General features: G+C 39.2%; 1 protein-coding gene across 1 annotated transcript; it reads left to right on the forward strand.

Moving 5' to 3' along the window:
- The first annotated feature begins 1,250 nt into the window (after positions 1 to 1,250).
- LOC134653679 (disheveled-associated activator of morphogenesis 1) lies at positions 1,251 to 92,802 on the forward strand. The gene is made up of 16 exons (XM_063509072.1): positions 1,251 to 1,422; positions 39,463 to 39,615; positions 52,528 to 52,656; positions 75,018 to 75,185; positions 75,485 to 75,703; positions 76,234 to 76,374; positions 76,458 to 76,686; positions 77,024 to 77,251; positions 81,061 to 81,137; positions 81,177 to 81,200; positions 86,130 to 86,279; positions 88,438 to 88,593; positions 89,008 to 89,082; positions 90,599 to 90,931; positions 92,488 to 92,627; positions 92,688 to 92,802. The coding sequence occupies exons 1-16, from the start codon at positions 1,375 to 1,377 to the stop codon at positions 92,800 to 92,802; spliced, it is 2,385 nt and encodes a 794-aa protein (XP_063365142.1). The 5' UTR covers positions 1,251 to 1,374.
- The last annotated feature ends 51,377 nt before the right edge of the window (positions 92,803 to 144,179 follow it).

Raw genomic sequence — 144,179 nt, forward strand, 5'->3', positions numbered from 1 at the left:
CTAATAAAGTAATTAAATTTGCATAAACTTATACGACATATCGTCCATGGCATCTTTGGACTGTGACAGTAAATACTAGATGAGGTGATAAACGACTGGTGGAACTACTAGCAAATTCTAATCGTTTGCATCTTTAGTTTTGATGAGGAAAAACACGCTTAGTTAACCTTCTTTCTGTTTTCAACTGTATTTTCTTTTTTTTTGCCGTAATGATTTGTAATTATGATCATACTTTTCCTAGCATTCTAGCTATTGGGATATCATTGACTCAATTATTGATCAATATAAAAAATAGAATGGACCTTGCAAAATATGCAAGTATAGAGTGTTGCAGACTCATAATTGAAAATTATAACTAGTTAATGGAAATTGTGTGTAATATTAATCTGACTGGCGTGGGCACCTAACACAGGTTGCGACACCCTTATTATGCACTAATTATAACTGTACGGTTGACTAATTTGATCGCTATCTATTTGCTATTGCAATAAAGTTATTGCTTTGCTAGAAAAATTATTATATAGAACAGGCTGCGCAGGTCATTGACATATCACAAACAATTATTTATTTCTAATTGAAATTCTTTAAAAAAAAACAATTTTAGAGAGAATCGACGAAAATATGTTCCTTTAGGTACGTGACTTAGAAGTTAGGAATGAAGGGGGTGAAAGCTCGTATGCAAAACAAGATTACTATGATATAGTCGCAAGGCACGGGCTAATCGTAAGCAAGGTAAACGTATAATTAATAAGTGTATCGACAGCTCCTTGACGTTATTCCGCCAAAGCCTATTAAAATTAAATTACCCACCGACAGCTTGATAAATTCACGCAAATTAGCAGAACCCGACTAAAGCTATCATTTATCCAATCACCAAGTTGCTCGACTTTGCAAAGGCTAATGAATAGTCGAATTACTTAATCTATCTGTTCCGCTTTCGATTTTAATTGTTGATAATAGGATAGCGGGATCATCGTTTTATCGATCAGTTTACTGTTATTCGTATTACGTTGTTCTGTAATTTACTATTGTCCAGCGAATCGAATTGTGTTGCTATTTCCTTATTAAGCTTAACGTTAATACCTTGTTTTCATTTTGGTACTTATTGGGATGGTAATTGAACATGCTGAAATTTCCTAGCATAAAATGTTTTTCGAATACATATTTACTGACTGTCTCATTAATATACATAAAGTAAGCATCTTTTCCTTTTAATATCAACTCCAGATATATGCGGATTTAAATTTCTAAACTGTATTTTGCGACATCAAGATAATTGTTTTATTTTCAGTGAACTTTAGTTAATAGATTTGACAAACCCAGTGATGAAGATGTGATAGTAACCAGCACCGGACAAAATAAGAGATCGACAAAATGTGCAGCAAAGACCAGATTAATCATATACTCGGGAAGATCAATGTGGTAAGTTTATTTTACTTTATGATAAGTATTGATTCATTCTAGGCTTAAGGAAGGATGGGTGTCTGTCTATTCTAATTACTTTGTTTACGAAATGTGGTTGGTATATTTTTAATCACTTTGTTAAGAAATAATATTATGGTTTATGTTAATCGTAGCCAACGGCCCTTGTTGTAAGATAAATCTGACTGATAAAGCCACTTTATTACACACATATTGTTGTTAGTTAATGGTAATGGTTAAATGCAATAACTGATTTATGACGTATCATGTCACAGAATATTGATTAACAAACAGAAACAAATGAAGTGCTCCATCAAATACGAGTAGCATTGAACTGAACAAAATGTAATTTGACTTGTAAACAAATGCTGCTAATTGTTTAGCTGCGCGAAGGCTAACAACAAAAGGCGAGGTTACAGGAGGAGTTAAAACAAATGCTAATAGGAAAGAAACTGACCCTAAGGGATTTTAGAAGGAAATAATGCGGCATTGACCTTTTCGTGAAAATACAAAATTCTACGCTCCGAGGCACCTTGAAAGATTGAAAGGGCTTTTGCGCCCTAGGGTAGAACGAAATCTGAAATGGGTGCTCGCACTTGTGCCCTAAGCACAGGGCAAAGAACCTTTTATTATATATTCCTCCCAATAAAGACACGTTGCAGATGTTCAGATTAGCAAAAAAATTGCAGATGGCTAGGTTTCACAATGTTCGTGATTGTATTTTAAAAACCGTGGCAAAATTGACCTTTACGATTTCTATTAAGCAACGGTAGCTGAAATAAAATGCTCATTGCTGTTTAATCAATTAACAATAGATAAACAAATACGCAATCTCATTGTTGTGACACAATATACAGAAACAACATAAGCGAATAAATCCGAAAGATGTTATTAGTACTACAGGTTGTTGTGGTAATCGTAGTTTTATATTGACAAATTAACAAACGTGATTATCTCAAGGCTTCATTGATGGTACATTAAATCATTAACTGTCGATTAAATCTTTCGCATCAAGGTGAAATTGTGAAGAGGTATCGGTCGAAGCATTGAACTCTTTAAAGATGCCAATATTGTCAATAGCAATATTAATTAAGAACATGAAATGAATAAATTTTATTTTCAAGGTTTTTTCAAAATCGTGACAAACAGAAATTAAGTTGTACATATAATAGTGAAAGAAGAAACTGGTCTAACCTATTTACAAAATTTGCTTCGTAACTTCTCAGTATCTTTACATGTTCATAATGTAAAATGTTTCTTTCAACTGTCATTCTCGATGACAGTTCACTTTCCACTTGAACGTAAACTTGTACTTATTAATCCCACGACCGACGATATCTTCGTGTTAACGTTAGGCCAATAACACGGTCATGATCGGCCGTGGTTCAGAGTAAATCGGAGTTTCTACTAATGTTAAAGTGTCTTGCAAAGTAACGTTCCAATTTTGAATGTATGAAAATATGTATGTTTTTTTTTTTACGTGTGAAAAAATAAATTAATTGACCTTTGATTAAATCTCTCGTCTTCCTTTCACTGGTTACTATTTAGTTTGCAATTTTGACTCTTGGCGGTTCTTGCTTAACACAATTAATTGTAATTGTTACTGTAGGCGTTCCGTCAAATCTAAAACAAACAATATTAAGTCTTATTGCCTTGACATAAGTTTTAAATTGCATACATGTTTATAATAGTACATTGATGTGGGTGGCCAGATCAGGTGCTTGATCAAGTCCAATAGCTTTAGGCTTTGTCCGAAATGGTTTAGCAGTTCTAATTAAATTACGTAAATCGCTAACGTCTTTTCTGAATATATCGTTTATTGGTGATTACATCTTAATGAGTAAAAAAAAATGTTTTCATACCTTTTTTGTTTGTATTACATCATATAAGGTTGTTTTGATGGTGCCAATTTGATTGTATCTCTAAGGGTTCAATCATATTTACTGCATCGTTGATGCGGTCGTCTGATCAAAGTATGAAGGTACCAGACAACCGATATGGTTTTCATGCGGCGAAAGGAACGACCCAGTGTGATTGTGATTGCACCATTTGATTGTTTTGTAAGAAATATGTTGATAAGGCAGGTATTTAAAATTGACTACTCTTTCTTTATACGTGTATTCACAATTTAAAAAAGAAATAATTTTATAAAGAAACTGGTTAACATATCCTATACATAGCATTATATCACCGCACTGGTGATAATACTATTACATATTCTGTGGCACATATTTAGGAAGTAACTTGATACTAATCTTTGCATAGCCTTGTATATTAATTCCAATTGCTTTGTTATTTCTGCTGTAAGATTTTTAATAAACAAATTTTGTTGTGGTTCTAGTTACAATGATTGATCGCGGTCGTTATGTCACGCTCGACCTTTGCGGTTTTAACATGTTCTGCATTCCGTCTTGTCTGATCAGTGTCAGTTCTAACCCTAACGCCATTCAAAATACAATCTTATAGCAGTTGTAATACAGTTCATGGCTTCTTTGGAAATCTGCGTGCATTGGCTCGGAACAGCGACCGCAAATGCTCTGACGCATAAGCGTAATTATACGGCGTTTTTATAATTACAGGGTGCATTATCTCGTTTGGGGTCTTGCGTTTTAGTGTTTTAAGGTTCTCTAGATCGATTTAGTTTAAAAAAGAAATTTAATTCTATGTTCGATTTTATTTGAAAGTGTAATTTATTGTTGGCTTCTCCAACAGAAATATTAAGGTTTTCATCCTTTATTAATTATTTACACCCATTAAGGCTTACTATTCGTTCGTTTTCGTATTCTCAGTCATAGCTCTGACGTTGAACGTGTAATTTAAATAAAATTTAATTTAAATAAATTACAATTTGACCATCAAACTGGTCTTATTATTCAACCTACAAAACTGCATAATTCCCTGCGGTGTCCCCTTTAACATTTATCATCTATATATATATATATATATATATATATATTCTTACTGTTAGTCATTATGCTGATTGATGTTTACCGTAAAAGCTTATATAACCTGTAGTAATTTCCAGTGCCATCTTCAATAGACAAGAATTACGCTAATGACAAGCAGAGTCGTGCGGCGAATACTCTCGTTTGTTGCGTGTTGTTACTACATTGTTCTTGTACAAATTCCATAGTCCATGTTCTTCTAACATCACTCTTATTACCGAAGATTTTAGGTCTTCTTTAGTAGTCGATTTTATAGTACACCGCAATAGATCTGTTACGCAGCTTCCGAATGGGCGCTTGTGATTGCATTTACACAGCTGCCGAAATTAGATTTATGGGGATGAGGTGCAGAGAGATATGCTGGTGTTGTTCTGGAAAGGTTATTGGCCTTTCTTGTTTAGGATTATTTGGGATTAGCATAGAATACAACATAAGTTCCAAGAAAAAAATGTAAACTAAAATAATTGTTTCGCGCTATAATGATATCAATGTTATGCTGGTACCTAGAAGCTGGTAGAATATCTTCCGTAAATATATGCATATGAATACCTGTAAGACAATATACACGATATACTAGCTAGAGACTCTAAAGAAATTTAATTCTTTCGGGTTATGTGAATTTGCTGCTAGCGCTTTGCCCTATTACGAATTAAGTAAAAAAAATATACTTAGCCATGTTTTTATATTCCACATATAATTTTAGTAGACCCAGTTTGCTTGGCCAATTTACTACCGAAAAACATTTTGCTCTTATACCAATTTTGAACTTACTAAAATAACAGGACGGCTGGCCAATTTAGGGGACTTCGAATTGTTATTTTAGTATCTGTAATAAAAATATGGTTTATAGAAGGAATTTTGTACTAGGTACTATCTTTGCAAGATTTACTGGGCGTAACTGAAAACCATAAAGCACATAATATCTAGGTTTCCGAGTCAATTGCGAGACGCCATTTTACCGTGGCTCGTTTTGAAGTCAGTGATCAGATGATAGTGCAGTTGTGGGATGGGTCGTTAATTCCAGTTCACGACTGTTTTGATGTTTTGCGATAATTCACCGTGAAATCTGTTGTTCGCGAAAATATAAAGAAGATTTCTTTATATTTCCGCGATAAACGATGACTGTCCATTTTTAAACTTTTTTTTCTCTTAGAGGCAGGGACCGGAACCGGTTACCTTAACCGGGGTTTTTCATAGGGTTATTTTAGAAGTGGTTATAAAAACCCCTACCATAACGGTAACCGTCTGATAAGGTAACACTTTGATTCGGTAACCGTATCAGATCGAGTTAACCCCTGTTACCGGTAACCGAAATAAAAACCCCGTCTATGCTGTTACCTCATAATAAGGTTTTGAACCAGTTCAAACGATTGTAAACTTTACGCAGACTTAAATTCAACTTATTATTGAATAACCGTGGTTGGCATGGGCGGTCTATGAAGCCTCCAGCACAAACAAGTTTTTTTGCCGGTAACTTCGCTTATTGTCAATTCAAACAATATTGCACTTTGAGTCCTTAAGCTAAAATTGAAAACAAGTGAGCGATTACAGTATTATTTTTAGAGCGACAGCCGCGGCGCAGCGCGGCCATTCCTTTGTTTATCTTTATACCTGTGTGTTCCTATTGTTTTTGTCAATTCTAGTTTAGAATTTTTTAGAAAAGGGGTTGCAAGTAAACAACATCCTATCCTAGTAATATCTGCTATTATTTAGATATATTTTATGCTACTTAGATTATTATTTTTATTTTCGGGTTCACACTTGATATGTACCTACAGATTAAAGACTGATTTAAAGAAAAATTTTCACCTAACTAGTAATTTTACTGGTACCTAGTTAGGTATAATTTATCTTAAGTGATTTAAAAAAAAAACACTTTGTGATAAAGATACATGCGCTAGCGGATTGTGGTAGATATTTTACCATTGTTAACAAATGACATATGTACTAGTTATTATGAGCTTATTTTATAATAAGCAATTAAAGTCTATTTTTTTATTCGGTAGACTAAAATGACATTTCATAGTATGAAATGAAATGACACATGATGTTCATACTACGAAATGTCATTTTAGTCTACCGAATAAAAAATAGACTTTAGTTTAAAATGTTTTCAGATGCGGTGAGTTGTATGAGCTAAGTCGTAATTTACCTTGTACCGCTTAATGCAGCGATCAGAAAATATATATCTATAGCAGTTATAAACTTATTTTAATACTACAAATCTTTCATTAATACCAGGGGGCTCAGCACGGTTCCATTTTTATCGACTATCACTATGCCCGTCACTTTCGCACTTACATACTTGTTAGAACGTGACAGGCATGGTGATAAACGATAAAAATGCGACCGTGCTACTAGGGCAGAATTCATTATACATATTCATTGGGTATCTATAACATTGGTAGGTGAAATAGTTTTGATTAAATTAAATAGATACATACATTACATACATACTTAGTAAGCAGTGTTGGGCATTCAAGAATAAAATCATTATTTAAATAAGAATTCCTAAGAATAAAATCATGTTGATTTTATTCCCGTCAAAATTATTCAAATAATTTTGATCGGAAATAATTCGTATGTGAAAAAATTGAATAAGAATCATCTCATTCTTAATCAAATAAATATAATCATGATTTTATATTCTAAATAATATTCCTGGATTAAACATGTAGTATGGGTGCCGTATAGGCGTTACGTATAGATAGAAGTAAATTAGACAAGAAACTATTATGTTTCTTGACTAATTTATACCTGATTTTATGCAATAAAATCTTACAAATTTAATTTACTGCCGCATAGTCTTGGTATTGGACGATACCCGTATTTATTTTAATGTGATAACTAAATCATCAGGTACAATTCAGCTGCTCTGAACGGATGGTGGATAGCGAAACTCTTCAATGGCTCACTGTGCCTAAATTAATGTAAAAAATAAAAAACCGGCCAAGTGCGAGTCTGACTCGCGCAGGAAGGGTTCCGCACCATTACGCAAAAACCAGCAAATAAATCACGTTTGTTGTATGGGAGCCCCACTTAGATATTTATTATATGCTGTTAATTTCAACTGCCTAGCTATCACGGTTCATGAGATACAGCCTGGTGACAGACAGACGGATAGAGGAGTCTTAGTAATAGGGTCCCGTTTATACCCTTTGGGTACGGAACCCTAAAAAAGATGTTTTTAAAGGTAGGATAAGGAATGGCTTGATATGGTGTATTCCTATTTCTCCCCGCCGGGCACAGATGGGAATAGGCGCTTCAGTTAAATCATTCCCATATGTCCCCGCCTCATGTATCGCGGCGATCACGTTGGGCAGGAACAAATGGGGAAAATACTCATGATTTTTTTCTGTTTTCGAATTATGTTTATAATTCGTTTTTTTTAGCATTAGAAAGAACTTGAAAGAAGGTAAGCGATTTTGACATGTCTTTTAAATGAAAAACACTTTTTAAAAACCATAACTATTACTTATGAAAGCAGAAGACTATAAAAGATCGTATTAGATTCATAATTGTTACATATTTACCGTAACTTATTTTTAAAATGTGCTTTTCAATTAAAAGAGACATCAAGATTGTTTTCTCCAATATGCTCGGAAATGTTCACCTTATTGTAGCAAAAATAGTACGGGAAGTTCTACGTTATTGTCAAACTCTAATTTAAAAAAATCAAACTATCGCTGTCCTGTTCTAGCGGACGGGAATGAAAAAAACACTACAGTAATGACTTATTACTGTAGTGTTTTTTACTTTTTAAAAATAAAAAACGCAAACAGCCAATTATTGTAGCCGCGAGCCGCGTCTACACGACCCGATCAGCTATCATTTCAAACTATAGGATAGAGTGAGATAGTAAGATAAACGACCTTACTTGTCTCGTTCTTACAAGACCGTTGTGCTCGTGTATGATCGTGCAAATACTGCTTAATAAAATCAAAGATTATTTTTATATTTTTTTAAGGATCTCATCCGTGTACATAAACAGAGACAGAGAGAATCATACTATCTTTGTCTTACACTAGTACTAGCACCCAAAAGAAAAGGATGGGTATAGTTTTCCTGGTTCTTACTGACTGACAAATTGGTTTGACCAACTATATTGCACAATTATATTGAATGGTACTGAATGGCAGAATAAGTTTGTGCCCTTAACTTAAAAAAAAAATATTTTAGAGGGAAATTGTTTTTGACATTTTTGATGTGAAGGTTCGATTTGAGTGATGCTTGCTGCTTAAATAATTATTATTTTACCTTATTTCCTCGCATGTTTGGAGAAAAGCACTATATATGCCTCGGCAGGAATAGCAATTCGTGGATTCGTCTTCTTCGAACGAATCGAAACTCATCCACGAATTGCCCTTTCCCGGCCTCTGCAATAATGTACTATTACCTTATTTCTAATGCTAAAAAAAAACGAACTATAGTATGTGGTTTCAGTATCCGAGTTACTACCAAGACTTATGGTGTTTTTAAAAGCTCTTCTGATATTTAAAATTTGCATTTATTATTTAGACGGAAATTAACAGGTATATTTGACACAACGCTTGCCGCACGTGTTTAGCAAATGCTGACAAAGAATTCACCACGCCACGACTTAATCCTATTGTTATTGCCAATGAGTAATGAATGACGGTCTCAAGTGCAAACACGCCTGCAACTTTCTGCAAATCTATTTAATTATAGTGATAAGCGTAGGACTCTTTTCTTACCTGCAGTAATTTACTATCTCATTCACTTTCCGTAGGTGTGAAAGAGATAGCATACGTAAGACCTCAAGGCTGGTAGGAATAATAAACAAAATACATACTTAATACGCAAAGAAATATACATTGAACCATCATAATTATAATTTCGCAGTTTACTTTCTATGTACCTTCATTATAAAATTATCATCACCGTTTCGAAGGCTTCAAAAAATTCAAATCAATCCGACCATTGAAAAGAGGGGTGAAATTCATTTTACTATCTATATACATTGTACTACATATAATATGACGTATAATATGACCAAATAAATGCCATTTAACCTTGTTACCACTAACTCATGTATCTACAATTACATCAATTAGTCATGACACGGCAGAGTACTGATAACAATACTGTAGTGTAGTACAATAATAAGGCTTTATTGTTGTCACTATGACTCTCACCGCATTCTGCTTAATCCTAAATATCCTAATACAATAGAAAATACCACGACCTTTAAACATTCGGTGCACTTGCGTTGTAGCGCGTGCCAGCGGAGCGCAGCGTTTCGATTTAAATACGCATGTTGCTTCGCCCGTGTAGGTATATTTATTATCTTCATGTTATTAGGTACTAGGAAGTGCAAATAATTGACTTCATACATGAAAGATATTTTGCAGATTTTGTTCAATAGTCACCTTCAACAACACGAGAGTAATCTAGAGCAGAGTTGGGCAAAAAATAACTTGAATAAGAATAAGAATAAAAACAGAAATTTCATTCTTATTCCAATCGATTTGAATAAGAATAATTCTTGCACTCGTTATTTTAGAATAAATAGAAAGTGAATAAATCATGACACTTTTATTTTAAATGAAAAAGACAAAACGGAATATTTATTCCAGATGTAGGATTATACTAAATAACGTTTTATTCAATTAGAATGTTATTCTGAATTAATTTAACTTTTGTAGTTACATACTACTACTTTTAATTTTGTAAGTTTCTAAAATAAATAAAACAAATAAAATAGATAAAATAAATGAAATAAATAAAAAAAAAACAAATAAATTATATTATTGACATCTATTTTATTAGTATTGCATTTTAGTTTTTATATAATATTATAAGTATTAGTTTAATTTTTAAGTAGGTTTATTTTAATTTTAGTTTAGGTTTTAAATTTTTAATTTATAGATTTCATAGTTAGTTGTAATGTTTTTTTATTATTACCTTTTAAGTTAAATAAATGAACTTTATCCTAATAAAATAAATAAGATAAATAAAATAAACAAAATAAATAAAATAAACAAAATAAATAAAATAAATAAAATAAATAAAATAAATAAAATAAACAAAATAAATAAAATAAACAAAATAAATAAAATAAACAAAATAAATAAAATAAATAAAATAAATAAAATAAATAAAATGAATAAAATGAATAAAATGAATAAAATGAATAAAATGAATAAAATGAATAAAATGAATAAAATGAATAAAATGAATAAAATGAATAAAATGAATAAAATGAATAAAATGAATAAAATGAATAAAATGAATAAAATGAATAAAATGAATAAAATGAATAAAATGAATAAAATGAATAAAATGAATAAAATGAATAAAATGAATAAAATGAATAAAATGAATAAAATGAATAAAATGAATAAAATGAATAAAATGAATAAAATGAATAAAATGAATAAAATGAATAAAATGAATAAAATGAATAAAATGAATAAAATGAATAAAATGAATAAAATGAATAAAATGAATAAAATGAATAAAATGAATAAGGTAAATAAGGTAAATAAGGTAAATAAGGTAAATAAGGTAAATAAGGTAAATAAGGTAAATAAGGTAAATAAGGTAAATAAGGTAAATAAGGTAAATAAGGTAAATAAGGTAAATAAGGTAAATAAGGTAAATAAGGTAAATAAGGTAAATAAGGTAAATAAGGTAAATAAGGTAAATAAGGTAAATAAGGTAAATAAGGTAAATAAGGTAAATAAGGTAAATAAGGTAAATAAGGTAAATAAGGTAAATAAGGTAAATAAGGTAAATAAGGTAAATAAGGTAAATAAGGTAAATAAGGTAAATAAGGTAAATAAGGTAAATAAGGTAAATAAGGTAAATAAGGTAAATAAGGTAAATAAGGTAAATAAGGTAAATAAGGTAAATAAGGTAAATAAGGTAAATAAGGTAAATAAGGTAAATAAGGTAAATAAGGTAAATAAGGTAAATAAGGTAAATAAGGTAAATAAGGTAAATAAGGTAAATAAGGTAAATAAGGTAAATAAGGTAAATAAGGTAAATAAGGTAAATAAGGTAAATAAGGTAAATAAGGTAAATAAGGTAAATAAGGTAAATAAGGTAAATAAGGTAAATAAGGTAAATAAGGTAAATAAGGTAAATAAGGTAAATAAGGTAAATAAGGTAAATAAGGTAAATAAGGTAAATAAGGTAAATAAGGTAAACAAGGTAAACAAGGTAAACAAGGTAAACAAGGTAAACAAGGTAAACAAAGTAAACAAAGTAAATAAAGTAAATAAAGTAAATAAAGTAAATCAAATACATAAAATAAAAAATTGACATCTATTTTATTAGTATTGCATTTTAGTTTTTATATAATATTATAAGTATTAGTTTAATTTTTAAGTAGGTTTATTTTAATTTTAGTTTAGGTTTTAAATTTTTAATTTATAGATTTCATAGTTAGTTGTAATGTTTTTTTATTATTACCTTTTAAGTTAAATAAATGAACTTTATCCTAATAAAATAAATAAGATAAATAAAATAAACAAAATAAACAAAATAAATAAAATAAATAAAATAAATAAAATAAACAAAATAAATAAAATAAACAAAATAAATAAAATAAACAAAATAAATAAAATAAACAAAATAAATAAAATAAACAAAATAAATAAAATAAATAAAATAAATAAAATAAATAAAATAAATAAAATAAATAAAATAAATAAGGTAAATAAGGTAAATAAGGTAAATAAGGTAAATAAGGTAAATAAGGTAAATAAGGTAAATAAGGTAAATAAGGTAAATAAGGTTAATAAGGTAAATAAAGTAAATAAAGTAAATAAAGTAAATAAAGTAAACAAAGTAAATAAAGTAAATAAAGTAAATAAAGTAAATCAAATACATAAAATAAAAAATAAAAAAAAATAAACAAAATAAATAAAATAATCAAAATAATCAAAATAAATTATATAAATAAAATTAACAAAATTAATGACAAATAAAATAAATGAAATAAGTAAAATAAACAAAATTAAAAAATAGACAAAATAAGTAAAATAAACAAAAACATTAAAATAAACAAAAACATTAAAATATGCAAAATTAAAAAAAAAATACAAAAATAACAAAATAAACTATTAGTTCTATTAATAAATTAACTTTTTCTTTTAGTAGGTATTTGACTGACGGCACATCACTAAATACGAATGTAGCAAACCAATAAGCAACCGATAATAAAGGTTACCATAACTGAATAAAAACCGGTTAAAAACCCCTAACAAAAACCCTAACGCGATGGGGTTTTGAGATTAACTCGGTTAAAGGTTAAGGTTACCGTTTCAATAAGCTTACCGTTACAATCAGGTAACAGTATGATAGGGTTACCGAATGATACGGTAACCGAATTGATTGGGTTACCGAATGGATAGGATTAAGCGTAAAGAGGGGTTTTCCGGTCCTTGCTTAGAGGTAACTGACTTTGACTTACCTACGTTAAAAATGTCTTGCCAGTACATTTTTTACCTACCAGAATTAAAGATTAAAAAAAAAATCTGACTTAATATTTTTGATGAATTAACTTTTTCAAAAAATTCAACGAATTCTTTTTCAATTCTTTTTGCTTAATAGTATATACGCTACCTACGTCACCATTGCGATAGCTAATATGCTAGCGATCAGCAAAGACGTTTAACTCGAATGTTGTTTACAATTTTTTTGACAAATATAAAGACAAAATAAACATAGACATAGACATAGACATAGACATAGAAAAGTTTTATTCAACATCACATGAAGTTGCAGAGTTAACAGATAGTGTAACACATTTTTACAGATAAACCTTAAATGTAGACTTAAAAACTAAGAAATTGAGTTGTACATCTAAGGGAGAAATATTCATGAGTGTTAAATAGGAGCTTGCCTCAGCATAATGTTGCAGTATATTTAATTATTTACTACAACGCTGGTTTTCAGGCAGACCCTTGATACATTATCCCTTACTCGCTGTAGTCGAAAACTAAACGCCTTACAGTTATAAATGTTAACAAAGTGTGAGTGTGAACTGTATATGCTAGAATTTGGAAAGAACAATAGTAGCTATGGTGTAAACTAAACTGAATGGAAATAAAAGGAAGTATATGATCTTATAAGATGTATAAGATAGATAATGATATGGATGTAAATATACTTAATAGAGGTAAAAAATAAATAAATAAATAAAGACATACGGTGCACAAATATCATTATTTTAAATAATATATGACGGCGTGGCTCTAGTCCCAGGAGGTAGCGTGTTTTGTATTGCTATGAGACGTTGTTTAATCCGCAATTTAAAACTGCTTACTGTTTTAAATTGCGGATTAAACAACGTCTCATAAACAAAGATGTTTCCACAAAAAATGAGTCACCTCGACGAAGTTATTGTTTAACTGCCATATAAACAATCGAAGACAATGCTTTAATGAAATCAGTTGATACGGCTCATGGAGCAAATCGCGAGTAATGTGAAGTCATCGACAGCCTGTGATATATAAACATCAACAACGATAAAGATCTGAAAGTACTACAATTAGTAACGTTGGTTTGCTATTCCGCCAATAACGTACTTTAACTACAAGACAATTAGTGTCAACCCGTTATACCACTTGCGTATTTTTGCATGCTCAGTTGACCTGCTCACATAAATAATTAAATGCGATCTTTGCAATTAAAGTATTCTCATTCGTAAAATGCATTTGCGTGAAATACTTTACATTCTCAAGGCACCTTCCCATTGACGATATTTTTGACCGACTTTAAACCTAATTGTAAAGAGATAAGGTTTTTACTGGTCACTGAATCGTATGATCGACGATTTAATGAATGCCCCAATTAGCCAGTTACGTTAACCTTCGTTATGGATAGTTTTATTGTATTATTTCCACTTAGGTGCTCTGAGATTTGGTTATACCGGGTGTCTAAAACTAACGACGATAACCCAGGGAGTGTAAGAAGATAAAATATCGATTGAACGTCAACGATTATAGTTTCAGAGGATTTTGATGGTTTTAGTCTAAAATATTTACTTGTTTCTTTGTGTAGTTGATTTCCTAATTCATATAACACTTATTTGAATCTTTTAGAGAAATCTTTCATATCATTATGAGCTAGAAGTTTTTAAAACATTCCTTTAAAAGAATTTCTCTGGTCGATGCCTGTAGCTATTGCAGTAACTTGAGATAGCGTTGGAGCTAGTCTACCAGTCCCCGACGTATAATAGTTGGTGTTATGAACACCCGCTATATCCATTAGCTTTGTGAATAAAATAAAACTTAACTTGATAAAGATTAAATGATAGAGGTATGAAGTAACACAGCATAATATATCGTTCTGACCTCTACTATTGTACAGGTGTATTTTTACATGCTTCGTTAGTTTGTGTATGTATTGTGGTTTCTCTTACTGCAATAAATCATTGATAGTGTCATTGATCAATCCAATAGCAAGACCTCGTGTGCATAATAAAATGTTTTTTCTTTTTATTTCGTTTATATGCCGTTAAATAAATAATCATTTGTATTTTAGATATCAATATCGTCATTCATTAATGACTACTGCATTCCAATAAATAACGATTGCGACTCTGGTGTGTTAGTTAAGTATTTGTTGTTACCTATACCTCAGTCAGTCATACTGTCCTTTTCGGCCATGGCGATTGTTGTACTGATTAGGTACTTACTAAGAGCGACGACGTTCGTGAGCTCTCAGGTGGCTGACATAACCAATTTTAGCAGCAAATGTACGGCCACATTTACTGCAATGCAAGTCGGCATACCAACATGAAAAACATTCATCTTTCGAGAGTTTCAGAGCATGTTTGAGTAAAATCTACCTGCTAGTGGCTAGTAAAATCTGCGTGCTATTTTATTAAATAATTGGTAACTTTAAATGATTATATTATATAACCTGATAGAATCGTATAAAACTGTAAATATAAGTACCTACTATTGTGTGCCCTTACAGGGTGTCATGAACTGGCCTCTTAAATTGTAACACCTTATTATGTACATGACAATGCAATATTGAATTCATGACTAAATGACTACGTCATTTATGGGTACAGTCTCTCTAATTCTTTCTTCTCAACAATCTTTTTAATTTCTTACCCATTTTATACCCTCTAGGTCTCTGGCGACTTTCATATTGATTGTCACTGTGACAAGGTACGAAATGGGTAATAAATTAAAATCTTCGAGCGTACCTACATACGTACCACATAGTGTTCCACATAGTGCATAACAACAACGCTGATTCCACCCACAATGAGGCAACTGCTGCAGTTTTGAAACGGTGCACAAGCTAATGGTGCAAAATTCGCAATTATCCAGCTACGCGTTGCGAAGGCCTGTCTCAACTTTTGTGCAAACGCATAGCAAAACAATTGGACTATTCCGTCCAGTTGCTGGATTCGTTTTGAAATGTAACTTTTCAAATATGCATTATGGTTTGGGTATTTATGTCCAGGCACTAAATATTTTCTTATATAGAACCTAGGGCACTAAAGTTCTATCTATACTGCCTGAGGTTTGTATTCTATTTTTCTGCTTGACGGAGCCGGAAAGCGGCAACTTCGCTTAGAACAGCAGGCAGAAAGTTGACGCTTTTCGGCCGGAGGGCAGAAAAATATATTATGATGAGAGCTTACCGTAAACATATTATTCGTTATTGCCAACCCTAACACTTCGCCTGTCTTGAAGAAATGGTGATTCTTTTTATAATCTTTACTAAATAACTGTCTACAGAGTGGATTTTCTTTTTGGGTCAGTGAGGGCAGCTACCAGATCCCGTGCTGCTACGAGAAAACGGTCTAAGAAGACCTTCCCTCGATTTCAAATTAATGAAGATTGGCTTGATTTTGGAAAAAACATACAGGGTGCGAGAAAAAGGTCATTTTTGACAAACTTTTTTTTTGATGCCAATCGATCCCATTCCTATTAAGGATCAAAAGCTTGTATGGAACCAAAAAAAATTTCCGGCTAGAAAACCCACAAATCGAGGAAAACTTTTCCCATACAATTTGTATGAAAATGAAAACTTTTATTTTTCACATACTGTTTTTGTATGCCAATCGATTCCATTCCTATCCATCAATAGTTTCCTAGGGGTCAACTTACGGTAATGTACTGAAAAGCCATAAATTAATAAAAACTTTTTCCATACATTTACTATGGGGAAAATGTGAAATGTTATTCTCAATTTTCTATCTCGCCCATCAGTCCTACAGCAATGTCTTCATACAGTATTATGGTCCTTAAATGTAACAGGACTGATTGGCCAGATAGAAAAATGTGAATTAAATTTCACGTTTTCTCCATAGTAAATGTATGGAAAAAGTTTTCTTTAATTTGTGGCTTTTTAGTACATTACCGTAAGTTGACCCCATAGAAACTATTGATACTGGATAGGAATGGAATCGATTGGCATACAAAAATAGCATGTGAAAAATAAAAGTTTTAATTTTCATACAAATTGTATGGTAAAAGTTTTCCTCGATGTGTGGCTTTTCTAGCCGGAAATTTTTTTTTTGGTTCCATACAAGCTTTTGATCCTTAATAGGAATGGGATCGATTGGCATCAAAAAAAAAGTTTGTCAAAAATGACCTTTTTCTCGCACCCTGTATGTTTTTTCCAAAATCTGTAAAAGCCAATCTACATTAATTTGAAATCGAGGGAAGGTCTTCTTAGACCGTTTTCTCGTAGCAGCACGGGATCTGGTAGCTGCCCTCACTGAACCAAAAAGAAAATCCACCCTGTATATCTAGGTATTCTGTCTATGAAAATTATCTTCTTTCTCCCATTGGTAATTTTGGTATCCCTCTTATTGGCATGGTAGACAATGTCGAGTTTATGGTACAACTAAAAATAGAGAAATAAAAATTGTTACAAAATCTTGACCATACCATAGTTGATATACCTATCAAACATTTCATTTTTGCATTGCAAGGTTGTATACAAATAATTAAACCTTTTTGTCCAACACACGTTCACAATTGAAATGATTAGCTAAGAACTTTCGATTTCATCTGCATTGTTCTGGTTTGCGTTGTGGTGTCGTTTTTCTGCCTGATAACGCTTCGCTGAATGCAGACCGACTGGTATTCCGTACGTTTACCTAGTACCTAGGTTTTTTCAATGTGGGCACGACATGTATTATAATAAATTAACGTACCTATCACACCGTATACTGTTTGTTTTATATTAAACATTTCGAGAAATGGATTGCAATATTAGTTAATGTCTTTTTGCATTGTAAGTTCACAAATGGAACTACATATATTGACACAAGGTAACAATGCCTCCGGATTTTTACGTGAATTACCTTAGAATAACTTGGCAGCAATCCGATCATTATTTAACATGCGGAATGCGTTCAATGTTTCCATAATGGAATTTTAAAAAGATATTTGTATGTAGATTTGTTTGCGATATGGCGATCTCCCTTAAAGTGACTTTTTGTTATTATCGAAATTGTTTCTAATTTAAATTCCTTACCATTCTTTTCAGCAAGTTTATTTATATCCTTTTACATAGATACACAAACAGATTCATAAAATCTAATAACATGACTGAACTAAACATCAACAGTGACTTAAAGGCAAAAAAAAATTGAAATAGACATCCTTACTCTTATGATTGTGTTGCGTATTATTTAAACACACTTGCTAGTTCACTGTTCAGTGAAGCGATTACACCTTATAAAACACATCAGTTATTATTATTAGTTTCTTCATATCTTTTTGCACAATTTCGAGGCAAACAAATATTTTCTCAGCCATCACTCACGCTGTTTGCGATTACGTGCGCAAAACATCTCATTACACGTGATAATGCATTCCTCAGACCGAACGGTATGTCGCTGAATTCGAATTGTATCGCTTTGTCACAAGAAATGGGGATTTATCGTTTGTCACTTGTATACGCTGTCAACTGTTTACGTGAGGAGAAAATTTACAAGTTACGCAGATACCATATTTTGTTTATAAGTTTTCCTGTATCAAAGCCGGCAATAAGATGCATAGCTTAGTTATCTTTGTATGCGTGTGTCAACAACAGCAGTAAACATTAGATATGCCAGATAAATTCATACTTTTTAGCAAATACAAATTGACAGTAACTATAGTATAGCTGTTGTGCCTTTTTCATCCACATGCTGGGTTGGTTTAGGTATTCAAATGTCTTCGATACAGATGTAGCCAAACATAAAAAACGAAATAGATATACTTTCAATCGTTGAGGTAAATTACTTGTCTTCCGCTTTGGTGCAAAGATTTTTAAATTCACTATACTATATGGGTGCAGCTATAGCCAAGGCGAATAAAGTAAATTATTACCAAGCCATTTAATGTACCGGAAAACTCAATCTTAGATCAACAGAGCGTGTGTGATCCGATAATTGATAAAATTCCAATCGATATTAATAAAAGCTTAGCCACAGTTTTTATACAACTAGTCAGTTGCGTGAATGACGTTATTGTTAATGTAAATAAATTAACTAACCATGTCTAATTGCATGTGTTCGTGCAACATTCTTATGTCCTGTCAAGTGGGAAGGCCAATAATGCAGTGGTAAAACTTATTAACGAAAGTGAGATTTATTGCATTAAATTAATTTTGTATTAAGCAGAAACGTCTGCGAACGATGCTATTAAGCTTAGAAATAAATTAAAAGTGGAAAAATTCACTGTCTTAAGAATTAGGAATTATACAATGTGTGTCAGTCATTCGTTTGTAGACAGTATTTTTGGATTCTTGAAGTTTTTATTCACTTCCTAATACATCCGAATTCCATACCACATATACATGAGGACCTTAATAATAACTTGGTATTGGTAGTTCATAAGTCACTTGAAATTTGAAATCCACTTTTTGTATTTGCTATCCTGTCCGCGCGTGATACGATTTCTTAGAGAATGTTCGTAATTGGTGGTGGGTGGGGGGGCAGTTATCTCCGCAGTTTACTGTACATATATTATGCTTGAAAGTATTTTTCATAGAATAACGATAGAAATCTAATGGGTAATTTCTTAATAATCTTAATGCAGAAGACGAAAACTATAGTGGTTTTAATTATCACAATAAAGTTCAAAAACTACTACTTATAGAAAATTTCACTAAAATCAGATTAACATTAACTTTACCAAGTGTCAGATCCGGTGTGAAGTGGGCAAACGGAGCGAGAATTAACCACTTCACAAAAGCCAACTGACATTTCATTTGTCAGTCTGTCTGTATATGCTTTATTGCCTTTCTCGAAATTCTGCTTCAACCTGCTCAATGCTAAATTGGGTTGTTTTGTGAATACATAATCAGTTTGATTGTTTGTTTATGATACTTGGCAGGTGTTTTCTTTCAGACAATGGGAATGACGTAATGGATGTAGGCTTAGAAAACATTTCTAATGATTGATGTATGACTAAATATTTATTGTTGTGATATAGATATAGAAGAAGCGGTGGTGGCAGAGTGAATCTGACGTCCGACTTTCAATCGGGAGACCGCGGGTTCAAATTCTGGGTATAGAACGAATGAGTTTTTCTAAACTTATGTACCTACGGAATATCATTTGATATTTACCACCAGCTTTTCGGCAAAGGAAAACATCGTGAGGAAACCTGCATACGTCTGCTAAGAAACTCATAAATGTTATAGTCCTCAACCCGTATTGGGCTAACGTGAAGACTATAGCCCAAGCATAGGGGCGCAAGTGAGGAGTCCTGTGCCGAGCAGTGGGACGTATATAGGTTTACTCGATGAAAATATACATTTATATATGAAACATTTGCAGTTATACATACAGTGACCTGAATGACTTAGTAAAAATAGACTGTGACAGACAGAGAGACAGACGCACGAGTGATCCTATAAGGGTTCCGTTTTTTCCTGTTGAGGTACGGAACCCTAAAGATTGTTTACTTCCAGTTCAGCACTAGACATTCCCTCATCATTCCACCTCACGACATAACAGAACATTAATCTACAATAGGAAGTTCAAGTAGCTTAACTCATAAATACATTACACAACATGTCAGTCGATACGCAACGATCACTGCTAGATCCGGTTCCGATCCACCGCAGACGTAACCGAGTGGTTTTGTTTTATTATTGGCCACTGTGGGAAGTAATCCCCGTTCATACAATACATGCTCATGTCGACGTTTTTTAATTTGAATGACAGTTGTCGGTTGTTGACGGGTTTGTGACGTTAGTGGTGGACTAAATGTCACCTTGCGACATTGTAGCGCGATCGTAAGTCCAAAAAGCGGCCAAGTGCGAGTCGGACTCGCCCATGAAGGGTTCCGTATTTAGGCGATTTATGACGTATTAAAAAAAACTACTTACTAGATCTCGTTCAAACCAATTTTCGGTGGAAGTTTACATGGTAATGTACATCATATATTTTTTTAGTTTTATCATTCTGTTATTTTAGAAGTTACAGGGGGGGGGGGGGACACACATTTTACCACTTTGGAAGTGTCTCTCGCGCAAACTATTCAGTTTAGAAAAAAATGATATTAGAAACCTCAATATCATTTTTGAAAACCTATCCATAGATACTCCACACGTATGGGTTTGATGAAAAAAAAAATTTTGAGTTTCAGTTCTAAGTATGGGGAACCCCAAAAATGTATTGTTTTTTTTTTCTATTTTTGTGTGAAAATCTTAATGCGGTTCACAGAATACATCTACTTACCAAGTTTCAACAGTATAGTTCTTATAGTTTCGGAGAAAAGTGACTGTGACATACGGACGGACAGACGAGACGCACAGACAGACAGACAGACATGACGAATCTATAAGGGTTCCGTTTTTTGCCATTTGGCTACGGAACCCTAAAAATGTTGTTACCATGGCCGTACGCACGGTGGGGCAAGGTGGGGCTGTTGCCCCACCCTGCTGTCTGACCCGAAGTTAAGATTTTTTTTAAATTGGACCTTGTTTTATAAGTTTATTTACTTCTGCCCCACCTCTTAACAAATTCTGGGTAATTCTGGGTACGCCCATGGTTGTTACCAATGTGGTGAGATTTTAGATAATTATCAGAAACTAGCGACCCGCCCCGGCTTCGCACGGGTTAACAAATTATACATAAACCTTCCTCTTAAATCACTATCTATTAAAAAGACCGAATCAAAATCCGTTGCGTAGTTTTAAAGATCTAAGCATACATAGGGACAGACAGCAGGAAGCGACTTTGTTTTGGACTGTGTGAGAGATGATATGAAACGAACGCAAGTGAATGATGAGATGACGAGTGACAGAGAGGTATGGAAGAGAAAGACATGCTGCGCCGACCCCAAGTGAATGGGACAAGGGCAAGAGAATGATGAGTGATTGCTATCCCGAGCTCAAGGATTGTTCTTCAGATTTTCTCTAAGCAAGCACATTTAGTCCTTTCGCTGAGATGAGGTGTAAGTATACACCTCTAAGGTCCGGTACAGACCATACAAATTGCAGTCGGGTTGCATTCCGTCTGTATCGACACTATCGACCCTAAAGGTAACTGATGACTATCGTGATTCTTGACGTACAAACTACAAACAATACCGTAATTCGCCAACGTATTCCCAACTGCAGACAAGCAGGCGCGGGCACATGCTGCCTCATTATCATTTAACCCGTGGAGCGCCCCAAAATTACCGTAGTATGGAACTCCTATACTAGTTACTGGCACACGTGTCTTGTTAGGGCGCTCCACGGGTTAAATATGATCGCCACTACCCCACCACGCCTTTTGTAACTCACGGACAGAACAGTCACCCATGGGCTTTGTACAGTCGCCATCAGATATATCGGAGCGGCTAAGGCGCTCACAAATATCTGAGCACGCCTGTATTTTCAGGGCGTTAGAGATATTGTGAACATCTGGGCCGCTCCGATATATCTGATGGCGACTGTACAGTCAGACACAATACCGTTCTAGTCACCTCTAAAAAGGTAGCTGCTAGAGGTGAAACACTTCTTAAACTTTTCTTTTTCAAAGACGTACGCCTATCTCACATGCTGAGATGAGTGAGACAATTTCGTGGCACTGTTTCTCTGTTTTGTACAATTTTCTATTTTGTGTTTGTGCTTACGAATAAATTATTTCTATTCTATGTATTCTATAAGAACTAGTTTTCGTTTCTCTTGCATGTAAAGATTGAATTACCAATATCCGTAGGTCAAGCGCCATACATCTTCCAAAAATAAATAAAAAACAGAAGTAGCTAGGTTCGAAAAATACTAATAAAATATAAGATCATTTTTGGTCCATGCATCACCCAAGTCGTAATTTTTAATTAGTTACTTAGTAAATCCCCTCATCACCAGCAATTACGATATTTTTTTTGCGTATTTGCTTACATTGCGCTGACTGTACATAGGTACTTAAGTAGGTACACATATTTATTTTGCATTCGCGACAGGGCAGAGTCGATTTTTTATGCATGCGCAATCGTCGACCCACATTACTTTTACGCACGACTTGCGAAAATAACGCATTGTCTCAAGATGTATGGCAGTTGTAAAAAAACGTTTTATTGTAAAGTAACTGCATTTTGTTTTAGTGCTTTTGGAAACGTTACAAACTTGGACATCGTCCCAAACCTTCGCGATTTTCACAGGATTTGTGAACCTACTGTAAGGAAGGCTTGTAATTTGAGTTTTGGCAGACAAGCAGTTTCCATTTAATTTGATTCTTGGTCAATCACGCTGCATATTATTACAATGAATATGTCTCCGATGCATAATACGCCAATAATAGTTAAAAAGTAATTTATTTTTTGAATTCCTTTGAATTTCTGTCGTGGTGAAATGAATTTAATTTCAAATTATCGCCGCAGAGTAAATTAACCTTATTATTCTACTATACGACAAAGTTCCATGTAACAATATTACGAAGAAGGCTGAATTTCACAATGATGCTTCAGCTTTAATATTAAAACTTAATCAAAATTATAATTAATCTGTCATTGCTAGCGTATAACATGTAACCTAATGCACTGAAGCAATGATAAATGTCTACGTTTAATTAAGTTCATGTTTATAACGTATCATTTCGAGCCCATCTTCTATTCGTTTGTCAACTTTAGTTTATGGATGCATAAGTCTTAATTACATGACTGAAGTCAGTACCTACTACAATCAACGTTGTACTGTATGCAACGACAACGAACAATCATTCTGATTTGCGATTATTTACACTAACAGCTCAATATAATATTAACTAATTTTATATATAATAACCTTTAATAAATAAAACTAAATTTGAAATTATAACAACAAATGATGTAAGATGTGACATTTAGGTAATATATAAAATGCTGAATTTTTGTAGTCAGAGATAAAAAAGGATTTTATTATTGACTTTTTGATTTGCACTATCTGATAATAAACATTACTAGATTTCAGTTTTGCTCACGTAATAAATACACATATTAAATAAATACACATATGTAATTACAAAAATACCTTCGTACACAAATGTGTTAATATGTATTTGTGCAATTAGTATTAGCGGAGGCGCTCGTGAGCATTTTGCTAATCGCCAAAATCAGCATGTCAAGGCAAACAATAGGGTATTTGACAATTTTTTATGGATGGTATCAGTCGATCAGGTTTGTTTTGAGGATCAAATGTCTGTATGGGACCCATTGTCTTAAAGCAATACAAAAGTCACAAATGATGGGCAAAGTCGCACTTTACTGACGAAACGCTTCATAGAAAATGGCAATATATCACATCGTGACGTCACCATGTAACGTTAGAAGCCGTTTCAATGTATGGAAAACAAGGAAATTGCGATTTTGTCGGGGAAATATTGCGTTTATGTATATGGTTGCAATACAATATTTGTTTTACATAAAATGTAAGGAATCGAATGGTATCGTTATTTTTTCCTATTTGGAAGTAAAAAAAAAACTTTTTTTGAAACCTTAAGGCTTTGTATTTTTTTATTATTCCTTTATATTTTTAAAATTTTCTATGTATTGTGATAAATTGCTCATTTTCTATCTATTTAACTAGATTTAGTTATAAAATTCAACATGTGTCAAATACCCTATTCTGTAGACTGTACGTTCGATGTCTACTGTAATGTACTTACCTAATTAAGCTGTAAAATGTGCTGTATTTACTTATTTGCATTTATTGCAATAAGTGTTGTGAATATGAAATAGTCGGTTTTATTACTTATTCTTTAATTTTAAATAAGAAAAACTTTTTTACAGTACATATGGGGCTACTTTTCCGCACTAGTGCGTAAAATATCACTTTTCGTGCGTATGTCGAAACTTTAAAGTAAAACGTTGTTCGATACACGTGCGAATAGGTAATTCGCCACTCGTGTCGATTTAACATGACCGAGTTTCGAATTTCCTCTTTTTCGCACTTGTATCGAAAATAACTATTTCTTGACTGCTTAGCAACACAACATTTACCTTATAAAGAACACATGAAAACAAGTCTTGAATTCGTCTTAAAGCGAGTCTTTGCGTCTCGAGTCTTTAAAGACTAACAAATTAAACAGAATGAAGTAATATAATTCTTATAATTGTGATTTATGAGTTAATTTATGTTAATTCCCTAAAATATCAGGTATTTGATGAATAAACTGGTTAATGAAAATAAATGGAAACCTTGACACTTGTCCACTCGAGTGATTCCAAAAAGCAAATTACTTGCGCATATGTTGTGTGCTTAATGATGTTATTAAATTACCATCAATCAGAGCTTTGGCATTTTCGTTTTTCTGAACAAATATGCTAACTTGGATTAGGTATAGTTATGTAGGTAATGTGTTAATAATTTGATACATTAAGTAATTATCAGATGGGATAAGAGGAACAACGCAGAAACACAAACTTTTGTATATCTACGCTGCTGGAAAAAAGCAAAATCACACAGATACCTACTTCTCTGTTTCTTCAAGGCGTGTATGAAAATATTTTTACAGTACATATGAGGCTACTTTTCCGCACTAGTGCGTAAAATAGCACTTTCCGTGCGTATGTCGAAACTTTAAAGTGCCATATGTACTGTAAAACGTTGTTCGATACACGTGCGAATAGGTAATTCGCAACTCGTGTCGATTTAAAACACTCCCTTCGGTCGTGTTTTAATTTATCGCCACTCGTTTCGAATTTTCTCTTTTTCGCACTTGTATCGAAAATAACTATTACAGTACATATTACGTACGTACGTACTACTTTTCCGCACTAGTGCGTAAAATAGCACTTTTCGTGCGTATATGTCGAAACTTGTCGAAGTGCCATATGTACTGTAAAACGTTGTTCGATACACGTGCGAATAGGTAATTCGCAACTCGTGTCGATTTAAAACACTCCCTTCGGTCGTGTCGATTTAAAACACTCCCTTCGGTTGTGTTTTGATTTATCGCCACTCGTTTCGAATTTCCTCTTTTTCGCACTTGTATCGAAAATAACTATATTAGGTACCTAGTTGAAGTTGAACTATGACCAGTCAAATAATTTAATTTCAGTACCATTTCGTATCTTGTCACGGTGACAATATATAGATACGAAATGGTACTGAAATTAAATTACTTGGCCGTACCTCATTTCAAGAATTCCTAGGCTTTTAAAATCCAAATGGCATATTGATAGATGTAGATTGATATAGATATAACTTTATAATATGGCATCACTGCCACATTATAATTGGCGTACTCGTAAATTAAGGCGGATCCGAAGACTATAAAACGCTAAATTGGTACAGACGTCCCTTCGAATTACTCGCAGAGATAAGACTGCAGTTAATTGGTGTTGTCAACCATTCGTTTGTTCTTAACTACCCCGATAGACTGCTGCTTTATTTATTTACCCTTTTGTTCATTAAAAAAGGTTCACTTTGTGGGCTTAATGGAGGGAGACATATTTATTAACGTTAAAGTTGACTACATTTAATTGGTACATATTAGTACATTTAAAGATCGGAGTGCGCTGTAAGTAAATACATAAGCATAATATACACGCCAAAGACACGACATGCTTAGTTAGAGTAGCCGGTCAATATGACTAACTGAATTTAGTTCTTGCCAAGTCGCATTATGAAAACGGTCGATAAAAAGTAAAATTTAGTGTTAGAAAATGTCCCCGAACTAATGACGCATTATTTTCCTTGTCTACATTAGCTTTCACCGCATTTTAGCCGGGCGCCCATGGACGTGACATCCTTTTAGACCTTAGTGATGTAATTTTTTTTCAAGTTAAGGCGGCCGCGTCATAAAAAAGTTTCAATAAATTAAGAATTACTATTAGAAAACGTAATTTCCCCAAACTAATGACGCAGTTTTCCTTGTTTTCACATTCGCTTTCACCGCATCTTAACCACCATTGCCCAGATATATATCCTTAGTTATCTTACAGCATTCTTAACTACGTAAGCGCTTTCAACAACTTTTCCGATCCAAGGGCAGGAAATCTGTGAAAAAAGACCGTTCTAAAGTACTTCTTCTACTAAGTCGGTCCCTCACTGCTGAGGATCGTGACTCCGCATACAAATTTTCCAAATGGTAGTTCTCCACTTCTCCCTGTCGATTGCTTTGTGAAAAACGTTGATTAAAGTGATGTCCATCTAAGCGGATATTTGGTCACACCATCTCGTTTGACTTGGTCCTCTAGGCAGTCTGCCGTCCACCTTTCCCATCATCAAGTCTCTCCAAATTGTCAGGGTCTCTGCGAGCTATGTGACCGGAGTATCTCAGTACTCGTTGAAGAACTTAGTTTCTACTTAAATAGTTTCTTCGTATTCGAAAATTCTCCAAAATCGAATGACGCATTGTTTTCCTTGTTGACATTCGCTTTCACTGCATCCTAGCCGGGCACCCATGGACGTGACGGCCATGGCAATGACGGCCCACTGACATGGACGTTTCACGGCCGCAGGAAAGCGCATTCGATACACTTCTGCCTTTTGGTGATACGATAGACTAAACAGTAGAAACAGTGGTCTTTGGGTGGAAAGTTTATGTGAAGGGACTTTATGTTGCTGTTGAATGTAATTAGCAGACTCTAAAGAACCTTTAGATGAAATATTTGTGTTAAGAAGTGATGTTTGGTTTATCAATTTAACATCACCGCGTTTATCATTACGCTGGCAGGGCCGTTTGCAAACCTTAATATTTAAATATGGTGGATTAGGGTTACTTTGAAAACGGGGTAGTTTTGATACTAACTAATATCTACTTAACTAGAAGCACTTCATAATTTGGCATCAATTATGCTACTGCAAAGCTTACCAAGGCCCCTTGTTTGTTGCTGCCTCAGTTTAAGTCCCAGTTTGAGTCGCAAGTTCATGTCTCGCACAAGACTGTGATTTCTTCCATATTTCCTTCATTTCAAAAATATCTGTATAAAATGAACTTGTTTCTAATAAGTACCGTTTAGTATAGCACCTTCAAACATCATAGCACAGATCGGTACATATCATCCGCTCGATCGGACTTGCAACATTTCGGCAAAATGTCGGCAAAAGTTCAAGCGAACAATGCCTCGGTCTGTGTTGAAAGGATTCAATTGATCCGTTGGGTGTGCATGAATTAATTTTAGGAATGTAGACTTAAATGTTTTAAATACTCTGTAATTTAAAAGGGAATAGTTTCCTTAATTCCTTGAAAAAAAAAATTATTCTTCTAACATTAAAAAGGGGATGAAAATTAGTCATAAACTTTTTTAGTATGAAACAAGTTTATGGGTATTTCCTGAGGACATCTTATAAATTGACTTTAAAGCCTGATTTTCTTACTTTATTCTTACTAGGCATGTTAAAATCTTCTACTTTTTCTAAGTTATGTGATAAAATTCTTAGAAAATGTACCCAAATCGTTAACATAATTTCCACAGAAAAAGCTGCGGTTTTTTTCTGGACGTTATTTATCCAAATGGTGTTTTTAACATTTTTGTGGAACGGACGAAGTCCCTGGTGAAGGCTAAGCTAAGTAGAGCTTAGGCTGTTACCGGAAACTACTAAAATTGTATTTCGTATATTTTCATGTTTGTCACTCAAATAAAGTAAAAGCGATGGAGAAGGAAACAGCCACTTCCCAATAACTAAACACAACATTTTGTAACATATTATCAATTTATCATTTACAAGAGCATATAACAAATGGAATTCCACAATAGGTACCTTAATATTGCTTTTCGTAATCGGAACAGTTAACTGAATAGCTTTGTCGTAACACAAGTAATTCAATCTTAATGATAACACATTGCAGCTTGCTCTCCTAACTTTTACTAAACTTGTGACATCATAAATAACCTTATTTCAGCAGCGAACGATATTTGCTAGAAGTGACGTCAAAGCGAAATCAGTAAATTAGGTATACACAAAAGAATCCTCTATCCTCAAAAATTAGGCATTCAGAAAGTTAAAAATGTTGTTGACAGATTTTTGAGCGTTGGATCCATATTACGTGTCGTCTATTTACCATTTTTTTGTGCATGTTCACTTTTTAAAATAAAAATAATTTTGATACTGTTCTGTTCTGTTGATAATGTTCCTTAATTTTAAGAGCCCATCAACGTGCATTAGCACCACTGCTAAATAATCGTGATTATTTAAATTTGGGCTCTTAAGGGACCCACAGATTACCAGTTCGCCGGACGATATCAGCCTGTCAGTTGTTCGGAGCTGTCAAATTTTGCTTTTAACTGACAGGCCGATATCGTCCGGCGGACTGATAATCAGTGGGCCCCTTTAGTCACTGGTCTAACTGTCCGCACATCGACAGCCACAAACCCCAGTTTTTTGCCTCGGTTGAGCGTGCGCGGAATTCCTGTGAGCCTGTCACACCGCTTCCTAATGAGTCGCACCCGCTTGCGCAAGCGCACGCGCTGTCACTTTTAACTTACAAACTCTTCGATCAACACGGAAGGGATGCGGCATTCGCATTATTTCCCCTCTGCCTAGGTACAAGATCAACTGATCTAGCGCGGGTAATAAAACTAGTTGCGCTCAGATTTTTAACTAGACCGAGTCCAGACGCGCGAGTGAACACAGCAGCAGAAAAAATGCCTAATTGCTTGGTTTTTTGTTGTACAAAGAGGTCGGGGACATCACATTTACAAAAAGAAGGTGTTACATTTCACATGTAATATTTTTTTTACATATCATACGTTTAATTACATTTAAATACAATTATTATATTTTAGTCTCATGTAATTGCTGGATTTATCGATTTTGCTCGCCCAGTACAAATTGCAGATCGGTCGAGCGACAAATCCGACTTCTCATCTCTCAGAAAACAATAAAATTCTTTGACGAAAATGTGTTAGTGTGCGTGTTGTGACACTTGTGACTCGTCCGTACACAAAAACAGATCGAGGTGTGCAAGATTTGTCTGTGTAGGGTGTCATTTTCTATGTATTTGTGTCGTCATTACAGATTGGATTTTGTATGTAAGTGTGTGAGAAGTGCGACTGTGTGCGAAAAATGGCAGAATGATTTGTATGTCAAGATATCGCTTGGGCCTATCCCTTCTGACGTGTCGGAAGCCCGTGTTGATCGAAGTACAAACTAGTTGTTGGCTGTTTATTATTATTTACAAACCTAGTTTTTAGTGTTCCGTAACAAAAAGATGAAAAGAATCCCTTGCGGTGCGACTCTGTCCGTCTGTCTGTTAAATCGCTTAATATTTCGAGAACTACTTACGCTATCGATTTGACATTTGAAATATGTAGTTATAAACAAGGCTAACTCAGATGCATTGAAAGTGTTATTAATTATTTCTAGGGTAAGTAATTTTACTTACTTACTTAAATTTTAAAGTTATGAATAAAAATCTCCTGTTCTGCATTTGCAGAACAGGAGATTTTTATTCATAACTTTAAAATTTAAAATTTAAAAATTTTTAAAACAAGCATGATAAGCAAACTTCTACCTACGTATAATAGACAATTTGTATATCGTTGCTGGGTTTCATTAACTTTCCAAATCAATATAAACGTAGCTTTATACCTAGCACTTAAGTTGTTAATATTCTTCTATCACATAAAAGATCATTTAATTAGCGTTTAAACCTTACGTCTAATTATTGCTCGAGCTACTGATGCTAGTGTGAAAATTTCACTTTTAACGTTTTAATTAAGCCACTTGGCAATAAAATATCCATGAATATATAATGTACCTAATATACGAGAATAGATAATATTGTAAGTTATGACTGTGCCAACTTTTACGTGTTCGAGAGTGAATGCAAAAACAGTAGTCTTCTCTCATTTCAACATTAAACAACAGGTTTTGTGTGACCTTAACCCCGAAGGTGATAATACTGACGGTTTCCGCTATCTTACATGTAAGTAGCTAACGTAACGTTTTCACGATATATTCAAATCAGAATTCATCCTCATTATAATAAAGTTTTTCTCATGTTATCGGTACATAATGTAGAGATTGGTGACAAGATCTGCGGGTTCAGATATTAATAATGCGGCTATCATAAAAAAAAACAGGCAACGAACAGACGAATCGCCTGATGGTAAGCGATTACCGTCGCTCATGGACACCCGCAACACCAGAGGGGTTGTGAGGGCGTTGCCGGTATTTGGGAGTAGGCTCTTTTCTTGAAAGTTTGATTTGAAGGTAGTATCGGTCCGAAAATACCGCAGGTGACGGTTCACTCCACATTTAGCTGTGCGTGTGCGAGGCAGGATCTGTGGTGTAACCATAGAAGGTAGGATCGTATAGAAGTGGTATTATACGCGTGCCTCCGTGAGGGACATAACATACGCAAATGCGACACACTGTGATTGGTCGAATTCATTTGTTGCCCACCATAATCCATACTAAAAAAACGGTGGGGAACAAATAAAATGTGAGACTGTGACAAGGACAAACAATAATAGCTCTTTCGCTGCTATTCCTACTGAAAGATACATAAGACTATCCCGTTCTGTCAGTTAACCCCACCACTCATGCCCCAGTTTAATACTAGATTCATGGGTGTAACTGACCTATCCCTCTGTGCTAAACGTTACGCGGCCTATTAGTGTCATGGTTGTGGTGTGCCGGCATCCGCTAGCCTGATTTACGGGTGACACGGCGGAATTGGGGACATCTCGTTGCGAGGGGGCAGTCTACCAAATTCGAGTTTTAATTATTAAATCTGTTTCCGATTTGATACTGATCTGATTGTTCAACCAAAAACGTCATTCTGACACTGACAGATCAGTATCATATCGGAAACAGATCGAATAACTAAAACTGGAATAGGCCTATACGTAATCATTTTAGCGGCACGTTTATGAGACTATAGATACTATAAGGCAAAATATGTAAACATCTGTATATTTGACGTCGACTGTACATTTGCGTGCACCACAACGCAACACAGTTGTAATCTTATTTACTGATCATTATCTTACGACATTGACACTAGCACCTGTATCTTTGTCACTTTCACTTTACCAATAAGATAATATTTACAACGTTAATGTGATAAAAAATAAAAAGTGAGTTTGAAGGCTCACTGACTCGTTAAGACGCGATCAGATTTACGAGTAGATATTGCCTAATATGAATAATACGATATATTTTTTCTTAGCCCGCTATAGTCTCCCACTGCTGGGCAAAGACCTCTCCCCTTGATCTCCAAACTCCCGTTGTTGTGCTTTTTCCGGCCAGTTACTGATGAAGGTGTCTAAGTCATCCCGACATCTCCGTCTGGCTGGGCCTGCCACGTCCGCGCTGCTTTGCGGCATCCACTTGGTGGCTATACTAGCCCACCTATCGACGACGAATGAAATAGATCGATCAAATGCCGCATGAAACTCGCATTGCATTTTCTCATTGTTTACGGGAGCCTTATGCGGTTATCACACTTCCGTACAGATTCGCGCGCCGCTCCGGTGTGAGTGAGACAGCATCTCTATACGTCCATAGCGCGGTCTCGCTCTCAAACCGAAGCGGCGTACGAACCGCATCCAATGCGAAGACCGGCTCTAAGCCGTTATGTTTAGGGCTTGCAAATATTCGAAACTTTCAGATATTCGAATATTCGACTTTTTCTGACGACGTATTCGAATATTCGAATAATTATTCGAATATTATAAAAAATAAGAAAAGGAACGAGAAATCGGTTTATTATCGTTTTATTCAAAAGCTTTTTTTACATATTGCTAAAACTAAGGATATTTGGCAGAAATCCACTTAATTGACTAGATTTTATCGTCCTACTATTTATAAGATGCCCACATTTATAAAAACAAGTAAAACGCCAAAATTAGACGTATTTAATATTTCTAGATATAACTTATTATAAATGCGTCGTTGCGTGAAATAATATAACTTTAACCATCCAAACACCTAGGTATGTAAGATATTTTTTTTAGTAGGTAATTATTTTCCGATTTAAATTAACTTGTAATCACTCAGAGGCCTTTAATTTCATTGTATTTTGAATCTTTATTGACTTTATTTGTTTTGGCAAGTTATTATTCCTAATGGTCGGCTAATTATACAATATTGGAATATTTAAGGGAAAAAGTTAGTTGAGTACTGGGTGGATTATTCGTCAGCTAAAGGTGCATGGTTAGATTACCAAGTTGGGCAGGTTTGGTATGATTAAATTTGAGAATTGCGATAAGTGGCAAGGTTTAGACTTCAAAAATTCGCTTAACGTACGCTTGTACTGAATAAACAGAATGACCCTTTAACTTAAAACTTACGCACCGTAAAAATAACATACTTTTTGATTTCGTTTTCTTTTAAATTGAGTTAGGTTTCACTGAATATTCACGAAGTCTATCGAGAGGAATACAGTAAAAATATTATTTCCTTCGTATTTGGGTACCTACCGTTCCTCATTCACTGTAAATACCCGTAAAACACACAGAAACTGTAACTACAGCGGATGACATAGATTTTTTATAGTAATAAAAAATATTCGAATATTCGAAACCTGAGCGGCCGAATATTCGAATATCAAAACAGCTCGAATATTCGACAAATTCGAATATTCGAATATTCGAATTGCAAGCCCTAGTTATGTTGAATGAGAAAAGATTGCGTGCGCAGCTCCGTCCTTGACTGCGATCCGAGGCGTGTAATTCAATTGATACGCTCTTGTTTTAGGCGTAGGAAAGAAGCGCTAGGTCAATGGCACACGAGTTGATACTGGTAGTATAGTTTATTTGGCACATAAACTGAGAATTCGGAGCCTGAGGGAAGAACCGGGGTGTATGTTGACGTATGACGTATGTCATGTATGTTGCGAGCGTAACAGTGTAAAAGATGTTTTTGTTTACTAGAATATTGAAGCGAGTCCTGTGTTCTAAGACAACATTAGCCTATAAACGAATTTAACCCAAATAAACAAAAAATACAAAAAATAAATACCAGAATCCTGCTGAACTGCAAATATGGCACAGTGAGTCCTGTGCGACACCTGGAAGATGCCTGGCAAACGGAAACATGGTCGCCCTAAATTTACTTGGCGCCGTTCTGTGGAACAAGAGCTGGGTGTATTGGGGATGGGGTGGGAGGTGGTTACTCAAGCTGCCCGGACCGGAAGCCCTACACCCCAGCAGAGGGTAACAGGATGAAAAGCCTTGGTCCTGTCCTGTCCTGTCCCTGTGCTTTTGCATTTCTCATCCACAATCGCTTTTAAGAAAACTGCTAATAGTTCCTCCATCTTCTTAGGTGTTTAACTGATGGTAGTGATGGTTACATAAACTGTAGGTTACCTACCACTATTCAAATATTTCAGTTGGGTTTCTTAATGTTACTTTGAATAAGATCAGCAACTGACAATTGGCTATTTATTATACAAACATTAATTTAGCAAAGAGTTCTATCAAAGGTCAAGCACCTCTAGAGGCCAAGCTCTTTACGAATGAAACTTTTGTTTTCTAGGCTAAGCGCTACTTAAGGGCCTACTGCAGCCGCGTCTGGCGCTTCGTAAACCACGCCCGCTAGTTCTTCCCTCCCCGCTAACACGCACACATGGAAACGCTTCGCGCCGCACGTGAAGTTTGTGTGACCTTTTAGCACCATCTAACGTTACAGAAGTTAACTACCATTATACGTGGTCGCTGCGGTCGGCCAGAAACTTAAATTCGGAAAAAATTGAAACAGATGGCGTTGTTACTTGTTCATAATAGCAAACAATAAAATAATTAATTCATAAACCTGCATATTTATTGTTGTTTTGGAAGATGTTAACATCATAGAAGCAGCAGCGTATATAGCATATAAGTTAAGAGTATTGATAATAAGAAAATAGCACAAGAACAGAAAAGAGATTATTTTTGATAAAATATGATGAAAACAGATTTACTTGATTACGCTCACCTGACTTTGCGGTCACTAAATGCAAATTTCAACCTTATTGTTATGGGGTTACAATAACCCTGGGGTTGCAGGCGTCCATGGTCGTTATTATTATAAATGCTTTGGTTGAAATGCTTTTTAACCCTCGAATTTTTCATAGGTACAGTCACCTGCAATAATATGTTACTCTTCGACGGCCGCAAAAATATGTGACACGCTCTTATGGCTCTACAAATAAGATCTAACATGATCTACCGCAAAACGGCCTTCGGTGTGTAACATATTATTGCAGCTGACTGTACTCGTATTCATTGTTGTATAGGTAGGTATTAATATCTTTTATCCGATCGATTTGCATTTATTTGAAATAAATCACAGTGTTTAGTAATTATATGTTTTATTGAATAAGAGATTATTTAGGTATGTAAGGAATACAGGGTGCCTTTTTGAAACAGTCATTTTTAGGGTTCCGTAGCCAAATGGCAAAAAACGGAACCCTTATAGATTCGTCATGTCTGTCTGTCCGTCCGTATGTCACAGTCACTTTTTTCCGAAACTATAAGAACTATACTGTTGAAACTTGGTAAGTAGATGTATTCTGTGAACCGCATTATATTTTCACACAAAAATAGAAAAAAAAATTTTTTTTTTGGGTGTTTCCCATACTTAGAACAACTGAAACTCAAGAGACACTTCCAAAGTGGTAAAATGTGTGTGTCCCCCCCCTGTAACTTCTAAAATAAGAGAATGATAAAACTAAAAAAAATATATGATGTACATTACCATGCAAACTTCCACCGAAAATTGGTTTGAACAAGATCTAGTAAGTAGTTTTTTTTTAATACGTCATAAATCCCCTAAATACGGAACCCTTCATGGGCGAGTCCGACTCGCACTTGGCCGCTTTTTCTGGATAATTTTGAATTTCAATTGTCAGGGGTGCCTACATTATTTTTTAATACATTTTACAACGACAACAAACAAAAGTTCAAATTCGCCGTATTTTTATTACCCGGGTCGATCGCAACAAAATAGAAAATCATGTTTTTCAAATCTAAGCGTTATTGTAATTTATCTCAAATAACCAAAAAGTCAATCTGACTAGAACTTAAAAACGAACTGAATTATTTTAATATGTCGATTTTTCTTGGTGACCCAGGAGAATTTTTTTTTATCCCATACAAAAAGAGCGTATCCCAATCGCGTATCGGTTTTGGTTTTTACTTATAAGTGTGAAAAATATATTCTACCATATACGAAGGATGTGTTTTTTTTCATGTTTTATGTGTCTTTTTGTACAATAAAGTGTTTTACTGCTACTAATATATCATATTAACGATTAACTAAAAAGGTATTGACATCTAATTTAACTGGTAAATTATTAAAGTCCGCTAAAATTAATATACATATATTCAAAAAAATATTTGTTAATATGTCCCAAAATCATGGCTCATTTTTTAAGTCTCCTGACTTACCAAACATATCGCAACGAAGGCAAGGGTACAACGCGGCATCGTGAACCTAATAACGTAACGTTTCAGTTACTTTTTTAGTCGCCGACCATTTTATCCGGGGTACGAAAAGAGGTATTAGATCTATCCTGGGTCTAATATGTTATAAAAACATAGTTTTTTGAAAAATGTTCGTAGGTAGTACACAAAATTTACATTTTCTTTTAAATGTGATTTGGGTCATCGTTCTCCCTGGTGACTTTTCTGGTGACCCAAGAGACATCAATTTTATTATGACTCAGGAGACTTTTTTTCTATGCACTTTGATTTTTTTGATGCGCTAATTTTGTGATATAAAAAATAACTTTAAACTGCTGATATACTTATATCACTTTGCTGATGAGTGGAAGTGGAATTTAAACTTAATTTATTGTTCTCTCCCTTGACATTTTGGCATACATTTAACATGCTGCAGTGCACTCCTAACGTTAATAAAGACATAATTTTTAGAAAAAGCTTTAGAAAAACTCACTCTTGAGCTTAAAACGATTAAGTCCTTATCATATTATGTTAGATTTTTAGTACAGACCCCAAATCAGTGAAAATGTGTCTTAGCCAACTAAATTTGTCTCTGGGAAAAGTACGATATCCCTAAAAATTGTACGTACATTTCGCATTTTTCTGAAGGAACGGAATTCATAAATTGGGTTATTATTATTTTTTCAGATTATTTGATTGCATTGACATATCACCAAGATAGATAGAACATTTAAGTTACCAGAAGAAAAGCATTTGTGTTCTTTTATACAGTGTGGAAAAAGTAGGTTCGATTCCCAGGCGCGACTAAGCGAATTTAAAAAAAAACAACGTGTTGCATTCCGGGAGTGCCGACAGAAGTGAAAACTCAATGACTAGTCCAAAATGTCTGCAGCACTATGTATAATTGACCCATCCTCCTTTCTATTGAAAACTTTTGGTTCCGAAATTGCTGGTCAGTGAGCTTGTTTAAAATTCGAAATTCAAATTTATAGCGTTAATTGTTTAAAATTCGAATAGAAATTGTAAAGTTATCTTGCAGACCTCGCGTCTAAATATATTTGGTCATGATATTTTGAGTTTTATTCACCAGTACTAGAGTTCACTTTTATTAGCGATTTCATCAAGATGTAGCTTTATTGAATTATATTTGAGTGATATAAAGTTATAATACTGTGAGATCCTCGTATTTCAGCCCGTACAAGATTATAACCTTTTTCATGTAATGTCATTGAGTTTTTCTTTATTGATTTAAATGCCATCTAAACCTTACGGTCACATGATCGCCTTACGCTGTCTCGAGTTTATCATTTTTTCCCCACCTCATAAAGTGCCTAGCGCCGCTAAAGAAGTTTTCACTTCAAAAATCTTTGAATGCAGTTGTTTCTTTAAAAAACAATAATGTTTCATTTAAGTAAAATGAGCAAACTTAAGGTTTTAAGGCACTTTCCCTCCAGGGCCCATAATTTTTTTCCACCCGGTAGTAGACAACAATTTTTTTCGACTAAATGAAGTTTTATTAGATAAATCGTTGATCACATGGTTCGTTTCACACATCACATCAAATCGTTTGTCATCACAATCAAAATTTGTCAAAAGTAATGAAATTTATGCCAAAAAAACATAAATAAAACATATAAATTCAACACATTTTTTTAATAAAAATCTTTCTCGATGATATAAAAAAGAACATCGACAAATTATGTTCAAAGAATTAATATCAAAACAGATGTCATAATTAGGATTGGCTACTTTAAGAAAGGGACACTGAGATTTAATCCTCTCGCTCTGCACGTTTTTCTCATTCCTCCTTGTCAAGCCAAAATAAACTATAAAATGATAGTAACACAGTACATTGTAATATTCACTTTTCCCACGGTATCACATGTCATTGTAAATTACTTATGTGAAATTGTAGTGGCGTGCGACTTTCAAACCGGAGGTCACGGGTTCGAACCCCGGCCCGTGCAAGTGAGTTTTTGTAAGTAGAGACCTTTTTTAGTGGTACTTAAATATAATAACTTTTCGTATTATTGAAATAAAATATTTTATTCAAACAAACTTAATAATATAATAATTAAAACGAATAATATCAATTAGTTTTTAATATTTATTCAATTATTTTAAATTATTTGAGCATGAAACATACTAGATTTATTTTTATCATTACAATAGAAAAAAAGCAAAAAATATATTCTTATAGATATTTTATTTTCAAACAAAAATAAAGCAAAAAGTTACGGTTAGATTCTGATGGCTAAATACCAAACAGCTACCGATACATTTCAATATCTGTCGAAATTTCCTAACCCGTTGTAACTGACAAAGAGTATAGATTTCGACGTAGCATGACGTAGCTAAGCAAACACGCACACATGCGTAACGTATAGGCCTGTAAGAAGGCACCATCATAGGTTTACCTCCGATTCCGTTACTACTCAATGGAGTTACGACTCAACGTTTATTGGATATTAAAATTTTACGTAATTCGGAGCGCTGCGCGAAGTGACATAGGTCTTACCTCTTTGAGGCACGACGGCCATCTAACATTACTGGCATAAAGGATGCATTTATGACTTTGACGCATGACAGAAAGAGAAACCGAACTGCGTAAAATGGGCGTTTGCTGTTGAATTCATAAAATCAAAAATCGATAATAAATCCATCGGTAAAGGATAATAAGTTAATATTTAGTTCTTTGAAAGTTAAGACGAGATGAAAACCTTTGCTGTAAGGTGGATTGTGCTGGATATGGATGTGTTTTCTAGTTGCACGAAGCTAAAACCGAAAAATGAACACGTAAGTTTGGATTTATTTTCTATCGAGAAAATTTTAAGCATTCGTGTTTCGACTACTACGAAATGTCTTATCATATAGTCAAGAAACATATATCCGAAAATCACTACTGTTTGTTTCCGGGGCTAGCCACTGCCACCTTTCTAAGATCCTGTTATTTTTCGATGCACGGCCTTAATGGATTTGTTGACGGATATCAAACGGCATTGAACGAACCATTTTGCGATTGATATCTTTATTATTTACCAATTCTTGCTATTGAATGTCGTAAGCAAGGTCATTTGGAAATTGGAATTAAAATGATAGATTTTGGTCAATGTTTTAGAAATGAGAAAACGGATTGTTATGCTTCGCGGAATAGGATACTAAATATCTGGTGGAGTTTTGCGGCTTGCGTCACGATTTTCCCAATCATGGATTTTTTCGAATTTTTGCGTACAAATTTTCTAATAATAAAATTTAGTCCTACCACTACATAGTTCGCAAAGCCAATAAATATTTCCAAGTAATTTAAGATGTCAAAAATCTAACATGAATTTTTTTCTTCTTTTCAGGGCTTGCCGTCGTGGTCGCGCGGGCTGGAGGCCGCAGAAGCTGCCCGCGCGCGCCTCGTGCGCTGGGCGTGCGGCGAGGCGCCCGAGGAGCCCCCGCGCAAGAAGATGCCTCACGCGCTGCGCAAGCGGTGGCCGCTGTGCCCGTGCCTGCAGGTCAGTGTTGCTGTCTCTAGTGTTGGTGTCCTTGTCTACCGGGCCTGGTTGCGTGCGGCGAGGCGCCTGAGGAGCCCCCGCGCAAGAAGATGCCTCACGCGCTGCCCAAGCGGCGGCCGTTGTGCCCGTGCCTGCAGGTCAGTGTTGCTGTCTCTAGTGTTGGTGTCCTTGTCTACCGGGCCTGGTTGCGTGCGGCGAGGCGCCCGAGGAGCCCCCGCGCAAGAAGATGCCTCACGCGCTGCGCAAGCGGTGGCCGCTGTGCCCGTGCCTGCAGGTCAGTGTTGCTGTCTCTAGTGTTGGTGTCCTTGTCTACCGGGCCTGGTTGCGTGCGGCGAGGCGCCTGAGGAGCCCCCGCGCAAGAAGATGCCTCACGCGCTGCCCAAGCGGCGGCCGTTGTGCCCGTGCCTGCAGGTCAGTGTTGCTGTCTCTAGTGTTGGTGTCCTTGTCTACCGGGCCTGGTTGCGTGCGGCGAGGCGCCTGAGGAGCCCCCGCGCAAGAAGATGCCTCACGCGCTGCCCAAGCGGCGGCCGTTGTGCCCGTGCCTGCAGGTCAGTGTTGCTGTCTCTAGTGTTGGTGTCCTTGTCTACCGGGCCTGGTTGCGTGCGGCGAGGCGCCTGAGGAGCCCCCGCGCAAGAAGATGCCTCACGCGCTGCGCAAGCGGTGGCCGCTGTGCCCGTGCCTGCAGGTCAGTGTTGCTGTCTCTAGTGTTGGTGTCCTTGTCTACCGGGCCTGGTTGCGTGCGGCGAGGCGCCTGAGGAGCCCCCGCGCAAGAAGATGCCTCACGCGCTGCCCAAGCGGCGGCCGTTGTGCCCGTGCCTGCAGGTCAGTGTTGCTGTCTCTAGTGTTGGTGTCCTTGTCTACCGGGCCTGGTTGCGTGCGGCGAGGCGCCTGAGGAGCCCCCGCGCAAGAAGATGCCTCACGCGCTGCCCAAGCGGCGGCCGTTGTGCCCGTGCCTGCAGGTCAGTGTTGCTGTCTCTAGTGTTGGTGTCCTTGTCTACCGGGCCTGGTTGCGTGCGGCGAGGCGCCTGAGGAGCCCCCGCGCAAGAAGATGCCTCACGCGCTGCCCAAGCGGCGGCCGTTGTGCCCGTGCCTGCAGGTCAGTGTTGCTGTCTCTAGTGTTGGTGTCCTTGTCTACCGGGCCTGGTTGCGTGCGGCGAGGCGCCTGAGGAGCCCCCGCGCAAGAAGATGCCTCACGCGCTGCCCAAGCGGCGGCCGTTGTGCCCGTGCCTGCAGGTCAGTGTTGCTGTCTCTAGTGTTGGTGTCCTTGTCTACCGGGCCTGGTTGCGTGCGGCGAGGCGCCTGAGGTGCCCCCGCGCAAGAAGATGCCTCACGCGCTGCCCAAGCGGCGGCCGTTGTGCCCGTGCCTGCAGGTCAGTGTTGCTGTCTCTAGTGTTGGTGTCCTTGTTTACCGGGCCTGGTTGAGTGCGGTAAGCCCCAAAGGAGCCCACGCACAAGAAGATGCCCCACGCACTGCGCAAGCGGTGGCCGCTATGCCCGTGCCTGCAGGTACAGTACCTACAGTTTAGTGTTGTCTCTAGGAAGATGGTGTGTCGAGGAGCTCAAGAGTAGAGCTTTGAATTCCTGTGGTTCCAGATAACCTGCTCCAAAATCTTTCATTCTTTGTCTGGCGTGACATTCACACGTGTCTTACTGTCTCTTCCTCTTCGCCACACATTCTACAATGGGTGTTGTCAGTGTCCCATCTTGGCAAAGACGCCTTTGACTCCGTAAAGGCCCGTAAACATCACTTACCAATTTACCTTGCTTATTATATGGACATGTGCATTCTTCCCATCCTGACCTACGGAGCACAGACTTGGTCTTTGACAAAAGTTCAGAAATCCACCCTTAAGGTTTGTCAGCGCGCCATGGAGCGTAGTATTCTCGGCGTGAAGTTGACCGATCGCATCAAAAACACTGTACTACGCTCCAAAACGCAAATAGCGGACGTAGCTGAAACAGCCGCCAAGCTGAAGTGGGACTGGGCGGGACACGTTTGCCGTATGCCGGATGATTTGTGGGCTAAAATAACAACCAATTGGGTCCCACATCAAACCCGGGGTCGCGGCAAACCTCGACGGCGATGGCGAGATGACCTTGACGCCTTCGATAGGAACTGGTGGGAGACGGGTCAAGACCGGGATACGTGGAAAAGGAGGAGGGAGGCCTTTGCCCAGCAGTGGGACACTCTAGGCTCATATAAATAAATAAATATTATAGTTATAGGCAATTGATCCGGAAATTCAGGCCATCTATCTTTTGAGAGCAGTTATTAAGGCATTTTCCAAACGGACTACGAATTACGGATATAATCCTTTCCTGTAGTTTGTAAACTGACTGCTTCCACAGGTTCCCTTGTGAGCAATTTCGCGGAAAATCAACCAAACCGTGCCACGTTTTTGTCTTCCGTATTGCTTAAAATACTCAAATATGTATAATTCATTGTACCTTATTAATTAATACTTTGTAAATGTCAAGTAGTTTAAAATTATCATGTTTAATATTCGTAAAAACTTGCGTAGGTAAATGCTCTAGGAATAGCAGAACGGGTTTTCAATCTTTAATTATCATCAGTCGCCTATTTTAATTTCAAATACCGCAGTTCATTAGTTGTTATCTTAATATTTATAGTTTTGGCCTTTATACCGACATTTTCCGCTCAGACTGTTTGCCAACGACTCTAATTGGTCCTATTCTTTAGACCTTGCTTAACCTACTTATGCAGAACTGTCTAATCTATCATATTATTCGTGTTATCGTTAGGAAACTTGTATAAATATTCAAACGGCAAAGTCGTATAAATCTAGGCGAAGCTTATTTAGTATGCTTAGTGCAATCAAACATAGTGTTTACATTATCACGCGTATGCCTCCTATCCATATAAAACTCTTCAAGTGGAATCTTAGAGCGATTAATTATTATTCATACCTCGCATTTATAGAGGTGCCTAATCTTTTTACTTCCTGACTGCATTTGCTTATCGAACTAAAGATGACTAATCATTTTGATGTCACTTCTCTAGATAAGCTGCCTATTTAAATAATACTTTTTTATCCAAAGAAACGGTGCCTTTTGTGGTACACACTGTTAACTGACATTCGTAAACCTTATTGCCAAGATATAAGGTCTATCGAATTGCGTAGGCGTTGCTATATGATTTGTCGCAACTACATTTATGTCAAAGTAAAATAATCGTCGATTCGACTCAATCAATCTTAAAAATCGGTCACGCTTACGCCTCCAGCTCCTAGTATAAATGATTATAATGGTTTTTTATAACGGGTAATCATGTTTTGTCACACGTTTAATGGATACATATTATTTGTGTCAATTGGCTGTTTAGTGTTAGAGCTGTCTTTGAGTAAGATTTTGGTGATTCATGTCCACGGTAGACATTTCGACGGTGGAAAAAATACCTCAAACAACTAGATTTTTATTTAATATCCACATATTTATTCTATTCTAATCAGTTCTCCTGGAGCCTGACACTGACACTTTTCTGTAGATTTCCGTGAAAAGTAATAGTAATAGTATGTAGCAATGTTCGGCTACCTATCATCAGTCTATTTGCAAACTCACGTGACACTTGTCTTGCCACAGTTGTGAAACGAGCGCCCTACGCGATGGGCCAGTGTAGAGAGGGAATTATTGCTGTCGGATGGCTTATGGCGCGGCGGGATGGCAATGGGATGGCCACGGTGTCGTGTTTTCGTCTGCACATCAAAGGTAGTGGGCCAGCGATGCGTACGCAACTCTACACGTGGCCCATAGTGCGTGCTCTCTACCGTCGCTTGGTCATCTAGCTGGTCTAGTGCTAGGCCATCGTGTAGAGGAGCCATAACCATCGCATGGCCGTCTCGCTGGTCCAGCGCTGGGCCATGGTGTTAGTGGAGCCATAAAAAGTAAGTGATATATCTAAACAGTGATACGCGAACAGAACGTGACAACAGGGTTACAAGCAAGACTAACGCGAGCCCGTCGATCCAGAACGTATCGATATCACATAGCGAATAGCTACGTATCCGTTGCCGATATCGAATTGCGGCGCGGGGCTCTGCATCGTGCTTTCACTGAGCCAACGAACAGGATCTGAAGGTCTGCTGTTTGTGACTCTTAGGTATATCCATCCCCTGCTATAAAGAACGAATCGATATCGCATAGCGAAGCTATCCATTAACGATATCGTGTTATTCCGGCGCGGGGTTTTGCGTGCTTTCACGGAGCTAACGAGGTGCAGGGTCTGAAGATCTATAGTGTTTGGGACTTATTTATCCCCCGTTGTAATGAACGTATCAATATCGCATAGCGAATAGGTATCCATTACCGCTATCGAGTTGCGCCGGCGCGGGATTCTGCATCGGGCTTTCACCAGCGAGGTGCAGGGTCCGAAGGTCTATGGTGTTTGTTACCTTTATATTTATAGCAGGGGGCTGTTAATGAAAGCTTGAACCACGTATTGAACCACGAAAATTGTTTGAAATAACTAAATTTAGTTTTTGTAAGAATTTGAGCATTTTTAGGAGCATTTACGGTTCCATTCCGAAACTTCTACTCTCCATAAATAAGTAAATTAGCGTTGGTTCACACGGCAAATAATTTCATGAAATGCTCCGTTGACGATTTTTTTTTACAACAGAAACACAAAATCTGTCCAGTTAAAAAAATATATTTCATCTCTAAATAGTCATTCACTATGTGGAATCAATACATTCCACTTCTCAAGTTCCAGATCACCTCACATTGAAACAGGTATTCTGTACCTGCACTCGAAACCACTTCGTACTTTACGACTGCGTTATGACAGTCGCTGCTGCGTTGAATTATGTGATAATTAAACGATTTATAGGACTCTGTTTGAATAACTTGAGTGCAGGGTTGTCTCGTTCGTGGTTTTTGAAAGCGGTCGCCAGATCAACTCGACTACAAGATGGGGCCATATAAGACAACTTCCGTTTACCACAGAATTAGATTCTCCCGTAATAATTTAGTATGGCCCAATTCCACTAACATTACGATTTTCACAAGAAAATAATTGGTCGCTGTTTTATTTGAAATCTACAACCCTCAACCTCAAAATTTAAGACCATGCGGATCCAGTTCGCGTTTTTTATAAATTGGTAACGAAAGTGTCATGTTGAATTGTCGATAACTCGGGAGACTTTTAAATTTAAAGAATATCATATTATTCCCTTATCGATTACGATACAATACAATCGGAACCTTGGATTCGGTGCCGCAGTGAGCGTGTTAGTAACTGCCAACTGGGATTTTTAAACTAGGTAGCTAAACGAACGTAAAAGAAAACCAAATCACAACCGAAACGTAGCTCCCATTTCGCTGACACTGACCGATTGTCAAGCTAAACCTCACTTTCCACCCATGCATCATTATAGCATTAATTAAGGCATTCAGCCCACAATGCTAGGGCCGGCCCTGCAAACCGGCTGCGATTGGAAAGCCGTGATGTCGGTCAATACATATTTTAACGCGCGGAGATGCGTTCGTGCGAGCACTGCTGGCCACGTGTTTTGCGAAATTGTATGTGAGTGCGTAGAAATTGAAAAGTCTTATAATGCTTTAGAAAATCTCAAAGGTAAAAACATGATTATATGGGGACGAACATGATATTGAAGCAGAAAGGAATGGCAAACTTTTTATTTAATTTCTATATCCGGAGCATGCAGAGAGGTCGCATGTGGTGTCAATTTGCGTTTTTCTCTACGAACCTACTGGTTATGTTAGATCTAAGTCGAGTGAACCTTATTTAACTACTTTAGTATTACATATGTATTACTTATTATTGGCTAGGTATGTGGGAAGGGGGTGAGGAAATTACTAGTCACGACGACAACGCAACGGCGCTGGAACAATATAAAATGTCATAATGGGACGAAATCTTCATTATACATATTTTGTAGCCTGACGGCTACAAAATATGTATAATGAAGGTTGACACCTTATTTTCTATGGCTATAACTGCTATAAGTAGTATTTATTCTGTTTGGTAAAATGTAAATAATTTTCAATTGAAATAGTGTTGCATTGGCTTTATGGTGTTGGAGATCAAGATCGATGGAGAAAAAATATGGGAACTGAAAAATCAAGTGGTCACGATCCTCAGCAATGAGGGACCGACAAAGAAGAATCTATAGGATACTGACTACAATTCCAGTGTACAGAAAAGGTCGTCTATATTTTAAGCTGACTTGCGAATAGACCCGACCCATGGCGTTTACAAATACCCGCTAACTACCGCCTCTATTCGTACGTCAATCAATCTGAATACTATCGCTATCTTACAGCTTCGCGCCAACTATTTACCTTGTAACCTTTATAAGTGTTGACGGGATTAAACAATTTAAGTGATTTAAGCTTTCATTAAAGAATATGAAAGTGATTTAAGAAAGCTGAACAATGATACTGTCTAGTATGACTAGTATCATTGCTTACTTGGTGTCAGTAATGATACTCGATCTGTCAATTAAGCGTACCTTAGTCGCACAATTAATATAGAAACTGTTGGTGTCATAGAAATTGGCATCACCTAATTTTATAAACTCAAAATAAATAATTACGGTTTTTTGAGAACTCATACTCAAACACTTTGACAGATAAGTTGGAGCCAGATCTCGATACAACTAAATCGACCTTATTTCTATATTGTTATCGATATTTGAACTTCTTGATGTTTCGATCTAACGTGTAAGAACTCTCAGAAAACTTGTATAACCTACAAAAGGCGAGATGAGCCGAAACCCGCGAGACTAATAAAAAGAAGACTGTAATGTTGTGTTTCAGCGTAGGAGTTAAACCGTCAGTAAAATAAATAGGATAGAGGCTTAGAGGCATTTTATCATCGTTCTTAGAATTGGTGTTTGAAATTTTAATTCATATCGCAATACTCCTGCGGCTAAAGCCTACGTACCAGCAGTTGACCTCTTTGATATAAAATATAATGATGATGATGATGATGATAAAATATAATAGAATAGGTTCTGATCTGACCCGACCAAATATCAATGAAGCCTATTATAAGTAGTTTAAGTAGATACGAAAACGTTGCGTTTAAGTTTACGCAATTCTGCCCCAATACGGATTAAATAACGAAAAGGTCAGAACTCAGAACGGACCATTTTTAATATTTTCAAGTCAAAATATTTGATTGACGAAACGGATAACGCTGATTGGTTCCTTTTGTTGGTAACCATTTATGAAATACATAAACAAGGTCAAAGTCACGTTGCACTTATCGAAGTCATTAACCTCTTTAAACGTGAAACGTCGAAAGAGACGTGGTTTTTCTTAATGGCATACGTCGTTATATTTCTATGTTGATAGATTAAAGGAGCAGATGTGTTGCTTCAAACGCTCACCTAGAATAGCTGAGTAGATTGCTACAGAACCAGTATAGATAGACCCGGTAAGAACTAGAGTCGTGTGAATCTAAATTATACCAACTCAGTTTTACGAGACGCCGTCAAATAAGAAGGACTCCCATCGTTGATCGTCATCAAATCATGAAAAGAATAACAATGAAAGTGGTCCCTACGAATTTACGAAAATACTTTGTTTTTCAAGGCTATGAATTTTTCATCATGCTTAAAAAGTGCTGAGTATCGAAAGGAACACATTAAGGAAAGCTGTTAAAATTCAAGGACATAAAGGCAAGTCAAAGAAAGACTCGAGTCTTTACTAGACAGACACATAGAGCTCAAGTCTTCTCAAGACCACATAACACTGGTTAACCCGCACTCGCTCCACCTACAAGAACACACGTGAACTATCCAGCAGACAAAGAATTCCTAAAGGGCTATTCAAGTCGCGACGGGCAGTGTAATTAGACGTCAATTAATGCTTCATCGAGACAATATATCGAACGGAAATCGTGCGCGGACGCAGGACCGGTATTCGACTTGGGCTTTGAGTGAATGTGAAATGGCTGTGATAATGTTGAATTCGGAAGTGGGTGTGGCTTGAGATGTCTAATTTGAAGGTCAAGTACACACAGTAACTCTCTTAACTCTCCATCGGTGGACCTTATGCCTTTTGTAATAAGGTTTACGAACTGTCAGTTAACAGTGTGGGCGATGGTACAAGTGTTCAAGCGCCTAATTTCTTTGGACATATTTTTGCAGTAGTCCGGAACCAGTACTGAACAATCGGAAGTATCAATATGCCAAGAGTGACGATAAATTTCTTCAAAAGTGTGTTCTATAAAATAAGGTGGATGAAAGCTCTCTGGTATCAATAGTTTCAAGAAACTAGTCCGACTACCATAATCATAACTGATAAGTGTGATTACGGACCATTCGTAAATTAAATAGCATATTAAATGAAACTAAAACAGAAATTATTGCAACGTCATAAAGTCTACAATTGTCCGTAGACTCAGCTGTTCCAAAGGTTACTTAGCTACTGTAATGTCAGTTCCTATAATATGATATACAAGTTTCTGGAAGGCTCATATAGATGTCTGAAGAAACCATCCACGTCCTGATTCATGACATGTCTCACAGTATCACCATTTCAAGTAAAACTTTTGTTAAACCAAGTTGGCAGGTCACCACCCGACATTGAATAAAATCGAATACCGCTTCAGTTGTCAAATTGATTGAGAGTATTGAGACATAATACCGGCGCCAGGGCATTGTGCAGTGATCGTTCCGCGCATATCGCATGTCGCATACATCAGTGCGTGTATATTGTAGGGAAGTGTGGACACATGACTGGTAATCATGAGTTGCGTTGACACGAAGAAGCATACCAAAGGATTTTTTACGCTGAAAAGAAAGCTTAGCCTCGCTTTGCATGTAAGTTTTAACACTAGTAATTAAGTGAACGTAGATAGTTGACGTAGTATAAACACTGTGACGCCTTTATGGCCTTGGTATTCGGTTAATACCGTATGTTGCATCAAATAGATGGTGACGGCCAAAGTAGCGAAATTTCTCGTTACCGTATAAATTAGTATGTACCGATAAATTTGGCCACTTTTGCTGTCACTATCTATTTGATGGTGACAGTACAGCGTCACATTGTATGGGAAGACAGCAACATGCCTGGACAACGTGACGCTCCACGCAGCATAATATTTCAGACATAGACCATGACCTTACACATTTTATGCTGACCTGAACCGACAATGACAATGGACCAAACTGCAAAGAATTTTCCAAATAGTTCAACCGCCGCCGATTCGGATGACATACATGAACAAAGAAACAAAGATCCGACGAACTGAAAACCCCCCCTGTCTTTTGAAAGTCAGTGTAAAAAGATACGATAATGAACAAAAAAAAACAAAGATTCCGAGGAACTGAACCCCTCCCCCCCCCCCTTTTAAAGTCGGTGTAAAAAGATACGATAATAGGATTCCTTTAACAGCTAGACTTTACAAAAGTTTCCAAGAACTGTAAGCAGTTAAGCACGTTTGAAGCGGCCCCGTTTGATGTCTAACACTATGTTTGATCAGAGAACTGGTTCCGAGGATGCGGTTGTTATGAATACTTATAGCTTTAAAGTTGTGTTTGGTTAGCGTCGCAAATTTACTGCAAACTGCCCTTATGAGCGTAAATAATTTAGCGGCAGACGTCGGTGAAATCATCGACGCATATAAGCTTCACTTTTGTGAAGAGGGTTATCGCTTTCTGTAGCAAGCTTGTTAAGTTTTGTTGCAAATTTATCGCTATTTAAGGTGAAATATAACATCGATATATTTTATAATAAATTCCCTTTAAGGTCAAGGAATATGTGTCTAAGACCTAAGTGTGAGTGTCTAAGATGGCACAATGTCCCTTTATGTCTCTCTTTATCTCTCATTGGAAATTATTATTCTGTTGGTGGAGTCTGCCTGGATTCAGCAATATTACGTAATCTAGACCTTTATTATTATTAATTGATTCTCTTCAGCCGTTTTGAAATTCATGGTGGTGGATCACAACATCCTATAAAAACTATAAGGGTTCCTAGTTGACTACGGAACCCAAAAAAGACGTTATGATAGATACATTAGATACAGACTTAAAGTTAAAATAGTAGATAAATAGGTACTCATATTGCGTTTAATGATGAAATACATGCGTATCTAGGTGGAATGGAAGACAGGTGGATGTTGTGCAACGTTCAAATAGATAATTGTTCAAACAAAATTTCCGTTGTTTCTTTACTTTGTATTATTTTATTATAGCATCTAGTTCACGGTGCCGTTTTATTTATTTACGAGATAAAGTATATTTGCAGTTTGCTCTTTCTTAAAGATTCTTCTCTTTGTTTTTCCATGTGACTAATATTTGATATCGTATAATTTAAATCGACTCGTGTATTTTCAAATATAATGTTATTCTGTCTTAAATAAATAGGTATAATTTATAACAATTAGGTTAGGTAGCATAAACTAGTAGTAGTACTTACACCTATACTGTGTGATCATCATCATCATCATCTTGCTTTATAAATATATCATGTTAGGGTTTGAGATACCAACATTCTAAACCACTAAAAGTCAAACTAATGATAGTTATACTTAACCATAGAGCGTCAACCCTGACTACACTTCAGTTTCGCGCGACGCACGCGACAATTCAAGGAATTGTGTTCCGGCGCCGCAAAAGGATCGGAATTGGCCGCTGACTCATAACCCGTTAAGATAGCTTATATTTCATGATAATGTTTCTTGCAGATCATCTCAACTGAGCATATAGTCACGTTCCTATTTTAGGTTCCGTACCTCATAAGGAAAAAAACGGAACCCTTATAGGATAACTCGTGCGTTTGTTTGTATGTCCAACCATTCCCCCCCCCCCCTCCCTCCTCTTTATCTCCGAAACTACTGGGTCTAAAATTTTGAAAACAATACATAAAATAGTTCTTTACCTTTAGATGACAGGAAAACCTATTAGAAATGTGCAGAGAATATTAGAATGTGTGAGACGGACTTAGTGACTTAAACCCTCTTGGAACACGAGTCCGACTCGTTTTGTTCGGTTTTTCGACTTCGATGACTCAAAGCTTACATAGTAGTTTAGGGAACATATAAAGTGCATACATTTTAAGTTACACATTATTTGAAGTGGTAAAAGTCAACTTAAGACTTACGAATCGTTTTCGGGAACTGGGATCGTACTTAAATATTGCTTTTTAACAAGCTTTTATTAGGTCGACCTGTATGTAACTAACTATGTAATGGAATCTTGCAAGTTAAATTTGATCCACTTCGCGGTTTCAGATTGAGCTGAAATTTTGCATACACATGTAAGTCTGTATGCATTATTATGGTACCATCGAGCTGATCTGATGATAGAAACAGGAGGTGGCCATAGGAACTCTGTGATGAAACAACGCAACCTAATTGTGTTAGGGGTTTTAGAATTGTCTCGATGAGTATAAGTTGTCTGTCGTAAGAAAAGTACAGTCAGCGATAAAAGCTTGTACGAAAAATTAAATTTTTGCCAAAAACTTATTATAAATATTAATTCTAGGTATCATGGATATTGAAAATGTCGACAATTAGAAGTTTCCTGACCATTTTGGCCATTTATAAAGTGCATTCGTCGTTCATTTCTGGATGGACAATAAAATTTACATTGGCAATTCTACTTAGCCACTAAATATGTCGAAATGTCAATCAAGTAATCTTTGGCGAACTGTCCTTTCAATGCTAAGATCTGACATTTGTATTACCTAATTTCGAAAAAGGTCATCTGTCACATCGCAATTGATATTATTTGCTGTGTTTTACTTAATGCCAATGTACAATGTATATTTTTCGCCAAATGAAATGTTTTTCCTGATGACCAATCCATCAGTATTTAATTCATGCCACCAAGAACTGTAATAATGACCTATCTTCAATTGCCAATACTTACCTATATGGTTGTCACTTTTTCTGTCTCCCTGTACTGACATCAAGTATCACAATGCAATTAATTATCGATTACGGTAAACGGTAATTCGTGTAGTTCGACTCCGATTGCAACAGCCATTATTTCTTTTTCTTTCCGTCCAGTAGCTGTACGCCGTTTAAGGAACTGTCTTGCTCTTCCTTATGTTCCTTTGCAATTTAAATTCGGATTCTTGAATATTGTAACAACAACAGACCATCTGTGATTCTTATGTCTTTGTGATAAGGTTTAAGATATGTCAGTTAACAGTGGACGGTATATCATTTCGTGGACAAATCGGTCTGTCTGAAGATTTATCTCTTCATCTTAGTATTGCGTGAATTTACAATGGTCGTAAATTTAAATAATAATGAATGGTAGGACGTTGCATAATTTCGTAAATTGGGTATTTTCGATAGCGCACAAGTAAAGAAAGTTTGTGCACTTGTAATGTATTTGGCTTTTTATTTTGACTTTTGACTTGACATTTTGCTGGTCATTTTATGGTTTAAAGGCAGTTTGATACGTATGTTGTGATAAGTAGGTACTCCGTTATCCATAAGAATGCTCAGTAACATGTTTTTTTTTTCGTAGAAAGTAAAATTACTGCTATTGTTAGTGTTTGTCTTTGCTCTTAATAATCGAAAATAAGTTATTAAATTAAATTAAAATAAACAGGGCTAAATTATCCTTGAATAGTAAGGGTGAGTCCAAAAGTACGAAAGTAAATGATCTAATATTTAAAACCTTCGCGTTTTGAACACATATTAACTCACATTTATAGACGGGTCTAACGCGAAATTTATTCAATTACCTGTATACCGACGTTTCGTTGAATAAATTTCGCGTTAGACCCGTCTATAAATGTGAGTAAATGATCTGTCCCCAGTGGAAGGGTGTTCATAAGTCTACATTCTTCCGCTAATGGCAATGCCCATTCTTTGACCGAGAAACCAGCCTAGGGTCACCTGGGATCTTAAGTCTCTTTGAATAGCTCAGCTAATTAAAACTAAGTATTTATGTTTGTTTGCAGAATGACGAGCCTCCCGAGATCACATACTGCGTGGTGGGCGGCACGGGCGGGCTGGCGCTCCAGGCCGTCACACCCACCCATCCCATGCCGCCGCAAGATGAGCTCGACGCCAAGTTCGCCGAGCTGGTGGTAAGTTATTCATTCATTCATTTTGATAGGAAGAGGAGGATTGACAAAATGGTGGCAAGCAATTTGTCCAAGATAACAAACATGCGTACCAAGGGTTTTAAGATAATTAAAGTGAAAACGAAAATGAAAAGCTCAAGATGATAATTAATCAAGATGTCGACCATTTAGATGTAGGTACTTGACCATTTCTCAACAGAATTTAGACACCATATTTAAAAGCAGCGTATCGTCATGAACTTGATTTAGTTTCTACGACAATATAAAAACCTTTCGTAATACAAAAACCATCACCCATCAACATCAAATCAAAATAATAACCTAATCAATTCGCAATTAAAAACCCTGAAGATCGCACGCGCAGCCTTCCTTTCTAATCGAATCACACGTCGCGTCGGCTTGAAACATGAAGGGCTTTAATTAAGGGGGGTTTAATTAAGACTCCATCTAATCGGTTTGTAATAATGTTATTACTAATAATATCAGCTGGTCATCCGTCATTCTTGGCATTATTGTTCACACCTTGTGTTATGTTAATAATGTTTAGTTCTCATAATAGTTCTGTTACGTGTTGGCGCATTCCAGCAACGACTTTTGCGTAATTCATAAATATGAATTACGTTATTAAGTTATAAATATAACTTTTACTTATTCTCTTAGGTATTTTGTTTTCTTCTTATATCTCCTCACTTCTGAGGTGAAAAGTTGTAAATGCAACACGACTATTTTTTTTACGAGTACATCTCGTGCTTTTGAGACTCGCTGCGCTCAAATTTATATCGGATAATCTTTTGCTTCTTCGATTAAAAATTAGTACTCGAAGCAAAAACAAACGGTTGATTGTTGGTCCAAAGGATCTATAACTTTATAAGAACTGGTCAAAGTAAAAATATAGTTTGTCAAAGGACTGTCTCATTTCAAACATAGACAGAGATACTCGTAAATCTCGTAATCATACTATCTTTTTCTATAGTAGGTACTAGCACCCAAAAGAAAAGGATGAGTATAATTTTTTTGTTCTTATTTACTGACAAATTGGTTTGACCAACTATATGTTCTATTTTCGTATAACCCAGGCCAATTCAGACCTTTCTAATTTGGAAGTCGGGGCTTGCTTCAGCACTCTAAAATTCGGCGTAATTATGTCACGTATTTAATTTGTAATTACATCTAGAACCATAACATAGACATGCATCGGCAACAGAAGTAGACAAAAGCATTATCTCGAAGAATAATATTGTCTAAGGTAGAATCGGAGCGGGCGTTGGTGCCGTTTTGACAGATGTGCGGAAGACACGCCTTTCGGGCGCCAGGAGTCGCCACTTTCACGCGGTATCACATCGCTGGATAGGGTTAACAGTGACACTTTCCGGAATATATCATATCATCTATCTGCTATCATCATTTGTCATCGAGATCTATCATGTAGCTTAGCGGTGCGAAGTTGCGTTTTATTGGTGTGTGCGTTAAAAACGTTCTCTTGAACAGAAGTGTTCCTATCGTCTATGGACCTGGAGAATGATTAAAACTCTGTTCAGATGGCACGTTTACATTTGTGTGCATCAAATTTTTGTGAAAAGTATTACTCACACTCACATCACATAAATAATACAACACATTCCATGCAGCGTACATGATAGTGATACATGCAAGATTACCACGAATATTTGTCTCTATTACCCAGTGTTCCTAATTTGGAATTTTAGAAAATTGGTCTGTACCTACGCCATGCCCATGTTCTAAATTGGCCATCCATAGCGTGCGTATTGAATAACCAATTTAGCTAGGTCCCTAAATGGCTCAACAATCGCGGAGCGTGATGGTGCCTGATGAGACAAAGAGTTGCTAAAATGTAAGCGATGGTTGCTTTTGGTTGTTGAAATGTTTGATAAAAAAAATACTCGGCAAAACGGGACCCTATGGATATTTTCATAAGAATCGTCCCGATTTTAATACTGTTGAGGGTAGGTAGTTGACAAATGGCAAATCTTGGCCAATCAATGGCAACTTGCAAATCTTCAATAACTGCTAAGTTTAGCACCTTTATTTCCAACCCAGTAACAGCCCTGTGCGCGCATCTGATAGCAACAGGAGCGATACGCGTCGTAGGTGGCGTTTAATTTGATTTACCGCCGCGCAAATTATAGCCGCCCTTATCTTATTAATGGCGTACTTACGGCAAGTTGCGTGAGCTGTGCCCAGTTTATAACATTCAGAGTATGTTTATAGCAGCCAGACTATAACTAAGTCATCTACAATGTCACTAGCTGCAAATAAATATTTACAGATAGGTAGTTTCCTCTCTTGAGAATCTTAGAATATATGCGTGCCTCTTAGATACACTTAGGTGTCGGAGCTGAATTCGATCTATGTGATACAACACATTTTTGTATAAAATTTCTTAGTATAATGTAATCACACATGCTTCAAAGCTCGTTCAATGATAGTTTAGTTTAGATCAATTTAAACAACTTTTACTTTCATTCCCATTCAAAAAACAATTAACGGAAAATAAATTAAGCCGTGCGGAAGTGCGGATAGAATGTTGTCATAATAAACTGTTAACAACTTGTTTATATCATCGAAAGTGGTCATTATACCACCATGTTGGATTTAGAAACTGGATCAAAATGGGAGTGCTACAGTCAACATCAAATATATTTCCTTACTAATATCATAAATGCGAAAGTTACTGTCAGTCTGTCTGTTACCTCCTCACGCTCAAACCGCTGAACCGATTTAAATTATTTTAGTATTGAGATAGCTTGAGGCCTGGGGCTTTCCCCGGATAAATAAAAACCGGCCAAGTGCGAGTCGGACTCGCGCACGGAGGGTTCCGCACCATCAACAAAAAATAGAGCAAAACAAGCAAAAAAAAACGGTCACCCATCCAAGTACTGACCTCGCCCGACGTTGCTTAACTTCGGTCAAAAATCACGTTTGTTGTATGGGAGCCCCACTTAAATCTTTATTTTATTCTGTTTTTAGTATTTGTTGTTATAGCGGCAACAGAAATACATCATCTGTGAAAATTTCAACTGTCTAGCTATCGCGGTTCATGAGATACAGCCTGGTGACAGACGGACGGACGGACGGACGGACGGACGGACAGCGGAGTCTTAGTAATAGGGTCCCGTTTTTACCCTTTGGGTACGGAACCCTAAAAACTATAAGACTATAAAACTATAAGTAGTTTTTAGGGTTCCGTACCCAAAGGGTAAAAACGGGACCCTATTACTAAGACTCCGCTGTCCGTCCGTCCGTCCGTCCGTCTGTCCGTCTGTCCGTCCGTCCGTCCGTCCGTCCGTCCGTCCGTCCGTCCGTCCGTCCGTCTGTCACCAGGCTATGATAAGTCTTATGTTTTTATACAGAACAGTTTTTAGCAATCATCATCATCGCTCTATAGTCTATATTATATTTTGTCAAATGTTTAGAAATAAGGATGTATTCCGATGTATTTGGCCACTTTGGCTGTCACTACTAATATCAATTCGATGCTGACTATACTAACACCATTCTAACTGACCATCTATGGATCTTATCTCTATACAATAAGGTTCACGATTTGTCAATTAACACCGTGGACGATAGTATGTCGTAAATCAGAAGCTACTCGTAATATAAATTTCACCACATTAAGATATAAACAACGTTCCGTAAAATTTAATGGGCTCGCAAAAATCTTTGGTTAGTAATTAATGTTTAACTTCTGATAATCAATAACAGAACATGCGAACATCAGTTTCATTTAAAACCGTAGTCGTATGAAACCTTTATAAGGCAGAGGGAATATATTTCTCACATGACTTTGAACTTTGTTTCAAAGTGATAGGGTTCAATTTTTCATAATTTCTGTCACCTTAATATAGGGTTAAACTTGCTAATTTGTGTCCTTTTTAGTGGCGTTGTGTTTGTGGCAATATGTTTAATGCAGTCACATATTTTATTCGTTGAAATGCGCAAGAATATATGATATGCTTTAATAATCGAACATGTTTAAGGATTTTGGTACATAATTAAGCTTTTGGCTCTAATTTAACAATGTTTCTGTTCTCTTGTATCTCTCTCTATTCTTGGAAGCAAAGTTATCAAATCTTGCTTATTAGCCTACTTACATACTTTAAGGGAGTCCCACATAACCATCCCAAGCCCTTCCCCCTGGGTGGTATGCGTAATGCGTAATGCATTACCCCTTTATAAAAAAATATATATTTGAGATTCTTACAATGAGCTCTTTCATTTGATATGCAACACGATATAGTTTGAAAAACTTTATTTTTTAATTTGCTTATTACCCTCCAAAAGTGGACATACTTTAAGGGAGTCCCACATAACCATCCCAAGCCCTTCCCCCTGGGTGGTATGCGTAATGCGTAATGCATTACCCCTTTATAAAAAAATATATATTTGAGATTCTTACAATGAGCTCTTTCATTTGATATGCAACACGATATAGTTCGAAAAACTTTATTTTTTAATTTGCTCATTACCCTCCAAAAGTGGCTTCCATATTCATTTGTTTATGTTACATGTCCGTCTTTGGGTCACAAACTTACAATATGTGTGCCAAATTTCAACTTAATTGATCCAGTAGTTTCGGAGAAATTAGGCTGTGACAGACGGACAGACAGACGCACGAGTGATAAGATAAGATAAGATAAAAGATAGTTTATTCAAGTAGGCATAATTACAATGCGCTTATGAACGTCAAATAAAGCTAGGTAGACCGGCTCCAACCCTACACCTCTGCCCCGAGAAGATTTAAATCCCCCCTCAATTGGAGGAGGGTATCCCAATATGGGACCGGCAACAAACTCGGCGGGACACATCTTTTCAAAAATAATTACATCTTATAATTAACATGCATTACGAGAAAATAAGGGAAAAAATACAATTTAAATTACTATAGAATTCATGCAATTATACACATAAGGTGTAATAGAAATTTGATTTAGAAAATATACATATGTACATGGAATCATACAAAATCGTAGCTCTTTCAGAAAACATATCAAATTCTTACAAAAGGAAAAGAAAAAGAAAAGAAAAGAAAAAAAAAAAAAAAAGAAAAGAAAATGAAAAGTGATCCTATAAGGGTTCCGTTTTTTCCTTTTGAGGTACGGAACACTAAAAAGGTAGGTACTCTAAGGTCCATAAAAACAATTTCGTTATAAGATACAATTAAAAACAAAAGACGCACATCTCGGCCGAACTACTTTTTCTGTTATGCACCGGTTGCATAATGCATAAACGTATCCAAGATACGTTGATTGTCTCTGTCAAGTGCTTGAAGGGTTAATTACAAAGATAGTGATGTAACTGTAATATATCACTTTCACTGGTCATAATAAATCAGTAAACCCTTTAAAACCAACAAAACAATAAAAATTCTTTACTTCTCGTTTGTAAGATCCATATTAGACTTCGGTAGTGTTGTATGGAGCCCTTACTTCCAGTGCCATAAATCTAGAATAGAAAAAGTCCAAAAAATTTTTATTAAAATACTCAACTATCGCAATTTTCGTATTAACTCAAGTTACCAGGAATCTCTACAACACTACCGACTTCTATCTTTAGAAAATAGACGCAATTTAACTGACGCGACAATTTTATTTAAAATTATAAATAATCTAATCGATTCTCCTACTTTGTTATCTAAAATAAGGCTCTCGTGTAGTAATCGTCCAGCTCGCTCCTCACGTAAAAAATATCTATTTTCACCTCTCCACTTTAAGAAAAAATATACAAAAAATTGTTTTCTCTCCCGTGCGCCTCAAATGTATAACAATAAATTTTTGCATATAAACCCCTTTAATGTATCCATTTCATCTTTTAAAAATAAAATATCTAATTGTTTATTACATCCCACGCAATAACTCTTGATAATTGGAACTCTGAATAATGTAAAACCTAAATGATATATCATAGATAGATCTTAAGAACCTTTGTTAATATTTACCATTTAATATTTCCTAGTCATTGTCATTTAAATTGTTAGCTGGATTTCGTCGACAACTTAACTGACAGGTTTCCAAAATATATTATATATATACATATAAGTATACAAAGTAATAAATTGTCAGTTGTAATGTTGTGAGCCTGTCTGTTGGGTAGTACGATGGATCTCTCTCTACCACTCAGTATCAACTCCTATGTTTCTACAATAACGCTTGTAAATTTCGGCACTGGTTGTCTTCTCTGTAATCCATCCTTTGTATCTTTTGATGTAATGACTGTTTGTTGCCATAATAAAATAAAATAAAATAAAAATAAAATAAAAATAATAGCTGGCCGGCAGGCGCCAGTTGTTGTTGATTTTGATAGAAAATTCACTAGAATCGCTAGAGAAATGCCTAATAAATAGATAGTTACTACATAAAATGTATACTTGTTAAAATAAATTATAAAATGGACTCAGTTGAACTGCTAAGGACAGCAAAAACAATAAAAATTAATGGTATAATAATGAAGGATGTGGCGGAAATATCGCCGTATTTAGAGCTGTGTACGGAATATTTTGGTAGCTTAGTTGGTAAAGTGACGTGCTGTTAACCCAAGTTCCTTCCTCCAAAAAATTGCGAAATCTTCACTTAGACCTTTACTTTATGATTGCCTATAGTTAATCGAGTGTATCGGGATATATAAATAAAGCCGTGACGACACGTTCTAGTTTCCGAATAATTTTGATATTTTTGTTTTTTGATGAGATACTCTTGTTGGTTGATCTGATCTGTTTTGTCAATTTATTCCGCCAACGTAGCTAATGTCAAGTTGCGTTACGTATTTCGCAAATCGCTAAAAATATAGTCATTCTAACACTTTCATTTAAACTAACATTGTTATCCGTGAGATTCATTTTTTTAAATATCATTGCGATTTCCCCTGTTTCCTTAGCCATGTCTGCTGTCATATTTGGCCGCTGACTTTGCGTTCTTGACAATGACTGGACAATAGAATCTCAAATCAGCAGATTGTAGACACTTTCTCTCGACCCCTGCGGAGTCATGATATGACTGACCAGAGAACCGATGATATTTATAATGCTTCACTGACCAATCACTACAAGGCGGCCAGTATGTTTAAGTCTGAACTAAAATTTTCTATTATAGACAACAGCAGTAAGTAAACGGGTGAGGTGTTCGAAGTGACCTATACACGCTTTTATTCTCAGTTTTTTTTTCAAAATACCTCGCCTGCTTAGAATCTTCTGATTCATGAATATTATGTACTATAAACCACGTTTATAGTAAAAAGCTTATAGCAGGTCTTATGGCTGTGGAACCCCATAACCTGTAACTTATGTGTAATTTTTGACAAAATCCAAGTTTGCAACGCAACGCAAATGAGAGGAATATGCCGTGACAGATTAACAAAAAAGATGCATTTTTTTGGGAATTTCGGAAACTTTACTCAACATCTTGGAGGATATAATCAAACGGAGACGCCATGTCTGTAATTTTCTGTACAAAACAGTCTGCCGATTTTTGCGGGGGAGGGGAACGTCAAATGTATGCGTAACGTAAAAATAGCCATGTCAGATAAACGTCAGTCCATACATTGTGTATGACCGTTGGCCGCCTATTTTCGACAGAGGGGAAAGCCTGTTAATGGCTACTCCGTTTAGTTGTATCCTCCAAGCTCAACATCATAAAAATTGCAGAAGAGTAAAAAGTGAACAAAGTAAAAAGTTCCACACGTTGTACCCGACTCTTAAGGTTCATTGGGATACCCTCCTCCGATTGAGGGGGGATTTAAATCTTCTCGAGGCAGTGGTGTAGGGATGGAGCGGATAATAGCTTTATTTGACGTTCATAAGCGCATTGTAATATGCCTACTTGAATAATAAACTATCTTTATGAGAGTTCTACACTAGGAATTAGCTCGCAGTAAAATTGTTTCGTGAATAGCTTGGAAGTTATTAATGATTTCTCCTGCCGACAGAACGTTAACACCTATGATGATGCATCAATCACGGTTGTACTCTTTGACGTCTTCACTGCGATTCATCATTGCTTGGCAGCTTGATTTCGGATGTTCGGTAATAGCTATTCGACAATAGGAGATTGATGTTGACATTTTATTGTTATCCGCCGATATGAGCTATAAATATTGCTATTTTTTTACGGAACTTTGCAGAAGTAAACTGTCATTCTATGGAACTTGTCATTCTATGGAACTTGTCATTCTATGGAACTTGCTATGTAAACAAACCGCCATATTGAAATTGTCTCTGAATTATGAATTTACTAGTGACTTTTGTTTACATAGTAAGCAAGTTCCATAGAATGACACTTTAAGCTTGAGGTTCTCAGACACTTTGTCCAATATTTTTTGAATTAAGGTCAACCGGGATAAATGCAACTTCGGGATAATTGCGTCTATTCGTTATTTCTCGAATACGTATGGTCTGAACGCCCTTTTTGTTACGTTTTTATTTGCAAGTATCTCACACTTTTATCACTAGATCACACGGGAGATCTGATAATTCACGCTGTTTATTAAATAACTCAAATATAAGCCTTAGTCGTAGGTTGTTAGTTGCCTTTACCCCGGTTGATCTTAGATGCTACTTGAGATTATTTTATTATTATACCGCATAAAATACCCAATAACTATCCTCTTCTTTATTTCTGTGGAGAGTGTGGAGTCCTTTCCAATGCAAAAAAACTTTATAAGCAACATTAGGCATTAGTGGACTCTGTAAAGATTCACTTTCTAACAAACCCGATTTTTACTAAATACAACTCGAAATCAAATTTGACCCGTTTCTCAGGATCAAAAATTCACAAATGCCTTGATGCTTTGTGCCGCTTATGCTACTTTGAATCAACTACCGCACACAATAACATCATATATCACATCAACATGCACATATCAACCAGCTTATCAACTTCAAAGGTCACTAGATCTTTCCTGTCCAATCAATATTCTAATATCAATAGCACCCGTTTTCTAGTTAATCCTCGACCGGCCTTCACTCGGCGAAGAGTCACGATCTATCAAGGTACTCTTGTTGGTCCCACGCACTTATTAAATATCGGATTGTTGGAATTCCTTTGACAAATGCGGAGCTTTCTTGTCTATTGATATTGATATGCCGCTGTAGCCTGTACATTCTGTGTTAATTCAGACTGTAGCTGCTTGTAATCTCGTTGTATCCTGTATTCTTAAGGTAACGACTGTAAATTTGGCAGCATTACTGCTGCAGTAGTAAGGCGCGACATTGCTGCCAACTGAATGTGTCAGTAATGACTGCAGAAAATATCAATGTTGAAGCTCGGAGCCCGGCTTTTTGACTTTTGCTTCAGCGTCGCGCGTCGCTGCACCACCAGTTATTGGAGCAGTAACGTAACATTTACTAAGTATGAATGGATCATGTTTTACGATATTTGTTATTTTGAGTTGCTTATCATCAAACAGCTATATTACATTTTCAAATCTTGAATCACAATATTGATGAAATCAGATTGCGTATTGAACTTCAAGGTTAAAAATGTTGCCCATCATATTTCTCGTCCAAAATCCTGAGTTCTTTTAAATATCTAGAACTTACCTATTCTATTCATCTATGCCTTCTTTAGATATTTGGCCTAGTAGTAGCCCAGATGCGTCATTGTACCAAAGGTCGGCCCATTAGTAACACTTGTGCTACTGTCATCTCGGTAGCGGTTGACTGACACCTTTAGCTCTGATTGCCTCGAAGGTCAAGTACCTTATCGTTACAGAGTTAAGTAGGACGAGTAAGTATTACTCTGAATGGTTCATAATGAGTCAGTTAGCCGCTTTTTGTTTAGTGTTTAATTGCCAATTCTATTTGGTGATCATAGTAGGTACTTTTGTTAAGCATATTAATAGGTCATGGCTTTTATAGGATATGGAAACAACCATGTGCTGATGTAGATTCGATAAATAAAATGGTGAACACTCACAAGCTTATTATAAGATTAATATACTTAAGTATTCCTGTACAGACAGCTGATACGAGTAGGTAGACACGATATGTTTGCGTGTACTTGCCGTCCATTGCCGCATTGCGACGAATAGACAAGCGTTCGGAAATGCTATTTAATTGTTAGGTGTGTAGGTGAACGATTGTTGATATGCCTTTCTCATATTTATTTATCAGTTCCGATAGTCAGGCAGTCCATGTGTTCATTTCATAGACCTGTTTTTGCAGGCTTTGTCGGTTGTTTTGCTCAAATTAAGATTTGAACCAGTGTTTTTAGATTGGGATCTTGCAAACCAGAGCTAACCATATCAGAATCCGAATCCGAATCAGAATCTTATTTAATCAAGTAGAATTTTACAATCTCTTTTGAATCGTCGTATGAACACTTTAATAATCGTAAATAAAAGCTTAATCTAACCATATAAGAAACAATGTTTCTCCTAACTCAATCGTTAATCTTACAAATATCGTTTTAATGACTGTGTAAGTAACATTCGGCGAAACTTGCCTAAAAATTAAACTCTCGACACACATATTTCATCTACGAAATAGCCCCTTGTTAAACGTAATTTTATTTTCTGATACCATCAAATTTTACTTGGAAACAGTAAAGAAACGTCGTAGGTACGCTTGTTAACTCTTAATCCGAATAATTGCTGTCACAATTACTCAAAAAGAACAAAGTTTTCCTTCATCTTGATAATTGCTCATCATTATACTGTACGTACCGTTCAGGGTCTTATCTCCTTAAGGATTTTTATCATTACCTACTGATTCTAACGGGACTACGTCCTTAAATTCCTTCATCATTTATTTAAGATTTTGTTTATAATATAACGTTGTCACAATATTCTTAATTCGAATAATTGTTATCAAATTCCCCAATTAGAAGAAAGTTTTTCTTCATTAAATTTGACTTTTTGTCAAATATTTGGCTGAGGCATTAGGAATCTTATCTTCTCTACTTAAAGCTCATTGTCATATCTGATAATGTCCAGCAAGTCAAGGATGTGATTTCAAACGTTAGCAGAGCCGAGGGCATGTTAGCCCAAACATTGAAGCTATTGTATTACAGTTAAGTATTGCAGTTTTGGATGATTGAATGTGATTGAGGCAGAGAAGGTAAAGAATCTTGTTCTTTCCCCACCTTTCGTGTGACAGATATCCTCCAAGGGCACCAGAGTGTATTGGCTGCTCGCTAACAGCTCTCAACAAACTATCCTGCGTTGTAATAAATCAACAATTTTGGATGCCGAGGTCACGTAACACTGGTATTTGTAAGAACTCGAATATCTCTCGCGTCCGACCAGTTGGATGAACAGCAGACATCGAGATAAGGCGAACTGTCGTGGGACCCTTTGTTTTGTGGTCGCGCACGGCTGGCCCGTAATGTAAGGTCATGGTTACAATGCGGTTTAATACTAAAACAATATAAAGTGAAATGCGACTTCCTTAGTGTGTCAACTGTGTCATCTTCGTTGTGACATTATTTGTAGACATTTGGTTTATTGTAGTTAGATAAGTTTTTAACTTGGAGACCGGTGTGGTACCTATTTTATGAATATGTTTATTTATAGCACGGGGTGTGTTCTCGTTAACTGATACAATCTAAAAAAGTACCTTTCCTACATACTTGTATTACCCTGTGGTAGATACATCTGATACGAGTATGTCTACTAGAGGTTGTAACGCTTTCAATTTAAATTGTACTTATTGTTTATTATACATAGATTGTTGATATGGGCATTATTATTACCATGATGTTACTATAAATATATACCTACATATAACTGACAAATACTTTAACGAGTAAATAAAATATACTTATTCTTGACAGTCGTCAAGGTATTATAACTCCACGCATAGAGAAGTTTCGGACAAACCTGTTTGAAAATATAATAGATAATAGATGATGTAAAATCAATTAACACAGTGATCATTTCGCTTAGAAAGTATCCGTGTCAAGAACAGCATAAAGTTATAAATACGCCAATAATAAAACAATTTGCACAAACCTGCAACCTCCACATTAACATAATGGCAAATAACTTGTCACCGATAACGTAACCTGTGACATTTCTGAGCAGGGATGTTGCGAACATCCGCATCCGCATCCGCAACCGCGGAACATCCGCATTATTTTCAACATCCGCATCCGCATCCGCATCCGCATAAAATCGATGCGGAGCTTATGCGGATGCGGATGTTGAACAAGTCGGTACAGGAACGTCTTAGCGGCGGCGTAAGTGCTAGGTAATTTCGTCATTACCTATAACGAAATCGTCTAGATCCAGAAAAGTCGGCGAAGTTACTGTTTATTAAATATAACGCACCTATATTCTTGCTCAAATACTAAACGTTTGGTTTTTTTAATAAAAAAATACTAAAAATGTAATATTTGACGTTTTCTAAGTACCTAATCTTGACATCCGCATCCGCATCCGCATCCGCGGATGTGAGCCTTTAAAAATCCGCATCCGCATCCGCATCCGCGGATGTCAAAAAATCTGCATCCGCAACATCCCTGTTTCTGAGTATTGAAGGCTTTCCAATACTACAGTGTCCTTGACAGCTTAAGTACATTTGAATTCAGAATACATAGGATGTTTTGGGAGTTGGAAGCATTGAAAAGCGCCAGAGTAGGTACCATTAAGTTAACTGACGATTCCTAAACCTTCTTACTTTGACATAAGGTCCACATTTGGCTAGTTCTGTGTTGCTAGTAAGTATGCAAAGTGGACGTAACTTTCCTAAGAAAGCTGCCGACATTGTAAAATAACTTTGTGCGAATGTATTGACGATTGGGTGCTGGATGGCTATCGTGAAAATCTGTGAAGAAAGTGTCTGTCGTTCTCACATTATTCGAGTGACAGGGACGTAGAATTTTACAATTTTGATGCACGTGGTAACACTCCTAAAGTGTTGTTATCAATATTAGGCGTGACTCACTCACTCCGCGATTTCGTCGGGTCGCTAATACAAGTACCTACTAGTGCATGCGGCCCACACCAATTTTGGTGTCTAGCCATAGTAGTTGCCGCGCACCGCTACGGAACGGACGCCTGCTCGCGCTTGCGCTACCTAGCGGTCATATCTGTCGTAATAGACGCGTTTTGTTACAGAGTGAATCTTCTAAACCTGGTAATATTATTTATTCCGTGTCAATATCTAGTTGTGTGTCAATAACTACTTAATATAAAGTGTGTATGAAATCTTAAGACTTCGTCACACAGTCACGTTTTCCGGGCGGGGCGCGCCGCTTTTACATATAAAAAAGCTCACGCGCTGCCCGAAAAACGCGCCTGTGTGGCGGAACATTTAAAAGGATAACATGTTAACTTACCTAATAAGGTTCACGGGTATATGGCGAACAATTCCTATGGCAGGCCCCATCAGTATTATGGAAATAAGTGGACAGTATGACAATATTTGACATGTCCATGTGAGCGGGCTTGATTAGTCACTGTCAACAAGCTGTGTATTTCCATTTCTGGGAATTGAAAGCGTGAAAAATGCCATTTTACCGTCATACTGTCACATTTACTTTTCACGGTTTTTTGTGTGATACCTACGTTAAAGATACAATCAAAATAGACTTAAACATTACGTACACTTGCACTTGTAAATAATACTATATCGTATTTTCGAATTAAATTCCTTAGAATATAAATTAAATTAATTATAGTTTGTCAAGCCATTTCCGTCAGTACCCATACCCATAGAAAATTTGAATTTCGCTCTTTTTTCTACCGACGAAAGTTGTTTGACCGGCTATAAAAAGAATATTAAATTTAAACACCAAAAATATAAACAATTAAACAAGTTGACAGGCAACCTGCGGCAGTAGCACGGTCGCATTTTTATCGCTTGTCACCATGCCTGTCACGTTCTAACAAGTATGTAAGTGCGAAAGTGGCAGGCATAGTGACAGGCGATAAAAATGAAACCATGCTGCGCCCGCTGAACATAGTAGGTTTTCTGTAGTATCTAAAATTCTAAAAGCTAATAAACGCTTATGCAGACGATATTATATACTTAGGTATACTACGCATGCGCGTCGGTAAGTAGAAAGCTCGGACGGTAATGAACCTGTCAGAGGGCCAAAGGCTGACGCTTTCCAGCAGTATGGAGGGCGCATTAGTTCCGATCTTCAATAGAAACCCTACCGTTCAAGTATAGTCCGTATATTCTCCATGAGTTGTATCGGAGCGGCCAAGGCGCTCAAAAATATCTAAACATGCACTTAAACGTTAAGTTATTTGTGCAACCCTGGGCGCTCTGATATATCTGATGGCGACTGTACAATACATATAAGTCAATACAAAAGTATTGACTTGTGTTAGCCCTTGAGGCCTAGTTGCAGAATAAATAAAAAAAAGAGATTTTTTGGCAGTCGTGTAAAAATACACGGAAATTGTTTCACCTAAAGTTTCATTCTATGGAACTTGCTAACTATGTACTTAAACAGACCGCCATATTGAAACTGTCAAAAAATATGAATTTACTATTGACTTTTGTTTACATACTTAGCAATTAAGTTCCATGGAATGACAGTTTACAAGACCGCAGTTTTTATGCTTATGATGACGATGACATGTATATTTATGTTTCTGCCTCAAAGTTTTGTCGTTTACTTGACGTATACTCGTAGAATCAATGCTTATACTTATATGTACTGTTGGCCTAGGTAATTTGCCGGACGGCGTGTGACTTATGACATGTAAACAACTTAATAACTTTCCAAGTCGCGAAGAAAGTCTACTTATTTCGCGTCAACTGATAATTTTTCACGTCTCTATCTCGTATGTATAAATAGTATGAAAATAAATGTATATCTATAAATTATTAACAAACTGTACTTATGTCAATAATTGTTAGAAATATTAAAGTGATAAATAAGTGAAATATATAGTATAGTTTGTAGCTTTCTAATAGACCCCGAAGGCTAATCCTATTGTCTATTGTTCAGTAAAACCGTGTTGTTCAGTAAAAATTATTATATTTGGCACCTGAGCGCGGGCTAGTCCAACGCTCAAAAAACCAGTGTAGGTGCGCTCTCCGATAACGCGCCTTTGTTACGCATCTCGATGACACATTTTAGACTGGTTCTGTAGCGTTCGACTCGCCGGCACCCAGTAACCGAAGTACCGATTTTTTATGCAGGTGGTTGTGGCACGTGGCACGAGCGGTTTTTCTTAGCCTAAACAATTCCCCGTTTGCGTAAAAGTCCTTTGTTCTGTTCCACCCGATATATAGAATTTCTGCGATTTTTGTGACCTTTTTATTTTGTATTGAGAGTGAATAATATCATAAATCGTTCTTTAAATAGGTATGTTAATACGTCTGAAAGTTTAAAAAATAAACAATTAAAAAAATAGAGAATGTTATTAAAACAAACTTTGAATTTCAAAAGACCGACTCTTTAGATAGTGTGCTATCTAAAAATTCTATTATACAGTTCATCAATTATGTACTACATTTTTACTACGTTATAGCGATCATAACTATCACTTTTTTCAAAGACATTTTGAAAAAGAACCGTGGCTTTGCTTTAAAGCTTAGGTAGACGACAAGAGAACTCGTATGCGTCTTACATTATATTGCCGACTACAAAAGTTCAACCAATTCAACCGCCGTAACAAACACCGTAATGTAACGCAACCCATGCGAGTTCTCGCACCGTGCGTTCAAATGAGCCTTAAGGGCGATGGCCTGCATGATCTCGGTAACCGCACCAATCATCATTATAACGTAATAGTCCGGTGATATGCTGGATTCTGGAGATTCTAGGTTACGCAACTACCGTCCGCCAGTGTATTACGCGGTTTTCACACTCCGGTGTGGTAGATAGCGCTATTCACACATACATATATGTTATCTATGTTCCACTCGCATATCGGAGCGGTGTGCGAGTGGAACATAGGATGCGGAGGAATCCAATTCCAAAACCGCCTTATAGTTGGTATGGATCTTGAGGTTAGGTGGTTCTGATACTCCTGAGCAGGAATGAACGAGCTTTGAACAGTTTTTAGGGTTCCGTACCCAAAGGGTAAAACGGGACCCTATTACTAAGACTCCACTGTCCGTCTGTCTGTCACCAGGCTGTATCTCATGAACCGTGATAGCTAGACAGTTGAAATTTTCACAGATGGTGTACCTACCTGTTTCTGTTGCTAGTGAGTAAGGCCACTCTGAACTCATGGTACGGGTAATGAGCGAGTTCCGTGGATTCCGAGCGATTATGATGATTGCTGGCCTAAAATCTTACGTATTTTTCCTGACATAATTGTTTTAAATGCTGGTGTTATGTATACGTAACTATAACGACGAGGTATTTTTAACAACTTGCCTTTTTCCTCTTCCAAATAACTTCCAAATATCGTAATCATTCAAATTTGGTGCTAGAATATTTTGTATTAGCAATATTACTTGCTCTTCCCCAGTGAAAACCTCGAAATTATATACAATACTAGCGACCCGCCCCGGCTTCGCACGGGTTAACAAAAGATACATAAACCTTCCTCTTGAATCACTATCTATTAAAACCGCACCAAAATCCGTTGCTTACTTTTAAAGAACTTAAGCATTATGTATGGGACAGACAGCGGGAAGCGACTTTGTTTTATACGATGTAGTGATGACATACATAGAAAGTTACAGTTATACTGCAATGTTGCCTGTGACGAAGGAAATAACATCGTGACAACGGTGATTTGTCACATGTCGTCCCTATGTCACGGTCCGTGACTAGTGATGGGAAATTGCAGAGAATATTTCCGATCGAGAGAATATTCTCGGAAAGATTACGGTAATATTACCAAAAATGGCAATTTACTTAATAACTTTGTTTTTATATATGGGAATCGAATTTTTCGTAATAACGAAAGATGTACATATTCCAAAGTACTTTATCCTCGCGCCAAGAGCCATTACTTTAAACATGATTAAAACGTAAATTTCCATAAGTTACCGTAAATTACCGTAAGTTCTCTTAAATGGCATAGAAATTTCCTAGGGAATTTATGTTAAGTGTCTGAAACCTTTACAGTTACTGATGAAAATAAAAGATTTACGCATTATTATTACCCACATTACATGTTATTACACTGCACCACATTATGCATTATGCATTTTCGGCCAGGCGGCGTGTATTCCCGATTGAGTTTATTCAATGCTATTACCCAAAGAGGATGTTCTAGCATTGAGAGCGGCAAACCAGACACATATATCGCACGTGAAATAGCAGTGTCTATTTCTTCTTTTTCTGCGTGTTCATTTTCAATATGTAAGGCCACTGACTCAGGCTCTGCTTCAATTCGGTTTGCTGCTTTAAACAATGTTTTTACGTTGTCTGGGGCTTTTTTGCATGTTAATATGTGATTTTTCATCCTTGTAGCATTCACTGAACGGTATTTTAAATCACAAAATTTGCACTCGTGGACATCTTTTCCTAGTTCTTCTTTTTTCGGAAATATTGATGAATAACTGACTTTGGTTTCATGGTGAACCATTCGGTTACAAACTGACTCAAATCACACTATCGCGATTACTAATTTACTATTTGCTAAGATGTTTTTGCCATGGTGGTTAAAAAAGAACTGAAGTAACATTAAGTTTAACCCTTTTGTTTTATCCTTATCTATCCCTAGCGTGGGATTTTTGACTAGGTACCTGCGCATACCTGACGCCCGAGCGCTTGACCCGTGCCATGCATGACTCAAAATATTTAGGTACATAATACTATTATTACTTTTATGAAACTAGACTAGAACAAACACCTTTTTAATTCTCTTATAATTCTATATTATGTAGTAAATACCCAGTTTTATTTTAATTTGCATGGTGAATTGGTCGGTAATTTACGAGAATTTATGGTAATTTATTCGGAATCTTTTATTTAGTTCAGTAATGATATTTTCTTGTTGCGTTATAACTTTAGAAGTCATTTATATAATAATATGTACTTTGACCATCAAAAAACATAAATTTCCATATCTTTCCCATCACGAGAATATTACGGAAATATTCTCGGTAAATTACGTTACCGAAAGTTTCCCATAACGGAAACTTTCCGGTCGCCCATCACTACCGTGACTCACGGTCATCAGTCAAATATGATGGATGCCTCCATTGACCGCGCAGTGAACCTTGGCATTTGTTTGAAGTAAGACATTTCACGCTATTATTGATCATCTATACCTACCCTACCATTCATAACAGACCTTACGGAAAAGTTAGAATTTGGAATTTGTTGCGCGAGAATACGGTAAGCAATTATTAATATAAAATAAATAAATTAAAAATTAAAAAACACGACTGCAGTTTAAAATAAAACGAACTGAAAAGCTAAAAAGAAATGACGCCACATAGCCTATGTTACTCGAGATGATGTAAGGATTCTAATGATATATCATACATTTAAATCGGTTAAGGCATTCAGAAATTATGGTGGAACAAAGAAACTCACATACCCAGCCACATACAACCATGCTGAAAACAATACACTCCTTTTTTGGGGCAGTCGTGTAAAAATAGCAAGATTATTAACAAACATTTTGTAATAGCAATAATAGCAAAAAGAGTTGTTATTAAAAGAAAAGTAGTGCCATTTAGTTTCAAACTCGGGGACACATTTTTTTCTTGAATGGACCTTCTTTTAGTCCTATACAATTGATAATAACGAGGCAATACGAGTATGTAATATAGAATATGATGATAACATTTGATAACATCAGGAATAGTTCGTTATAGTTGGTCGGTTTATGATGTTTCACCCTGTATGTACATCACATTGATCAGCCTCTCTCCGACCAAGGAAATCCGCTCCTCAGTTTTGGCATTCGGCTCTCAGGTCGTTAGTAATGTCCATATTTGAGGCGAAGGCGTTCGTCATGCCGATTTGACGTTGACGGAAAACTTCACCGTACTGCACAAGGGAATATAGACTCTAACGTGTAGAGTTCAAGGTAGGTTATTGAGCTGCTCTAAATCCAGTTAGGAGTTTGTTTCGCCCGTGGTTTCTGACAGCTGCTTCGTGTCTTGTAAACCGTGGCTGTCAGTTGTTTTGGTTGTGGGTGGTGATGAAGCGACAGATCAAGCCAACTCGGCAGCGATTTTGATAGCAAAGACTGTGCAAGTGTTATTTTAAACGTCAAACTTCTATGAGATGATGAAGTTTAAAATACGAGGGGCGTTCAATATATAATGAGAATGAGATGCAAACTCTTTAAATATTAGGAAAGTAAATACTGGCCGGTAAAGCTAATCTACCTAGCTGATTGCCATGAAAAAAAAAAAACTAACTGTTTTTTGTTTTAAAAAAAAAATACGGCGATTTCTTTGCGATGCTGTTGAGTACGTTAGCGAAAATGGAGAAAATTGAACTGCGCGCCGTTATTAAATACTTGTGTTTGAAAAATTTTTCTACGGACCAAGTCAATTTAGATTTACGGGACACTTTAAGGTCTAATGCTCCTCCGTATTCGACAGTTGCACGTTGGTGCGCCGAATTTAGACGTGAAAGAACATCGACCATGGATGACCCCCGCTCCGGACGCCCTACTACAGCAGTAACTGAAGAAATTGTGAAAAAAGTCGAAAACTTAGTTTTGGCGGATCGTCGTGTCACGGTTCGTTTTATTGCTGAAAATGTAAAGATTTCAACGGGGAGCGTGCATAATATTTTACATGAACGCTTGGGTATGAAAAAGGTATCAGCGCGTTGGGTACCCAGAATGCTTACTGACACGCAAAAACAAACTAGAGTCGAGATTTGTCAAGAAGCTTTGGACCTGATACAGCAAGACCGGGAACTTTTTTTGGCGCGATTTATAACAATGGACGAAACATGGCTCCATCATTACGACCCTGAAACGAAACTGCAGTCTATGACATGGAAAAGGCCATCATCTCCAACTCCGAAGAAATTCAAGGTGGGCCCATCTGCCGATAAGGTCATGGGCTCTGTTTTTTGGGATGGTAAAGGGGTCGTAGTGATTGAGTATCTCGAGCATGGAGCCACTATTACGGGCTCTTTATATGCCAAACAAATAGCAACATTGCGCAATGAGATCCGTGAAAAACGGCGAGGTAAACTCTCGAAAATTGTGTTGTTCCATCAGGACAATGCACCGGTACACAAGTCCGCCGTTGCAATGGCTGCAATACGTGATGCTGGGTTCGATATCCTTAAGCATCCTCCGTATTCTCCAGACCTCGCCCCTAGTGATTTCTACCTATTTCCGAGATTGAAGAAATACCTTAGAGGCAAGAAATTTGAAGACGACGACGCGGTAGTCGCTGCAGTACAAGATTTTTTAAGTACTCAAGATAAAACCTTTTTTAGAAATGGAATATGAAGTTTAGAAAAAAGATATACTAAGTGTATTATGCTAAAAGGTGACTATGTCGAAAAATAAAATAACATTTAATAAAAGTTGTATATAACATACTCATTCTCACTTTTTATTGAACGCCCCTCGTAACACTTCACAAAATCGCTGCGGAGTATAAGTTTGGTCTGACTCTATCAATATATTTATGTATGTAACGGCCTGTTTTATATATTTTTACAACATCGTTTTTTTAAATAAGTACCTATTTAAAATCCAGCCTAGAACCTTGTGATGGCCAGTTTAGATGTAGAAGGAATGGTATGGCTCAGTATGGTAGGTGGAAGCGACTAACGTGTCCCCTAATAATGTGATATAATGTTGCCAGCCAAGGATCAACTGAAATCCATATTTGTGGTAAATATTATACATAATTGTATACAAGTGTCATCATCATCATATCAGCCCTTTATCGCCCACTGCTGAGAATAGGTCTCTCTTCCAGTACGCTACTTGTTCCGGTCCTGAGCTAATCTCATCCAGAAGTGACAAGTATACTTAACGCTTTTTTACTCGATCGCTTATTATTTAAAACACATCGTTTCTCTATTTAAAATCCAGCTCAGGGGGGCGATTTTTGAGATTCGACCGCTTGATTTAGTGTATTTCGTTCAGTAATATGTCCACTACTAGCCATGTAAATTCTACTAATAGAAATGAAAACGAATGGTCAATATATACCACTAGATTGATTCCCAATTTGTATCGCTCGAATTTCAAAAATCAGCATTTCGTCGTTTTCCACCGATTTTAGAGTGACGAAATCGAGCGATCGAAATTCAAAAATCGGCCCCCAGTATGTAAACGAAATCATACATTAGAATTTCATGAACTCAATTTATTTGGATGGCCAGTTTTGTATAAGGAATGGTATGGTTAGGCTCGGCTATCTAAAGTGTTCACTAATGATGTGAATGTTAGCCAAGGATGAACTAACGGCCATGTTTGGGAACTGATCAGAAATTTGCCGAAGCGGGTGATTTAGATTTTTATCCGTTATTAAATGTTGTTCATAAATATGTTTTTTATTTTATAAATAAGTGGTAAACGACATCTATCTATAGCTACGTTTTATTTAACGTCTTCTAAATTGGTATGATGATTAACTTGTCAGATCATATATGATATAATTATTAATTAGCATATCATAATATGCTTAGATAGGTAGTATGAATACTTTATGTACTGCGTCATAAATGCAAATTCAACTGCTATTTTTAAGTTTCTTTGTCGAACTGCCCCAATACTTATGGTATTGTTATTAATTATACGCGATTTTTCTCGGTTTGTTCCTCTGTCATTTCTCCTACCTCCCCAGAGGGTCAATTTCCAAAAGTAGACCTTGTCCATACCTACTGACTTCAATCTCAGTTCTCACAAGTTTCCTGTAATTTTTGTTAGAACTTCGCAATTAATCAATTAAATGTCTTCGCCGCTATCTGCTGCTAATTTTCCTGTCACTAGCTTGTTTAAACTTTGCGATTTACAGGCTCTCCAAGAACCGCCAATTTTCTTTCATGTCGGAATTACGAAGGCTTACAAAAGTTTTAAACAACTCAAACGTTCACAAATCCTCGCGAGAGTTATTTAAAGAGATTATAAAACTTAGAACACAAAACTCGTCAGCTTTAAGTACTTCGTCTAAGTTTGAGTCCATCGAGGATTAAAAGTTATTGACATAGTTAGAAACAGCTTTCTTTGTTGTTGCTTTGGAATTTTATGCTTTTATCAAACGGTCGTATTAAGCGCCTGACAAAATTAAATAGCAAAGATGGGTTCAAGTTCAAGAGAACAATTTATGTACGAAATGACACAATGGCGATTTTAAAGAAAGATTATTCATTGATCTAACATTAATCTGTAAACTAAAAAAATACTGTACCTACAATGACTCAGAATGGCATACGAATAAATAAATTGATATCGATCTACGAGTATGTATGCAAAAGATCGGTCATAGACTAGCATGCGTTATGGGTTAAGTCTGTGTACAGTTTCTGACGACATTGTTTCTATCTTAACAGGAAGAGCTGGACCTGACAGCAGTGAACAAAGCGGCCATGATGGAGCTACCAGCCGCGAAGAAATGGCAGATCTACTGCAGCCGACGGCCGCCGCCGGGAGTGGTCATGCCCATGGGAACAGCACCACAAGTCGAAGAGTACATCAAGGCGCTCAACGAGATCGCTGACGTGAGTACAGATGAAACCTTCCTTGTAGGTCTGCCACTTAATTCAGATGATTGATGAGAAGTTATTGTAATCACTGTGTAAGTGCAAACCTACATACTTCATCAACCGTCTATATATTAAAGAAGTGCATTGGGTGCGGACATCGGACAAAGCTGGGATAAACTCTCCTGAGTAGGTATTCAGAGGCTTATGATCTTGATCAACAATGTAAATGTATATTGAAGCTGGTTAAAATGAACGTTGTTAAGTAATTCTTATTGAAACAAACTAATCAAAATGTTATCCTTATAATTTTCCAGGCGTTCGCCTCATCAGAAGGCCCAGTCGCCCCAGAATCCTGCGCATTGCTCGACGGCTTGAAGACAGCACTCCGCACCCGCGCCCACAGCTTCGTACTGCGCTTCGTGAAACAAGGCGGTCTCGGAGCCCTATTAGATGCCCTTCAGCGGGCGCCCCGGGACGATGCCATCAACAGGCATAATCTTATTGCGGGTATCAAGGCCCTTATGAACAATTCGGTAAGAAACTAACACTGCAATGATCTTCAATCGCTCACAGCTTTGTCAAGCTTCGTGTAGCAAGGCGTCTTGGAGCCCTATTGGATGCCCTTCAGCGGGCAACCCGGGACGACGCGATCAACAGGCATAACCTCATTGCCGGGATCAAGGCCCTGATGAACAATTCGGTAAGAAACTAACACTGCTATGATCTTCAATCGCTCACAGCTTTGTCAAGCTTCGTGAAGCAAGGCGTCCTGGAGCCCTATTGGATGCCCTTCAGCGGGAAACCCGAGATGACGCCATCAAAAGGCATAACCTTATTGCAGGGATCAAGGCGCTGATGAACAACTCAGTGAGAACTCAGTAACACTGGTAACATTCCTTGGTGGCATTAAGACAGCGCTTCGCAACCGCCACTGTTTCCGACTGTCGATCGCTTTTCGAGTCCATGTAGATAAATTTCCGAGTCTTTCAAGCTCTCGTAAAATTTAATTGTGTCCTAAAGAGTCATGAGACATTACTGCAATATATTTCCTTTATATTTGCAGACGGGCCGCGCACACGTACTCGCTCACCCGACGAGCATAGATCTGATCGCTCAGTCCCTGGACACTGAGAACGTCAAGACCAAAGTCGCCGCGCTGGAGATCCTCGGCGCCGTCTGCCTCGTGCCCGGCGGCCATAAAAAGGTACATTCGATTATTGATGAAATGTGTAAATATATATAACAGCTCCTTTATCTGTACCTACTTATTATCCTTCCTATATCCAGGTGCTAGAAGCAATGGTCCACTACCAGAAGTACGCAGCGGAGCGCGCTCGCTTCCAGTCCATCATCAACGAACTAGACCGCAGTACGGGCGCCTACCGAGACGACCTCGGACTCAAGACTGCTATTATGTCCTTTGTCAACGCTGTATTGAATTATGGAGCTGGTGAAGACAGCTTGGAGTTCCGACTGCACTTGAGATATGAGTTCTTGATGCTGGGAATACAGCCTGGTAAGTGCCTCCATTAGACACTTTTTTTCTTTATTTTCCTGCTGTTCTGAAGTACGGGGCTCTAAAAGACAAGTTGGATTTCACTTGAGTTAAGTACGAGTTTTTGATTGAGACACGACTTTTATACACTATACTTACGAATATCTAGCCTGAACAATCTTCACGGGATAAAATCGTACCAGGAAATCAGTATTCAAATGGCTGAACCTATAATTATAACATTTATAACTATGATGAGAATTTTGGTAGACTTTGATCTAATTTTGCTGCTAGTTCGCATCTCGTAATACCCATTTGCTTACTTGCTTTAGAATTCACAAACTACTATTTTTCACAGTTATCGAGAAACTCCGCAAATACGAAAATGAAACACTCGACCGGCACATCGACTTCTTCGAAATGATCCGCAACGAGGACGAGAAGGAACTCGCCAGGCGGTTCGACAAACAGCACGTCGATACCAAGAGCGCGGGGACAATGTTCGAGCTGCTGAGAAGGAAACTTAGTCATACTGCTGCTTATCCACATCTGCTGTCTATGCTTGAGCATATGCTGCTGTTGCCGTGTGAGTAATATTCCATTACGTTCTGAGAAGAAATCTCCAGGTCATTCGACAAGCAACACGTCGATACCAAGAGTGCGGGAACAATGTTGGGGTTGTTGAGAAGGAAACTTAGTCATACTGCTGCTTATCCACATCTGCTGTCTATGCTTGAGCATATGCTGCTGTTGCCGTGTGAGTAATATTCCATTACGTTCTGAGAAGAAATCTCCAGGTCATTCGACAAGCAACACGTCGATACGAAGAGTGCGGGGACAATGTTCGAGCTGTTGAGAAGGAAACTTAGTCATACTGCTGCTTATCCACATCTGCTGTCTATGCTGGAACATATGCTGCTGTTGCCATGTGAGTAATATTCCATTACGTTCTGAGAAGAAATCTCCAGGTCATTCGACAAGCAACACGTCGATACGAAGAGTGCGGGGACAATGTTCGAGCTGTTGAGAAGGAAACTTAGTCATACTGCTGCTTATCCACATCTGCTGTCTATGCTGGAACATATGCTGCTGTTGCCGTGTGAGTAACATTCAATTAGTTTCTAAAAAGAACTCGCCAGGCGGTTCGACAAACAGCACGTCGATACGAAGAGCGCTGGGACAATGTTCGAGCTGCTGAGAAAGAAACTAAGTCATACTGCGGCTTATCCTCATCTGCTGTCTATGCTTGAGCATATGCTGCTGTTGCCATGTGAGTTACATTCAATTAGTTTCTAAAAAGAACTCGCCAGGCGGTTCGACAAACAGCACGTCGATACGAAGAGTGCGGGAACAATGTTGGGGTTGTTGAGAAGGAAACTTAGTCATACTGCTGCTTATCCACATCTGCTGTCTATGCTGGAACATATGCTGCTGTTGCCATGTGAGTAATATTCAATTACGTTTTGAGAAGAAATCGCCAGGTCATTCGACAAGCAACACGTCGATACGAAGAGCGCTGGGACAATGTTCGAGTTGCTGAGAAGGAAACTTAGTCATACTGCTGCTTATCCACATCTGCTGTCTATGCTGGAACATATGCTGCTGTTGCCATGTGAGTAATATTCCATTACGTTCTGAGAAGAAATCTCCAGGTCATTCGACAAGCAACACGTCGATACGAAGAGTGCGGGGACAATGTTCGAGCTGTTGAGAAGGAAACTTAGTCATACTGCTGCTTATCCACATCTGCTGTCTATGCTGGAACATATGCTGCTGTTGCCATGTGAGTAATATTCCATTACGTTCTGAGAAGAAATCTCCAGGTCATTCGACAAGCAACACGTCGATACGAAGAGTGCGGGGACAATGTTCGAGCTGTTGAGAAGGAAACTTAGTCATACTGCTGCTTATCCACATCTGCTGTCTATGCTGGAACATATGCTGCTGTTGCCATGTGAGTAATATTCCATTACGTTCTGAGAAGAAATCTCCAGGTCATTCGACAAGCAACACGTCGATACGAAGAGTGCGGGGACAATGTTCGAGCTGTTGAGAAGGAAACTTAGTCATACTGCTGCTTATCCACATCTGCTGTCTATGCTGGAACATATGCTGCTGTTGCCATGTGAGTAATATTCCATTACGTTCTGAGAAGAAATCTCCAGGTCATTCGACAAGCAACACGTCGATACGAAGAGTGCGGGGACAATGTTCGAGCTGTTGAGAAGGAAACTTAGTCATACTGCTGCTTATCCACATCTGCTGTCTATGCTGGAACATATGCTGCTGTTGCCGTGTGAGTAACATTCAATTAGTTTCTAAAAAGAACTCGCCAGGCGGTTCGACAAACAGCACGTCGATACGAAGAGCGCTGGGACAATGTTCGAGCTGCTGAGAAAGAAACTAAGTCATACTGCGGCTTATCCTCATCTGCTGTCTATGCTTGAGCATATGCTGCTGTTGCCATGTGAGTTACATTCAATTAGTTTCTAAAAAGAACTCGCCAGGCGGTTCGACAAACAGCACGTCGATACGAAGAGTGCGGGAACAATGTTGGGGTTGTTGAGAAGGAAACTTAGTCATACTGCTGCTTATCCACATCTGCTGTCTATGCTGGAACATATGCTGCTGTTGCCATGTGAGTAATATTCAATTACGTTTTGAGAAGAAATCGCCAGGTCATTCGACAAGCAACACGTCGATACGAAGAGCGCTGGGACAATGTTCGAGTTGCTGAGAAGGAAACTTAGTCATACTGCTGCTTATCCACATCTGCTGTCTATGCTGGAACATATGCTGCTGTTGCCATGTGAGTAATATTCAATTACGTTTTGAGAAGAAATCGCCAGGTCATTCGACAAGCAACACGTCGATACGAAGAGCGCTGGAACAATGTTCGAGTTGCTCAGAAGAAAACTGAGTCATACTGCGGCTTATCCTCATCTGCTGTCTATGCTTGAGCATATGCTGCTATTGCCGTGTGAGTAATATTCCATTACGTTCTGAGAAGAAATCTCCAGGTCATTCGACAAGCAACACGTCGATACGAAGAGTGCGGGAACAATGTTCGAGTTGCTCAGAAGAAAACTGAGTCATAATGCTGCTTATGAACAATGTTCGAGCTGTTGAGAAGGAAACTTAGTCATACTGCTGCTTATCCACATCTGCTGTCTATGCTGGAACATATGCTGCTGTTGCCGTGTGAGTAATATTCCATTACGTTCTGAGAAGAAATCTCCAGGTCATTCGACAAGCAACACGTCGATACGAAGAGCGCTGGGACAATGTTCGAGCTGCTGAGAAGGAAACTTAGTCATACTGCTGCTTATCCACATCTGCTGTCTATGCTGGAACATATGCTGCTGTTGCCGTGTGAGTAATATTCCATTACGTTCTGAGAAGAAATCTCCAGGTCATTCGACAAACAGCACGTCGATACGAAGAGTGCGGGAACAATGTTGGGGTTGTTGAGAAGGAAACTTAGTCATACTGCTGCTTATCCACATCTGCTGTCTATGCTTGAGCATATGCTGCTGTTGCCGTGTGAGTAACATTCAATTACGTACTGAGAAGAAATCTCCAGGTCATTCGACAAGCAACACGTCGATACGAAGAGTGCGGGAACAATGTTGGGGTTGTTGAGAAGGAAACTTAGTCATACTGCTGCTTATCCACATCTGCTGTCTATGCTTGAGCATATGCTGCTATTGCCATGTGAGTTACATTCAATTAGTTTCTGAAAAGAACTCGCCAGGCGGTTCGACAAACAGCACGTTGATACGAAGAGCGCGGGAACGATGTTCGAGCTGCTGAGAAGGAAACTTAGTCATACTGCTCTTATCCACATCTGCTGTCTATGCTTGAGCATATGCTACTATTGCCGTGTGAGTAATATTCCATTACGTTCTGAGAAGAAATCTCCAGGTCATTCGACAAGCAACACGTCGATACCAAGAGTGCGGGAACAATGTTGGGGTTGTTGAGAAGGAAACTTAGTCATACTGCTGCTTATCCACATCTGCTGTCTATGCTTGAACATATATGCTACTACTTCCGTGTAAGTTACATTCAGTTTTTTAGAGAACATCATGAGAACTAGACGGAAAATCGAGGATAAGGAACTTTCAAGGTTGTTTGATAAGTAATATGTTGAATTTAAGAGCTGCCCTCTACAGTTACACACGCTCCCTATTGTTAGGATTCGTAGTTAGCTATGACCCCACAGTGACTATGTTCCCAACTGGGGCACACAACCATTTTCTCTGCTATTCGAATAAACTGATGAGAATCTGACGCCAGCTGTTGTTATCATTTATTTTGAGGCATTGACTCTTGTATTTTGTAGAAAAATGTAGTTAACAGCCAAATTTTTAACGTGATTCTACCTATTTGCAGTGGAATACAACCCTCACGCACAACACTGGCTTCTCCTCGACCGAGTGATCCAACAAATCGTCCTTCAGCAACCCAACGCTGGCAGCCGCTCAACCAGCTCCCAGGAGACAGACCAGGACGACCGCAGTGATATCAACAAGGTACTGTCTCTGAGATCACATTACTCTTATCTGTGTTTCTTGCTGAACACTCCTGAACATTGTGGAGTGGAACAAATCTTTCGACAACAGCCGAACACTGGCAGCCGCTCCACTAGCTCCCAGGAGACAGACCAGGACGACCGCAGTGATATCAACAAGGTACTGTCTCTGAGATCACATTACTCTGATCTGTGTGTCTGCTTGATACTCCTGAACATTGTGGCGTGGAACAAATCTTTCGACAACAGCCGAACACTGGCAGCCGCTCCACTAGCTCCCAGGAGACAGATCGCGACGACCGCAGTAATATCAACAAGGTACTGTCTCTGAGATCACATTACTCTTATCTGTGTTTCTTGCTGAACACTCCTGAACATTGTGGAGTGGAACAAATCTTTCGACAACAGCCGAACACTGGCAGCCGCTCCACTAGCTCCCAGGAGACAGATCGCGACGACCGCAGTGATATCAACAAGGTACTGTCTCTGAGATCACATTACTCTTATCTGTGTTTCTTGCTGAACACTCCTGAACATTGTGGAGTGGAACAAATCTTTCGACAACAGCCGAACACTGGCAGCCGCTCCACTAGCTCCCAGGAGACAGACCAGGACGACCGCAGTGATATCAACAAGGTACTGTCTCTGAGATCACATTACTCTGATCTGTGTGTCTGCTTGATACTCCTGAACATTGTGGCGTGGAACAAATCTTTCGACAACAGCCGAACACTGGCAGCCGCTCCACTAGCTCCCAGGAGACAGATCGCGACGACCGCAGTAATATCAACAAGGTACTGTCTCTGAGATCACATTACTCTTATCTGTGTTTCTTGCTGAACACTCCTGAACATTGTGGAGTGGAACAAATCTTTCGACAACAGCCGAACACTGGCAGCCGCTCCACTAGTTCCTAGGAGACAGACCGGGACACAGACAAGACATCCTCTAGACTGAGCATAGTAACGCTACCCCCTCTGCCACTTATACGGTAGTTTTACTCCATCCCGTGCCGTGTCTTTGAACGGACCAATCACGGCACGGGATTCACTCACCTCGTCCCCCCGCACCCCAGTATTTTTGGCAGCATCGGTTTCATGATATAATTGCTCTAAACTCAGTCTAGATTCCTAGTCTATGGACCGGGACGACCGCAGTGATATCAACAAGGTACTGTCTCTGTGAGATCACGGCCTGGACAGTAATGGCGTTATTCATAAACGGTAGCAGCCAGTTGATGATCGTCGTTTGTCCCTAGCTGTCGTTATGGCATAGAGAGGGACAAACGATGATCATCAGCTGATTAACTTAGAAGACATGTATGAATAACGCCGTTAGTCCCTAGCACAGTTTCACTAGCTCCTCAACACTATTGAATTGGAGTAACAAACGGTACAACAACCCAACATCGGTAGGAGATGGACCGCGACGACCGCAGTTACTATAATTATATCAACAAGTACCTACTAATATATCTTTAGTGTAATATGTGTAATATTACACCAACCTGGACAGCTCTTGAGCATTTTGAACCACGCATGCATGCACAGGTATTTGTATGTACTCCCATGTTTTGTCTTGTTTAGTGTATGAATATGTGGAGAGAGATGCACTCTGTGACAAATAATTAAATAAATAAATAATAAATAAATAAATACTAGTGGCTCTGTGAGCTGTAGACCTCGCGAGCAGAGCTTAAAACTGAATAAATGTATGGCAAAAATATTTATTAAAATATAGGTATAGTACATGTAATATAAACAAAAAATTAAAAACTACATAAAGCTACAAACAAAAATTAAACGAATACGCTTAACCCGCGCTTGATAAATAAAAAATACAAATTTTTCATTTTTTTCAAAATAAAAAAATAAAATAAAAAACAACAATACGAAATTTAAGTATAAAAAAAAATACAAAAAGTTATGTAGCAGTATACAATTACTGGGGATGGAACCAGGGACCTCCCGATGCAAACAACAAAAGCGAACGTTTGCAAAATACGCCATTATAGTTCTTACTAAAGCTGACGAAATTTAGCTACTCATTCTCAAGTAAAAACTAAATATCTAAATACCGCCAAAACCAGCGATACAAATTTTCTGAATTTTTGGCCATTTAATCTATAAACATCTCAAAAAGAAAAAACTTTTATGATACCGATACGACTATTTCTTTAGGCGGGAGCTATCACGACTCCGCCATTTTGGGTCGACAAGAAAACCGGGTCGACAAAAAAAAATTATTTAGTCATAGAATTCGGTCACAAAATTTCACGAAAATCGGTTAAGAATTGCGACCTGTAGAGGAGAACATCCGGACATACAAAAGCAAAACGCCCGAGTCAAAACGTAGACCTTCGCTACGCTTCGGTCAATTATAGGACATTATTACACAAATTGACTAAGCCCCACGGTAAGCTCAAGAAAGCTTGTGTTGTGGGTACTCAGACAACGATATATATATGTAATATACAAATACTTAAATACATAGAAAACAACCATGACTCAGGAACAAATATCTGTGCTCATCGCACAAATAAATGCCCTTACTGGGATTCGAACCCAGGACCGCGGCTTCACAGGCAGGGTCACTACCCACTAGGCTATAATAGAAATGTACCGGAAGGCGCACTGTGGGTAGACCCCCCACAAGGTGGACTGATGACCTGCGGGCTCAGCACGGTTCCATTTTTATCGACTATCACTATGCCCGTCACTTTCGCACTTACATACTTGTTAGAACGTGACAGGCATGGTGATAAACGATAAAAATGCGACCGTGCTACTAGGGCTGGTAAAGGTCGCGGAAGTCCGCTGGATGCGGGTGGCGCAAGACCGGTCTTTGTGGCACTCTTTGGGGGAGGCCTATGTACAGCAGTGGACGTCCTCTGGCTGATATGATGATGATGATGATGAGAAATGTACCTTATGTCCCATAGCTCTTAGGGATCATCCATTAATTACGTCACACGAATTTCTAGGTTTTATTACCCCTCCCCCCTCCTTGTCACACTTGGTCACATTTTGCAAACCCCTCCCCCTGGTGTGACGTCACATTTTAGGCAATTTTGTTTTCAACGAAAGCGACAATATTAACTCGGCATTATTTTTTTAATAAAAAAATATTTTTGGTATTGGCACCGTGCACGATGGCAGCGCCGCCTAGCGTTCGCAACGTGGTCGGCGCTGTCAAATAGCGAGCGCAACAAAATAAAGATTATTCCTTAAAAATATTTACTATAATGTACTTAACAATGTGCGGAATCTATTCGTATTTAATGTTAAATACACCTGGTTTTTGCTTTAGTGAAAACAGTAAGAGTTATCTGTGTATTTTATATTATTCGGTCAATTTCCTTCGTTGTTGTTTCAATGAAAAAACGCATGTTTCACTATGTTTTGTTTTGATGACTCACTTAGTGATCCTCTTCCTGGGGATACGTACGATGCTTGCAATTATAAAAACTTTGACCTTTTTCACAGGTTTTAATCAACACATTTTATGTTAAAAATGTATGTTCTCCCGCTTAATAGGCACAATGTCTGTTGTGACACTTGTGTGACTTGTGACAGACGACAGATAATACATGCCAAAAGTGTGCTTTTGATGGGCTTTCAATAACTAATATTACAATCACTTAATGTTGGTACACTGTATTAGCCATACTATTTTATCATACAAGAAAAACTCTGTGTTGACATAGACTAGATAAAATGTTTAGCCATTACGTTGTTAAGCCTGGAATAGTACTATATGGTATAAAAGGCTAATCTAGCTCGGCGTTGAAAATATATAAAATTTACTATTACTGTTTCGTCCAGTATTATTGCAGTTTACCACACAATAGCTATCGTGACCCATTTTTATCGTAAGTATGATTATAAAGCTAAAATAACTGAGAAGTATGGGAATTGACAGAAACACGGTTACCAATCTTGTCATTATTGGCCACATCAAGCGCTGCGATCGTTTCGGCTTCCCCAACCACCCGCTTTGCACGGAGCGAATATAAATAATAATAATTTTATAACACAACGAAAGTTACATCCAAAATCTCATTATTTAACTGTACAGCGAATAAAAAAATATAAATTAATTTTCGGTTACTGATGAAGTTAAATTGACATCACAATGTTTGTGACTCCCCCTCCCCCATGTCACAACATGTCACATTTTCTTGACCCTAAACGTGTGTGACGTAATTAATGGATGACCCCTTATGGGCGGCAAATTAAGAACATATTATTTTATTTTATTTGTTAGGAAAACTTACAGCTAGAGTAACAAGTTAGGTAATAAAATAGAAACAGTAAGCCAATTACAAGTTTCCACAGACATATGATGAGTATTATGGGACATGTTTTTTAAGTAAGTTGTATGCAACCCATATTTTTACACTTGGCTGTACAATTTATCTAAATGTATCTAAAGCTGCTAGACACAGTGACAATAAATACAGCCGCTAGAGATCGCATGTTTATTGCAACATATTTCATCTCTTAACAATTTTGCCGAAGAATGTTTTATATCATATCATATCGATCTCCTTTATCTTAATCATAGACTAGAAATCCTCTAGATGGAGTTTAGAGCAATTATTTCATGAAACCGATGCTGCCAAAAATACGGGGGTGCGGGGGGACGAGGTGAGCGAATCCCGTGCCGTGATTGGTCCGTTCAAAGACACGGACCAATCACGGCACGGGATTGACTCGAAGATGGAGTAAAACGACCGTATAAGTGGCAGAGGGGGTAGCGTTACTATGCTCAGTCTAGAGGATTCCTAGTCTATGATCTTTATACACAAAATTATACACAATCACAAACACACCTTGATATCATACTGATCTTTACACACCCTGGCGACATTGAATTTTCTCTATACCATAGCACACTATAGCATACTGTATAGCATTCGTTTCACCAGGTGTACGATCCGGACGTAGCACCTCTCGAGATCAACGTGACCGAGATCGTCCATCTCCTAGCCAAGGAAGAAGAACTAGTGGCCGCGAGAACCAAAGCCGAGAACTTGGAGAAGGAGAATGTAGATCTCGCCACGGAGTTGGCTAAAAAGGTAGGCTGAATACTTATAGGGTCGGGCACAGGGTTAAATCATTTTCATCTGTTTCCGAAAGTTAAAAACAATAAGAAACCTATTGATGTACAGACAACATCAAATAACGGCGTGACGGCTAAAGTGGCCAAATATATCGGAACACATCCTTATTCATATAGTAACAAAGGTGTGTTACGGTATATTTGGCCACACTGAAAAGTTTGTGTAGATATTAGCTTGGTCCCAATCTATATTGTATTTGTATGTATTGTACCTACCTCAAATAGATAGTGAAGGTGGGTTGTCTGGGAGAGATCGCTTCTTAGCGATAAGACCGCCTGTTGTTTATTATAGTGACGGCTAAAGTGGCCAAATATATCGGAACATCCTTATGCCTATAGTAACAAAGGTGTGTTACGGTATATCTGGCCACTTTAGCCGTCACTATCTATTTGAGGTACAATACATACAAATTACAAATACAATATAGATTGGGACCAAGCTATATGTGCACAAACTTTGCAGTGACAGAATGTGGGAGAGTCACCATAAAAGTGAAATTGCTACGGATATACGACGTTTATGAAGACACCACCACACTTTGTCACGTCAAGGTCGATGCAGATTTAGGTTAAAAATAAATTTGAACCAAGTTTGTTAACTGTCGGAAGCAGGAGATACTATATGTGTCTGACCCTAATGTAATTGGTAATGGTAAATTAATTACATTTACATTTAATTACATTCACATAAGAGCCGACTACGCTAAGTTTGCATACCAAGTGCTATTTAATTTGCGCTTCTATTGGGAAATGTATGTAATTACCTGCATTGTCACTTTTAAGTACGTGCAAACTTAGTGTAGTCTGCCTCTATTAATTTGAAATAAAACACATACGGTGATGTGTCATATCCATAGTTAATATGGTTTTAAGATATGTATTATTATATTAATATTTCTAAATAAATACACAATATACACATACGGTGGTGTATCATCCCATCGATACTGTGGTTTAATGATATAATAATTTTTGCCCTAACGCCCTTATATGACAAGGCGAAAATGAACACCACGCTTCTTATAGGCCATAGCTTAATTTTTATCTACACAGTATCTAACTGAGAATACGAATAACTATGTCATTATCAAGCTTGATCAGAGTATTTAATTAAATGTCTACTGGCCCACAAGTTTTCTAATAAGGCTTGGGATAAAGTCGTTCTATTGAGTTTCACTAGACTTATACCGGGGGACTGGGATATGAACCGGGATTACTCGTACAGTCGCCTGCAATAATATGTTACTCTTCGAAGTCGGCAAAAATATGTGACACGCTCTTATGGCTCTACAAATAAGACCGTGTCAGATATTTTTGCGGCCTTCGTAGTGTAACATATTATTGCAGGTGACTGTACCTTTTGTATTGTTGTATTTTCTATTGAGTTTCTTCCTCTACGAAAAAAGAAGTTAAGAATATTAAAAGTAAAAGTCACAAATTAACTGAACTGACTGACTGTTTATTCTGAGGTTGTGAAATAGAAAGGAATTGTATTGTATTCAAGATTAAGATGGAATTACAATGCGTGAAAAAAATTGAGCCGTTCGCCGCATCAAACAATGTTGGTCGTCTAGCAACCCTTTACTTTGATTTGGCCACCGCATTAGGCGAACGAATGTAACATATGTCCAACAGATCTCATCTAATACAAGAGCGTTTTTGATTTTTGACTTATATACAGGGTGCTTCCTGTAACAGGAGCAATAAATTAAACCAAAGGCTGTACTCCTCAAACTGACTAACATTTGTTCAGCAACTTTTAAAAATTATGAATTCTTTAGACTTCCTCTTTTTCATACAAAATGAATATTGCCTTCAATGTACGCTCACATCAGTGTGTTTGACGTTGCTTGTCACGCTTTAAACATAACAAAATTTGCAATACATTGCGTCTTAGAATAAACTTTAAAGTGTAATAAAAATCAAAACATGAGTTATTTTTAAAAGTTGCTGAACAAATGTTGGTCAGTTTGAGGAGTAAAGCCTACAGTTTAATTTATTGCTCCTGTTACAGGAAGCACCCTGTATTGTGAATGTAAAACTTGAAGTCCCTTTTCACAAACTCTGAGCAAGCTCCCATCGCAACCATCACACTAACCCTAACCTGCATGTAGGAGAAGCAAGTAGACCAGCAGAGCCAGGAGCGTGAGGAGCTGGAGCAGGTGGTGGCGCGGCTCAAGGAGAGGCTGGAGCGGGAGACGCACGCGCACATGGAGAGCTCCGAGAGGGCCCGGCATGCCGCCGCGAGGGCCACGCAACTCGAACAACAGGTAAAGGATTAAAAAAAAACTGGAGGCTAGATCTTGAGATTTGATTTGAGAGAGAAAAAGCGGGGAGAGAAAAATACAGACGGTCGAAGAATTCCTTCGCGAGTTATCACAACTCAAGTAGGTAAGGTAATAAATATGATAAGAAAACCTTTTACGCTGTATAAAAGAATTACCTACATCCTAGGCAAAAAATATTGAAATAAGCCTAATAATTATTATGAAAAGCATTTTTAGTGATAACAAACCCCGTTTAAATCTAGTTTGTTTCCATATTTCTGGATGAGGTATGTAACCTTAAGAACATCCCTATGAAACGTGACTCGATTTTTTTTGCTAACTAGCTATATTCTAAAACTTTTGTCTTTAAGACAGGTTGCGAAAATTAAATTATTGATGCTTACGTTTAATTTACAGTTGAACCAAGAAAGGTCGGAACGTGCGAGGTTTGAGAAACTAGTCAGCGAGGGCAGCATACCCGACGATGCGAAGGTAAAGTGTTTCATATGAAAATACCGATGTCTAATCGTTCTTTCAATAAAAAGAGTTAAAGCTCTTTAATTACTTTTTTCTACTCCCGTACTTTTATTTGTCATTTAAAAGGTCGTACACACACCTTTAAACCCCAAAGTTAAAGTTGTCAAGACAAGTCTTTAGTCTATTCCCCAAAAAAGTATTTGTGCATACACGCAGTATGTTTTTGGTACTTTTACGATACTTCGTGTAATCACCACTTAAAAATATTGTATGAAATACATTGTTGCCAACCTAATTTTAATTGTCATCTCTGACAGATGAGTACTAACTAGTAGAAACAATAAAATTGCTTCAGAAGTCAGAAACGCGCATGTGACACCCGTAATATAGCAAGATCCGTAGACTACGAACACCGCTTAGCGTTGCTTGTTAGTCTCCATAGGCTACTGTGGCCAAAATCGAGAAAAAAATTGTCCAAAATTGTAATTTAACTAAGAGCAAGTACCAGGGCCTCATGAGTTACAAGAAGGTGTCGCTGACCAACCGGCCGCGGGGCGCGGGGCGCGGTGGCCGGGTCGCGTATCTTAGCTGTCCTATATTATTCCCTGATTATTCCACTTGTTTAAAGTATTATTTTTGTTGAATGAAAAATATTTGTTAAATTTACAAATTTTTTTCAAAGTAAGTGCTTGGTCGTAGAAAAAGTATTGTATGCAACGTTGTTTAACTGAGTCAAAAAATACTCGTGGCGTTTTTATTAACAATTTTCGGCTTCGCCTCAAATTGTTACTCACGCCACTCGCCTTTTTTGGACCCCTCTTAAACAATGGTTGCATAAAATACTATAAGCGTACACCTATCCTCATCTTCATCTTCCTCGCGTTGTCCCGGCATTTTGCCACGGCTCATGGGAGCCTGGGGTCCGCTTGGCAACTAATCCCAGTAATTGGCGTGGGCACTAGTTTTTACGAAAGCGACTGCCATCTGACCTTCCAACCCAGAGGGTAAACTAGGCCCGTATTGGGATTAGTCCGGTTTCCTCACGATGTTTTCCTTCACCGAAAAGCGACTGGTAAATATCAAATGATATTTCGTACATAAGTTCCGAAAAACTCATTGGTACGAGCCGGGGTTCGAACCCGCGACCTCCGGATTGCAAGTCGCACGCTCTTACCGCTAGGCCATCAGCGCTTCCGTACACCTAACCATAGAGAAAAAATACATAGATTGCTCACTCCATACATCAGTTTTAGTACCAAAAAGACTATTAGCATCTAGCATCGAGTAGCGGAACTATCAGTACTGCTACTTGACAGTAGATGTAGCACCGACCGGAAAGTCTTATGCTGTTGAGATAAAGACTTTCCGGTCGGTGCTACATCTATTGTCAAGTAGCAGTACTGATAGTTCCGCTACTCGATGCTAGATGTAGACACTGAAATTAATAGTCTAACTGATGTATGGAGTGAGCACTCTTGTCTTATTATATTTCTCTATGACCTAACCTAACCAAACTTTATTCTCCATCTAGGTCAGCAACCTCAAGAGCGCCGTCATCGAAACCTGCAGCGTCCCGCCCCCACCGCCCCCTCCCTCCCTCTGCCCCCCTCCACCGGCCCCCACGCCCCCTTCAGCCCCCATCCCCCCCGCCCCACTAGCCCCCATCCCCCCAATGGCCCCCAAGCCTAAGAAGAACGTCCCCACCCCCGGGAACCCTCTGAAGAGCTTCAACTGGAGCAAACTGCCAGACACAAAACTCCATGGAACTATCTGGCAGGAACTGGACGATACTAAGCTATATAATGCTATGGATTTAAACACTATTGATAAGATGTTCTGCGCTTACCAGAAGAACGGAGTGCAGGTATGTTTAAAATATACCTAAAATATAAAAAAAATAAAAAGCATACAACCGAATTGATAACCTCCTTCTTTGAGATTTGGAAGTCGGTTAAAATAGTAGTTTATGCAACAGTGATATAATAAGGGTTCTTAAAATTCAAGGGTCGAAGTTACAAAACGAGACGTAGTCGAGTTTTGTAAAAAAAGACCCGAGAAATTTAAGAACCAATTATGAGCTGTTGCATACATTACTTTTTCTATGACAGCTGCAGCAAAAAAAAAAAAAAAAAAAAAAAAAAAAAAAAAAAAAAAAAAAAAAAAAAAAAAAAAAAAGAGTTATTATTAAAAAAAAAGAGTTATTATTAAAAAACAAGTTATTATTAAAAAAAAAGAGTTATTATTTAAAAAAAAAAGAGTTATTATTTAAAAAAAAAAGAGTTATTATTGTAAATGAAAACATACCTCTTTCAATCAAGATGATCGGAACTTGTGTCTTTAAAAAAAAAAACAGTTGTATTATACTCATAAGATGACTGCTAGCAGTCATCTTATGAGCCTATAGACAAAGCATTCAAATGACATTGCTTTAGATATCACTGTCAGTCATTTAATTGACACATTTAAGTGCTGGAGTAGAAAAATAAGTTAAGTTAATGTACATATATGTTTTTAGTTTAAGGATAATCATATTGTGTGCCCTTACAGGGTGTCATGTACCTACCGCTTTATACTTGTAACACCTTACTGTATTATGAACATGACTACAATGAAATAAAGAATAAAGAATAAAGTTTATGAACTCCAGCACCTTAGGGCCGCTTGCACCATTCACTGACCCGGAGTTAACCGGTAAAACCTGGAGTTACCATGGAGTACCGTTTGACACTGGGTTAACGGTTTAGCCCGTTAACCCTGGGTTAGTGGGATGGTGCAAGTGGCGTTTAGTCGGTCAATTAAGACCTCGAGTTCCAAGCATAGACAACGTTTCTCTAAGTTTGAGCATGATGACGGCACAACATAGTGATACAGTAATATTATAAGATCTGTACTTATGTACTATTCATACCTATGTTGGACAAATAAACGATTTTTGTATTTTGTATTTTGATTAATTTTTCATACATTTTGTATGAAATTATTGGTGCGTTATGGCATCCTTGGGAATCATGACTGATAAACAGTGTTCTAATATACAATTGATTTGTGCAGTCATAGCTTAACCCATCGTATGTCTAAGCATCAGTGCTTAGACATACAGGATCAGTCCTGTATTCAACAATGGATTTAAATGCGTGCGCACTGATCAGTGCTTAGACATACGAAGGGTTAATACAAAAGGTTTAAATTCGTTCGCACTGATCAGTGCTAATACATACGAAGGGTTAAGACATACAACATGACTTCCAATAATGTGACGATAAGTTACAAGTTTTCACCCGCGAAGAACCTATTAATATGGCCTTCAATATTCAGTTTTTTTTTTTTTTTTTTTTTTTTTTTTTTTTTTTTTTTTTTTTTTTTTTTTTTTTTGTGTGTCTAATTCCATTAATTCACCAGTCTTGTTAACTTGTTTTCCAGAATGAGGGTTCAGTGGAAGACCTGAGACAGCTAGGTTCCAAGCCGCGCACAAAGATCCTGACAGTGATCGACGGCCGCCGCGCACAGAACTGCACCATCCTGCTGTCCAAACTGAAGATGTCCGACGAGGAGATATGCCGGTAAGCGCCACTTGCAACTTCCCGCTAACCCGGGGTTAACCGGTTAAACCGTGAACCCAGTGTCAAATTGAAGCCGGGCACGAAGATCCTGACAGTGATCGACGGCCGCCGCGCACAGAACTGCACCATCCTGCTGTCCAAACTGAAGATGTCCGACGAGGAGATATGCCGGTAAGTGCCACTTGCAACATCCCGCTAACCCGGGGTTAACCGGTTAAACCATTAACCCACTGTCAAATTGAAGCCGGGCACGAAGATCCTGACAGTGATCGACGGCCGCCGCGCACAGAACTGCACCATCCTGCTGTCCAAACTGAAGATGTCCGACGAGGAGATATGCCGGTAAGTACCACTTGCAACATTCCACTAACCCGGGGTTAACCGGTTAAACCTTTAACTCAGTGTCGGTTAACCCCGGGTTAGTGAATGATGCAAGTGTCCCTAAGCGGAATGCCGTAAGCTTTTTATTCAGGAACCAGAGTATTCTGAACGGATTTTATGAAAATTTTTGCATACACCTTCATGATGGGGTTTGGTCGCCGTAGCCTCCCAGCCAAAAGTACTTGGAAACCGCCGCCATCTTGGATTTGTCAATTTTGCTACTTACTACTTGGCAAATTCTGTTTTTCCAATACTTTATTTTTTTTTTGGGTTCCGTGCCTCAAAAGGAAAAGAAGGAACCCTTTTGGGATCACTTTGTTCTCCGTCTGTCACGACCCTTTATCTCGGGAACGCGTGGAGGTATCGAGTTGAAATTTAAACCATATATACTCAGCTCTACGGTCCCTTGAAACTGTGAAAAAATAAAACTTCTAAGTGAACGTAAAAAAAAGATACGGCCTGTACGGGTCGTACATCTGAGTTGATATGATTCTTGATGGTTGATTGCAATCTTGATGGAAACACTGATTTCGGTATATGTATTTATTGATAACCCAGGTATATAAGTAAGTAGTAGCTAAGAGCACGTATAAACGTAAACTAATTCATAAATCGATGTATGGCGTAATTGCAAATACAGCAATTATTATAAAGTCATTGTGTATTTAATGCTGACGCGAGAAATGTTTTTTATACCACATAGGTGGCAAACAAGCATACGGGCCGCCTGATGGTAAGCAGTCACCGTAGCCTATGGCGAAAATGTAAATGTGCGATGCTTGCATTGCACACGGCCGTTTATCCCACAGACAATCCAACCTCTAGACATAGCATAGTCGCGCTACCCCCTCTGCCACAAATACGGTAGCGTTACTCCATCTTCGAGTCAATCCCGTGCCGTGATTGGTCCGTGTCTTTGAACGGACCAATCACGGCACGGGATTCGCTCACCTCGTCCCCCCGCACCCCCGTATTTTTGGCAGCATCGGTTTCATGAAAGAATTGGCCTAAGCTCAGTCTAGAGGTTGGATTGTCAGTGCTTCTAAGTTACGGCCGTTTATGCTAACATACATTTTAACTTTTAGAGCGATCCTGCGTATGGACAGCGGTGAACAGTTACCTATTGACATGGTAGAGCAGCTAGCCAAGTTCACGCCGAGCGCGGAGGAAGCGGCGCTACTGGAGGAACATCAGGACGAGCTCGACAACATGGCGCGGGCCGACCGCTTCCTCTACGAGATCTCCAAGTGAGTACTGCCAGAGCGATCCTGTATGGACAGCGGTCAGTTACCTATTGACATGGTAGAGCAGCTAGCCAAGTTCACGCCGAGCGCGGAGGAAGCGGCGCTACTGGAGGAACATCAGGACGAGCTCGACAACATGGCGCGGGCCGACCGCTTCCTCTACGAGATCTCCAAGTGAGTACTGCCAGAGCGATCCTGTATGGACAGCGGTCAGTTACCTATTGACATGGTAGAGCAGCTAGCCAAGTTCACGCCGAGCGCGGAGGAAGCGGCGCTACTGGAGGAACATCAGGACGAGCTCGACAACATGGCGCGGGCCGACCGCTTCCTCTACGAGATCTCCAAGTGAGTACTGCCAGAGCGATCCTGTATGGACAGCGGTCAGTTACCTATTGACATGGTAGAGCAGCTAGCCAAGTTCACGCCGAGCGCGGAGGAAGCGGCGCTACTGGAGGAACATCAGGACGAGCTCGACAACATGGCGCGGGCCGACCGCTTCCTCTACGAGATCTCCAAGTGAGTACTGCCAGAGCGATCCTGTATGGACAGCGGTCAGTTACCTATTGACATGGTAGAGCAGCTAGCCAAGTTCACGCCGAGCGCGGAGGAAGCGGCGCTACTGGAGGAACATCAGGACGAGCTCGACAACATGGCGCGGGCCGACCGCTTCCTCTACGAGATCTCCAAGTGAGTACTGCCAGAGCGATCCTGTATGGACAGCGGTCAGTTACCTATTGACATGGTAGAGCAGCTAGCCAAGTTCACGCCGAGCGCGGAGGAAGCGGCGCTACTGGAGGAACATCAGGACGAGCTCGACAACATGGCGCGGGCCGACCGCTTCCTCTACGAGATCTCCAAGTGAGTACTGCCAGAGCGATCCTGTATGGACAGCGGTCAGTTACCTATTGACATGGTAGAGCAGCTAGCCAAGTTCACGCCGAGCGCGGAGGAAGCGGCGCTACTGGAGGAACATCAGGACGAGCTCGACAACATGGCGCGGGCCGACCGCTTCCTCTACGAGATCTCCAAGTGAGTACTGCCAGAGCGATCCTGTATGGACAGCGGTCAGTTACCTATTGACATGGTAGAGCAGCTAGCCAAGTTCACGCCGAGCGCGGAGGAAGCGGCGCTACTGGAGGAACATCAGGACGAGCTCGACAACATGGCGCGGGCCGACCGCTTCCTCTACGAGATCTCCAAGTGAGTACTGCCAGAGCGATCCTGTATGGACAGCGGTCAGTTACCTATTGACATGGTAGAGCAGCTAGCCAAGTTCACGCCGAGCGCGGAGGAAGCGGCGCTACTGGAGGAACATCAGGACGAGCTCGACAACATGGCGCGGGCCGACCGCTTCCTCTACGAGATCTCCAAGTGAGTACTGCCAGAGCGATCCTGTATGGACAGCGGTCAGTTACCTATTGACATGGTAGAGCAGCTAGCCAAGTTCACGCCGAGCGCGGAGGAAGCGGCGCTACTGGAGGAACATCAGGACGAGCTCGACAACATGGCGCGGGCCGACCGCTTCCTCTACGAGATCTCCAAGTGAGTACTGCCAGAGCGATCCTGTATGGACAGCGGTCAGTTACCTATTGACATGGTAGAGCAGCTAGCCAAGTTCACGCCGAGCGCGGAGGAAGCGGCGCTACTGGAGGAACATCAGGACGAGCTCGACAACATGGCGCGGGCCGACCGCTTCCTCTACGAGATCTCCAAGTGAGTACTGCCAGAGCGATCCTGTATGGACAGCGGTCAGTTACCTATTGACATGGTAGAGCAGCTAGCCAAGTTCACGCCGAGCGCGGAGGAAGCGGCGCTACTGGAGGAACATCAGGACGAGCTCGACAACATGGCGCGGGCCGACCGCTTCCTCTACGAGATCTCCAAGTGAGTACTGCCAGAGCGATCCTGTATGGACAGCGGTCAGTTACCTATTGACATGGTAGAGCAGCTAGCCAAGTTCACGCCGAGCGCGGAGGAAGCGGCGCTACTGGAGGAACATCAGGACGAGCTCGACAACATGGCGCGGGCCGACCGCTTCCTCTACGAGATCTCCAAGTGAGTACTGCCAGAGCGATCCTGTATGGACAGCGGTCAGTTACCTATTGACATGGTAGAGCAGCTAGCCAAGTTCACGCCGAGCGCGGAGGAAGCGGCGCTACTGGAGGAACATCAGGACGAGCTCGACAACATGGCGCGGGCCGACCGCTTCCTCTACGAGATCTCCAAGTGAGTACTGCCAGAGCGATCCTGTATGGACAGCGGTCAGTTACCTATTGACATGGTAGAGCAGCTAGCCAAGTTCACGCCGAGCGCGGAGGAAGCGGCGCTACTGGAGGAACATCAGGACGAGCTCGACAACATGGCGCGGGCCGACCGCTTCCTCTACGAGATCTCCAAGTGAGTACTGCCAGAGCGATCCTGTATGGACAGCGGTCAGTTACCTATTGACATGGTAGAGCAGCTAGCCAAGTTCACGCCGAGCGCGGAGGAAGCGGCGCTACTGGAGGAACATCAGGACGAGCTCGACAACATGGCGCGGGCCGACCGCTTCCTCTACGAGATCTCCAAGTGAGTACTGCCAGAGCGATCCTGTATGGACAGCGGTCAGTTACCTATTGACATGGTAGAGCAGCTAGCCAAGTTCACGCCGAGCGCGGAGGAAGCGGCGCTACTGGAGGAACATCAGGACGAGCTCGACAACATGGCGCGGGCCGACCGCTTCCTCTACGAGATCTCCAAGTGAGTACTGCCAGAGCGATCCTGTATGGACAGCGGTCAGTTACCTATTGACATGGTAGAGCAGCTAGCCAAGTTCACGCCGAGCGCGGAGGAAGCGGCGCTACTGGAGGAACATCAGGACGAGCTCGACAACATGGCGCGGGCCGACCGCTTCCTCTACGAGATCTCCAAGTGAGTACTGCCAGAGCGATCCTGTATGGACAGCGGTCAGTTACCTATTGACATGGTAGAGCAGCTAGCCAAGTTCACGCCGAGCGCGGAGGAAGCGGCGCTACTGGAGGAACATCAGGACGAGCTCGACAACATGGCGCGGGCCGACCGCTTCCTCTACGAGATCTCCAAGTGAGTACTGCCAGAGCGATCCTGTATGGACAGCGGTCAGTTACCTATTGACATGGTAGAGCAGCTAGCCAAGTTCACGCCGAGCGCGGAGGAAGCGGCGCTACTGGAGGAACATCAGGACGAGCTCGACAACATGGCGCGGGCCGACCGCTTCCTCTACGAGATCTCCAAGTGAGTACTGCCAGAGCGATCCTGTATGGACAGCGGTCAGTTACCTATTGACATGGTAGAGCAGCTAGCCAAGTTCACGCCGAGCGCGGAGGAAGCGGCGCTACTGGAGGAACATCAGGACGAGCTCGACAACATGGCGCGGGCCGACCGCTTCCTCTACGAGATCTCCAAGTGAGTACTGCCAGAGCGATCCTGTATGGACAGCGGTCAGTTACCTATTGACATGGTAGAGCAGCTAGCCAAGTTCACGCCGAGCGCGGAGGAAGCGGCGCTACTGGAGGAACATCAGGACGAGCTCGACAACATGGCGCGGGCCGACCGCTTCCTCTACGAGATCTCCAAGTGAGTACTGCCAGAGCGATCCTGTATGGACAGCGGTCAGTTACCTATTGACATGGTAGAGCAGCTAGCCAAGTTCACGCCGAGCGCGGAGGAAGCGGCGCTACTGGAGGAACATCAGGACGAGCTCGACAACATGGCGCGGGCCGACCGCTTCCTCTACGAGATCTCCAAGTGAGTACTGCCAGAGCGATCCTGTATGGACAGCGGTCAGTTACCTATTGACATGGTAGAGCAGCTAGCCAAGTTCACGCCGAGCGCGGAGGAAGCGGCGCTACTGGAGGAACATCAGGACGAGCTCGACAACATGGCGCGGGCCGACCGCTTCCTCTACGAGATCTCCAAGTGAGTACTGCCAGAGCGATCCTGTATGGACAGCGGTCAGTTACCTATTGACATGGTAGAGCAGCTAGCCAAGTTCACGCCGAGCGCGGAGGAAGCGGCGCTACTGGAGGAACATCAGGACGAGCTCGACAACATGGCGCGGGCCGACCGCTTCCTCTACGAGATCTCCAAGTGAGTACTGCCAGAGCGATCCTGTATGGACAGCGGTCAGTTACCTATTGACATGGTAGAGCAGCTAGCCAAGTTCACGCCGAGCGCGGAGGAAGCGGCGCTACTGGAGGAACATCAGGACGAGCTCGACAACATGGCGCGGGCCGACCGCTTCCTCTACGAGATCTCCAAGTGAGTACTGCCAGAGCGATCCTGTATGGACAGCGGTCAGTTACCTATTGACATGGTAGAGCAGCTAGCCAAGTTCACGCCGAGCGCGGAGGAAGCGGCGCTACTGGAGGAACATCAGGACGAGCTCGACAACATGGCGCGGGCCGACCGCTTCCTCTACGAGATCTCCAAGTGAGTCCACACGGTAGCAGGTGTTGCGTAATGAATATTATAGTCGTGTAAAGTGTTAAAAAAGCGCTGGTGACCTAGCGGTAACAGCGTGCGACTTGCAATCCGGAGGTCGCAGGTTCCAACCCTGGCTCGTACCAATGAGTTTTTCGGAACTTATGTACGAAATATTTGATATTTACCAGTCGCTTTTCGGTGAAGGAAAACATCGTGAGGAAACCGGACTAATCCCGATACGGGCCTAGTTTACCCTCCTGGTTGGAAGGTCAGATGGCAGTCGCTTTCGTAAAAACTAGTGCCCACGCCAATTACTGGGATTAGTTGCCAAGCGGACCCCAGGCTCCCATGAGCCGTGGCAAAATGCCGGGACAACGCGAGGCAGATGAAGATGAGTCGTGTAAAGTGTTGTGTAATGAATATTTTGTCAGGTGACAAGCAAAACTCACTAATTACCACCACAAGTTCATTGCCATAGTGAACCATATTAGTGCTAAGAGAAGGTTGATTTTTGTTTAAATATTTTTTAGTAATTTGTGAGTTTCGCTTGTCACCTGACGATTTATTTATTCGTAGACGATAATAGTGTAGTTTTCCTTTCCAAATATTATTGTGCGTTAAGTAAGTTTGTCTGTCTATTTCAATTTTTCCACTCGGATAAGTTCGCCTGTACCTAAATTTATGCGAATTTCATGTGAACCTGTTTTTTAACCGACGAAAAAAACGGAGGAGGTTCTGAAGTTGACACGTATATATATATATAGGGGAAACTGGGGAGGGTTGATCACCCCTTTTGTTTTTAGCATACATTTTCTTAACTATTTGTAGTATTGAAAAACTTTATACACCATACGACTCAGAATTTATCTCTTCATTAATAGTTTGAATTAGAACAGATTTGTGCAATAAATTCGATCATTATTTAATGAAAACTCATACTGTTGACTTTTACCATGTGTCCCCTATGTAAGGGAGACTTGTTTACCCCTGGTCGGGAGCCTTGATCCTAGGGGGATCAAGTGACCCTGGTTCTTGGGACACATGGTAAACATATTTTTACCATGTCTCCCCATACCAGATTCTCATTGATTATATAACTCGGATCGCTATTAGCAATGCATCTATAATTTGTAAAATACACAGCAAACATATATATATTGCATCTTCCATGCTTTGAAGTTGTATTTCCGGTAATCAGATGTCTAAGCCGAAGGGATCAAGTCTTCCAGATTTGGGGACACTTGGTAAAAAGATTTTAAGTGGCAATGTCATATTTCGAGGGTAGTATCTACATTAATTTATTCACTTTATCTACAGAAAATTAATATATGAAGATATCAAACACATATTAATCCATAATCTTATACTTTTAAAAAACAATGTAATCGTATTATCCGTATACAACATAAAATTGATTCCCTAATCAATTTTTGTACCAAAAAAAAAGTAAAAAAAAAAACAAAAATCTAAGTTATTAACATAAAATTTCTTGTAACAAACTAATTTTTTTAAAGTTCTTATGAAGGTATTTTTAGCGTCAGATACCTACAGCAATTTTAATTTTTTTTTTACCCATCACTGGTCGTTATTGTTTACTATAATAAATAAGTTTAGAAATTTACTGCTCACGTTTCAAGGACGGTGTTTGAGCTGCGTAATCCTAAAATCCTTTCTATGGACCGTCGGTTCTATTACATAAGGTCGGAAAGCCATTGAAATAGCATTTCATCCATAAAAACAAATATCGCCGGTTGAAAACCATATATCGTTATAAGTGTTTTTTGTCGACCGAGTAACATCCCCTGTGTGTAAAACGTTTAACTTGATAAAAAAGACCAAGTACGGGTAGTTCGTAAAATGTTGATGTCAACTTTAGTCAGTTTTTTCAAAGGCCACGGGGATAATTCCGTTTTTTGAGTCGGTTGTATAATTAAAAACTGAATTATACGCCATTAAATTCCGTTTTAATAAACAATAATGAGTCAAAAACCTTTAAAGTTTAAATCAGTATTTCTCTGGTCGTACTTTCGCGGCATGATTTACTAAAGAAAAGAAAATATTTATGATAGCTCTATGAATCATTTTGTAAGTAAATTTATTACAATGTATACTTGATCGCTTTGGGGGTGACATGATCTCGGAATCATATCTCCCCTGAAGAAAAAGACAAAGTCTCCCCATACATAGTAAGATTATAAAACATGCCGTACTCGAAACATCTGTTCGCGTATATCAATGTAATCCAAGTTAATCATCACTTCAATAAACAACAAATAAAATAAGCACACTCACTAACATCATTTCCATCTCATATTATAAAATAAATCCAGTTAAAGCTTACCGAAAATTGAATATAGTACGCAGAAAATCTTTCACCGTCCGCCATTTTTGAACCACTGACTTTTCCGATACAGTGCCATGACAGAACGTGAAGTTAGGAACGAATGAATGAGTGTTACCAGCGCAAAAAATTGTATCTCGTTTGGTTTGATTAAAAATGAAGTTTACCAAGTGTCCCCTAGGGATCGACCCTCCCCACCCTCACCTATATATTTTTTGTATGACTACGCATAACTTTTTACAGAGTAGTTTGATTTTGATAATTATTTTTTTATTTCAAAGGGTATACCTCGAAGTTGGTCCCATATAAATTTGGAAAAAAAAAATCCAACCTTAAGGGTAAGAAAATAGGAAACTAAAAATGGAAAAATAAAAACTTTTTACAAAAAAAATAAAACCGACTTCAAAAAGGATGAAATAAAATATTATTGAAGTCTATGCGTTACCAAAGATATGTTTGAAGTCGGTGCCAAGCCAAGTAGTAACAATACCAGTCAAAAATAATCAGCTTTATGGCTATAAATCCCATTTTTGACTGCTATGTTACTACTTGGCTTGGCACCGACTTCAAACATATCGGTTGGTAACGCATAGACTTCAATAATATTTTATTTCATCCTTTTTGAAGTCGGTTTTTGTACAATAAAGTGATTTACAAGAGTGCTATTACATTTCGGGGATGAGCGAGTTTAGGTATTTTACGCGCTGCGGCAGGCCCCGCGAGCTCAGTACGCCGATCCGTTCCACCGCATTTTCCCTCGGTCGCACTACAATGATGGATTAAACATTCTTGATCCGATCGTGAAGCATATTGAAATCAACCATAACAACACTAACTGTACTTTAATATCAAAGTCCTAAAAATGTTATTTGGTACGAAAATACTAAATCCAGTGCAAATATACATACTTATGTAGGTCATTATTACTAAAAAGAAATTATACGTAAGTACTTACTTAGGTACTCGCTTATTTTCATTTTTCGTCATTGCATATGGTATAGGTTGTATAGTGAAACTATTTTAGCTATATAATAAAACCTTTAATTTGTATCAACGAGGGTTTAGAAACGAGCTGGTACTAAGCATCTGATGATGAAGCCTGATGATGATGATGAAGGTGGTCATGGATACCAATCAACCATGTAGTAACATGATTAGGCTCGTTTGATTCGTCTCAACAAGATCTTTGGCACTAGGTGATACTCAGGGTCTGATGATGGAGCTGGAAGGTAGTCACCGGTACCAGTCAACCATGCAACTAAACCACTTCGTGTTTGGGCTCGTTTGATTCATTTCAACAAGATCTTTGACACAAGATAGGACTCAGGGTCTGATGATGAAGCTGGAAGGTGGTCACCGGTACCAGTCAACCATGCAACTAAACCATTTCGTGTTTGAGCTCGTTTGATTCGTCTCAACAAGATTTTTGATACAAGATAGTACTCAGGGTCTGATAATGGAGCTGGAAGGTGGTCACCGGTACCAGTCAACCATGCAACTAAACCACTTCGTGTTTGGGCTCGTTTGATTCGTCTCAACAAGATCTTTGACACAAGATAGTACTGACGGTCTGATGCCATGGAGCTGAATGGTGGTCACCGGTACCAGTCAACCATGCAACTAAACCACTTCGTGTCTGGGATGACCACCTTCCAGCTGCATCATCAGACCCTGTGAGTACTATGTTGTGTCAAAGATCTTGTTGAGACAAATCAAACGAGCCAAAACACGTAGTGGCTTAGTTGCATGGTTGACTGGTACCAGTGACTACCTTCCAGCTCCATCATCAGACCCTCAGTACTATCTTGTGTCAAAGATCTTGTTGAGACGAATCGAACGAGCCCAAACACGAAGTGGTTTAGTTACATGGTTGACTGGTACCGGTCACCAACTTCAAGCTCCATCATCAGACCTTGAGTACTATCTTGTGTCAAAGATCTTGTTGAGACGAATCAAACGAGCTCAAACACGAAGTAGTTTAGTTATATGGTTGACTGGTACCGGTGACCACCTCTTCCAGCTCCATCGTCAGACCCTGAGTCCTATCTTGTGTCAAAGATCTTGTTGAGACGAATCAAACGCGCTCAAACACGAAGTGGTTTAGTTGCATGGTTGACTGGTACCGTTGACCACCTTCCAGCTCCATCATCAGACCCTGAGTTCTATCTTGTGTCAAAGATCTCGTTGAGAGTAATCAAACGAGCCCAAACACGAAGTGGTTTAGTTGCGTGGTTGACTGGTACCGGTGACCACCTTCCAGCTCCATCATCAGACCCTCAGTACTATCTTGTGTCAAAGATCTTGTTGAGACGAATCAAACGAGCCCAAACACAAAGTGGTTTAGTTGCATGGTTGACTGGTACCGTTGACCACCTTTCAGCTCCATCATCAGACCTTGAGTTCTATCTTGTGTCAAAGATCTCGTTGAGAGTAATCAAACGAGCCCAAACACGAAGTGGTTTAGTTGCGTGGTTGACTAGTACCGTTGACCACCTTCCAGCTCCATCATCAGACCCTAAATTCTATCTTGTGTCAAAGATCTCGTTGAGAGTAATCAAACGAGCCCAAACACGAAGTGGTTTAGTTGCGTGGTTGACTGGTACCGTTGACCACCTTCCAGCTCCATCATCAGACCCTGAGTTCTATCTTGTGTCAAAGATCTCGTTGAGAGGTATCAAACGAGCCCAAACACGAAGTGGTTTAGTTGCGTGGTTGACTGGTACCGTTGACCACCTTCCAGCTCCATCATCAGACCCTGACTTCTATCTTGTGTCAAAGATCTCGATGAGAGTAATCAAACGAGCCCAAACACGAAGTGGTTTAGTTGCGTGGTTGACTGGTACCGTTGACCACCTTCCAGCTCCATCATCAGACCCTGAGTTCTATCTTATGTCAAAGATCTCGTTGAAAGGAATCAAACGAGCCCAAACACGAAGTGGTTTAGTTGCGTGGTTGACTGGTACCGTTGACCACCTTCCAGCTCCATCATCAGACCCTGAGTTCTATCTTGTGTCAAAGATCTCGTTGAGAGGAATCAAACGAGCCCAAACACGTAGTGGTTTAGTTGCGTGGTTGACTGGTACCGTTGACCACCTTCCAGCTCCATCATCAGACCCTGAGTTCTATCTTGTGTCAAAGATCTCGTTGAGAGGAATCAAACGAGCCCAAACACGTAGTGGTTTAGTTGCGTGGTTGACTGGTACCGTTGACCACCTTCCAGCTCCATCATCAGACCCTGAGTTCTATCTTGTGTCAAAGATCTCGTTAAAGGAATCAAACGAGCCCAAACAGGAAGTGGTTTAGTTGCGTGGTTGACTGGTACCGTTGACCACCTTCCAGCTCCATCATCAGACCCTGAGTTCTATCTTGTGTCAAAGATCTCGTTGAGAGGAATCAAACGAGCCCAAACACGAAGTGGTTTAGTTGCGTGGTTGACTGGTACCGTTGACCACCTTCCAGCTCCATCATCAGACCCTGAGTTCTATCTTGTTTCAAAGATCTCGTTGAGAGGAATCAAACGAGCCCAAACACGAAGTGGTTTAGTTGCGTGGTTGACTGGTACCGGTGACCACCTTCCAGCTCCATCATCAGACCCTGAGTCCTATCTTGTGTCAAAGGTCTTGTTGAGACGAATCAAACCAGCCGAAACACGAAGTGGTTTAGTTGCGTGGTTGACTGGTACCGTTGACCACCTTCCAGCTCCATCATCAGACCCTGAGTTCTATCTTGTGTCAAAAATCTCGTTGAGAGGAATCAAACGAGCCCAAACACAAAGTGGTTTAGTTACATGTTTGATTAGTACCGGTGACCACCTTCCAGCTCCATCATCAGACCTATACTCCTATACTGTGGATGTGGACCTATATATGTATATTCTGAGATGTCATCAAAAACATTTGTATTCAGCCATTTTTTTCATTTAGTACCTATAAAATATCAGGTCATTACAAATATTTTTAATGCGGTCCATTACTATACTATATAAAACCAAATACATAGTAGTAGGATCAAAGTTTCTCAGTCGCCGTTTACACGCAGCGTCACGCACACAGTATAGCATTTTACACGGCGCCTGCCGCACACAACGATAAAAAACCTCGTCGACGCCGTTGTAAACGTGCGGAGCCGACCGACACACGTCCTACCTCTACAAGCTCTGCCGCGGCACTGAGCTCACGACCGCGCGTCATCGGTAATATTAGAGAGGTTTTCAAAAAATTGCCAAAAAATTATAGTAGAATTTCATAAACACTAATGTATACCAACAGTATAAGCAAACGCTGCAGATTGCTTGAGTATGAAAATGACTTCGATATTAAGTAGAATTTCGTAGGAATTGACACTTGTTTCGGAGAGAAAATTGAGTTTGTTTTTCTTCGATTTTCTCTTTCTCAAAGGTATTTAGGAAAAAAGTAATTCCTAAAGTACAGGGTATTAGTAATACAAAATAGCCAGCTTTACCAGAGTAAACTTCTCAACATTTACAAATAGGCGGGGGAAGAAAAAATTTTGCTTGCATTAATTCGTACAGTTTCGAAAGCTTTTTCTAATCAATATTTAGGGTTTACAGATGCCCACGATACGATTATCTCCAGTACCGTAATTGAGCTCTTCATGAAATTAATGACCCTAGGGTCAATATCTAGAACACTATACAGACTAAGTCATACAGTCGGGATAATGTATCAATTATATGTCTTAAGTTAGTTCATGATTAATAACAAAGAAATCCCGAGAGTTTCCTGTGAGCTGTGTACAGTAAGCTCAATCTATAGTTATTTTTTAAATAATCGATATAAATGTAACTTAAAAATTCCTACACAATTCGAAAATTTGATGATTAGGTCATAATATTAATCTCAATTGATATGGAAATTTGCACCACTCGGATACCGTGAGATCTATTTATTATGATTTTTTATTTTTTATTTTATGCTTAAAAAATATGTTTATTCATCCTACACTCGAAAATTTTATATTTCTACAATTATCTGTTTATTTAACACGTGTTATCAAAAAAATATTGGAATAATAACAAGTGCTTTGCGAGAAATCAAAATAAATAACAAATAATTTGAGACCAATACTTTTAAAATTGCAACGCTCAAAATAGCTACGTTCAAAAAGCCTAATGACAATACTTTGAAAGTCAATATCAATAAAAAAAACGTCACCTTTCTCACTAGTTTGACCCTGACATATCCCATCCATACAAGTGTCAAGAGTGACGTTCCTTCAAAAACGTCACTTTTGTCACTTGTTTGACACTGCCATAGCCCATCCATACATGTCAAAAGTGACGTTTCTTCAAAAACGTCACTTTTGTCACTTGTTTGACAACGACATATATCCCACCCATACAAGTGTCAAAAGTGACGTTTCTTAAAAAAAAAGTCACATTTCTCACTTGTTTGACCCTGACATATCCCATCCATACAAGTGTCAAGAGTGACGTTTCTTCAAAAACGTCACTCTTGTCACTTGTTTGACACTGACATAGCCCATCCATATATGTCAAAAGTGACGTTTCTTTAAAAAAAGTCACTTTTGTCACTGACATATCCCACCCATACAAGTGCCAAGAGTGACGTTCCTACTAAAACGTCACTTTTGTCACTTGTTTGACACTGACATAGCCCATCCATACAAGTGTCAAGAGTAACGTTTCTAAAAAAAAACGTCACTTTAGTCACTTGTTTGACACTGACATATCCCATCCATACAAGTGTCAATAGTGACGTTTCATAAAAAACGTCACTTTTGTCACTTGTTTGACACCGACAATCCCATCCATACAAGTGTATTAGTGACGTTTCTTAAAAAAATTTCAGCTTTCTCACTTGTTTGACCCTGACATATCCCATCCATACAAGTGTCAAGAGTGACGTTTCTTAAAAAAAACGTCACATTTTCACTTGTTTGACACTAACATAGCCCATCCATACATGTCAAAAGTGAAGTTTCTTTAAAAAAAATGTCACTTTTGTCACTTTTTTGACACTGACATATCCCATCCATACAAGTGTCAAGAGTGACGTTTCTTAAAAAAACGTCACATTTTCACTTGTTTGACCCTGACATATCCAATCCATACAAGTGTCAATAGTGACGTTTCATAAAAAACGTCACTCTTGTCACTTGTTTGACACTGATATAGCCCATCCATATATGTCAAAAGTGACGTTTCTTTAAAAAAAGTCACTTTTGTTACTGACATATCCCATCCATACAAGTGCCAAGAGTGACGTTCCTACAAAAACGTCACTTTTGTCACTTGTTTGACACTGACATAGCCCATCCATACAAGTGTCAAGAGTAACGTTTCTAAAAAAAACGTCACTTTAGTCACTTGTTTGACAACGACATATATCCCACCCATACAAGTGTCAAAAGTGGCGTTTCTTAAAAAAAAAGTCACATTTCTCACTTGTTTGACCCTGACATATCCCATCCATACAAGTGTCAAGAGTGACGTTTCTTCAAAAACGTCACTCTTGTCACTTGTTTGACACTGACATAGCCCATCCATATATGTCAAAAGTGACGTTTCTTTAAAAAAAGTCACTTTTTTCACTGACATATCCCACCCATACAAGTGCCAAGAGTGACGTTCCTACTAAAACGTCACTTTTGTCACTTGTTTGACACTGACATAGCCCATCCATACAAGTGTCAAGAGTAACGTTTCTAAAAAAAACGTCACTTTAGTCACTTGTTTGACAACGACATATATCCCACCCATACAAGTGTCAAAAGTGACGTTTCTTAAAAAAAAAGTCACATTTCTCACTTGTTTGACACCGACAATCCCATCCATACAAGTGTATTAGTGACGTTTCTTAAAAAACTTTCAGCTTTCTCACTTGTTTGACCCTGACATATCCCATCCATACAAGTGTCAAGAGAGACGTTTCTTAAAAAAACGTCACATTTTCACTTGTTTGACCCTGACATATCCCATCCATACAAGTGTCAAGAGTGACGTTTCTTCAAAAACGTCACTTTTGTCACTTGTTTGACACTAACATAGCCCATCCATACATGTCAAAAGTGACGTTTCTTTAAAAAAAGTCACTTTTGTCACTTTAGACCGCGAGCCACGAACAGGTTTCCATGACCAATCGCCTCCCAGGCGATAACTCCTATAGTGGTTAACGGCTACGTATGATGAATCCTCGTGGACGTCAGCTGCCGCTCCGTTGGTGGGTTGAGGAATGGCAGCCACCGAAACACGTAAAAAAAAATTTTTTTTCAGTCATCGCCTCCCGTTTGATACTTTGCCAGATGATAGTTTAGGTGCTATTATTAATAAAAAGAATCGTCAGCCGGTTGTATCGCGGTGGAATCACCGTCAGCTGGTCACATGAACATGTAAAAAAAATTTTTTTTTTCAGTCATCGCCTCCCGCTTGATACTTTGTCAGATGATAGTTTAGGTGCTATTGTTAATAAAACAAATCGTCAGCCGGTTGTATCGCGGTGGAATCACCGTCAGCTGGTCACATGAACATGTAAAAAAAAAAATTTTTTTCAGTCATCGCCTCCCGCTTGATACTTTGTCAGATGATAGTTTAGGTGCTATTGTTAATAAAAAAAATCGTCAGCCGGTTGTATCGCGGTGGAATCACCGTCAGCTGGTCACATGAACATGTAAAAAAAATTTTTTTTTTCAGTCATCGCCTCCCGCTTGATACTTTGTCAGATGATAGTTTAGGTGCTATTGTTAATAAAAATAATCGTCAGCCGGTTGTATCGCGGTGGAATCACCGTCAGCTGGTCACATGAACATGTAAAAAAAATTTTTTTTTTCAGTCATCGCCTCCCGCTTGATACTTTGTCAGATGATAGTTTAGGTGCTATTGTTAATAAAAAAACTCGTCAGCCGGTTGTATCGCGGTGGAATCACCGTCAGCTGGTCACATGAGCATATCAAGCAAATAAATAAATAGATAAAATCTAATATATGTTCATGTGATCCAGATGTGTTTTTTAATTAACAATAGCACCAAAACTATCATCTGACAAAGTATCAAACGGGACGCGATGACTGAAACCAATTATTTAGGTCTCCGTACCTTCGCTTGAACCACTTACGAGATAACAGGATAACACCCTTGTAACTCAGACTAGGGCTTGCGATATCCGCCCATTTTTCGTATCCGGATATTTGGAATATTTATTATTTTAGTATCCGGATATCCGGATAAAACGGATAATTCGAATACTTACTTTTTATTTCATAAAACCCAGATGAATTTAATAAAAAGTGTAATATAATACAATTTTATCTACACACATGTCATTAGTGCTCTATAATGCGTTCAGAAACCGTAGGAAATGACCAGCTTTATTACAACTAATTTTACTATGAGAACTTTCTTATCTGTGGTAGTAGGAAAATTTGTACTTTAATGTACATAATGTTATAGATTGTTGTAAGGTTATGAGTTTAAATTTGGAACAGCAGTCAATACTCAAGTGGGTCTCTATTCTAGTATCCATACAGGTATTAAAATAGTTATCGATACGAAACGTCAATTTAGTATGTTTTTTTATTATAAACCGCACGATATTTGATCTCGAGTGACATGAGATTAGGGACTTCATTCTTTTGTCTAGTAATTTAAAAAAACTACGGATGCGTGACATGCTTGAAAAAATTTTCATTCACCGCCATTTGATCTTTTAATTCGTTTTAAGTATGTGTTTAGATAAAGTAGTGTATGTAACTGTACATAATTAGGTATTAAAACACTCGTGTGATCCTATTAAGAGACTCACTACCGTTCGTTTCTTAAACCCACACTCGTATTTTAATGCCTCTCATTATGTAGCAGTCACATAAACTACTATTACGTACACAAGGCTGCGTACCAGCAAGTATTAATTCAAAAATTCAAAAAAAAATTCAAAAATTCTTTATTTCATAATAGTATACATTTTTGTGATACAGGGGATGGAGCCGCCCGGTAAGCTTATGCTTGTGTTGGGAGGCACCGCTGTTCCCTAGGTTTATAAGTAGTACAATATTTATTTTATTTTATTAACATTAGGTAACTAAGATATGTAGGTAATTATACAGAATTACTAGGTAATATGTTTTTAACTTAATTCTAAAACATGCATTACAACACAGCTACAAGTACACTGTTTCTGTTAATTCTTACTCGTTTCGTTTGATTTAAGGTGTGAATATCGACTGAGACAGGTGTTTGTGTTTGTGAGTGTGTGCGTGTGCGTGTGTGTGTGTGTGTGTGTGTGTATGTGTGTGTGTGTGTGTGTGTGTGCGCGTGTGAGTGATTGAGTGTATTTTAGTACTCTGTTCTTAGCAGCTTCTCTGTTTCGTCGAAGGTTTTAGCTTATTAAGCTATTTGTGGCGTTCTACCTTTTCGCCGATGATTTGAAGTTGATGTGCAAGTGCAAACATACAGCTGGTGTAACCGCGTGTGAAGTTAGGTTAGTTAAGTTAGTACCTACGAATTATTGTGTTGATTTGCCACGTAATGGCAAAATTAAATTATACTCTCCAAAAACTAAAAATGAATTTCGGCAAAGATTTCATACACAACCTTTAATTGCCTGACTAGATTAGATATGGTTTTTCGAACAGGTGATACAAACTATACCACTACATAGTATAAAACAAAGGCGCTTCCCGCTGTCTGTCTGTCTGTCTGTCTGTATGTATGCTTAGATCTTTAAAATTATGCAACGGATTTTGATACGGTTTTTTTTAAATAGATAGAGTGATTCAAGAGGAGGGTTTATGTATAATTTGTTACCCGTGCGAAGCCGGGGCGGGTCGCTAGTTAGTAATAATTTACTAGGTTATGGCGATACCCTCAATTTAATATTGGCAGTCTGCGCTGCGAAATTCATTTCTTTATAGGGGTTTTGATAATATTTAGAGAATCGAATATCTTCTAAGTGTTAGACCAGTCTCTTCTTGTTGAGATTTTACATTGCATTTAAAGTCAATCAAGATTTTCATTACAGATTTATTCAAATACAAAATGCTAAAACCTTCTTTATCGTCTACTAAACCCTACTGCATTTCGTTCGGCAGTTCAATATCAACCGAAGTCCTCCTCCGTTGGACTCGATCTAGTTCTGTTCGCCCTTTGTTAATAACGTAAGTATTCGGACGCTAACAATAATAACAGCAAATCATGTTTGACAAGAACACGGTACAAAGTACGCTCAAAGTTACTTTTACGGAGCTAGGTCGATCTGCATAAGAATATCGACGAAGAGTCGGCAATCAAGGAGTAATATTTCAATAAACAGATTTTATAACGTAAAAAATGTATCCAAATAAATAAAATCAACCGAAAACGTGAATACTATTATAAATTTCAAAGTTTTTAAGATAGTTTTCTTAAAATTTGTAGTATTACTTAATCTAAATACGGATATTAAATTGGACGGATATCCGGATATACGGATTGCAAGCCCTAACTCAGACATAATCAAGCGAATTCATCAACTAGTAGCGACATTTATCGCGCCACTCAAGTAATAATACCGCCCGGTTGCCAGCACTCGGCTGCTTTCACCTCGGTACCATATAAGCCGGCAAGGCCCTTAGCGGTGGTTCAAGCTTCGGCAGGAACCTAAATATCCGTTTTTTACCCTTCGGGGGAAAACGGTTCTATTTAGGTCTCCGTGCCTTCGCTTGAACCACTTATACGTGTTTAAACCTCTGCCGGCGCGGGCCCGGGCGTACTGTGACTGTTAATATTTATGCAAAAATCACATAATGAGAATATGGGCCTGAAATTTATTCCGTATTGACATAATAAAGGATTGTTTGCGTCAACCTTTAAGTAGATTTTCATCATATGGATTTACCGATAGATGAGACAATTCTTAGCACTGACTTGCCACATAAGTTAAACATTGCCACTATAAAACTACTTGAATTTTTATATAAAACAAAGCAAGGAAGTGCTTGGCTGGCGTCCTCTTCTCCTCTTCTCCCACTAAACGGATGACATCTGCCTTAATCCTCTAAGTTTGTTTCATCTGTGATGTTTAATAGTCTTTATATGTAAAGTTCGTTACTCGTTATATTGTAATGTTTAGATAGTTTTTTCTTCTCTGATATTTTTCACTGTAGCTATAATATGGTGTTAATTAGTTTGTAATATTTCCGCTAAATTGTAAAACATGCTGTGTACACTTGTTTTGGATCTCGTGCTAGATTTAAGCCATAATGTACAATTGTATTACCCATGATATTGTACGATGTCTGTTTAGTGTACCTAATAAAGTAAAATAAAATAAAAAAAAAACGGTTTGACTATTACTTGAATGACTTTTCCTTAAATGATTATTAAAGACATAATCTTATATGAACTTGAATGTACTATCTTACGCAAATAAATAAATTATGAATTTAGTACGTGTAGGTTGTACACATTTTTGTGTAACCACTATCTGAGTAGTAGTTCTGATGCTTGTAAATTAAACCTCATAAGTGAATTTTACATCAAACCCTTTCAGACTACCTCTGATGCTTTCTTTACAACAACCCACTTGGTGATAAAAAGGTTTTGTTGTATTATGTAATGATATTATTTTAAGAAAATAATTATAATAAAATACTACTTGTCTGTTGCTTAACCACAAATAATAGCACTGCCGGCCCATCGAAAAACCTGTTTTAAATTTGTAACTAATAGGAAAAGCTTGGGTCCTCTTTTAACATATTTTCTATAAATTTAATGTAAATTGGTAACTTGTATCATACTCATACTCATACTAATACTTTATTGATAATAGGTGATTACATGTCAAATTACATAGCTAGTACAAATAATAGGGATGTAACGATACATGATTTTGCCGATACGATACCGATACCGATATTTAAAGTAAATAATCGGCGATACCGATACCGATATCGATAGCCTGGTAGTTAGTTAATAAATCAAATAAAATTCAATGTTAATAATTCAATGTTAATAATTTATTGTTAAATGAGAAAAAGACTAAATGTATTAAGTTTGTCACTAGTAGTAACGTTAGGCATGTTGTTTGCACATGTCTAGTCTAGTGTCATTGTGAAGGATGAGGAATTGGAATTAGTTGATAGTACAGTTTTTCTTGGTATAACTTTAGATTCTAAACTCCAGTGGGGTCCCCATATTGCTACTCTTTCGAATAGACTGAGTTCTGCAGCTTTTGCAGTGAGCAAAATCCGTCAGTTAACTGATGTGAAAACAGCTCGATTAGTATATTTTAATTACTTCCATAGCATTATGGCATATGGTATTTTACTGTGGGGTGGTGCTTCAGAGATAAATACCATTTTTGTTCTGCAGAAGAGGGCTATTCGAGCAATATACAAAATGAACCATAGAGACTCACTTAGAGATAAATTTAAGGAAATTGACATAATGACAGTGCACTGTCAATACATTTATGAGAATATTCTGTATGTACATAAAAATATTGTAAATTTTAGAAAAAATTGTGAAATTCATAATATTAATACTAGAAATAAACATAAGCTCGCAGTGCCCTTCACTCGGCTCCATAAAATCAAAAATTAGAAATGGGTAATTGTGTGAGATTTTATAATAAACTTCCAAACCATATTACTGAATTATCTATTAATAAATTTAAGAATGATGTAAAGCGTAAACTTATTTTTAATGCGTATTATACTATACCACACAAGACTACATGAATGATAAAACAACGTGGGATTAATTTTTATTCGAAATGATTATTTATTTATTAGGTATATTTGATTAACGATGAGGAAATTGATATTCCGAATATTCTGATGTTTGTACTTCTTTTGTGTTTTTAATTTATTTATTTGACATTTAGATTTTATTCTAGAAAAATTCTAGACTAGTATTTTTTATACAATTTTTTTTTTCATGTTTGACGATCCTTTTGTGAAATTCTTAAATTTGTGTTAAATTAGATTTGTATAATAATCCAATATTATTATGGAATAATAACATCAATAAATATGCATAAAACATACTTATGTTCAATAGACATTTGATTTTAAGAAGTGTGAAAAACTGAAAAATAAAAACAAAGAAAAATATATTCCTATTAGCAAAATAGCACGATTATAGCAGCTTCACTGTTACGTTGAGTAAGTAATCTATCGTAGTAAAACTTACGTAAGTTTTGACACAGTTAAAATTGAGGTGAAGAATATTCTTGCCCAATAAAATACCTTACTGTGGGTTGTTTACATTTTGTTATGATATCGGGTGTATTTAAATCGGCGATGCCGATATATCGGCCTGCCGATTATATCTGCCGATATATCGTATCGGTATCGGTATCGTTACATCCCTTTGTCAAATAACATAATAAAAACAAAAATTACAAAGTATTCTAAATATTATATTACTACTAAATATATAACCAACTCACAACATTGTCTTTTTCGCCAAAAGAGTCCCTTAATATCTGTAACCAACATTTCGTGACGGTGGGACAAAAGTTGGCTGTGGAAATCCTTAACAAACTCTCGGTGACTCAATCTTCTTTAACCTCCAAAGTAAAATTGTGTAATTCAATCGCTAACTCTTTATTCTTCAGCCCAACCGATGCTTACGAAGTTGATAAAATCATAACAAATCTTAAATCGGATAGCGCTCCAGGCCCAGATTCTGTTACGCCACTTTTTGTCAAAGAAATAAAAAATACTATCGTTGAACCATTAACCTATATTTGTAACCTGAGTTTGATCTCTGGATGCTTCCCAGGCCCCAATTTCACCACGCCGACATTTGTCAGTGACATATGTCGGGTGACAATTGTCAAGTGACAGGTGACAAGTGACAACTTCGTAAACTGTTTTCGTATAGAAGTGCTTATAAACATGACAGGCATTTAGTTACAATTGTCCATCTTTCATTTAATGACAATGATTTGGTGAAACAAGAGTAGTTTTTATAAGTCGACATATTTGTCAATTTGTCGGTAATTCTTGACATGAGATCGGAGCTGTGTCAGGCTTGGGTGACAATTGTAGTGTTTTCGTTGTTAGCAAACCCCGTTATCATTGTTGCAGTTCATTGAAAATAAACGTTGGCAAAACTGTGTACCCTAAATTCGCCTTTAGGGTACAAATAAAAATCGCTTTAAATCGCTTTTAAATTCTTCTTAACTAGCATTAAATCATAATTCCATTATAAATTGTAATTGTTGCCTATGAAGGCGTTTAGTAATTCAACATTTAGGATTTGGAATCTCAGTATAGTTTTCATAATTAAAAAAAATTATAATGCGAAGTTGGGGACCGGTAGCGAAATTAGGTATGTTTAGGTAGGTATTGTTTTTTTAATAATTTACTTGGGCGAAGTTGGGCACTAACAGTAAAGTTAGGGTTTTGGTTAGTTAGAAAATGAATCTCCGCGAAAGCAATAGTGGTGATATTCTTATACAAGGGAATATATAAAGTACGAATAGATTCCTACTTTGACGTCACTGACTTTGCATGTGCAGAAAAAAATTACTTAAAACAAACAAAAAAATAATGCTTTGACGCCTTGTCAACAAATAATGTAGGTATACGCTGCATTAAATGGGGTCGGGACACAGATGGGATCTCAATTAATATCATGTTAGTGATGACAACACGGCACAATGAAAGCAATTAACGATCTCTTGTGAAGAATTGACAAATATGTCGACTAGTAAACATTACCCTTGTTTCACAAAATAATTGTCATTAAATTTAAGATGGACAATTGTACTAAACTACCTGTCATGTTTATATGAAGTTCTATACAAAACAATTTACGAAATTGTCATCTGTCACCTGTCACTTGACAATTGTCACTCGACATATGTCACTGACAAATGTCGGCGTGGTGAAACAAAGGTCTGTCATTTTTTTGACAATTGTCGTACCTGTCAGCTTGGTGAAATAGGGGCCAGATAGTTGGAAATTGGCTCAGGTATCTCCAATTTACAAAAATGGATCTAAAAGTGACCCCAACAATTATCGTCCTATATCATTACTCAGTGTCTTTTCTAAAATCTTGGAAAAAATAGCCAATTCTCGTCTCACAAATTTTCTGGACAAAAACAAATTTCTCTCAGACAATCAGTTTGGCTTTCGAAAAGGTATGTCAACCGAGTCCGCAGCCATCCATCTGTCAAATAAAATTTCCAGCTCTCTAGAAGAGGGAAACAAATGTCTTGGGGTATTCCTGGATCTCTGTAAAGCCTTCGATACGGTTTCGATCGACATCATACTTAAAAAGCTCGAGGCTTCGGGCGTAAGGGGGATATCTCTTGATTGGTTCCGTAGTTACCTGACGGATAGACGCCAAGTTGTTAAAATTGGAGAGCACAGAAGCGACCAACTTCCAAACTCCTTTGGAGTGCCGCAAGGCAGCATTCTTGGCCCTACACTCTTTCTTATCTACATTAACGACATCCTTGAACTTAAGCTAGATAAAGCAGATATAATTTGTTACGCTGACGATACTGTAGTGCTCTTTCACGGTAAAACATGGGCGAGTGCTTTTGCTCTCGCTGAGTCTGGTCTGGAAGTTATTAGGGAGTGGCTTGATAACAACCTACTTACGCTCAATGTAAAAAAATCCAATTTCCTTGCGTTTGTTAAAACATCTGCCTCTTCAACTCCCCCTGACAGAAATCTAGCTTTACACGAGAATAATTGTCGCAACCCTGTCAATGGTACTTGTACGTGTAATACTATAACAAGAGCTGTAAGTGTTAAATACTTGGGCCTGACAGTTGACGATAAGCTATCATTTAAACAGCACATTGCTACACTATGTGGTAGAGTAAGAAAATGCATCTATATAATGAAAAAACTTCGCCGATGCTCCTCTGAGCAAGTGCTTCGCATTGTATACTTTGCGCTCTGCCAATCAATTATTCAATATGGTCTGATAGTTTGGGGAAGCGCGACAAAAAGTACCATTTTGCTCCTGGAGAGAGCGCAGCGTGCAGTTATCAAGGTGATGCTCAGTAAACCCATTCTTTACCCAACGGACGCCCTTTATCGCGAGACAAATCTTCTAAGCGTAAGACGGTTATTTATATTTAAAGCAGTATCTCGAGCTCATTCCGTAGTAACAAACTTACACTATTATCCTCAACTTCTTGCCAAAAGAAAATTCAGAGTCCCTTTACCTAATTATAATTCAGCCCTTGGCAAGCGTTCACCCGACTATATACATTTACGTATTTATAATAATATATGTAAAGTTCTTGAAGTCCAAAACTGTCCATTAAGGAAAACAAAAGCAATTGTAAAAAAGTGGCTCGTGTCTTTATCTTACCAGGATGCGGAGTCTCTTCTCCTCGCCAGTTGATCCCCCGGTACTAACTCTCTCATACACGTACACGTACACACACACACACACACACGTGTGTGTATGTGTGTACGTAAGTTGCATGCGCGATTATTTTGTATCCTATTAGTTTATAAATTTTATAGTTAATGCTCTTTGTTAAGTGTAAGTAATAAGTGTAGCACTAGCATGATAATCTTAATGTCAAACTTGCTTTGCACTCAAGGGCCCCATGATACAGGCTCAGCCTAGTTTGGGTTCCGCCAGACATTTCTTTTATGTAAAACTTGTACTGTTAAACAATAAACCATTTTTGATTTTTTGATTTTTTTTGATTAAAGTTGATTCGCTACTTGCGTAGTTTTATATTTTCATTCATTTACGTTAATATTACGCAGTCAGAAATTCTTCTATATTATAGAACGACCGCTCAAAAAGCCAAGTTTTAAGTTTGTTCTTAAAGAGTAACAAACTAGGTGCGTCTGTTATTATTGCTGGCAGGTTATTATACACGGAGGGGCCTATGACGTGTATAGTTTTTGCTCTCTTTGCTAAGCTACGGGGCACCGCTGTTAGTTTTTGTCCGTATCGTGTAATCCGGTCGCTATTGTCGGCCCGTCTGGGGTATTTATCTCAATTCTCTCGCGTGTATCAATAGACCCGGCAACGTGATAATAGGTCAGATGTAATGTAATATGTTTTTTTAATGTGGACAAATACCCAAATATTGACATTATTTAGATTTAGACATTAATAGTTATTGACTAGGTATACCAGCTTTATTTGTACATAGCCCATTACATAAGGACAACATATTCCGTAAATGTGTAAGAAATTATGTACATGATGTGTTTATTTGTGAAAATAATTTAATATTATTTCGAATCGAGCACTCCTCTGCCTAAATGTAGCGTCAGAAGTGAAGAAGACAATACACTTCACGATTTAATGTATACGTTATTAACTAGTAACAATTCTCAGCTACCTAGTAATAGTTTCAACTAAGCCGATACTACATCCTATAGAGGTACCTTAAGTCAACGCACAGTATCATAGATATAAAGATACACCAAGTCAATTACTATTATTGTCTAAATATTGACAATATTTGGGTATTTGTCCACATTAAAAAACATATTACATTACATCTGACCAATGATACATCTTACCATTTACATTAAATTGATAGAATACGTTAAACCAGAGAGGACCCAAGCTTTTCCTATTAGTAACAAATTTAAAATAGTTTTTTGGATGAGCCGACAGTGCTATTATTTGTGTTTAAGCAATAGACAAGTAGTATTTTATTAATATTTTTTTTTGTGAAATAATATCATTACATAATACAACAAAACCTTTTTATCACCTAGTGGGTTGTTGTATCATCAGAGGTAGTCTGAATGGGTATGATGTAAAATTCACTTGATGAGGTTTACTTTACAAGCATCAGAACTTCTACTTCAGATAGTGGTTACACAAAAATGTGTACAACCTACACGTACCTACTTATAATTCATAATGAATTTATTTGCGTAAGATAGTACATACAGGTTCATATAAGATTATGACTTTAATAATTATTTAAGGAAAGGTCAATCAACTAAAAGCCAAACCGTTGTTTTATATAAAAATTCAAGTACTTTTATAGTCGCAATATTTATCTTCTGTGGCAAGTCAGTGCTAAGAATAACCTCATATATCGATAATTCTAAATGATGAAAATCTACTTAAAGGTTGACGCAATCAATCTTTTATTTATTATGTCAATACGGAATAAATTTCAGGCCCATATTCTCATTATGTGATTTTTGCATAAATATTAACAGTCACAGTACGCCCGGGCCAGCGCCGGCAGAGGTTTAAACACGTCTCATAAGTGGTTCAAGCGAAGGCACGAAGACCTAAATAGAACCGTTTTTCCCCCGAAGGGTAAAAAACGGATATTTAGGTTCCTGCCGACGCTTGAACCACCGCTAAGGGCCTTGCCGGCTTATATGGTACTGAAGAGAAAGCAGCCCACAGTGTGTAATTTTGGCTTCGTTGCGGTCATGTGTGGTTTATGTGTTCAATTGATAGCTGTTTCTATTTTAGAGGTTTGACAAAGACACCAAAGGTTTTTTTATAATTATTTTCGGAGTTATTGTGATTTGCGAGAAAAACCCATAGAAACCATAAAAGTGCATTATCTTTTTTCAGGTGCATTATATGCAAATAAATAAAATATGTTCCCATAAAAGAAGTTTGTAGCCATAATTCTGCAAAAAAACTGCATAAAAAAACTCGGTACATTAAGACACAATTAAGGTTTTTACCAAATAGGAAAAAAAATTTTTTTGGGACAGTGCCTCAATGGTCGCATTTTATTTTTTAATGGATTGAATTTACATGTAATAACATAGTTATATATTAAATTCCAGCTCATAAAAATGAAGGGGTGGCGAGATATGAATTTTTAAATTTTTTGTTTAGGGTTGTCACTAACTTTTCTATGGAAATTTAATTATCATGTTCAGTCATATTTATTGATTCTGCTCATAAATAACATCGTTAATTTTGGTTTATTATATTACTTATATCATTAAATCACTCAACTTTTTAAAACCAATAGGTCAAAACAAAATCTTCACAAATTTTTTGGTTTGTAGGCATTATTATGTTTGACTCTTAAAAAATTGTGCTACGCAAAAGAACCTTGGGTCATATCTTCGATGAAGGACATTGCGTGGTATTACGCTTAAACCCAATATCAATACTCAATGTCCGGAGAAGCGGGGGTGAGGCGTCATGGTGCAAAAATCATAGAATCTTACCCATTGGAATGCTCTCAGAACAAGCCGGTGAATCAAGGAACAAATTTTGGCGTTATGATCGAGAGCACCATCATATACGCAAATTAGACCGTAAAACCTCTGTCCTTGACTTGTTTCACCGAGCTTTGGAGTCTTCTGACCCTCTTTTGTCGACTATGTCCGTTGGTGATAGACAAAAAAACGAAAACATTCTGCCATTCCAGAGAAAGTTCTGCAACTTTTAAAACCCACAATGGATAACGTACTTATCCATGATGACCCGTCACCGCAAAATTATTCTGCTGATACTTGTAGTGAATTTGAACGGGATACTGAGGATAACGAAGATAACAACATCGTATTATCATCTGAAGAATTGAATTGATTGATGATGATTGATCATTAAGGGACTACCCCACGCCAATGACCTTCGATCTGAATCCCTTAGTTTTCTAATGTTTTTTGTAGCTTATTATATTAACAGCAACGGCTTTAAGCAATATAGTATCCCATATTTACTTCAAAGTTCATTGTCTTCGAGATATTTGGCATCAAAGTTGAACAATTTTAGGCTAAAAAACTGGTTTTCTGGCCATAACTTTTTAAAAGACACGTTTTTCGACGTCAAAGATACATATGTAGATTTCGTACAAGATCCTTCACAGCAAACTAGATACGAAAAAAGTGTTTTTAAACAATGTTTAAAAAAGTCATAAAAAATAAGTATTCATTTCTTTCAAAATCCGGTAGACAAAACCGGAGATAAAAGAATAAAGAACCGACAACCGTTTGTCTTAATTCTATCTGTAGTGCAAAAAAAGGAGATACGATTCAAAACCTGTCAAAAATCGACGAAAACCTCGGGTAGCACCTTAAGCTAAATTTCATCTAAATCGGGTCAGCCGTTCTTGTGTGATCGAGCAACACACATCCAAACATACAAGCTTTCACATTTATAATCTTTATAGGATTTATTTTTGTGGTTACTTTTGGACAACCCTATTTCCATAGAAATTTCTAAAATACTTAGAAACGCTATATCTCTCTACCCCTTCTATTGTCGTGTGTAATTTTTTAGGACATAATAAATAACAATATTGTTCATATTTATAATGAAGAATAAAATGCGACCGACACAAGGTTAAATTAAAAATAAATAAAAAGTGAAAATAAGAAAATCATAAATAATTCTTATAATACTAAGGCTACATTTCCTATTTTTTTTATACGAATAGATAATGCAATGTTACGTTACATAAGATACTAACAAAAATAGAAACAATTATATTTTAGCAGAAAAAAATTTAATAATTTTTCCTTAAGGTCATTGACCTTTCACAAAAAAAATAATTTCTCCAAAAGTATACAGAAATTTAATATGGGAATTTTTATCAACTGTTTGCCATATCAAGCTCTTTCGAATAAACACATAAACTACACGTGGCCGCAGCCGGGCTAAAATTACACACTGTGCAGCCGAGCGCTGGCAATCTCGTAAGTGGTTCAAGCGAAGGCACGGAAACCTAAATAATTGGTTTTAGTCATCGCGTCCCGTTTGATACTTTGTCAGATGATAGTTTAGGTGCTATTGTTAATAAAAAACATCGTCAGTCGGTTGTATCGCGGTGGAATCACCGTCAGCTGGTCATATGAACATATATTAGATTTTATTTATTTAATTGCTTGATATGTTCATGTGACCAGCTGACGGTGATTCCACCGCGATACAACCGGCTGACGATGTTTTTTATTAACAATAGCACCTAAACTATCATCTGACAAAGTATCAAGCGGGAGGCGATGACTGAAAAAATATATTTTTTTTACATGTTCATGTGACCAGCTGACGGTGATTCCACCGCGATACAACCGGCTGACGATTTGTTTTATTAATAATAGCACCTAAACTATCATCTGACAAAGTATCAATCGGGAGGCGATGACTGAAAAAAAAAATTTTTTTTACATGTTCATGTGACCAGCTGACGGTGATTCCACCGCGATACAACCGGCTGACGATTCTTTTTATTAATAATAGCACCTAAACTATCATCTGACAAAGTATCAAGCGGGAGGCGATGACTGAAAAAAATTTTTTTTTTTTACATGTTCATGTGACCAGCTGACGGTGATTCCACCGCGATACAACCGGCTGACGATTTGTTTTATTAACAATAGCACCTAAACTATCATCTGACAAAGTATCAAGCGGGAGGCGATGACTGAAAAAAAAATTTTTTTTTACATGTTCATGTGACCAGCTGACGGTGATTCCACCGCGATACAACCGGCTGACGATTCTTTTTATTAATAATAGCACCTAAACTATCATCTGGCAAAGTATCAAACGGGAGGCGATGACTGAAACCAATTATTTTAAATTTTAGATTGTATTTATTTATTTGCTTTATAAATTCATGTGACCAGCTGACGGTGATTCCACCGCGATACAACCGGCTGACGATTTTTTTTATTAACAATATCACCTAAACTATCATCTGACAAAGTATCAAGCGGGAGGCGATGATTGAAAAAATATTTTTTTTTTACATGTTCATGTGACCAGCTGACGGTGATTCCACCGCGATACAACCGGCTGACGATTTGTTTTATTAACAATAGCACCTAAACTATCATCTGACAAAATATCAAGCGGGAGGCGATGACTGAAAAAAAAATTTTTTTTTACATGTTCATGTGACCAGCTGACGGTGATTCCACCGCGATACAACCGGCTGACGAGTTTTTTTATTAACAATAGCACCTAAACTATCATCTGACAAAGTATCAAGCGGGAGGCGATGACTGAAAAAAAAATTTTTTTTTACATGTTCATGTGACCAGCTGACGGTGATTCCACCGCGATACAACCGGCTGACGATTGTTTTTATTAACAATAGCACCTAAACTTTCATCTGACTAAGTATCAAACGGGAGGCGATGACTGAAAAAAAAATTTTTTTTTACGTGTTTCGGTGGCTTCCATTCCTCAACCCACCAACGTAGCGGCAGCTGACGTCCACTAGGGTTCATCATATATGGCCGTTAACCAGTATACGAGTTTTCACCCGGGAGGCGATGACTGACGAAATTTGCGCCTGGCTCGTGGACCACTTGTTTGACACTGACATATCCCATCCATACATGTAAAAGTGACGTTTCTTTAAAAAAAAAGTCACTTTTGTCACTTGTTTGACACTGACATATCCCATCCATACAAGTGTCAAGAGTGACGTTTCTTAAAAAAACGTCACATTTTCACTTGTTTGACCCTGACATATCCCATCCATACAAGTGTCAATAGTGACGTTTCATAAAAAACGTCAATTTTGTCACTTGTTTGACACCGACATATCCCATCCATACAAGTGTCAAAAGTGACGTTTGTTAAAAAAACGTCACCTTTCTCACTTGTTTGACCCTGACATATCCCATCCATACAAGTGTCAAGTGACGTTTCTTCAAAAACGTCACTTTTGTCACTTGTTTGACACTGACATAGCCCATCCATACATGTCAAAAGTAACGTTTTTGAAGAAACGTCACTTTAGTTACTTATTTGACACTGACATATCCCATCCATACAAGTGTCAAAATTGACGTTTTTGTTTGAAGAAACGTCACTTTTGATAGTTCATGAACGACCAAAAATCGTGATATTAAATAAAATTATCAGTTTCGTACGGTAGTTCCCACGCTAGCCCAGTGCGGATTGGGGACTTCGCATACACCTTTGAATGTCTTCGCGGTACAGTAGACTTTTTAAACTTAGGTCAGCTAAACGTGGGACACATGTCGTTAGAAATTTCGCAATTTATACATTTTAAACTTAGGTCAGTTGAGATACGTCAAATATTAGTTATAGAAACGATATGGATCGGATATATCAGTGTCAACAAGTGTCAAAAGTGACGATTCTTAAAAAAAACGTCACTTTTGCCACTTGTTTGACACTAACATAGCCCATCAATACATGTCAAAAGTGACGTTTCTTTAAATAAAAAAGTCACTTTTGTCACTTGTTTGACACTGACATATCCCATCCATACATGTCAAAAGTGACGTTTCTTTAAAAAAAGTCACTTTTGTCACTTGTTTGACACCGACATCCCATCCATACAAGTGTCAAAAGTGACGTTTCTTAAAAAAACGTCACATTTTCACTTGTTTGACCCTGACATATCCCATCCATACAAGTGTCAAGAGTGACGTTTCTTCAAAAACGTCACCTTTGTCACTTGTTTGACACTGACATAGCCCATCCATACATGTCAAAAGTGACGTTTCTTTAAAAAAAGTCACTTTTGTCACTTGTTTGACACTGACATATCCCATCAATACATGTAAAAGTGACGTTTCTTTAAAAAAAAAGTCACTTTTGTCACTTGTTTGACACCGATATATCCCATCCATACAAGTGTCAATAGTGGCGTTTCATAAAAAACGTCACTTTTGTCACTTGTTTGACACTGACATATCCCATCCATACAAGTGTCAAGAGTGACGTTTCTTCAAAAACGCCACTTTTGTCACTTGTTTGACACTGACATAGCCCATCCATACTTGTCAAAAGTGACGTTTCTTAAAAAAAAAGTCACTTTTGTCACTTGTTTGACACTGACATATCCCATGCATACAAGTGTCAAGAGTGACGTTTCTTAAAAACACGTCACCTTTCTCACTTGTTTGACCCTGACATATCCCATCCACACAAGTGTCAAGTGACGTTTCTAAAAAAAAAACGTCACTTTAGTCACTTGTTTGACACTGACATATCCCATCCATACAAGTGTCAAAAGTGACGTTTTTATTTGAAGAAACGTCACTTTTGACAGTTCACGGATGACCAAAAATCGTGATGTTAAATAAAATTATCAGTTTCGTACGGTACGTAGTCCCCACACTAGCCCAATGCGGATTGGGGACTTCACATACACCTTTGAATTTCTTCGCGGTACGGTAGACTTTTTAAACTTAGGTCAGCTAAACGTGGGACACATGTCGTTACAAGTTTCGCAATTTATACATTTTAAACTTAGGTCAACTGGACGTAGGAAATAAAAGCGGCCAAGTGCGAGTCGGACTCGCCCATGAAGGGTTCCGTATTTAGGCGATTTATGACGTATTAAAAAAAAACTACTTACTAGATCTCGTTCAAACCAATTTTCGGTGGAAGTTTACATGGTAATGTACATCGTATATTTTTTTTAGTTTTATCATTCTCTTATTTTAGAAGTTACAGGGGGGGGACACACATTTTACCACTTTGGAAGTGTCTCTCGCGCAAACTATTCAGTTTAGAAAAAAATGATATTAGAAACCTCAATATCATTTTTGAAGACCTATCCATAGATACCCCACACGTATGGGTTTGATGAAAAATTTTTTTTGAGTTTCAGTTCGAAGTATGGGGAACCCCAAAAAATTATTGTTTTTTTTTTCTATTTTTGTGTGAAAATCTTAATGCGGTTCACAGAATACATCTACTTACCAAGTTTCAACAGTATAGTTCTTATAGTTTCGGAGAAAAGTGGCTGTGACATACGGACGGACAGACAGACAGACAGACAGACAGACAGACATGACGAATCTATAAGGGTTCCGTTTTTTGCCATTTGGCTACGGAACCCTAAAAAGGTCGTTAGTATTTTCGTGCACTAGCAGACATTTAATTGCTGGTGACTGTACGCGTACGCTCGTATAAAACGCTACTCTGTAACCGCCCTAAGATACCTTCATCCTATCCAATCCGTTGCTTTGCGGCCGTGCGGCCTTGAGGTATCGCCATCGCTTCCCCTCCCGCCCCGCGCCGATCATTTAAATAATTTAACGATAGCCATTTTTACAATTGTGACAAAAGCTCATTGTATTAATAGGAGATTCTTTGACGTTGTGATAACATTAATTACAGGCTGTATGGTGCATTAAAAAAATATACTGTAGAATTAATGCGCGTGGGGTAAAATACGTTATAATTGTTTAAAAAATAGTAAAAATAAAATCCCCTGGTTTTTTATTTTATTAGATTGAGTAGAATAATTGGCGTAACAATATAGTGGAAAATCACCAAGTGTTTAATTAATGTTGTATTGTAATTATTTATTTCAAACATTTTTATTGCTCGTGGCGTATGCACCACTAAAAAAGTGGTGCATATTTTACTTACAGTGTAATATATTTAGTTATGCCTTTTGAACAAAAAATCGCTACTGTAGAATTTTATGTTTACATCTTTTTAAAAACTAAATTTTTAAATTTTTTTTTCTAAAAATCTCAATATATTTTTTAGAGATTACTTTACACATACATTCACAAAATAGTGTTCTATTATATTCCAAACACAAATATACTGTAGGATATAATGTGATGCTCTCGAACAATTTAAAGTTTAGTAACCGGCCTAAAATACGAGCTCACAATTCAGTACTAGACGTGGTTTTTCGGAAACGACCATCAGAAAAAAAATCATTACTAATTTAATAAGTCCTTTTTCTAATATTTACAAAGTAATTCCTAAAGATAAGAAGACGCTTTTACTGGAACAAGTACTCATTATTTCTAATAATGAGCGTAAAGTACTGAATGTCATCGAGGAATATCATCAATTTTGCATTATTTCGACTTTCCTTGTGGGAGCGCTCTATACCTATACTAGAATGTTATACAATACTATATTTTAAATACAACAAAATGAAATATGCAACTAAAAAAAAAAAATGTAATTATACATGCAAAGAAAAAATGTAATTATGGTGGAATAAAGGCTATTTTTATTTTATTTTATTTTTATTTATTTATTTATGTATATCTGGTATATTTGTACAGGATCCCTCACTACTCACAGCGCGTGCGCACGTTGCTGTTCAAGAAGAAGTTCTCAGCGGCCGCGGCCGAGGCGTCGTCCCGCGCATGCGCCGTGCTGCGCGCCGCGCGCGAGATGACACGGTCGAGGCGGCTGCGCGCGCTGCTGGAAGTCGTGCTAGCTCTCGGCAACTACATGAACCGGTACGTTCATGTATTGGGCTTTTAGTGGCACTTCGACCGACAGGGAGCTTTTGTGGTGGCCGAGAGTGATGTTTTCAAAGTACTTAGATACTTGAATAATTTTACGGTTTATACTCACTTGTTTTAAAACAAAACAGTAAAGAGAGCTGTTGTTGTTGTTGTAAAACAGGTGAGTCTAAACCGTAGAATTATTCAATGTCAGTACTTATGTCTCACAACAGTTTAAATTCGATTACTTAAGGGTGTGCGGAAAAAGATCGGCACGGCCGGATTCCATCCTTGGTAGATATTCCACCAATTCGCACGAAGCGCTTTGCTTCCCCTTTTCTTATGCGCACTGCCAAGGAATGAAATTCCTTGCCGGCATCTATATTTCCGAGCTCAAATAACCCGGCAACCTTCAAATCAAGGGTGAACAGGCACCTTCTGGGCAGACTAGCTCCATCGTAGGCCACGTCTTCGCCTCGGCTAGTCTGTGGCCATGGGTAAGCCCATTTAAAAAAAAGTCGTGGAATGTATTGGGCCCCATACATTCCACGACTCCTCTTTCCGCACATACACTACCTGTAAGTACCTTTATCACTAAATAATTGATAAAATAACAATAACTCATGTGTTCTTCCCACAGAGGAGCTCGCGGCAACGCATCCGGCTTCCGGTTGTCGTCCCTGAACAAGCTGGCCGACACCAAGTCCAGCGTCACGCGCAACACCACGCTGCTGCATTATCTCGTGGAGCTGCTGGAGACACAGGTAACCACCTCAACACAGGTCCCTGAACAAGCTGGCCGACACCAAGTCCAGCGTCACGCGCAACACCACGCTGCTGCATTATCTCGTGGAGCTGCTGGAGACACAGGTAACCACCTCAACACAGGTCCCTGAACAAGCTGGCCGACACCAAGTCCAGCGTCACGCGCAACACCACGCTGCTGCATTATCTCGTGGAGCTGCTGGAGACACAGGTAACCACCTCAACACAGGTCCCTGAACAAGCTGGCCGACACCAAGTCCAGCGTCACGCGCAACACCACGCTGCTGCATTATCTCGTGGAGCTGCTGGAGACACAGGTAACCACCTCAACACAGGTCCCTGAACAAGCTGGCCGACACCAAGTCCAGCGTCACGCGCAACACCACGCTGCTGCATTATCTCGTGGAGCTGCTGGAGACACAGGTAACCACCTCAACACAGGTCCCTGAACAAGCTGGCCGACACCAAGTCCAGCGTCACGCGCAACACCACGCTGCTGCATTATCTCGTGGAGCTGCTGGAGACACAGGTAACCACCTCAACACAGGTCCCTGAACAAGCTGGCCGACACCAAGTCCAGCGTCACGCGCAACACCACGCTGCTGCATTATCTCGTGGAGCTGCTGGAGACACAGGTAACCACCTCAACACAGGTCCCTGAACAAGCTGGCCGACACCAAGTCCAGCGTCACGCGCAACACCACGCTGCTGCATTATCTCGTGGAGCTGCTGGAGACACAGGTAACCACCTCAACACAGGTCCCTGAACAAGCTGGCCGACACCAAGTCCAGCGTCACGCGCAACACCACGCTGCTGCATTATCTCGTGGAGCTGCTGGAGACACAGGTAACCACCTCAACACAGGTCCCTGAACAAGCTGGCCGACACCAAGTCCAGCGTCACGCGCAACACCACGCTGCTGCATTATCTCGTGGAGCTGCTGGAGACACAGGTAACCACCTCAACACGGGAACTCAGCGGATTCATCTTATATTGTTGGACTCATCTTCGCTTCGTCCGACAAAATCGCTCTCCCGCGAATTGCCATCTACGGCCATGGCGACTGTACCTACTTGTAAACCTTGTTATTATTGTAAAAAACAACGGGTTCCACTCAGGGAGTGCCGGCAGAAGTGAAAACTCAATGACTATTGCAAAATGCACTATGTATAATTGAGGTTAACGCCATCTAGCGTTAGCGTTAATTACTTGAAACCCCTAAGCACATGACTGTTAGTACTCTATTTATATTAATAGCAGTTAGAGCGAAACTCACTAGGACTAGATGCCATTTAAATCAATAAAGAAAAACTCAATGACGGTCGGTCTTACGGTCACGTGACCATCTTACGGTCACGTGATCGTCTTACGCTGTCTCGAGTTTAACATTTTTTCCCCACCTCAAAAAGTGCACAGCGCCGCTTAAGAAGTTTTCACTTCAAAAATAAACAGAGCTTACCGGTACAAAGTAAAATGCGAGATTACGCCTAGTTAAGTGCAGAATCATCATCTGCCTCGCGTTGTCCCGGCATTTTGCCACGGCTCATGGGAGCCTGGGGTCCGCTTGGCAACTAATCCCAGTAATTGGCGTGGGCACTAGTTTTTACGAAAGCGACTGCCATCTGATCTTCCAACCCAGAGGGTAAACTAGGCCCGTATTGGGATTAGTCCGGTTTCCTCACGATGTTTTCCTTCACCGAAAAGCGACTGGTACATATCAAATGATATTTCGTACATAAGTTCCGAAAAACTCATTGGTACGAGCCGGGGTTCGAACCCGCGACCGCCGGATTGAAAGTCGCACGCTCTTACCGCTAGGCCACCAGCGCTTCTCAGTTAAGTGCAGAATAACAAACGTTATACTTGTTTCAGTTCAAAGATATCTTATTGCTGGAAGAGGACCTGCCGCACGTCCGCGCGGCCGCCAAGATCTGCGTCGAGCAACTCGACAAGGACGTCGGAGCCCTGAGGACCGGCCTAAGGGAGGTAAGGAAAATAGGACTTGTAGTGAGTAGATAGGGAGTACTCTCTCCGGGCGGGTCTTGTGCCTGAGAACCTTGAAGGATACAACTAAACGGAGTAGCCATTAACAGGCTTTCCCCTCTGTCGAAAATAGGCGGCCAACGGTCATACACAATGTATGGACTGACGTTTATCTGACATGGCTATTTTTACGTTACGCATACATTTGACGTTCCCCTCCCCCGCAAAAATCGGCAGACTGTTTTGTACAGAAAATTACAGACATGGCGTCTCCGTTTGATTATATCCTCCAAGCTGAGAACCAAAGTCCACTGAGACTTGGATAGGACTTCAGTTTCAGTTTCAGTTTATTTTTATTTGCAATAAAACATACTTAAATGCATGCAAATACAATTATATGGTGCACAATACATAAAATATAATAAAACAATCACAACAATAATAATGCATTACAGATTAATAGAATGTCAGAGTCAGAATTATGCGTAGGTACAATATCGATGTCAACAAAGTTTAATCTTTGCAAAATATTCTTAGAATAAAACGGTTTATTTATAAGGTAATTTGTTAATTTAAATTCAAATGTCCTTTGATCTTCACATGCTTTTATGCTAATGTCCAATTTATTGAACACTTAATCGCGTATCTAATTTATAAGATTTACCTCCGACGTTTCGAGGACGGCCTTGTCCCCGTGGTCTCGGAGAAGACTGGCTTAAGTTAACATCAGCATCTTCTAACCGCGAGTATTTCGAACTACCCGCACTTGGTCTTGTTTATCAGCTTGAACGTTTTGCGCACTATGGATGTCACTCTGTCGACACACAACACTAACGATATTCGATTTATCGACTGTCGATATTCGTTTACGCTTACATTTACTAATGACTCGATTCCATGTGGATGAGATCGCCATCCACGGGGACAATCCGCCATCTTATAACTTAGATACGCGATTAAGTCCCGTTGTACAATTTAATAATGTGTAAAAATCGTGAAAGTTTAAATCAGTGTTACTTGGATAGGAGTTGACATTCAGAATTCCGTAAGCGCGATATAGAACGTGGTAACGCCATCTGTGAGAATATTGTGGTATGACGTTGTCACTGACAGAGGAGACGCCACAGATTCGATCAGTTTCAGGAGTAATATAATATCGCTAGTTCTTGATTTCACTTTTATAGAACCACAATATCATTATTTTAACTTACTGATCTGATGCTGGCTTACTACTGTTTATTTTTAACCGACTTCCAAATCTCAAAAGGAGGAGGTTATCAATTCGGTTGTATGTTTTTTATTTAAATGTTTGTTACTCGATATCTCCGTTACTGGACCGATTATGTATGTATATGCATACAGATTGGTCCCGTTTTTTTCAAAACCCAGTTCTGATGATGGAATCCATGAGGAATCGAGGGAACTCCTCAAATCTTAAAGGCATATATATAGTAATTTTTGTGTTTTTGTCAACAAATCAAGCATATACATTCAAAAAAGTGACATTTGAGGAAGTGGAATTGCTGATGATGATCAGAGCGGAACTCTTCAAAGACGCATAGTGCACGTTGGGCGATTTGTCCTCTTCGTTATGTTTGTTAAGCATATTAAGTTTTTAAGCCACATTTTTGTGCACAAGCTTGAGTTCTGATGATAGTAGTTAGAGAAGTCGGTTTTTTAGGGTTCCGTACCCAAAGGGTAAAAACGGGACCCTATTACTAAGACTCCGCTGTCCGTCCGTCCGTCCGTCTGTCACCAGGCTGTATCTCACGAACCGTGATAGCTAGACAGTTGAAATTTTCACAGATGATGTATTTCTGTTGCCGCTATAACAACAAATACTAAAAACAGAATAAAATAAAGATTTAAGTGGGGCTCCCATACAACAAACGTGATTTTTGACCGAAGTTAAGCAACGTCGGGCGGGGTCAGTACTTGGATGGGTGACCGTTTTTTTTGCTTGTTTTGCTCTATTTTTTGTTGATGGTGCGGAACCCTCCGTGCGCGAGTCCGACTCGCACTTGGCCGGTTTTTTTGTTTTATTTGTTTAGCTTTTATTTAGTTTCACCTGTCCTGCTGTCTGTAATCAAATCTTGCAAGTTAAATTTGACCCACTTCCCGATTTCCGATGAAGCTGAAAATTTGCATACGTGTGTAAGTCGGGTGACAATGCAATATTATGGTACCATGGACCTGATCTGATGATGGAGACAGGAGGTAGTCATAGGAAACTCTGTGATAAAACAACGGAACCTAATTGTGTTTGGGGTTTTTAGAATTGTCTCGATGAGTATTAGTTGTCTGTAAAAAAAAGAATAGTCAGCGATGAAAGCTTGTACCAAAAATGAAATCTTTGCCAAAAACTAATTTTGAATATTGGTCGCAGGTGCAGCGCGAGGTGGAGTACCACGTGTCGCTGGGCGCGGCGGCGCCGAGCGACGCGTTCCTGCCCGTCATGCGCGACTTCCACGCGCACGCCGTCTGCTCCTTCACGCAGCTCGAGGACCTCTTCCAGGTGATACATACTCACCCGTGCAGGTGCAGCGCGAGGTGGAGTACCACGTGTCGCTGGGCGCGGCGGCGCCGAGCGACGCGTTCCTGCCCGTCATGCGCGACTTCCACGCGCACGCCGTCTGCTCCTTCACGCAGCTCGAGGACCTCTTCCAGGTGATACATACTCACCCGTGCAGGTGCAGCGCGAGGTGGAGTACCACGTGTCGCTGGGCGCGGCGGCGCCGAGCGACGCGTTCCTGCCCGTCATGCGCGACTTCCACGCGCACGCCGTCTGCTCCTTCACGCAGCTCGAGGACCTCTTCCAGGTGATACATACTCACCCGTGCAGGTGCAGCGCGAGGTGGAGTACCACGTGTCGCTGGGCGCGGCGGCGCCGAGCGACGCGTTCCTGCCCGTCATGCGCGACTTCCACGCGCACGCCGTCTGCTCCTTCACGCAGCTCGAGGACCTCTTCCAGGTGATACATACTCACCCGTGCAGGTGCAGCGCGAGGTGGAGTACCACGTGTCGCTGGGCGCGGCGGCGCCGAGCGACGCGTTCCTGCCCGTCATGCGCGACTTCCACGCGCACGCCGTCTGCTCCTTCACGCAGCTCGAGGACCTCTTCCAGGTGATACATACTCACCCGTGCAGGTGCAGCGCGAGGTGGAGTACCACGTGTCGCTGGGCGCGGCGGCGCCGAGCGACGCGTTCCTGCCCGTCATGCGCGACTTCCACGCGCACGCCGTCTGCTCCTTCACGCAGCTCGAGGACCTCTTCCAGGTGATACATACTCACCCGTGCAGGTGCAGCGCGAGGTGGAGTACCACGTGTCGCTGGGCGCGGCGGCGCCGAGCGACGCGTTCCTGCCCGTCATGCGCGACTTCCACGCGCACGCCGTCTGCTCCTTCACGCAGCTCGAGGACCTCTTCCAGGTGATACATACTCACCCGTGCAGGTGCAGCGCGAGGTGGAGTACCACGTGTCGCTGGGCGCGGCGGCGCCGAGCGACGCGTTCCTGCCCGTCATGCGCGACTTCCACGCGCACGCCGTCTGCTCCTTCACGCAGCTCGAGGACCTCTTCCAGGTGATACATACTCACCCGTGCAGGTGCAGCGCGAGGTGGAGTACCACGTGTCGCTGGGCGCGGCGGCGCCGAGCGACGCGTTCCTGCCCGTCATGCGCGACTTCCACGCGCACGCCGTCTGCTCCTTCACGCAGCTCGAGGACCTCTTCCAGGTGATACATACTCACCCGTGCAGGTGCAGCGCGAGGTGGAGTACCACGTGTCGCTGGGCGCGGCGGCGCCGAGCGACGCGTTCCTGCCCGTCATGCGCGACTTCCACGCGCACGCCGTCTGCTCCTTCACGCAGCTCGAGGACCTCTTCCAGGTGATACATACTCACCCGTGCAGGTGCAGCGCGAGGTGGAGTACCACGTGTCGCTGGGCGCGGCGGCGCCGAGCGACGCGTTCCTGCCCGTCATGCGCGACTTCCACGCGCACGCCGTCTGCTCCTTCACGCAGCTCGAGGACCTCTTCCAGGTGATACATACTCACCCGTGCAGGTGCAGCGCGAGGTGGAGTACCACGTGTCGCTGGGCGCGGCGGCGCCGAGCGACGCGTTCCTGCCCGTCATGCGCGACTTCCACGCGCACGCCGTCTGCTCCTTCACGCAGCTCGAGGACCTCTTCCAGGTGATACATACTCACCCGTGCAGGTGCAGCGCGAGGTGGAGTACCACGTGTCGCTGGGCGCGGCGGCGCCGAGCGACGCGTTCCTGCCCGTCATGCGCGACTTCCACGCGCACGCCGTCTGCTCCTTCACGCAGCTCGAGGACCTCTTCCAGGTGATACATACTCACCCGTGCAGGTGCAGCGCGAGGTGGAGTACCACGTGTCGCTGGGCGCGGCGGCGCCGAGCGACGCGTTCCTGCCCGTCATGCGCGACTTCCACGCGCACGCCGTCTGCTCCTTCACGCAGCTCGAGGACCTCTTCCAGGTGATACATACTCACCCGTGCAGGTGCAGCGCGAGGTGGAGTACCACGTGTCGCTGGGCGCGGCGGCGCCGAGCGACGCGTTCCTGCCCGTCATGCGCGACTTCCACGCGCACGCCGTCTGCTCCTTCACGCAGCTCGAGGACCTCTTCCAGGTGATACATACTCACCCGTGCAGGTGCAGCGCGAGGTGGAGTACCACGTGTCGCTGGGCGCGGCGGCGCCGAGCGACGCGTTCCTGCCCGTCATGCGCGACTTCCACGCGCACGCCGTCTGCTCCTTCACGCAGCTCGAGGACCTCTTCCAGGTGATACATACTCACCCGTGCAGGTGCAGCGCGAGGTGGAGTACCACGTGTCGCTGGGCGCGGCGGCGCCGAGCGACGCGTTCCTGCCCGTCATGCGCGACTTCCACGCGCACGCCGTCTGCTCCTTCACGCAGCTCGAGGACCTCTTCCAGGTGATACATACTCACCCGTGCAGGTGCAGCGCGAGGTGGAGTACCACGTGTCGCTGGGCGCGGCGGCGCCGAGCGACGCGTTCCTGCCCGTCATGCGCGACTTCCACGCGCACGCCGTCTGCTCCTTCACGCAGCTCGAGGACCTCTTCCAGGTGATACATACTCACCCGTGCAGGTGCAGCGCGAGGTGGAGTACCACGTGTCGCTGGGCGCGGCGGCGCCGAGCGACGCGTTCCTGCCCGTCATGCGCGACTTCCACGCGCACGCCGTCTGCTCCTTCACGCAGCTCGAGGACCTCTTCCAGGTGATACATACTCACCCGTGCAGGTGCAGCGCGAGGTGGAGTACCACGTGTCGCTGGGCGCGGCGGCGCCGAGCGACGCGTTCCTGCCCGTCATGCGCGACTTCCACGCGCACGCCGTCTGCTCCTTCACGCAGCTCGAGGACCTCTTCCAGGTGATACATACTCACCCGTGCAGGTGCAGCGCGAGGTGGAGTACCACGTGTCGCTGGGCGCGGCGGCGCCGAGCGACGCGTTCCTGCCCGTCATGCGCGACTTCCACGCGCACGCCGTCTGCTCCTTCACGCAGCTCGAGGACCTCTTCCAGGTGATACATACTCACCCGTGCAGGTGCAGCGCGAGGTGGAGTACCACGTGTCGCTGGGCGCGGCGGCGCCGAGCGACGCGTTCCTGCCCGTCATGCGCGACTTCCACGCGCACGCCGTCTGCTCCTTCACGCAGCTCGAGGACCTCTTCCAGGTGATACATACTCACCCGTGCAGGTGCAGCGCGAGGTGGAGTACCACGTGTCGCTGGGCGCGGCGGCGCCGAGCGACGCGTTCCTGCCCGTCATGCGCGACTTCCACGCGCACGCCGTCTGCTCCTTCACGCAGCTCGAGGACCTCTTCCAGGTGATACATACTCACCCGTGCAGGTGCAGCGCGAGGTGGAGTACCACGTGTCGCTGGGCGCGGCGGCGCCGAGCGACGCGTTCCTGCCCGTCATGCGCGACTTCCACGCGCACGCCGTCTGCTCCTTCACGCAGCTCGAGGACCTCTTCCAGGTGATACATACTCACCCGTGCAGGTGCAGCGCGAGGTGGAGTACCACGTGTCGCTGGGCGCGGCGGCGCCGAGCGACGCGTTCCTGCCCGTCATGCGCGACTTCCACGCGCACGCCGTCTGCTCCTTCACGCAGCTCGAGGACCTCTTCCAGGTGATACATACTCACCCGTGCAGGTGCAGCGCGAGGTGGAGTACCACGTGTCGCTGGGCGCGGCGGCGCCGAGCGACGCGTTCCTGCCCGTCATGCGCGACTTCCACGCGCACGCCGTCTGCTCCTTCACGCAGCTCGAGGACCTCTTCCAGGTGATACATACTCACCCGTGCAGGTGCAGCGCGAGGTGGAGTACCACGTGTCGCTGGGCGCGGCGGCGCCGAGCGACGCGTTCCTGCCCGTCATGCGCGACTTCCACGCGCACGCCGTCTGCTCCTTCACGCAGCTCGAGGACCTCTTCCAGGTGATACATACTCACCCGTGCAGGTGCAGCGCGAGGTGGAGTACCACGTGTCGCTGGGCGCGGCGGCGCCGAGCGACGCGTTCCTGCCCGTCATGCGCGACTTCCACGCGCACGCCGTCTGCTCCTTCACGCAGCTCGAGGACCTCTTCCAGGTGATACATACTCACCCGTGCAGGTGCAGCGCGAGGTGGAGTACCACGTGTCGCTGGGCGCGGCGGCGCCGAGCGACGCGTTCCTGCCCGTCATGCGCGACTTCCACGCGCACGCCGTCTGCTCCTTCACGCAGCTCGAGGACCTCTTCCAGGTGATACATACTCACCCGTTTTCATTGCCCAAGAGTGTACAATTACGTCGAAAACGTGACACCAGTCTATTTTTAGGGTTCCGTAGCCAAATGGCAAAAAACGGAACCCTTATAGATTCGTCATGTCTGTCTGTCTGTCCGTCTGTCTGTCCGTCCGTATGTCACAGCCACTTTTCTCCGAAACTATAAGAACTATACTGTTGAAACTTGGTAAGTAGATGTATTCTGTGAACCGCATTAAGATTTTCACACAAAAATAGAAAAAAAAAACAATAAATTTTTGGGGTTCCCCATCCTTCGAACTGAAACTCAAAAAATTTTTTTTCATCAAACCCATACGTGTGGGGTATCTATGGATAGGTCTTCAAAAATGATATTGAGGTTTCTAATATTATTTTTTTCTAAACTGAATAGTTTGCGCGAGAGACACTTCCAAAGTGGTAAAATGTGTGTCCCCCCCCCCTGTAACTTCTAAAATAAGAGAATGATAAAACTAAAAAAAATACATGATGTACATTACCATGTAAACTTCCACCGAAAATCGGATTGAACGAGATCTAGTAAGTAGTTTTTTTTTAATACGTCATAAATCGCCTAAATACGGAACCCTTCATGGGCGAGTCCGACTCGCACTTGGCCGCTTTTTTACTGACAAGATTTGGTTGACCAGCTATAGCTTAAATTGTAAATAATTTCCCCAGGACATGAAGAGCCGGCTGGAAGCGTGTGCGCATGCCTTCGGCGAGGAGACGAGCGCGTCCCCGGAGCAGTTGTTCGGGGCCCTGGACCAGTTCCTCACGCAGCTGGTCGAGGCCAGGGCCGAGTGCGACGCGCAGCGACGGCGCCGAGACGAAGAGGAGCGACGCACCAGGCACGAGCAGGAGGTACACATACACTACTAGTGTCCGACCGAAACATGTTTTTTTGCCGAAACCGAAACCGAATGTTCGGCTTTGGCTCTAGTTTCGGCCGAAACCGAAACCGAAACTTTTGAAGACTTGTTAAAATCGTTGAAAAAATGTCATAAAACCGCTTTTAAACTCATATTAAGGGGCTGTCAACACCCAATGTCCTTGAAATCGATGTTACTTAAGAGGCTCCGTCTCGCCAATGACCTTCTATATGAATCTCTTAGTTTTCTTATGTGTTTTGTAGCTTATCATATTAACAGCAACGTCTTTAAGTAATATAGTATCCCATATTTACTTCGAAGTTTATAGTCTTCGAGATATTTGGCATCAAAGTTAAACAGTTTTAGGCAAAACACCTGGTTTTCTGGCCATAACTTTTGTGTTAATTAGTTTAAAATTAAAATCCTAGACACGTTTTTCGAGACGTCAAAGACGAACCCAAATACATATTATGTAGATTTCGTATATCCTTCACAGCAAACTAGATACGAAAAAAGTGTTTTATTAGACAATGTTTAAAAAAATCAGCAAAATATAAGCATTCATTTCTTTCACAATCCGGTCGACAAAAATGGAGATAAAAGATTGAAGAACCGATAGCCGTTTGTCTTATAATTCTATCTGTGGTGCCAAAGTAGGAGATACGATTCAAAACTTGTCAAAAATCGATGAAAACCGCAGGTAGCCCCTTAATGTAAAATCTTTTCCTGGATAGTTAGTTCGCCATTTGTACTTTCTTGTATTGTGCAATAAAGTTTAAATAAATAATAAATAAATATTTCTAAAATAAATTGATATAACCTTGTAAACTTGGAGGATACAACTAAACGGAGTAGCCATTAACAGGCTTTCCCCTCTGTCGAAAATAGGCGGCCAACGGTCATACACAATGTATGGACTGACGTTTATCTGACATGGCTATTTTGACGTTACGCATACATTTGACGTTCCCCTCCCCCGCAAAAATCGGCAGACTGTTTTGTACAGAAAATTACAGACATGGCGTCTCCGTTTGATTATATCATCCAAGCTTGTAAACCACTAACGTATTCAATTTTTTCTACTCCCGTACTTTTATTTGTCATTTAAAGGGTCGTGTACACACCTTTAAAGCCCTACCTTATAGTTGGCAAGACAAGTCTTTAGTCTATTCCCCAAAAAAGAATTATAAATATAATAAAAAAGAATGCATACACGCAGTATCTTTTTGGCGATTTTACGATAATTCGTGTAATGACCACTTAAAAAAATATTGAATGAAATACAGTGTTGCCAACCTTCTTTTAAATGTCATCTCTGACAAATAAGTGAACCATAGACATGTTTTTTTTAATTCCATTCATTCATTCATTCTATTCCCGCCTGTACCCTCCATTGTTGCTACTTCTTGAATTAAAAATATTTGTTAAATGTACAATTTTATTTCAAAGTAAGTGCTTGGTCGTAGAAAAAGTATTGTATGCAACGTTGTTTAACTGAGTCAAAAAATACTCGTGGCGTCTTTATTAACAATTTTCGGCTTCGCCTCAAATTGTTACTCACGCCACTCGCCTTTTTTGACCTCTCTTAAACAACGGTTGCATAAAATACTATTATAGTGACCCACGAAATTCCAACCATATCTTTCCTTTCCAGCTCAAAAAGCGCACGATGGAGCGCAAGCAAGCCTCCAGCCTCCTCAGCACCGTCGGCAAGTCCCTAGGCAAGGCCAACGGGGACTGCCCCGGCCGCACCGACCCCCGGGACTCGACCAGCGGGCAGAAAGGCGAGTTCGACGACCTCATCTCCGCTTTACGGACGGGCGATGTCTTCGGCGACGACGTGGCCAAGTTCAAAAGGTCTAGAAAAACTTCGAAGAAGGGGCGAGATTCACCGCCCAGGGGCGTGTGCAGGGAGGATTCTAGAGAGAGAACTAAGAACTGAATAATTAACAGGTGAGGTGTTTAAAGAAATCGACATTTAACCCAAAGTCAGAGACCTCCAAGTCCCAGGACGTTTTGACTTTTCATATGTTTGTATGAATCCGCGTCCACCGGACCACAGAATAAGTGATAGTACTACCGTACAGAAAGGACACTTCGTACAAAACCGAAGTTTGACAGGGTCGAATCATGATATCCCTTTCTAATTTGAGTCATGACACTAAGTAGTTGCATATAACTTGTTTTGTCTTGAACTAAGAACTGAATAATTAACAGGCCTGAAGAAGTGAAGTGTTTAAAGAAATCGACACTCAAAATTTAACCCAAAGTCAGAAACCTTCAAGTCCCAGGACATTTTGACTTTTCATATGGATAGTTTGTATGAATCCGCGTCCACCGGACCACAGAATAAGTAAATAGTACTACCGTACAGAAAGGACCCTTCCTACAAAACCGAAGTTTGACAGGGTCGAATCATGACATCCCTTTCTAATTTATGACACTATCCCTTTCGGCTATTTAGGGTTGTCAAAATTCAGTGTGGTCGTGCACGCAAAGGGACGTCAAGTTGTGTCCTAATAATTGCTCGGAGCAATGCTGAGCCGAACGGAGCCGAGTTTGCCCGAAGTCAGGAGTGTCTATGACTGGGCTTTATTAGATATGTTTTGTACCAACGAGATACCGCGCGGGACTCGATGGGTGAAAAAAATATTTGACTGATTTGACTTTTCGTCGCATTAGTCATTAAAATTTTGACTTTTTCGATTTACGTTTGTCTATAAATTATTGTCATTGATTACGGCCTCAGAAAGGTACTAATGCGTAAAAAGTGGCGTGTTCATAGAATACCGCCTATTTAAGATTTGGCATTTCTGTATCTAAAGAAATTATGCCAAAAGGGTTTGACGCTCCGCCAATGCGTGTAGAGAGGATTTTAGAACAAGAATTAAATGGGTGGATCGAGTATTTATTATTCTCATTATGACCAGTCAGAAGAAAGAGTAGCACTGTTTGGTAGAAAAAAAAGCTGAATCAAGTCATACTCTATATGTATATTGCTGAAAGGGATCAAAAGTACCACAAAAGTGTACCTTTTACGAGGGCTTTAAGAGTGACCCCGGAGAACGTAACCATGGCAACGAGCCAACGGCTTTCAGGAGAATGTAACCGTGGCAACGAGCCAACGGTAGTTCAGCAGAATGTAACCATGGCAACGAGCCAACGGTGTTTCAGGAGAATGTAACCATGGCAACAAGCCAACGGTGATTCAGGAGAATTTAACCATGGCAACGAGCCAACGGTGTTTCAGGAGAATGTAACCATGGCAACGAGCCAACGGTGATTCAGGAGAATGTAACCATGGCAACGAGCCAACGGTGGTTCAGGAGAATGTAACCATGGCAACGAGCCAACGGTGTTTCAGGAGAATTTAACCATGGCAACGAGCCAACGGTGTTTCAGGAGAATGTAACCATGGCAACGAGCCAACGGTGTTTCAGGAGAATGTAACCATGGCAACGAGCCAACAATGTTTCAGGAGAATGTAACCATGGCAACGAGCCAACGGTGTTTCAGGACAATGTAACCATGGCAACGAGCCGACGGTGTTTCAGGAGAATGTAACCATGGCAACGAGCCAACGGTGGTTCAGGAGAATGTAACCATGGCAACGGGCCGACGGTGTTTCAGGAGAATGTAACCATGGCAACGAGCCAACGGTGGTTCAGGAGAATGTAACCATGGCAACGGGCCAACGGTGATTCAGGAGAATGTAACCATGGCAACGAGTAACAAGAAAGATTCACCCATAAGTTGGATTTGGGATCAGTTAGCTCAAGTAGTCACAAGTGTAAATAAAGATAACCATGTGGGCGAAAAGTGTTTTAAGTGTGACAACGAAATGTGAAATCCGATGCCATTTTATTTTCTAATCAATTCGGTGCCTAATTTTGAATTTTTAACGGTTTAAATGCCTCTTCCAACGCGAACTGAACGAAGACTGTACGATATTCCATAGACTTTGATTTTAGAACGTTAACTACATATAAGCGTTTGTGTGATTTGAATAACCATAGAGTAGCGTATTGTTTTTTTTTACTGGAATTTTATAAGTATTTACAGTAATGTAACTCTATACATCTACCGTCAGTTTTGTGACTCGCGGTTGGAGAAATAGGGTAGGTGCGTTAGTTTTCGTCCAGCTCTAGTTTTCGTCCACTTGACGAAATTTGATTATAAATCTACATTGATGCACTGGACTTATTACATACCTTAATGTCTAAACAATATATCTATCTACATAAAAATATATTTCGCAAGAAGCTAATTAAAAACGAAATATATTATTTGCTAATCCGTCAAGTGGACGAAAACTAGCTCAATGACCCTATATCCTAGACCATTTTGGCTTGCATTTTAATCTATATTTAGATTTAGGCCATTTCCATTAATCTTTAGCGTAAGAAACATATTGATTTCTCCAACTGTCAGATCACTGTAACCCCATATAAAGTTAGGACCCCAAGCACGTAGAATTCCGTACATACACGCCATTATATAAGTACCTCTATAGGGAGTATTACTGCATTGTTTTGCCACCAGAGAGCAGTATTAGCGCCGTAAGTATACCATAGAGTAACTTATACATACTGTAGGTACCTTAAACTGTTTTTTGACAAATTTTCACAGACAATCAAATATGACATTACATCAAGGCGGTTTGTTTACAAAGGGCCTATCGGGAAACGCGAAATCGGAACTGAGCTATCTGCCTCTTTATCGCTCGAATTTGCAAGAGTGATAGAGAGGTTAGATAACAAAATTTCGACTCTCTCGTTTGCGGTAGACCCTTAGATTGTGACTTATTGTGGGAGTGGCGCCCCCTACGCAGAGTTTCGCGTAATATTCCCTATTGAACGCGCATAATTATACTCAGTAATACACATTGCTGTCCTGCCGATGATACCGCCGGTCAATGCCACTGTGTGAGCGGGACAGCAATGTAATTACGCGCGTGTGATAGAGATAGGAAATGGCGTGTCAATGTACGTTATTCTTCGTGCTTGGCGTCCATACTTTAGCCTAATTATTACAGTATTTTAACATATCTTTGTGGAATTTTGGACAAGTATTGCTTATTCTCTATGTGTGACTGATAGGGAATTGACCGTATGCAAATATTCTTTGTATAAGATAAATAAAGTCTGAAAAATCCTTACTTCGATTAGGCAGCTGATGTAGATGGCGCTTTACGCCTCCTTTCATCACGGTTGTAAATTTCATGTTTGACAATTAAGTTACCGCAAAAAAGGCGTCGCACAACGCCATCTATTTCTGCTGCCAAACTTGTGTGGATTTTTCATACTTTACGTCTCTTTTACGATAAATAATTCTGTCGTATGCTTCATGTATGTAACTGAGAATCCTTAATATAGGAATTGACTGTATAATATATGATAAAGTTTTGACATTTTAATACTTTAATAACAAAGTTTTGGATACATTTACACTGCACCACAAACATTTTTAATTTAATTTAATTCTGATCCGTTGTAAATATAATTTTAATTTATCAAAATTTGTTGAGATTTTAATAAGTAATTTATTAAAATGCGTGTCTATGAGAGTTTAATTGTAAATTTTATGTTTTGTTCAGTATTTCTTAAGCGTATAGCTGTGCATGCAACCAGGCGTCTTGTCTCTAATGTTCCCAAGCGAAAATATACTTTAAACTTTACCCTTAAAGTCTATTTTGCTGTTAACATTTGGTACGAGACGCAATTATACGTGTTGTTGACTGTACATTAATATATTGTACCTTAATATAAACACTATTTAATAAAAACTTGAAACACTAATTATGTTTTCGTTAATTATCCCTCGCTCCGTTACCTCATTAATTAAAGTCGCAACCAAAATACCTAATATTATTAATTCATTTAGGCCTGGTACATTTTCCATGAAAAGGTTCCACTAAGCTCATTGGTAGGTACCTATTATAAACTGAACTCTCATTGGTAAGTACTGTTACAAGACAATTCCGGTTTCAGTTATTCTATCTCTTTCCGATATGATACTGATCTGTCACTTTTGACACTGACATGATCAATATCATATCGGAAACAGATCGAATATCTAAAATTCAAAGCCTGTTAGCTTAAAGCAACACGGAAGGGAGACGGCATTCACACTATTTCCCCACTGCCTTGGTATAAGATCAACTGATCTAGCGCGGGTAATAAAACTAGTTGCGCTCGGATTTTAAACTAGACCGAGTCCAGACGAGCGAGTGAACACAGCAGCAGAAAAAATGCCTAATTGCTCGGTTTTTTGTTGTAAAAAGGGGTCGGGGACATCAAATTTACAAAAAGAAGGTGTTACATTTTACATTAAGGATATTTTTTTTACATGTCATACGTTTAATTACATTTAAACACAATTATTACTTATACAGGGTGCTTCCTGTAACAGGAGAAATAAATTAAACTATTTGTGTGTGTGTTGAGCACAGATATTTGTTCCTGAGTCATGGTTGTTTTCTATGTATTTAAGTATTTGTATATTATATATATCGTTGTCTGAGTACCCACAACACAAGCTTTCTTGAGCTTACCGTGGGGTTTAGTCAATTTGTGTAATAATGTCCTATAATATTTATTTATTTATTTATTTAATATTTATTTTGTATGAAAAAGAGGAA

The sequence above is a fragment of the Cydia amplana genome, chromosome 13, assembly GCF_948474715.1.
Source record: "Cydia amplana chromosome 13, ilCydAmpl1.1, whole genome shotgun sequence".
Taxonomy (NCBI): Eukaryota; Metazoa; Arthropoda; class Insecta; order Lepidoptera; family Tortricidae; genus Cydia; species Cydia amplana.

Coding starts and splice junctions, on each gene's coding strand:
- LOC134653679 (XM_063509072.1), top strand. CDS start 1,375: ATGTGCAGCAAAGACCAGATTAATCATATACTCGGGAAGATCAATGTG. Junction 76,375..76,457: donor TGCCCGGCGGCCATAAAAAG/GTACATTCGATT, acceptor TCCTATATCCAG/GTGCTAGAAGCAATGGTCCA. Junction 81,201..86,129: donor ACCGCAGTGATATCAACAAG/GTACTGTCTCTG, acceptor TCGTTTCACCAG/GTGTACGATCCGGACGTAGC.